The 136706-nt window shown below is 42.2% G+C and overlaps 2 protein-coding genes, 1 long non-coding RNA gene and 1 pseudogene across 9 annotated transcripts; 1 reads left to right on the top strand and 3 right to left on the bottom strand.

The window, feature by feature from the left end:
* Positions 1-16137: 16137 nt before the first annotated feature.
* LOC132534651 (uncharacterized) lies at positions 16138-37014 on the bottom strand. 2 transcript variants are annotated; one of them, XR_009546387.1, is made up of 3 exons: positions 36729-37014; positions 34546-34684; positions 16138-17231 (listed from the first exon to the last, which is right to left on the bottom strand). It is a non-coding gene; the product is annotated as an uncharacterized LOC132534651 (long non-coding RNA). The 2 variants fall into 2 exon arrangements; XR_009546388.1 differs by lacking the exon at positions 16138-17231 and adding an exon at positions 23772-24725.
* A 64-nt stretch (positions 37015-37078) lies between these two features.
* On the top strand, positions 37079-53520 carry TMEM184C (transmembrane protein 184C). 3 transcript variants are annotated; one of them, XM_060178994.1, is made up of 11 exons: positions 37079-37294; positions 37531-37704; positions 42791-42921; positions 43012-43048; positions 44738-44943; positions 46209-46283; positions 47695-47806; positions 50284-50396; positions 51884-51983; positions 52395-52566; positions 52798-53520. In XM_060178994.1, exons 2-11 carry the CDS (start codon positions 37582-37584, stop codon positions 53061-53063), a joined length of 1335 nt encoding a protein of 444 aa, XP_060034977.1. In that variant the 5' UTR covers positions 37079-37294; positions 37531-37581; the 3' UTR covers positions 53064-53520. The 3 variants fall into 3 exon arrangements, with proteins under 3 accessions (XP_060034977.1, XP_060034976.1, XP_060034975.1); XM_060178993.1 differs by having other exon boundaries at positions 37151-37704; positions 47713-47806; XM_060178992.1 differs by having other exon boundaries at positions 37151-37704.
* Positions 40887-41058, bottom strand: LOC132534820 (U2 spliceosomal RNA; annotated as a pseudogene).
* Positions 53521-54078: 558 nt separating the features above from the next.
* Positions 54079-84698, bottom strand: PRMT9 (protein arginine methyltransferase 9). 4 transcript variants are annotated; one of them, XM_060178987.1, is made up of 12 exons: positions 84117-84484; positions 79839-79987; positions 75888-76124; positions 74471-74638; positions 71350-71452; positions 70351-70457; positions 69058-69250; positions 65114-65297; positions 60438-61155; positions 56146-56299; positions 55135-55257; positions 54079-54882 (listed from the first exon to the last, which is right to left on the bottom strand). In XM_060178987.1, the coding sequence occupies exons 1-12, from the start codon at positions 84291-84293 to the stop codon at positions 54667-54669; spliced, it is 2529 nt and encodes an 842-aa protein (XP_060034970.1). In that variant the 5' UTR covers positions 84294-84484; the 3' UTR covers positions 54079-54666. The 4 variants fall into 4 exon arrangements, 3 of the variants coding, with proteins under 3 accessions (XP_060034970.1, XP_060034972.1, XP_060034971.1); XR_009546384.1 differs by lacking the exon at positions 54079-54882 and having other exon boundaries at positions 55224-55257; positions 56146-56226; positions 84117-84698; XM_060178989.1 differs by lacking the exons at positions 71350-71452; positions 74471-74638; positions 75888-76124; positions 84117-84484 and having other exon boundaries at positions 79839-79966.
* Between the last annotated feature and the right edge of the window lie 52008 nt (positions 84699-136706).

Below are 136706 nucleotides of genomic sequence, written 5' to 3'. Positions count from 1 at the left end.
TCTTTAAAAAGAAGAAGAGGTTATTGTCATGTGTGAAGGAAAAGCAGAGATATTTCTAGGAAGAAACACCAGCTTGTTGTCAGATGTCAGAAACAGTCACCAGTATCAGAGGTTCAGAATAATGGAAACGGAAGAGCAACTAGAAACAATCAGGGGGGCCAGGTGGTGGTGCACCTGGGTAAGTGCACACATTACAGTGCCCAAGGACCCAGGTTCAAGCCCCCTGGCCCCACCTATAGAGGGAAAGTGTCATGAGTGAGGAAGCAGGGCTACAGGTATCTCTCTGTCTCTTTTCCATTCTATCTCCCCCCCTTTCAATTTCTATCGAATAATAAATAAATAAATTTTTAAATATTTATTTGTTCCCTTTTGTTGCCCTTGTTGTTTTATTGTTGTAGTTATTATTGTTGTAGTTATTATTGTTGTCATTGTTGGATAGGACAGAGAGAAATGGAGAGAGGAGGGGAAGACAGAGAGGGGGAGAGAAAGATAGACACCTGCAGACCTGCTTCACCACTTGTGAATCTTGCAGGTGGGGAGCCAGGGGCTAAATAAATAAAATTTTAAAACAAGAAAACAGATGCTCAACAAATTGTTTGGCTTCGTATGTTAACTCTCTTTTCAATCACCAGGTTCCAGATGCCACCAGGATGCTGGCCAGGCTTCCCTGGACTGAAGACCCCAACAATGTGCCCTGGAGCTCCGCTTCCCCAGAGACCCACCTTACTAGGGAAAGAGAGAGGCAGACTGGGAGTATGGACCGACCAGTCAACGCCCAAGTTCAGCGGGGAAGCAATTACAGAAGCCAGACCTTCTACCTTCTGCAACCCACAATGACCCTGGGTCCATGCTCCCAGAGGGCTAGAGAATGGGAAAGCTATCATGGGAGGGGGTGGGTTATGGAGATTGGGTGGTGGGAATTGTGTGGAGTTGTACGCCTCCTATCTTATGGTTTTGTTCATTAATCCTTTCTTAAATAAAAAATTTAAAAAAAAAAGAAAAAAAGAAAAAAGAAACAATCAGGTCTCTACAGTCAAGGCATGGGGCAGGAAGGCAGGGGACATCACACCACAAGTCACTGTGCTGCTGACCCAGCCAGAGCAAACTACGAGTGGGTCAAGGAGCCAAGAGAGAATGCGTTCACTGGCTCTGTTCACACAGCAGATACTTAGCAGGGACTTACTCAGTGCTGAGGGTTAGCTGATGATAGAGGTCTGACTCTTGGGAGTCTGCAGCCCTGGTCTACAATAGTGTGACAATACCCAAGAGTACTCCCATGTGATAAATCAGAATGAAGAGAATTCAAGTGGTCTGCAATCAAATGATGCTCTGTATGTAAGATGTAATTTAAGGGAAGAGAACTACCATCTATTGGGAAAGCACTATACTTAGATTTTTAAGTCAAGTACTATACTTAGATTTTTTTTTTAATTTTATTAGTGATTTAATATTGATTCACAAAATGAGATAACAGAGGTATAATTCCAAAGTTTTCCACCACCAGTGTTCTGTGACGCTGTTCCTTCCATTGAAAATTGCCGTAGTTCTCCCAAGGTTACAGATATGGGTTGACTATTATTTCTACAACTATCTGCCAGGCTAGCTTCGCGGGCGGGAGAGAGATGATCAGGAACTCATGGCTGAGCGGGAATGCAATCCAATGTGTTTATTGATCAGAAAAGAATCTGCCTTTATATCTTCCGAGGCGGAAGTGGTAGGTCGGAAAAGGATATATACGTAGGCGAGTGGGTGGAGAGAAGGAAAGCTTCCATCTGACCAGTGGGGATTCAACCAGTGCCCTGCAGGCAAGGTGGGTCTTCAGCTGTTGTGAAGGTTCTAACCAGTGGGGATTCAACCAATGCCCTGCAGGCAAGGTGGGTCTTCAGCTGTTGTGAAGGTTCTAACCAGTGGGGATTCAACCAGTGCCCTGCAGGCAGAGCAGGTCTCAGCCAAAACAATGATTATGTAAATAGACCCCAGCGTTAAGCAATGCAGGGGCCTGGCGCAATAACCAACAACTGTCTACCTAAATGTATATATATTTGCCCTTTTCCTCTATGGCCCTTCCTTCTCTTCCTTTGAAGTCACACATATACCTATTGCGACTTCTGAATGTCTTTCCTTTTTTCCTCTTCTCTCTCCAGATCCTGATGGAATTGAAGTTCAGAGCCCTCTGATCATCTTCCCCTAACATTTCTCCCCATCTGAGAAAAAAATATTTTGGGGGTGCAGAAGGTGAAAGGTCTGGCTTCTGTAATTGCTTCTCCACTGGGCACGGATGTTGACAGGTCGATCCATACCCCCAGCCTTCCTCAATCTTTTCCTAGTTGGGTAGGGCTCTGGAGAGGTTAGGCTCTGGGACACACTGGTGAGAGTGTCTGTGAAGGGTAGGTATTTAACACTCACTGTCTCAAGAGAAAGGGGGGAAAATGGACCTTGAGTGGATCAGTGGCCAGTTTGTCATTCAGGACCAGGCTTGACTTTGAATCCAAGTCTGCCTAGGGCTCAAGTGCACAGTCCTTTCTCAGTACCTCTTACAAAGTTGGTGCCGGGCCACCCTCTGGACCATTTACAAGCAGCCATATATGACTAGGACAGTCCTGTGGGTCATTTGGGTCTATGTATACAAGTCTATATACACCATATAAAACACTAAGCATGTTACTGCTGTTGTAATCATATGCCACGGCTGTTATTATCACCAGAAAGTTGATATACAATAAATCTTCTGAAATTCTCAGAAATCCTAGATCCTTCCACAATTCTGTAATAAAGAAACTGAAGCAAAGAGGAAGATTATATTATAATAAAGTAGGAACTAGTATATATATTTTTTTCCTGGGAATTGTTTTGTTTATGGAACTAGGTCTTTCCTAATAAGGAAAGTAAGTTGCAAAATAAGTCCCACTTACTAAATACAATATTTAGCTTCTAAGAAGTTATGTAACATGGGCCCAGTTGAGATCCATTACCATGTGCAAAGACCCAGGTTTGAGTCCCTGTTCAAATGAGCAACAAAGCAAATCTGCAAGTGTCTCTCTGTCTCTCTCCCTCTCTAGCTCCCTTCCCCTTCCAATTTCTCTCTGTCCTATCTCTAAGAATAGAAAGAAAAAGAAAAATGGCCACTGGAAGTGATAGGTTTGTAGTGCAGGCAGTGAGCCCTAGAGATAACCCTGGTGGCAGTAAATAATAATAATATTTTTACGTTATGTAAGCAAAAATACATGAAAGGCAATTAATATGTGTAAGGAAGTCTCTTACTCTACACTAGGATGAAACATAAGCTTTATTCAAGGAATCACAGTTTCTCACTATCTGGAGGTGGCATTTCTGTGAAAATGAATTGCAGTGTCTTCTCTCTTACAAATTTGTTCTTGACCTCACCACTGCTTCCTGGAACCTCACCTCTCCAGAGCCCTACCTAACTAGGGAAAAACAGAAACAGGCTGGGGTATGGATTGACTTGCCAACATCCATGTCCAACAGAGAAGCAGTTACAGAAGCCAGACCTTCCATGTTCTGCACCCCAAAAAGAATTTTGGTCCATACTCCCAGAAGGGTAAATGATAGGGGAAGTAAACCAAAGGGCTCTGTACCCGCACTCCACCAGGACCCGAAGCAATTTGTCACCAGGAATCTTGTATTTATACCATCAATGAAAGAGTAGAAAATCTGGAAAACACCAGTGAAAGCCAGGCTTTGTTTCTCTTGTCTGAGAGAGAAGAGGGGAAAAAATATTTGGGAGTAGTAATAGGTGTAGGGGTGAACCTGAAAGAGAGTGAAGGCAGGACCATTGAAAAAAATGGGGGGTGGAAAATAGATAAGAGATAGTAGATAGACAGATAGGGCTAGAGATAGATAGCTATAGAATCAGCTCATATCGGTGACTGTGGGAGAACTACTGTAGTTTCCAACGGAGGAGATGGGACACAGAACTCTGGTGGTAGGAACTGTATAAAAGTATACTCCTATTACCTTACAATTTTGTAGATCAATATCAAACCACAATTAAAATAAAATTTAATTTAGAAAGAGGAGAGAGACAGAGGGATATCTGCAGTGCTGCTTCACAGCTTGTGACGTTCTCTCCCTACAGATGGGGGACCAGGAGCTTGAACTGGGGTCTTTGTGTATAGTAACACATACACTTAACCAAGTGCACTACCACTGACCCCTCACTTTTTATGTATTCATTTATTTGTTGAATAAAGAGAGAGAAATTCAGAAGGGAGGGGGAGGTAGAGAGGAAGAGAGACAGAGAGACACCTGCAGCCCTGCTTCATCACTCGTGAAGCTTTCCCTCTGCAGGTGGGGACCAGGGGCTTGAACCCAGGTCCTTGCACAGTGTAATGTGCGCACTTAACCAGGTTTGCCACCACCTGGCCCCCACTTTCTTTATATATATATTTTATTTTATTTTATTTTATTTTATTTTATTTTTTTGAGAGAGAGAGAAACAGCAGAGCACTGCTCAGCTCTGGCTTATGGTGGTACGGGGGATTGAACCTGGGACTTAGAAGTCTCAGGCATGAGAGTTGGTTTGCATAACTATTATGCTATCTCTCCCCCCCCCTCTCACTTTCTTAAGTATCAGTTCTGTAGGCAACTTCCTGTCTCTCCAGATCCCAATACACACACACACACACACACACACACACACACACTTTGTGGGAACTGAAAGATTAATGCAAACTTGCAGTTATTATAGGATTACAAGCAGTTTTTATTCTGCTTTGCTCTTAATCCCTCCTAAGAAGTTACCTCAAATGAAAGCAAACAATTGTTTTGTTGAAAAGCAAATAAGCTAAGCAAGCACACTGCTTTGATCTCACACTGCTCAGTTTGACTCAGAGATAACACCAAAAAATGGGCTTTCTTACTGCTTCGAGAAAGAAGGACACTCGGCTTCCCAGCAGGTCAAGGGACGGCATGTTCTAAGGGTAGTGAATGCTGTGGGCTACACAGGGAACAATCCAGGCCTGCTAACCAAGGGTTAGGACTTAGAGCTTGCTCCTCGTGCTTCAAACAGAGGAAGGGCCCTTGCCATCACTCACCCTGAGGGGATCTGCTCTGAACAAACCTCTTTCCTATATATTTTCCCACGGAATTCTACTAAGAATTTGTATAGGTGTTACTTAGAAGGCAAGGTAGAACCATAGGAAAATGGATATATGGAGCCAGGCGGCAGCACAGCCAGTTAAGTATACATGGCACAAAGTGCACAGACTGGTGTAAGAATTCCAGTTTGAGCCCCCAGTTCCCCACCTGCAGGGGGGAGGCTTCACAAGTGGTAAAGCAGGGCTGCAGATCTCTCTCTGTCTCTCTCCCTCTCTGTCACCCCCTACCCTCCCAATTTCTGGCTGTCTCTATCCAATAAATAAAGATTAAAAAGAAAAAAATGGATATATGTAATAGTCAACCCATATCAGTGACCTTGGGGAAACCACTGGAGGGGATTCTTCTTCTAGCGTTTGCCCTTCTTCCGTAGCCAGTCAACAGCGTCAGGTTGAGCCTGATGTCAAGTTTCGAGACCTCCTTTGAATCTGGAGAGGTGGCAGTCGTTGACTATGTGGGTCATAGTCTGTCTGGAGCCGCAGGGGCAGTTCGGGTCGTCTCTGGCTCCCCAGCGATGGAACATAGCGGCGCACCGGCCATGGCCTGTTCGATAGCGATTGAGGAGGGCCCAATCATAACGTGCTAGGTCAAAGCCGGGTTGACGCTTGCAGGGGTCTGTGATGAGGTGTTTGTTCTTGACCTCAGCTGACTGCCAACTCTGTTTCCAAGAGACTGGAACAGAGAAGTTCAGTGTAGGCGTAGGGGACCAGATTGGGTGACGAGACGTCAAGCGTTGGACAGGGTGGGCGAAGATATCTGCGTATATTGGCAGGTCCGGTCGAGCGCAGACGTGGGAAATGAACTTAGATGATGCCGCATCCCGACGAATATCTGGCGGGGCAGGGCAATGTTGCTAAGAACTGGCAGCCATGGAACCGGGGTGGAACGGATGGTTCCAGAAATTATCCTCATGGAGGAATATGATTTGGAATCGACCAAGTGGACATGGGGGCTACGGAACCATACTGGGGCACAGTATTCTGCAGTGGAACAGCATAATGCCAGAGACGATGATCGTAGTGTGGAAGCGCTTGCGCCCCATGAGGAGCTGGCCAGTCTTGCAATGATTATAGCGGTTTTGAAACCAAAGAAAGACCCAACACTGGCCGCCAGCTATAGAACAATTTCTCTCCTCTCCGTGTGTTACAAACTCCTTGAGAGGCTGCTTCTGTCACGTATTTCTCCTCTTACAGAGAAATTCCTATCACCCGCCCAAGCTGGTTTCTGCCCAGGAAGATCTACTGGAGGGGATGAAGACACAGAACTCTAGTGGAGGGAATAGAGTGGAATTATACCCCAGATATCTTATAATTTTGTAAATCAATATTAGATCACTAATATATTTTTCTAACTCATGACAAAAAAAGGATTCACATGCTCTCATTTCTCTTTAAAGACAAGACCCAGACACAAAGCCAACTTCATTGCTGGCCTGTGCAGTGTGATATCTAAACTTTCTAATAGCTTTGAAAAAACTCCTAGGGTGTTTGGATGTTGGGAGAATTGTTCCAAAGAAGGTAAGAGAAACTTCCCAGCCAAGGAAATATGAAATGCCTGTGCAAGGCACTGAGTCTCCATAAACCCCCAATATGGGAGGGGGGGGGCAGTGAGGAGAAAACTGTTCAAAGGGTAAAGCTTTGGACTCACACATGAGGTCAAGCATGAATTTGATCCCTGGCAGCACATGTGCCAGAGTGATGTCTGATTCTTTCTCTCTCTTCCTATCTTTCTCATAAATAAATAAAATCTTAAAAAAAAAAAAAAGTCAGTTCAGAGCAGTAAATCCCCAGCAACAACAACAGAAAAGCAAAGTAGCTTAATTGCAGTCTTAGTAGTAATTTTACTTAGGAGATTTTAGCAGTAATTTTTAGTTAAGACTTTAACACAGTAATGTTTATTTAGTTACTTAGTAAATTTCCATAGTAATTTCAGTTAATTTTTTCATAAGTCTTAGTAAAATTCATTATGGTAAAAAATTTCTACTGGGTGGAGGAGATAGCATAATGGTTATGCAAACAGACTCTCATGCCTAAGACTCCAGAGTCCAGGTTCAATCCCCGCCATCACCATAAGCTAGAGTTGAGCAGTGCTCTGGTGTTTCAGGGAATTAACTACCTTCACAATCTTGTACACCTCCTCTAGTCCCAGAACGTTTTCAACACCTAGACTAGAAACGTCACACCCCATAAACAATCCCTCTCCCATCCCTCTCTTCCTTACTGGGCTCCACTGATCTGCTCTGGAAATCATTCATTCCACATCAATGGAATGAACATGTCTGTGTCTGGCTTCCTTCACTTTGCTGAGAAGAAATGTGAGCCCCCTTGGTCAGTGGAAGCTGAACAGTGAAAAAGAATCATTTATTTTCTGCATGAACATTTTTAGGCTGCTTTCAAGCCTATCCTACCCCCACACCTATGGACATCTAATCTTTGACAAAGGGGCCCAGACTATTCAATGGGGAAAGCAGAGTCTCTTCAACAAATGGTGTTGGAAACAATGGGCTGAAACATGCAGAAGAATGAAACTGAACCACTATATTTCACCAAATACAAAAGTCAATTCCAAGTGGATCAAGGACTTGCATGTTAGACCAGAAACTATCAGATACTTAGAGGAAAATATTGACAGAACTCTTTTCTGCATAAATTTTAAAGACATCTTCAATGAAACAAATCCAATTACAAAGAACGACTAAGGCAAGTATAAACCTATGGGACTACATCAAATTAAAACGCTTCACAGCAAAAGAAACCACTACCCAAACCAAGAGACCCCTCACAGAATGGGAGAAGATCTTTACATGCCATACATCAGACAAGAGTTTAATAACCAACATATATAAAGAACTTGCCAAACTCAACAACAAGACAACAAATAACCCCATCCAAAAATGGGGGAAGGACATGGACATAATATTCATCACAGAAGAGATCCAAAGGCTGGGAAACACGTGAAAAAATGTTCCAAGTCTCTGATTGTCAGAGAAATGCAAATAAAAACAACAACGAAATAAAAAAAACAACGAGATACCACTTCACTCCTGTGAGAAAGTCATACATCCGAAAAGGTAACAGCAGCAAATGCTGGAGAGGGTGTGGGGTCAAAGGAACCCTCCTGCACTGCTGGTGGGAATGTCAATTGGTCCAACCTCTGTGGAGAACAGTCTGGAGAACTCTCAGAAGGCTAGAAATGGACCTACCCTATGATCCTGCAATTCCTTTCCTGGGGGTATATCCTAAGGAACCCAACACATCCATCCAAAAAGATCTGTGTACACATATGTTCTTGGCAGCACAATTTGTAATAGCCAAAACCTGGAAGCAACCCAGGAGTCCAACAACAGATGAGTGGCTCAGCAAGTTGTGGTATATATACACAATGGAATACTACTCAGCTGTAAAAAATGGTGACTTCACCGTTTTCAGCCGATCTTGGATGGACCTTGAAAAAATCATGTTGAGTGAAATAAGTCAGAAACAGAAGGATGAATATGGGATGATCTCACTCTCAGGCTGAAGTTGAAAAACAAGATTAGAAAAGAAAACACAAGTAGAACCTGAAATGGAATTGGAGTATTACACCAAAGTAAAAGACTCTGGGGTGGGTGGGTGGGTGGGGAGAATACAGGTCCATGAAAAATGATGAATGAAATAGTGGGGGTTGTATTGCTAAATGGGAATCTGGGGAATGTTATGCATGTTAAAAAAAAAAAAAAAAGAAGTAGAAACGCAAAGCAGAAATTGACTGAGTTTGGAGTATGGCACCAAAGTAAGAAAGCAGAAGTATACTAGAGTTTGCAGTGAGTACCTCCCTAATACTTCCTCTCCATTTTTCCAAGCTTTGGGTCCATGATTGCTCAACAATTTGTTTGGCTTTGTATGTTAACTCTCTTTTCAGTCACCAGGTTCCAGGTATCATCAGGATGCCGGCCAGACTTCCCTGGATTGAAGACACCACCAATGTGTCCTGGAGCTCAGCTTCCCCAGAGACCCATCCTACTAGGGAAAGAGAGAGGCAGACTGGGAGTATGGACCGACCAGTCAACGCCCATGTTCAGCGAGGAAGCAATTACAGAAGCCAGACCTTCTACCTTCTGCAACCCTCAATGACCCTGGGTCCATGCTCCCAGAGGGATAGAGAATGGGAAAGCTATCGGGGAAAGGGGGTGGGATATGGAGATTGGGCGGTGGGAATTGTGTGGAGTTGTACCCCTCCTACCCTAAGGTTTTGTTAATTAATCCTTTCTTAAATAAAAAAAAATAAAAATAAAAAATAAAAAATAAAAAAAAAAGAGGGATAGAGAATGGGAAAGCTATCAGGGGAGGGGGTGGGATATGGAGATTGGGCGGTGGGAATTGTGTGGAGTTGTACCCCTCCTACCCTATGGTTTTGTTAATTAATCCTTTCTTAAATAAAAAAATAAAAAAAATAAAAACAACTCTTTTGCTTAACCATTTTGCTAAAAAAAAAAAAAAAAGCAGCAAATGCTGGAGAGGGTGTGGGGTCAAAGGAACCCTCCTGCACTGCTGGTGGGAATGTCAATTGGTCCAACCTCTGTGGAGAACAGTCTGGAGAACTCTCAGAAGGCTAGAAATGGACCTACCCTATGATCCTGCAATTCCTTTCCTGGGGGTATATCCTAAGGAACCCAACACATCCATCCAAAAAGATCTGTGTACACATATGTTCTTGGCAGCACAATTTGTAATAGCCAAAACCTGGAAGCAACCCAGGTGTCCAACAACAGATGAGTGGCTGAGCAAGTTGTGGTATACATACACAATGGAATACTACTCAGCTGTAAAAAATAGTGACTTCACCGTTTTCAGCCGATCTTGGATGGACCTTGAAAAATTCATGTTGAGTGAAATAAGTCAGAAACAGAAGGATGAATATGGAATGATCTCACTCTCAGGCAGAAGTTGAAAAACAAGATCAGAAGGGAAAAAAAAAAAAAGTAGAACCTGAAATGGAATTGGCGTATCGCACCAAAGTAAAAGACTCTGGGGTGGGTGGGTGGGGAGAATACAGGTCCAAGAAGGATGACAGAGGACCTAGTGGGGGTTGTATTGTTATATGGGAAACTGGGGGATGTTATGCTTGTGCAAACTATTGTATTTACTGTTGAATGTAAAACATTAATTCCCCAATAAAGAAATTTTTTAAAAAGTGGAAATTCACGGTCCGTGCCAAAGACTTCCACACAAGCACGCTCACAAAAATAAATAAATAAAATAAAGTTCATCCCAGCTGTTTCACCAAGATTTAGGGGTCTCTTGGATGAATCTTGTCTGTCCCCAACTTTGGACTCTATTATTAGTCCTCCTCCTCACTGATATCTGAGGCAGCAAAATGGCACAGGGGAGCTGGGTGGAGAATGCAGGGCCACCTCCAAGGAGGCCTTCCTTCTCTGACAGTGACCTGGCAGGACCGCAGGGGTCAGAGGTCACACAGCCCCTCAGGGGTCCCAGGATGTCTGTCCCCTGGCATGTGGGGTCTTGATGGAAATAAACGTAAGCACATCTCTGGCAGCAAAGTTATTCCTGGGCTTGATTTTAAAAGAGAGATAGTGTTTATAAAGGGAAAATTATGGACAGGACTCCAATTCCAAAAAGCACTTTCAGAAGAAGCTCTCTAACCAGACAGGAGCCAAAGTCAGGGCTCACACAGCACAGCAACTGAATCACCAACACAGAGCAGGAAGCTGTTCTCTGCAGTGCAGCCGTCGGAGAGGATGCTGCCTTTACTGGGAATCGGCCAACCCAACTGCATCTGCTCAAGTTCTGTGTAACCGAAAAGGGCCCTTCTGGTCTGGGGCAGGGGGTGGGGGGAGGGTCAGTGTACGGGGTCCTTGTTGCAGGAGCGGGGGCTAAAAGCCAGTGCCCTCCCAGGAGTTGTCCAGTGCCAATGTCACAGGTGCCATTTCAGAAGAATCTCAAAAGACTCCTTATATCAGATGTGCAAACTTATATTTCATAGGAGGAAGGTAGATAGTGTGCAGAAACAGATTGAAAGTGCGAAGAGACAGGCTGGCCTTTTCCCAATTTCATTTCTTTATTCTTTATTATATTCCCAGCCTGGAAGCCAACTTCTCACTGGTCCATTGAGATTGCCTGGTTTTTCTACTAGACTTCTGTTTTCCAAGTGTGGTCACCTCTCTAGCGCCCTTTCCATGGGGAATAACAACTTTCTAGTATGCCCTTAAAACTCCACCCATTACTCTTTGCTGCTCTTTTAAAACTCTTCGCCCTTTCTTGAGGACAACAGGAAAGAACAAAACAAACAGCCATAGTCTCAAGACAGTCCTGACCAGCTAGGGTTCCAGGCCTCCTAGCCCTCAGTTCCCCCAAACATGCCCACTGGAGCAGCTGCAGAAGGCCCCTTCCAGGGACTTTGCCCCATCCCAGTTTCCATGTGCTGTCAACTCCCACAGATGGGCCCTGTCTAAGAAACAGACCTACCTAAACCCTCTGCCACTTCCTCTTCAGCTGTTCATTTATCAGCCTCCAATCTTTACTGATAATCAAGCACAGATGAGTTGCAGGTACTTTCAGGCTTCGTGTCCATCCTCTTTCTGTTCGTGTTTGCAGAGCTCAATGCCTGGCTGCATCTTCAAGGAGGCGCGTGTTTTGTTTCCCTGCTTCTGGTTCTCAAAACAGGAACCACGGGGTCTTCCCACTTTTCTTCCGCGATGACTCGCTGAGATGTAATCTCCTGCATCGGCCTTGAAGTCACTCACTAAGCAAATCCATGTGTGGATGAAAGGAGGTGTGCTGGCCTGTGCTGGGCATAAAGGCCTTTGTGCTGTTCTCCTGGGCAGAGGATTTTAGAATCTATGCTAGAACACACAGAAGCTGGTTAAAAAGTCACAATTGGGGGCTGGGCTGTAGCGCACATGGTACAAAGCACAAGGACCAGAGTAGAGACCCCCCCCCACCTGCAAGGGGGTCGCTTCACAAATGGTGAAGCAGGTCTGCAGGTGTCTATCTTTCTCTCTCCCCGTCTGTCTTCCCCTCCACTCTTGATTTCTCTCTGTCCTATCCAGCAATAACAACAGCAATGGCAGCAATAATAACAACAAGGGCAACAAAATGGGGAAAATGGCCTCCAGAAGTAGTGGATTTGTAGTGCAGGCACCGAGCCCCAGCAACGACCCTGGAGGCAAGAGAAATAATGAAGAAAGAAAGAACGGAAAGAAGGAAGGAGGAAGGAAGGAAAGAAAAAAGGAAGGAAGGAAGGAAGGGAGAAAGAAAGAAAGAAAGAAAGAAAGAAAGAAAGAAAGAAAGAAAGAGAGAAAGAGAGAAAGGGAGAAAGGGAGGAAGGGAGGAAGGAAGAAAGGAAGGAAGAAAGAGAGAGAAAGGCCCAGGAGGTGGCACAGTGATAAAGCTTTGGACTCTCAAACATGAGGTCCTGAGTTCGATCCCCGGCAGCACATGTGCCAGAGTGATATCTGGTTCTTTCTCTCTCCTCCTATCTTCTTATTAATAAATAAATAAAATCTTTTTTTAAAAAAATCATTGAAGGAAGAAAGAAAGAAAGAAAATAATTTTTTTTTTAAATTAAAGGGAGTCAGCACAGTGGGTTAGGCGCACGTGGTACAAAGTGCAAGGGCCTGCATAAGGATCCGGGTTTGAGCCCCTGGCTCCCCACCTGCAGGGGGGTCGCTTCACAGGCGGTGAAGCAGGTCTGCAGGTGTCTATCTTTCTCTCTCCTCTCTGTCTTCCCCTCCTCTCTCCATTTTTCTCTGTCCTATCCAACGACAACATCAATAACAACAACAATAAAAGCTACAACAATAAGACAACAGGGGCAACAAAAGGGAATAAATAAGTAAATAAATAAGTAAGACAATGGGTTAATTTCCCTGTGCTGAAAATTTAAAGTAATAAAATATAATATAAGTATAAAAATAAAATATATAAAAAGAAAAGAAAGAATGGCAAATCCTGGAATATTCAACACTGTTGAAATGAGTCTAAGCAAGCCATTTTGTCTTACATCCACAGAAGTAAAATAGTGTAAATAAATGTATGGTTCTGTCAATGGTGAAACTCAGAAAGAAATCATCACACCTTGAACTCCAACTGTACCAAGGACTGAACACAAGACTAACCAAATTCCTCCAACATCTCTGTGCTAGATGTTTCACTCCCCATTCATAGATGAAGAAATCAAGGCTTGGTCAAGGGAATGTAAAAGACAGAACATTGGCCCATCACTGCACTCAGAATTAGCTGACCACTAACAAAAAAAAAAAAAAAAGAGAGAGAGAGAAGGAAAAAAAATAAACAAGACACAAAGGCCACACCCACATGTTGGAAAATTAAATAAAAGTCTCTTCCCACATCAAACTTCATTCCAAAGGAAACTTATGCTATCATCCCCCACTAATTTTTTCATTAGTGTCAATAATTATTTTGTCATACATTGCCTCGAAATAAAATAGTGCAATTACCTCCTAATCTGGAAAAAGAGACTGTTCTGTGGATTTTTATCTTGTTATTTATACAAGAAGCTTCTGGAAACCAGCTAAATGCCTGGACCAGCTTAAGTGCTTGGGTGGGACATATAAAAATAAAGCTAAATAAAGAACAGTTAAAATGAAGGGAAGAACGAAAAATTCATAATCCTTGGTGAAATGACACTGGAACCTTAACCATCTACGGGGGGTAAGAGGTTACAGATTGAGATCAAGAAAAGAATAAAGAGGAGATTCGTCAAATAAAATGCAAGAGGAAACTAGGAATTAAAGTCAGGGCATTTCATTTGACCTTATAGACCTATCTCACTGGTGGCTGGGTGGGGGATGGGGCACAAAGGGTTCTTATTATTTTTAAACTGTCCAGATTTTTCCCTGATTCTTTTTTCATTTGTCAGTGATGAATGCTGAATTTTCCCCTTCATCTCCCAATTTATCCTGCCAGATGAAAGGTGTTCATTTTCAATATTTATTTATTTTCTGCCCCTAATGACTGAAAGGGAACAAATGCAAATTAGGCAGCTGGATGAAATCATACTTGTTTTCATCATTTTTTATGGATAATCAGTCACTTGCAGAGCAAATACAGGCTCCACAACTTATTGACACTTCATCATATTCTTGTCTTCTTTCTGTAAGGTTTCATTCTCACTGCCTTCATTTTCCAGGTTATTTCCAGGATTATTTCTAGGACTCAATACCTACATGACTTCACCATCTCCAAAAGCCATCTTTTCTTTTCTTTATTTTTTAATAGAGGGGGAGAGAGAGAGAAACAGAGAGGCAGGGAGAGAAAGAACAAGAGACACCACCCACATTTTCAAAAGAATGAAACCTGAAGTCGCTGAGATTTTTGATAATCCTGCAGCCCCCCTCAAAAAAATTAATGATCTTACGCAGCAACTAAGCTTGTAAATGCATTCTCTGAAGAGTCCTTAAATTCATGTGTATGTGTGTGTGTATGTTGTAAGTTGACATTTTTTTTCTTTCCAAACAGAATCTACAGGAGCTTGTGTGCATTGCTTATTGATATGAAAACATGGTAGAAGCAGGACTGAGTATAGAGTTTTCTTTTCACTTCAAAGGGCATAGCACAGAAAGGAGGGAGGGAGCCCTTCCAGGAGAACACTGCCCTCTGGCATCCACATTCACTCCCTAGGGACAGAGGAGGGCAGACTCTGGCCTTTGCTGCTCCAGGTAAGGTTTCCCACAACCCCTGACTCATAAATATTGACATTTGGGAAACACAAAAGCAGAAGGGGAAAAAAAAAAAATCTATATACCCCATCCCCCACCCAGACAAAAAAAGAAACTTGTTTTGAAGTGGTCGTTTATTTTCTAAAACCTGACAAAACTATGAATTTAAAGTAAAATACAGCAAATAGGTGTTCTAGAAAATAGTGTCACCCATCAACTAGAGCTCAGAAAAAGAAATATTCTACAGTGAAAGTGTGTGTGTGTGTGTGTGTGTGTGTGTCAAAACTGGTGGTGGGAACTATACGGAAATGTATGTACCCGTTACCTTACAATCTCATTAATTATTAAATCACTAATAATTTTTAATGTGTGTATGTGTGTGTGTGTGTGTGTGTTTCTTTTAGGTGCTCAGGAAAATAACTTTAACTAAGCAAGACTGAGTTGAATGCATTTTTTTCTAAATGGGAAGTTTAATAACAGAGTTCTCAGAGAAAAACCATTCTTGGTGAATACCACGTTTTCAAAGTAAATTTAGAATGCTTTATTTTCAGCATTTTTTTCTTTTTACTTTTAAATATTTGTCCCCACCCCTTCTGCTTCAAAAAAAAAAAAAATCACAGGTAATGGATGTGGTTAACTTTTGACTTTAACTTCCAGAGGCCAAGCTGGGTTTCCACTGTGGAATTACAGCGCAATCTGGTGGTGATCCCAGCTATTACTCCTCCGTCTGAGTGAATGGCCAAAATTACAAGCCAAAAATAAGGAGACCTTGAGTTTAGGTTTTAGGAAATAAACTCTCAGGAAAAAAAACAGCAAGGTGGCTGTCTTATGTCTTAATTATGAATAGTGGCTTTGTATGTTTAATATAGCATACCTTAAAGTAATATTTGAATATAGTTACCAATAAGTCAATGAACAGACTTCATTTCCTAACATTCACTTGTTTTTTGGTTTTTTTTTTACAGTAATTCCATTTCTTATGATTTCCCAATATCAGAACAATATTTCAAAAGCAAGTAAGGGCATATTGGATAAGTGATAAGTAAACTAAAAAGTTTCAATTTCCCTTCTGAGTTTGGGTACAATAAAATATACAAACAAAAACAAACAAAACAATTTTTCTTTGCTTATTTTAATACTATTCCCTTGCCATCAAATTCTTACTATGGCGGTTTATTTAAGTTTATTTCTGTTCACAAAATAGGAAATGTATTTTTTTCTATCCTCCCTAAATGATGCCAGTTTAGTTGGCTTGGTTTCTTTCCCCACCAGGGTTATTGCTAGGGCTCAGTGCTGTCATGACTTCACCATTCCCAGGGGCCTTGTTTGTTTGTTTGTTTGAATTGTTTTCTTTTTATATTTATTTATTTATGTATTCCCTTTTGTTGCCCTTGTTGTCTTATTGTTGTAGTTATTATTGATGTCGTTGTTGGATAGGACAGACAGAAATGGAGAGGAGGGGAAGAGAGAGGGGGAGAGAAAGATAGACACCTGCAGACCTGCTTCACTGCCTGTGAAGCGACTCCCCTGCAAGTGGGGAGCCGGGGGCTCAAACCGGTATCCTTACGCCAGTCCTTGCACTTTGTGCCACCTGCACTTAACCCGCTGCTCTACTGCCCGACTCCCTGTTTATTTATTTAATAGAGGTGAGAAATGGAGAGGGAGAGAGGGAGGGATACCTATATCATTACTTTACAACTTGTGAAGCTTCCCTTCATGCACAGAGAGAGGGCTTGAACCCAGTTCCTCACACATGATATAGCATGTGCAATTTACCAAGTGAACCACCACTCCAACCCAAGACAAAATGATTTTAGATCATTTTCTTCCTTTTACAGTTAGCAATATGGCTGACAGAAACTTTATGCACAGCATGGTGAACTGCAGCAACCAGAATGTTGTATGTGTTATGGTAATTTACACCCATTCTCTTCTCCAGTCTTCTAGCACCCTGTCAAGGAGCAGTATGTCCATTTTACAGACTGAAAATGCTGAGGTTTAGGGACATGAAAAAGTGCTGTCAAGGTCACTCCACTGATGAATGGCAGGAGGGTCTGACCCTTCTTCAGAGCCCAAGCTGGGGCCTGGGCTGTAATGACCTCCAGAAATAGTGGCTGACTCTGAACAAACACCCCTGCTAAGAACAGAATGACAAGGTAAGTCTGTACTAGACCCAGAGTCTTCTGACTGCACCCACTCATTCTGCCAGTCAGATTTAGACAGACTTTGTTCTCTTAACTCCTATGTGCACTTAACACGCTTCTGAGCCTGCCTAGTGCCTTCTAGTTTCCAAAGAAGAACAAAGAGGCAATACCAGGCTGGAGTCCCCCAAGTCCCACACTTCAGCTGTAAGATCCCAACAGGGGCTCTTTCCAACATGTGTGCACAGGTCCCCTTGGAAGTCTGGTGGAGCTTCAGGGACACTTTCCAAAATAACCTTTGAAAATATAAAAAAGAAGGAAGCAGTTAATGCTAAAATCAAGTTTTCAAAATACATTAAAAAATTAATTCATGTCAGTATTTCCATTTTACAAATAAAAAATGTTTCAAGAAATTCATAGGAGCCAGGCAGTGGCACATCCGGCAGAGTATACACATCACAGTGTCAAAAGGACCCAGGTTCAAGTCCCCAGATGCCACCTGCTGTGGGGGGAAGCTTCACCAGTGGTGGAGCAGTGCTGCAGGTGTCTCTCTTCTTATTATTATTTTTTTAATTTTTTAATTTTTTTGCCTCCAAGGTTATTGCTGGAGCTCAGTGCCAGCACTACGAATCCACTGCTCCTGGAGGCTATTTTTCCCATTTTGTTGTTATTGTTATTGTAGCTGTTGTTGTTGGATAGGACAGAGAGAAATCAAGAGAGGGGAAGACAGAGAGAAGAGAAAGATAGACACCTGAAGACCTGCTTCACTGCTTGTGAAGTAAACCCTCCCTGCAAGTGGGGAGCCGGGGGCTTGAACCTTTTGCCGGTCCTTGAGCTTTGGGCCATGTGCGCTTATCCCGCTGTGCTACCTACCGCCCAGCCCTTTCCCTCTTTTCTCAGTCTCCCCTTTCCCTCTCAATTTCTATCTGTGATACATGTGCCTTTCTAAAAAAAATTTTATTATCTTTTATTTACTGGATAGAGACAGCCAGAAATCAAGAGTGAGGGGGTGATAAAGAGGAAGAGAGACACCTGCAGCCCTGCTTCACCAATCATAATCAATTTCTATCTGTATCAAAAACAATCTGTAAGCAAGGGAAGATAGAGGTTGAAACATTAACGACCTGTGGTCTGTTTCAGCAGGGGCAGCAGGAAAGGGCTAAGAAGAGCTCCAAGGTCCAGGGCCCTAGGAGGGCGATGGCAGTTTGGTGGTGACTGAGGAATGCTGACAGCTTTTGGGGGGTGATGTGAAACTGAATCCCTGTGAAAGCAACAGTCTTGTCAAAGAAACATTATTCCTTAGTAATAAAAATATCCAGTTGACAGTATATGCTCATTGAGCATATACTTATTATTAAATAATAATATCTTATTATTAAATAATAAGATCTAGCAGCAGATTTTGAGACTACTTTAAGTAGCAATAAGTATAAATGATATTTTGAGATATCTGTAACCTCCATAACATATTAAGACAATCTATCTGTGACTTCTACTGGGGAAATATACTGTTAATATTAATGTGGTGTTGGCTGATATTCATAATTCAAGTACTAATAAAAATTAAAATTTATTCTCCTCGAAGGTCATGGGACCCGTCAATGAAACAAAACAAAACAAAAAAATCAAAGTTTAGCATAAATGAATTGCTCAGATAAATTTTGATTCGAAATTTGAAAAGCCTGAATTCTCTAGATTACCTCTCAGTAACTAAATTATTAGCCAGAAAGACAAATATGATGATCCCACTCACAGGCAGGATTAAGCAAACAAAGCAAAGGACAAGAGAGCAGGAAACACAAATAGCTCCTTAGTCTCCGTCTGCAGACTTAAGTCCACAAAGTGCAGAGGGGGCTCAAAGGAAGTGATGGGGGAGTAAGGCAGTAGTGCAGTGGGTTAAGCTCAGGTGGCGCAAAGCACAAGGACTTGCATAAGGATCCCGGTTCGAGCCCCCGGTTCGAGCCCCCGGCTCCCCACCTGGAGGGGATTCAATTCACAGGCGGTGAAACAGGTCTGAAGATGTCTTTCTCTCCTGCTCTCTGTCTTCCCCTCCTCTCTCTATTTCTCTCTGTCCTATCCAACGACAATAACAACAACAATAATAACTACAATAATAAAACAAGGGCATCAAAAAAGGGAATAAATAAAAAAATATTAAAAAATTAAAAAAAAAAAAAAAAAAGGAAGTGGGGTGGGGTGGGCCAGAGCCTGGCAGTAGAAGGAGAAGGCCTCTGGCATATATTTGAGGGAGATGTGAAATCGTAACCCTGAACTATAGTAACAGTCTTGTAAAACATTTCCTAGATACAAAACAAAATAGGGCGGAGATAGACAGCATAATGGTTATGCAAAAGAGACTCTCATGCCTGAGGCTCTGAAGTCCCAGCTTCAATCTCCCGCACCATCATAAGCCAGAGGTGAGCAGTGCTCTGGAAAAATAAATAAATGAATGAATCAGGGGGCTAGCAGTGGAGCACTCGATTAAGCGTACATGTCATCATGCACAAGGACCCAGGTTTGAGCCCTGCTAAGAGAATAGGTGGGTTCATAGTGCTGGCACTAAGCCCCAGTGATAACCCTGGTGGAAATTAAAATCAATCAATAAATAAATAAATAAATAAAATCAACTAAGTCAAAATATGCTTGGGATGGTGGCCCACCTGGTTGAACACACATTGCAATGTGCAAGGACCCGGGTTCAAATTCCTACTCCACAGCTGCAAGGGGGTTACTTCATAAGTTCTTCTTCTTCTAGCGTTTGCCCTTCTTCCGTAGCCAGTCAACAGCGTCAGGTTGAGCCTGATGTCAAGTTTCGAGACCTCCTTTGAATCTGGAGAGGTGGCAGTCGTTGACTGTGTGGGTCATAGTCTGTCTGGAGCCGCAGGGGCAGTTCGGGTCGTCTCTGGCTCCCCAGCGATGGAACATAGCGGCGCACCGGCCATGGCCTGTTCGATAGCGATTGAGGAGGGCCCGATCATAACGTGCTAGGTCAAAGCCGGGTTGACGCTTGCAGGGGTCTGTGATGAGGTGTTTGTTCTTGACCTCAGCTGACTGCCAACTCTGTTTCCAAGAGTCTGGAACAGAGAAGTTCAGTGTAGGCGTAGGAGACCAGATTGGATGACGAGACGTCAAGCGTTGGACAGGGTGGGCGAAGATATCCGCGTATATTGGCAGGTCCGGTCGAGCGTACACGTGGGAAATGAACTTAGATGATGCCGCATCCCAACGAATATCTGGCGGGGCGATGTTGCTAAGAACTGGCAGCCATGGAACCGGGGTGGAATGGATGGTTCCAGAAATTATCCTCATGGAGGAATATAATTTGGAATCGACCAAGTGGACATGGGGGCTACGGAACCATACTGGGGCACAGTATTCTGCTGTGGAATAGCATAATGCCAGAGATGATGATCGTAGTGTGGATGAAGCAGGTCTGCAGGCATTTTTCTCTCTCTTCATCTCTATTTCCTCTTCCCCTCTCAATTTCTCTCTCCTAAGGAAGAAAGGAAGGAAGGGGAGCTGGGTGGTGGCATACCTGGTTAAACAGATATTACCTAGCACAAAAAGCACCCCCCCACTTCCCACTTAGAGGGACGATGCTTCGTGAGTAGTGAAGCAAGTCTGCAGGGGTCTTTCTCATCCGATATCTACCCTTCCCTCTCAAGTTCTCTCTGTATTATCCAATAAAAATTTTTTTAAAAAGGAAAAAATGGCCACCGGGAACAAGCCCCAGTGATAAAAAGAAAAGAAAGAAGAAAGGAAAGGAGTGAGAGAGGGAGGAACCAATGGAGGGAGTGGAGAGACAAAATACACTGACAGTAGATACAAAGACATTCACATATATGTCTCTGAATACGATATATGAATATGAAAGAATATGCTAGTCTGCCTTGACTAATAATGAAATAAGCATTTTAATAATAATGGTCTAGTGCAAGGCACGGTTGCAGAAGTGAGCATTATTTAGGACCTAGCAAGGTATTAAAAATACATTTTTTTCCCACCAACATTATCGCTGGGGCTCAATCCCTGCACAGCAACTCTCAGTGGCCTTTTACTATCATTTGTTCTTTCTTTTTATGATGGACAGAGAGAAATGGAGAGGGTGAAGGAGGAAGAGGGTGTGAGGAGAAACACATGCAGCACTCCTGCACTGCTTCATTGCTTGTACCTAAACATGAATTCCTTAAATAAGTCTTGTTGTTGTTTCTTTATTAGAACACTGCTTAGCCAAAGCTATTATGGGTGCCAGGGATCAGAACCATTATTAAGTCACTAAGAAAAAATAGAAAACAATTACATGTTGAATAGATGTTTTTGATACACTGAGCTAATACAACAATCATTTAGAGGGGAAAAAACTGTGACTGTTCCCAAGCACTACAGGTAGGCGGTCTGTTGGCGGACACACGTGGCCATGCTTGGAAGCTGGGTCCCTCTGGGTCCTTTGTGGTTCTGATGAAAAAGAATTTCTAAAGAGTTCAGGTGTATGAATTCTAAATCCTTTATTTAGACGTGAAAGTAGAAGTTTAGAAAGAGACTACTTTAGAGAAATACTACCCCAAGGGTCTATGGAGCCAAAAATCCCAAAGGCAAGTGACCAAGGCCCAAATGCCCCTCCTTATCCAAAATCCACTGTTACAGCCCTGCACAGAGCTCACTTCTCACTGGCCCGATGGAGTAAATGCCTCTCCCTTCCTATAGTGCAAAAGGAAAAAAAGGGGAACACTTCACCAATCAAAACTCTACTTTACATGCACAGATTCAATGAGAACATCTATATGCTAGAAGTGTGCAGCATGCAACCCAGCTCCGTGTATGCAAACTTAGAAAAATAGTCCCCAGGACCCACTTATCCTGAATGTTCCCTCACATATCTTCCCTGCCCTAAAATAAGCATTGTTTTTAAAGATATTCTTTATTTATTAATAAGAGGGGGCCAGGTGGGGGCGCACCTGGTTAAGCACACATGTTACAATGCGCAAGGACCAGGATTCGAGCCCCTAGCTCCCATCTGCAGGGGGAAAGCTTTGTGAGTGATGAAACAGGGTTGCAGGTGTCTCTCTCCCACTCTGTCATCTCCTTCCCTCTTGCTTTCTGGCTGTCTCTATCCAGTAAATAAATAAAGATAATTAAAAAACAATAATAGAGATGGAAAGAAAGAACCAGAGCATCACTATGGTACATGTACTACCAGGGATTGAGCTTAGGACCTTATGCTTGAGGATCTAATGCCTCAGCCACTGCACTACATCCCAGACCATCTAAGATAAGCATTGTTATTAAGACTTAGGAAGGCATTATAATAGCCTTGGCTAAGTTTTATGACTTTAATTAAGAAATAAATATTTACTGACCACCTCAGCAAATACGTATTGAATTACTGACTGTACCAGACCCTGTTCTGGAGACTGCAGGACTAAAAGATAAATAAGGTTTTGTTTGTTTGTGCCTCCAGGAGGTCACTTTTTCCATATTGTTGCCTGCACTATCCTGGAGGTCACTTTTTCCATTTTGTTGGCCTTGTTATTACTGATGTTGTTGTTGTTGGATAGGACAGAGAGAAATCAAGAGAGGAGGGGAAGACAGAGAGGGGGAGAGAAAGATAGACACCTGCAGAGCAACTTCACCACTTGTGAAGCGAGCCCCCTGCAGGTGGGGAACAGGGGGCTCAAACCAGGATCCTTAAAGCGCTGGTCCTTGTGCTTCCTGCCATGTGCGCTTAACCCGCTGCAGTACTGCCCAGCCCTGACAGATATCACTCATTCACCTAGCATTTAAAAGTTTTCAAAGCAGCTCTATACACATCCTTTATTAGAGCCTTATTCCACTGCCAAGACATAGGGAAAGGTCTGGAGACTTTTCCAGTAATCCTGTGTTCTCACAGTATTTCTATGAAAAATAGCTTTCTAAGTTCTAAGATACCTAAGCTTCTCCTGAACAGTTTCCAGTTAAGACTACGAAATCTTTTGGTTAAATTGGCAATAACTTGAGCTGGAATGCATAAAACATCCTTTTAATAAGTGCAAGTGATATAAGTAAAACTATGAGTCCATATGGGTGGGCTTCCACTAGAATCCATCTTTGGATTCTAGAATACACTGCTAGATCTAAGGATCTGTAAATGCAAGCAAGCGCGCGTGCACACACACACGCGCACACACACACACACTCCCTCTCTCTCTCTCTCTTTCTCTCTCTCTCTCTCTCCAAATGTAAAGTGATCTGATTAAGATTCTACAGTCCTCTCTCTTTTTAAGATTATTTTCTCTTGGTGGAGGAGGACCTAAGCTGAGAGGGACAGTATTTTGCAGAAAACTGAGAAATTTTACACACATATCAACAACTGTATTTAATGTAAACCATTAATCCCCCTCAACTTAAAAAAAAAAAAAAAAAGGATATTCATATTTAAAATCAGTTTTGAACTACCTGGCATGTTTGCAGTGGCTAGAGCACTGTCTAAGCCTCGGCACTGCACAGGCCAGAGTGATACTCTGGCTCTTTCTTGTCAATAAATAAATCTTAAAAAATAAAAATAAAAAGATCATTTTACTTTAGTGACAGAGAAAGAGAGAGACCAAAGTACATCTCAGCATATGCAGTCCCTCATGTCTGAAAGTCTGGGCCCTCATGCATGAAAGGCCTGCACTCCACCCACTGAGCCATCCTCCCTGACCACTGCTGTCCCCTGTTAAGCCTGAAATTCTTTAAGGTCAGGAGTGAAGTCGATGACAATGGCAGCGCTAACTCAACATATGCTAATTGCTCATTATCAGATATTTTAAGGAATACTTATAACTGGGAAGAAAATCTCCACCAAGCCCCACCTGGTATTAGGTATTTTTACATAAAGTTGTACTACTCCTCAGTTTCAAATTTTGCTCTCATTCTGCCTTACTCCTTCAGGAACTCTCATCTCTGCAGCTCGGGGCTCCCTGAGGATAACTGGTATGGTCAGTTGGGTGTTGCTGTAAACTTCAGATCTAGATATTGTCACCCCTTTGCTCTTTCCAAAGATGTAGACTATTTTTTTCGGGACACCTGCCCTGCTGTATGAGCTTTAAGAAATGCTGGTGACAGTGTCGCTGACAACTCAAACGGAAAAGAATGTGAAAGGGTCAGCATCTTTCCTTCCTGCTGATTTAAAAAAAAAAAAAAAAAATCTGATCCTGAAGAACAAGATGCCTGTGCAGGATGACCAGAGTGTGACATCGCCAGGCCCATCACGGCAACTCCTTTCATAATCAGTGCAGCTGGCCGTGGACTTCACTCGGTCTACAGTGATGAGAATCAAACGTGAAGATGGCTGAAATAATTGGGTCAAATCTACACCAGGCCAGTTCAGTGGTCACATAGAAATGAGGGCATATTCAAAAATCATAATGGATCCTATTCCCTGCAGGTAAAGTCAGGACAATGATGGTGAAAGAACAATTTCCAAGAGGACACTAGCAAGTCAAATGATATAAATCATTAATATTTATGTAGGTGCAGAATAAAAATAAACAACACTGTTTATCATATAAACTGAGGCAGGTTTGTGTCCCAAACATCTCATTTCCAGCTCATTCCTTCTCATACTAAAAAAAAAAAAAAAAAAAAAAAAAGTCAGCCAGTAATGGAAGCTTGGCTCCCGGGAGTCAGCCTATTTTAAGTCAAGTGTTATTTAGATTATGTTCTGTTACCTTGTGCTGGGTTGCATTTCTTCTGTTGATGATTCCAAATCCATATTCTGCCATGTTCTATAGTCTGAGCAGCTGAAACTGTCAGACCCTATCTTCTGGTTTCTACTTGATTTGACCAAGAGGGGGCAAAAATGGGAGGTCAGAGAAAGGCAGAAGAGAAAGGAGCATTAATTGCCTTCCCTCCCCCCCCTTGGTGGGGCCCCCCTCTACACAACATAGATGTCCTTTCTCCACAACTTCTCTATCTTCTTTTTAGGTTCCCCTACTTCCTCTTTTTTCTTTTTTTAAATTTCTTTATTGGAGAATTAATGTTTTACATTCAACAGTAAATACAATAGTTTGTACATGCATAACATTCCCCAGTTTCCCTTATAACAATACAACCCCCACTAGGTCCACTGTCATCCTTCTTGGACCCTCTTTTTTCTTTAAAATTTTTTTTATTTTTTTTTTGTTTATTTGATAGACAGCCAGAAATTGAAAGGGAGAAGGACATAAAGGGAGATAGACACCTGCAGCACTGCTTCACCACTCAGGAAGCTTTCCTTCTGCAGGTGGGGGCTGGGGGATTGAACATGTATCCTTGCACATTGTAACATGTGCGATCAACCAGATGTACCACCATCCAGTTTCAGTCTCTCTCTCTTTATGTGTATATATATATATATATATATTAAATGAACTATATAAATAAATATATATATATATACACTTAATAATAAAATAATATATATACACTTTTTTTTTAATGAGTGCAAGAGATAGAGAGACCAGAGCACTACTCAGCTCTGGCTCATGGTGGTGCTGGGAATTGAACCTAGGACCTTAGAGCCTCAGGCATGAAAGTCTTTGCAGAACCATTATGCTATCTTCCCAGTCCTACTTGCTCCTCTTTATTTCTTGTTACTACTCCTTCCCAAAAGGTTTCCATATTCCTTGTCCAAACCCTGTATGAAGTTTCTCCTCTCTCTCTCTTTCAGTAACTTTTTTTTAGTATATGTGCTGCCGAAGCGAGCACTTCAGTAACTTTTTTTTATCCAGTCTACCTCCCAGGCCTCTAGTTCCCCTCCTAAGCTGTCTTCAAATCACTGCTTTGCTTGACCTTGGTTGACCAGTTAGAACTCTGACATAATCTTATGGCATAATCATTCTTTGGAACTATTTGGTTGTCAGTATTATCTTTTTTTAAAAAATTGCTTGATAACAACACAAGGTGTGGTTGTTTCCTTTCAACTTGTGTATGCTTTCTTTGGTAAACTGAAGCAAGGGCCCTAGCAGATAGCTCAGAGTAGAGCAAGGGACCTGCATGCCTGAGACCCCAAGATTGGTACCCCAGTACTGCATATGCCAGAGATGAGAGGTACTTTGGTGTCTTCATAAAAATAAATAAATCTTGGACCGGGAGATGGCACCACTAACTTTCATGCTTAAGGCTCTAGAACTCCATTTCAACCCCACCACCACCATAAGCCAGAGTTGAACAGTGTTCTGCTAAATAAACCTCTAATTTAAAAAAATCCTGAAGCAAGATTCATGGACTGTACCTTTGGTATTATCTCATAGCCCTTCTTCCTTAAGAGCAGCACGTGACCTAGCTTTTCTCTAAAATGGCTCTAAGAGCAGTCTTGTAGAGGGAAAATAAACTACTTGGTCAGATTTGTCAGCCTACTCTGTCAGGCTTCTTTCACCAAAGATCCCACTGTTTGTGGAGATACAAAGCAAGTTGTGAAGATTCAAATCAGGTTATCTGGTTCATCCTTTATTAGGAAGCCATTCCCCAAGGCAAGTCTGCATGTTTTCTATCAGCCTTTGTTCTAAACTATCATCTCAAGGACTTTTATGTAGCAAACAGCCTTAGGAATTGAACCTAGCCTTGGCTAGTGGAGGCAGTGTCTCCTTCAGGAGTGAAGGGCACCTTTGTTTGCATAGCAGGATAATGATGACTATATGTCTCCCTCCAGGGCAAGGGCGGGGCAGGTTTGCTTAAAGAACAATATAAAAGGTGGGAGTTTTCCTCCTCTGTGATGCAAAGCCTCTTCCTGCACAGCACACACCTGGGCCTCCCCACCCTACCCCAGGGAACACAAGAGATGCTGGATGGAGTATGGAGGAAGCTTCCACTGTGCAGCCGGTGAAAAAGTCCTTTGTCTCTGGTCCAGATGTCTCAAGTCTTATGTTAGTACCTAGGAAACTGTTAGCTTAAAAATAGGCCAACAGCAATTATGGGAGGCTAGATGATGGTACCCTGGGTTGAGTGCACATATTACAATGCACAAGGACCTGGGTTCAAGTCCCTAGTTCCAACCTATAGAGGGGAAAGTCTGTACGTGTTTATTACAGATGTAGTCATTGCAGACATAACTATATCACAGGAAGATTTCTAAGATTTGTTTATTTAAGAGAGAACCAGAGAATCACCCCAGCACAGGCAGTAAGGAGGACAGTATTCAGAACCTCACACTGCAAGTCCTGCACGCTACTGCTGAGCCACTTCTCCAGCTGCCTAGTGGGGGATGTTGATCCAAACCCTTATTCCCTTTCCCAACATCTAGTGAAGATCCTGCCCTCTAGATTTTCTAGTAGGTATAATGAGGTGGTGGTAGAGCTGGCTGCTATTAACAAGCTCTACTGAAAGAGCCAAAGCAAGAAGTTGCTATTCCAACTGTTTCTTTATCTTCTCTTTAAAAAAAAAAAAACAACGTTCAAACTATTGTATTTACTGTTGAATGTAAAGCATTAATTCCCCAATAAAGAAATAAATTATTAAAATATATATATATATATATATTTTTTAAGTTTTCTGCAGCAGAACTCCACCATTCTCTAAGGCCATTTTTTTTCCTTTTCCTTCCTTTTTTTTTTTTTTTTGGAGTGTGAAAGACAGAGCGAAATAGACATGGAGAGAGGAAGGATTAGTAGTCTCTACAGAGATTAGTAGAGACACCTGTAGCACTACTCCACTACTAGTGAAGCATCTCCCTGCAGGTGGAGACTGGGGGCTTGGGCCCAGGTCCTCATAAACTGTGGCATGTGAGCTCTCCTAGGAGTGTCACCATGCAGGCTGCTAACAATTTTTGTTTGTTTGTTTGTTTGTTTAACAGTGAGTTTTAGAACATTGCTGGAAGCCACGGCCCAGCACTTCCTCCTGCCTCCCATGAAGTTGTACCCTAGTACCGTCCTCCTGCTCTGTCTCTCTCTCCTCCACTCCTAAAATACTGAAGGGGCTGGGCAGTGGAGCACTCAGTGGAGTACACATGATCCCTTGTGCAATGATCTAGGTTCGGGTCCTTGACCACTCCTGCAAAGGAAAGCTTCCCAAGCAGTGAACAAGTGCTGCAGATGTGCGTGTGTGTGTGTGGGTCTCTCTCTCCTTCCTTAACTTTCCCTTCTCTCTCAATTTCTGTCTCTATCCACAAATAAATAAAATAAAAATATGTTTTAAAAATTAAAAAAAAGGAAAAATTGACCCAGGAAAGCTACTCAGAACCAAGTGACATGGCCACCAAGAACAGGAGTCATGCAGACTCTGAACTACTGCAATAACTATGGTGGCAAAAAAGAAAGAGGGGGAGAAGGGAAGTAGGAAAGGGAAAGATAAATAAAGAAAAAAGAATCGGGCAGGGATAAATAGCATAATGGTTACACAAAAAGACTCTCATGCCTTAAGGCTCCAAAGTCTCAGGTTCAATCCCCTGTGCCACCATAAGCTAGAGCTGATCAGTGCTCTGGTTAAAAAAAGCAAAGAAAAAGAAAAAAACCAAACCAAAACAAAACCGTGGTTCAGGAGGTGGCGCAGTGACTAAAGTATTAGACTCTCAATCATGAGGTCCTGAGTTCGATCCCTGGTAGCACATGTACCAGAGTGATGTCTGGTTCTTCCTCTCTCTCCTATCTTTCTCATGAATAAATAAAATCTTAAAAAAAAAAAAACAAAAAACAAGTGGCACCACACACAGGCTGGGCGAGGCTCCAGCACCGCAGAGAAAGAATAATGTGTGAGGCTCTGATTCCAGTTCCCTGTACTAAGTGACAAGAACTACAAAAACAAAGTGGAATTATCTCAAGTGTTGGAATGGCTCTGGTCTTATTCAAACTCTTTTTTTTTCTCTCTTACACACACACGGTGATAGTGATGATGATAATGAGGCCTAGAAGGTGGCACAGTGAAAAGGCACTGAACTTAGAAGCATGAGGCAGGTTCTGAGTTTGATCCCCAGCCTCCCACATGTCAGATACTCTGGCTCACTCTTCCCCTCTCTCTCACTCTTTTTTAAAAAAAGTCTTTTTAGGGGCTGGGCAGTAGGTAGCGGGTTAAGCACACATGACACAAAGCAGAAGGACCTGTGCAAGGATCCCAGTTCTAGTCCTGGCTCCCCACCTGCAGGGTGATCGCTTCACAAGCGGTGAAGCAGGTCTGCAGGTGTCTATCTTTCTCTCCCCCTCTCTGTCTTCCCCTCCTCTCTCGATTTCTCTCTGTCCTATCCAACAATGACATCAATAATAATAATAATAACCACAGCAATGCTAAAACAACAAGGGCAATAAAAGGGAAAAAAAGAAAGCTTCCAGGAGTAGTGGATTCATAGTGCAGGCACCAAGCCCCAGCAATAAATAAATAAATAAATAAACAGTATTGTTAAAAATTATTAATAATAGAGGGTAATTGCTGGGCTCGGTGCCTGCACCATAAATCCACCGCTCCTGGAGGCCATTTTTCCCCCTTTTTGTTGCCCTAGTTGTTGCAGCCTCATTGCGGTTATTATTGCCATTGTTGGCATTGCTTTGTTGTTGGATAGGACAGAGAGAAATGGAGAGAGGAGGGGAAGACAGAGAGGGAGAGAAAGATAGACATCTGCAGACCTGCTTCACCGCCCGTGAAGCGACTCCCCTGCAGGTGGGGAGCTGGGGGCTCGAACCGGGATCCTTACACCGGTCCCTGCGCTTTGCGCCACGTGCGCTTAACCCACTGCGCCACCGCCCGACTCCCGGAATTTTGATTTCTAATATGTGAGTTCTTTCTTTTCTTTTTTCTTTTTTGCCTCCAGGTTTATCGCTGGGGCTTGGTGCCTGCTCTACAAATCTACTGCTCCTGGAGGCCATTTTTTCCCCCAATTGTTTTTGGCTAGGACAGAAAGAAATTGAGAGAGGGGGAGAAGATAGAGAGGGAGAGAGAAAGATAGACATCTATAGACCTGCTTCACTGCTTGTGAAATGAAATGCCCCCCCCCCATAGGTGAGGGAGCCGCGGCTCGAACCGGTATCCTTGTCGAAGGTCCTTGTACATCGCACTATGTGCACCCAACCCTCATAAAAAAAAAATTATTAATAATAAGTTATTAAAGTTTTTCATACTACTTTTAGCCTGTAACTTGATATGCAGTAATTTCATTTAAATCAATCTGAAAATAAAACACTAGTGGAGGTAAGAAAAATAAAGCTTTCCACTAGACAAAAGCAACTGGAAAGTTCATCAAGTAATAATTTATAGAAAAGGCCATTTCTTATTTACTGTGGAAGGTTCTCACACCAGTCACAGAGTCCTCCTTGCTCACATGACAAAGGACCAAACACACTGCAGTCAGGACGGTCAGGGGGCTTCCTATACTTGGCCACCTTCGTTGTTGGGTGAGGAAACTAGAGAGTGTTATAGTCACTGACCCAGTAACTCTAGTAACACACTTTTGAAGATACAGACAAGCACTCTATTCAAGGACTCAAATGGCTGTGGTCATAATTCACAACAGCCCAAGTACTGAACTAGGCTAAATACTCAGAGACAGATGACTAGAGAAAGAAGCTGTGAGATATATACTCAGTGAAATACTATCCTGCCATCAAAAATACGTCATTGCATCTGAGAGCAACAAATGGGGTGGGGAGAGATTGGAGGTGATTGTGTTAAGGAAAACAAGGAAAGATAGCTGACAAATGGCTTCACTTAAAAGCAGGATGTAAATAAAAGAAACTTTCAAAAATAGTCATAAAAACAGACTCAGACTATGAAAACTGACAGTTATCAGAGAGCATAGGGAGGGTAGGAGTGAGATAGGTAGGGGTATCCTTATTACAGTGGGATAAGAGCTGTGGTGGTAGATGTAGTGGACAGTACAGACATATACTATTACATATATTATACACAGATGTGAAACCATACAATATGAGTGTTTTCAGGATGGGGAGAGGCAAGAATCAAGAAGGAATTCACAAATTTGGCAAAAAAAAAAAAAATCACCTGGGAGACTGTGGGAGATGGTTGTAGGTGGCAATGCGCCTGGCAGCAGAGACAAACTATATAAGCAGGACCCTCAAAGAAGACCGTACTATCTACCCAAGAAGTAAGTGGTGAGATTACTTTGCTTTGTGTTTCTATTTTTGGAAATTTAATAATAGGCCATCGTGAATTTAATGAGGAAATAAACAATTATTTTATAGATTATCTTTTTAATAAAAATTTTTATTTATTTATTTTTGATAGACAAATTGTTTTCTCATCCGTAGCATGGAAAACTGCCTGCCTTCAATGAATTTTTTTTTTTTTTTTAACCAGAGCATTGCTCAGCTCTGGCTTATGGTGGTGGGGGGAATTGAATCTGGGACTTCGGAGCCTTAGGCATGACATTCTGTTTGCATAACCATTATGCTATCTTCCCCCGCCCCCTTCAGTAATTTTTATACAATTCAATGTTGGTCATAAATTAGCACAGAGCCTATCCCCCCCACACAAAATGTCAATTACAATATGGGCATATTTGTGTAACTAATAGAAAAGTCTGTATTTGTTTCCTTCACCAGTTTAGAAAGACTTTGAGACCCTACTAGCCATTTGTTCTATCGGTTTGATTGAACTTTTTTTTTTTTTGCCTCCAGGGTTATTGCTGGGGTTCAGTGCTTACACTAGGAATCCACTGCTCCTGGAGGCCATTTTTCCCATTTTTGTTGCCCTTGTTATTGTTATTGCTGTTGTTGGACAGAGAGAAATGTAGAGTGGAAGGGAAGACAGAGAGGGGGAGAGAAAGACAGACACCTAAGGAGTCAGGCAGTAGCACAGCGGGTTAAGCGCACGTGGCGCAAAGCACAAAAACCAGTGAAAGGATCCCGGTTCGAGCCCCAGCCTCTCTACTTGCAGGGAAGTCGCTTCACAAGTGGTGAAGCAGGTCTGTAGGTGTCTATCTTTCTCTCCCCCTCCCTGTCTTCCTCTCCTCTCTCCATTTCTCTCTGTACTATCCAACAAGGAAGACAACAATAACTACAATAAAAAAAAAACAAGGGCAACAAAAGGGAATAAATATTAAAAAAATAAATAAATAAGATAGACACCTACAGACCTGCTTCACCACCTGTGAAGTGACCCCTCCTGCAGGTGGGGAGCCGGGGGCTCGAACTTGTGCTTCACACCATGTGCGCTTAACTGGCTGCACTACCGCTAGATCCCCAATTTTCTTTTTTCTTAATTCCCTGGACTGAACAATTTAAGCACATAAAAAGGAACAGCAACCCCTTGAAACATAAATATGTACAAAAATTTGGAACACAAGTTCCAAATGTGGAGAGGATGTTCAGTATTTGCATTTGCTTCTAAGGTGAAGATATTTTTAGTATGACCCTCCTAAAGGATCCAGAAATAACTAAGTGGTCCTATCCCCCCACCCCCAGATTCCAGCAACTGATGAAACACTAGGCTGACATCTCCTGCCCTCTGCCTGCTTATTCCAGCTATTTCTCAATCCTACTTTTAGAGAAAATCAGAGATCTTCCATACAGAAAATTACTCAAGTGTTGAAGAAGTTATCTGATCTCAGATTTCTTGATATTTGTTGTTAAACATTCTATTGATTTTACCTAAAGCCTCCATATTTACAAAACATGTCTGGCTGATTGTTAGCAGGGACATTGCATTGTCTAAGAACACAAGGCCTGCCCAGTAAGAGAGGCTCCAGACACTCCTCACTCCTTTTTGTCACAACTCCCTCCTCCTTTTTTTAAAAATATTTTTTATTTATTTACTTTTTAAATATTTATTTATTCCCTTTTGTTGCCCTTGTTGTTTTACTGTTGTAGTTATTATTGTCATTGCTACTGATGTCATCATTGTTGAATAGGACAGAGAGAAATGGAGAGATGAGGGGAAGACAGAGGGGGAGAGAAAGATAGACACCTGCAGACCTGCTTCACCACCTGTGAAGCGACTCCCCTGCAGGTGGGGAGGGGGGGGGAGGGGGCTTGAACCGGGATCCTTACACCGGTCGGTCGTTGCTTTGCACCACGTGCGCTTAACCTGCTGTGCTACCGCCCAACTCCCAACTCCCTCCTCCTTAAGGCAGAAGTATGAAGAATGTCAGAGTGTCAGAGTTATAATAGCAACCCAGAGACACTGATATTACGCAGAATGTATATCTGGTCTTTGGCTCCTTCCTTTTTTTTTTTTTTTTTAACCAAAGCTCAGTTTAGCTCTGGTTTATGGTGAGGTGGGAAGGACTGAACCTGGTACTTAATTTTTTTTTTCAATTATCATTACTTATTGGATAGAGACAGCCAAAAACTGAGATAGAAGGAGAGAGAAGGGAGAGAGACACCTGCAGCCCTGCTTCACCACTTGTGAAACTTTCCCCTGCAGGTGGGGATCAAGGGCTTGACCCCACAGGTCGTTGCACATTATAATGTGAGCGTTTAACCAGGTGAGGCCACCACCCAGCCCCAGAACCTGGGACTTAAGAGCCTCAGGCACAAGAGTCTCTTTGCATAACCATTATGCTATCTACCCACACCCGTTTCGCTCCTTCCCTAAAGGGTTAGTGGTCTGTGCATAATAGTGACCTGAATGTTTCTTATTTAACTGTGAAAGGATATTTATTAAATTCCCCAGTTGTGACTAGACATACAATCTTCCCCCTTCTAATTCACTTTTTAAATGGGCTGCAGCTAATTTTGAGGAGTAAAGTTATATGGGGAATTTTTTCTTCTTTTTGCCTCGAGGGTTATCACTGGGGCTCAGTGAATCCACTATGCTGTTCCTGGAGGCCATTTTTTCCCATTTTGTTGTCTTAGTTATTGTTGTTGGATAGGACAGAGAGAAATCAAGAGATAAGAGGAAGGCAGGGGGAGAGAAAGATAGACACCTGCAGATCTGCTTCACTGCTTGTGATGCAGCCCCACCCACCACCACCACCACCACAGTGGCTTGAATTGGGACCCTTACTCCAGTTCTTGTGCTTCCCACCATGTGTGCTTAGCTTGCTTTGCTACCACTCGATCCCCTATCTCATTTAGGGTAGGGGTAGTTAGCATATTATGAAAAGAGACTCTCATGCCTGAGGTTCCAAGGACCCAGGTTCAATCCCCTGCACCACCATAAACCAGAGCTGAGCAGTGCTCTGGTAAAAAGTGGCAGGGGGGGATAATATCTCATTTAACTTTCACAAAGTACACACAGAAGCATGAACCCTGAATTTTGTGACATATGAAGAAATAGGTACAGAGAGGCAAAGTGTTTGCTGTACGCTAGCCTACACTTGACCCCCTGCCCTCTTCTGCCCATGTTCTGGGCATGTGGACAAGGATGATCAGATGAGAGCCCTCTCTCCTTGGCCTGCCCAGGAAGAAGCTATGCCCTCTGTTGGGCAGTACTTGGTTTGGGGGAAGTTTGAGTGCTTCCCGAGTGCCACCTTTTCTGGAGTAAAGGGAAGTGATGTCAGACTCCCTGCCCATGATGGATGCAGGGCTGATGGGGACGAAGCACTATCCATGGCAAAGATGTTACTGAAAAATTCACTGGACCCATTGTAAGGTCTCATCAGTTATGGCTGGTGATTTCAGTTTCGTTAGTAGGGCTTGCAACCTCCCATTACTTCCAGAGATGGAAGGGGAGACTCCACTCCCCTCAGTAGCTTCCCTGGAGCTGAGTGAGCTGACCCTGCAGAGTTACCTGTGCTGTGTAGGTTCAAGTCCTAGGTAATGTTTCCTCTCACTGGGAGGTCAGCAAGGGTCTCAAGTTCTAAGCCACATCAATATCCATCTGGTTCCCTGGGGTGACAGCTCAACAAACACCACTGGGGAGTGGATGCCTGGAAATGAGATCCAGTCAATAGCCTGGAAAGTGATATCCAGCAAATCAACACCATCTGCCTACTGTCACTGGGGACTTGACACTATTTGCTGAAACAAACTTTTTCACACAGTTCTAGAAATTGGTGACCATGTGTCATTCTCCTGACATCTAATTGTTATTATTTTAATAGTTTATTTTATTATTTAATTTGTAGATAAATCTACTTTTATTAATGTCAAGGTAATGAGTTTTTTTTTATATTTATTTATTCATTCTCTTTTGTCGCCCTTGTTGTCTTACTGTTGTAGTTATTATTGTTGTTATTGATGTCGTCATTGTTGGATAGGACAGAGAGAAATGGAGAGAGGAGGGGAAGACAGAGAGGGGGAGAGAAAGATAGACACCTGCAGACCTGCTTTACCGCTTGTGAAGCGACTCCCCTACAGATGGCCAGGGGCTCAAACCAGGATCCTTATGCAGGTCCTTGTGCTTTGCACCACTTGCGCTTAACCCTCTGCACTACCGCCAGACTCACAAGGTAATAGTTTTTTAATTTATCAGCTTTCACAGGTAGTTTTTTTTTTTTTTCCTCTTCTCTCTCTGGTTCCTGATGGAATTAAAGTTCTGAGCCGTCTGGTCATCTTCCCCTAACATCTACCCCTCTGGGAATATGGACCAAAATTATTTTTGCGGTGCAGAAGGTGGAAGGTCTGGCATCTGTAATTGCTTCTCTACTGGGCATGGGTGTTGAGAGGTCAATCCATACCCCCAGCCTGTTTCTATCTTTCATAGTGGGTTAGGGCTCTGGAGGGGTGAGGTTCTGAGATACATTGGTGAGGTCATCTTTCGAAGGAGTGCAGGATGAAATCAATTAAGTCAGAGTGCCACCTGCAACTTGGTGGCTGAAATGCAGCAAGGTATAAAATAGAACAACATGTTTAATGAACAAGAATCATAAAGTAGGAATAGTACATCTGGGAATAGAGATTTTAGGGTGGATAGAATCTAGAAGTCTATTTTAAGTTATGTTCCTAGGGGCCTATGACTGTGATAATTTTAGCTGGAGCCTGATAGCTAACCTGCAGGTGGACTAAAAATTTTGTCTGGGAAGATGGTGTCAGAGTTGAGAATAGAACTAGAAAATTAGATCAGGGCAGAGAGTAGCTCCCAAATTTGAAAAAATATAATTAACTATTTACCACGTCTATCTGACCCATGGGCCCATATATATATTCATATTTTAGGAGAGGAGCCTGTATAACATCTGAGTCCCTGTTAGTCTGTATTTGCAGTTCATGGTCATAGCTGGGAACATTCTAAGCTGCACTCATTTCAGGATCAGTTTTTCTTGAGTGGCAGAGTAGGATGACCCAGCCTCCCTCTGGAGACTGGGGTAGTCCTTACCATTGATAGTTCATAGTGAAGGGTATGGTTCTGAAAACTCTCACCAGAGAGCTTATAAAAGACGTTCCTCATGGAAGTGACTAGTGATGGTGAAGATAGGCTCTATTAGAGGTCTAGGCCCATTGAATCTATGGGGGAATCTTTGACCTTCCTGTTCCTTTTGACGTGATGTGATTTCGGCAGCAAATATTCTGCCAAGAGTTCTGGTCACTGGAACACCTGATGTTCTCCCATCTCGAGGTGTTTAGGTGCTTCAGGTAAACTATATGGTGACTTAAGGATTTCTTTCTTTCTATCTATCTTTCTTTTTCCTACAGTGTTATTGCCGGGGCTCAGTGCTGGCACTACGAATCCATTGCTCCTGGTGACCATTTCTATTGGATAGCACAGAGAAACTGAGAGAGGAAGGGGACATCCTAAGGGAGAAAGACACCTGCAGACCTGCTTCACCACTTGTGAAGCATCCCAACCCGGATCCTTGCACGGCTCCTTGCGCTTAGTACTATGTGCACTTAACCGGGTGTACCACAACCCGGCCCCTAAGTTATTTTCTCTTAACCCGGAGACATGTCGGATCTCAAGAGTTCTGGCATCTGGCTGAGGGTTTCCTACCTGCGTATGAGCCATCATTCAGCTCTAAAGTAACTGCTTCTTACCCATGTTCTCTTAAATAAAAGATATTTTGAGCAGAAGGACGTAACAGGTTTTCCGCCTGGAATAATTCTTTTTTTTTTTTTTTTTTGGAATAATTCTTGCAGTTTCTAGAATCCTTCTCATGGTCGACTGGGCCAAGAGACAACTGGCGTCAATTCAACCAACTTCCATCCACCTGCTCTTCCAGCCTCCTACCTGGGTATGCGTCCCGAGAGCTCCGCCCCTAGCAGATGACCAATGAGAGGGTGTGAAGTGAGCCGGATGGGGCGGGCCGGATGGAACTTCCAGCCAATCACCATCCTCCGACAGCAGGCCGGAAGCGGATGTCCTGTTTGGGCCTTGGGTTCCGCCTAGGGAGAGCGAGTGAACAGATAGATCTTGGGCGGGTGGCAAGCACCCATCACCTCCGGTCTGCCAGCAGAATCCGGCAGCGGCCTGAGAAGAGAACGAGTGGGCAGGCGGCGGCGGCGGGGCAGAACCGAGCTGGGGGCCTGGTCCTTGGAGGCCGGTCGGGTCGCGCGGCTCTGCTGGAGGCCATGGTGCCGGCGGAGTTCCGGGCGATCCCCAGGTGAGGGCGGCGGCTCGGCCCGGGGACTGCATAGCGGCAGGACGGGTCGGGTGCGGGGTGGAGAGGAGAGGATGCTGCCCGCACTGCGCCCCGGTGGCACCGTGAGCGGCCGCAGCGGCGAGCCCGGCGCGGCGAGGCGAGGCGGCGGCGCGGGCCGCTAGTAGAGTCGCCTGGCGGCGCGGCCTCGGAGTATGCGAGGCGCCCCGACAGCCAGGAAACAGAGCTGCCCGTTCCAGTCTCCCTGGAGCTCCTTCTCCTTGCTCCGCGGAGCCAATCTGCGCGGAAAGATGCCTTGCACCTGTACCTGGAGGAACTGGAGGCAGTGGATTCGACCTTTGGCGGTAGTCGTCTACCTGGTGTCCATAGTGGTGGCGGTGCCCCTGTGCGTGTGGGAGCTGCAGAAACTGGAGGTAAGGGGGGGGGGGGGGGCTGCACCGCGGGTCTGCTGCCCTTCCACGTCGCCCGCTTTTCATCTCCGAGGCCCCTGACTTGGATTCTCCTGAAAGCCTTGCCGAGCACATTAAAACCAGTCTCTCTATAAAACCTGTCGGGTTTCTCCTCCCCAGCTTCTCAAAGCAAGTGAAATAAATGGGGGTCGAATGGGATAGCTGCTAAGGGAGATGACTGTTTTTGCAAGTCTTCATCAACTCCCCGAAAGTGAGATAAATTTGCCCCCACCCCGAAATCTGATCTGTTCAGCCATTCACCTTAGCAAGATCAAATAAACTGTCCCGAAAAGCCAGGTGTTGGATTTTATTAGCTTTAAACTATCTTCCTGGACGAAAGGCTTCCACTTGGCTTTAACTTGTGTTGTATATTTTTACTTTACAAATTCGGTCTTAAGCAGCAGAGAGGTTTTGCAAAATGCCCCATATTTTTTGATGTCATATTCTGATTGTGACATCAGTAAAATACTACAAGCTGGAAACCCCCAAGGTAAATACTTGAGATGTGTGTCTTATAAAGGTTGAATAATGGACCTTAAATTTGGAATTAGCAAAGATCTGTTTTACAAGTGCTATGACAAGACCACGGCTGTTTGGGGGCTTTTGTTGAGGAAACTATTTCTAACACAAACTATCTGACACACATTTATTTTCTGAATGTTCACCAAATTATTTTATGTTGGCTTCTTCATATTGGCACAGTCTGTATAGTTGTTGATGTTAGTATACTATTCTACGACCTTAGATACGTTCCATTTGTGTTTTTTTTTAATTTTTAATTACCTTTTATTTATTGGATAGAGAGCCAGAAATTGAGAGGAAGGGGGAGATAGAGAGGGAGAGAGGCAGAGAAAAACCTGAAGCACTGCTTCACCACTTGTGAAGCTTCCACTCTGCAGGTGGGGACTTGGGGCTTGAACCTGGGTCCTTGTGCATTGTAATATATGCGCTTAACCAGGTGAGCCACCATTCGGCCCCAGTACATTCCAGTTGTTAACTATTTGGGTTATTTCCATACTATGTCTACCAAAGTTCAAGTATAGATAGTTTATTACTTTGAAGTTTGGCATAGGAACTACTTTAAAGGTTAAGAATATATATATATCAGGAGTCGGGCTGTAGCACAGTGGGTTAAATGCACATGGCACGGAGCACAAGAACTGGCTTAAGGGTCCTGGTTCGGCCCCGGCTTCCCACCTGCAGGGGCCCTGGCCACTTAGCAAGTGGTGAAGCAGGTCTGCAGATGTCTGTCTTTCTCTGCCCCTCTCTGTTTTCCCTTCCTCTCTCTCTTTCTGTCTTATCCAATAACAGTGACATCAATAACAACAATAATAATAACCACAACAACCTTAAACAACAAGGGCAACAAAAGGGAAAAAAAAAATAATATCCTCCAGGAGCAGTGGATTCCTGGTTCACTGAGCCCTAGCAATAACCCTGGAGGCAAAAAAAAAAAAAGATCAAAAAATTTAAAATATATATATGATATCAACTTAGCTTAATATTCACTTAGTTGTTGGTTTCAACTATGATTGCTATTAATGCCAGCTATTAAGGAAAACTACTACCCTGAGCCCAAATTTTCATCATGTCTTGTTTGGATTATTCTCCATGTCATAATTTGAGCATTGGAACATAAATCACCCTCTATAAACTACAAATTTCCTACAAATTGTCCCATCAGTCTGGATCTCAGATTTAAAGCCAGAATCCCTAACTGGCCATCAAGACCTGACATGATTTGACATTAAAATGGATGTCCCTCTGGCTTTCTCTGCTTCAATCACTGGCTTTTCTTAAACCTAGGCAGCATGTCTCCCCTTGGAACCTTTGAATTTAATATTGCCATCCCCGGGGCCAGATTGTAACACACCCATTTGACCACACATGATCAAGGACTCAGATTCAAGCCCCTATCCCCACCTGTAGGGGAAATTTCACAGGCAGTGAAGCAGTGCTCCCGTCCTCTTCTCTCAGTTTCTTTCTCTAGATATACACACAAATACACACACACACACACACACACACACACACACTTATAATCCTAGTGGAAATAAAATTTTTTAAATCCCTACATTTACTTTCATGGTAGAATGGTAGAGACCAGCACAACCACCCAAAGCAAATCAATAAAAGAAAAGTATATAAAATGGTATGGAGGGAACTGGTCTTAAGAATGGACCTTATTACATGTCTTTAAACAAACATTCTCTACCAGCTGTGGAGGGTGGAGTAGAGTGTAGTTCTGAAAGTTTTTTATCAGTGTTGAGAGGAAGTGCTGTACCTGGACTCTAGTCACTTACAGCCCAAACCAGGATGACAGAAGTAGAAATGGAAAACTGAACTTCAAGTATCTGTGGGAGCGGAGAGACAGGACTTCGCGGTGGATTAGACTGGGGAAGAAATCAATGGCAGCTCTGAGATGTTTCTTACACAAGGACATATGGTGATGCCCATTCTGAAATGGAATTTTGATGAGTAGGGGCAGGTCAGAGAGAAATTGAGTTTTACTTGGGACATTTAGCTCACGGTGTGTGCAAGTCTTTCAGAAAGGCATGTAAATATGCTGCTGAATGTGCAAGTCTAGAGCTCAGTACAGTCTGATCAGCAGATGGATGGATATGTGGCGAGACAGACCCATAGGAGTTGTGAGAACAGACTTTAAAACTAGACTTGGATGTGAGTGTCAAGGAGAAGAGAAGGCTAAGGATCTAGCCACCAACACTTAGAGGCCACACAGAGGAGCAGGGACCTGGAAACACCTGGAGAGTGGTGTCTGAAGCCCGCAGAGGAGAGCATCTCGGGAACCTTGTCCAGTGCTGCTGAGAGGTGTCCATTGGTTTCCACTTTGTAAAGAGGGTCACTCAGAAACTGTGAGGTAGAAATGTGAGTCTGGAGGAGACAAATTTTGGTCATTATTTCCTTTGAGGATTTTGGCTCCGACAGAGGACCCAAGAATGAATGGCACTATAGATAGGAAGGAATGTATGACTGTGGGTGGGGCTCCCTGTGGTCTTTCATGCTCTGTTCTTTGTTCTCTCTTTTTTCCCCTGGAGGACTGGCTTCAGAAAGCGCTCTGTCCTGTTCCTCCTGCTTTTAAAGCACTTGGCTGGGAGAGTGCCAGCTTACTTCAAATGCTTATCTCTAACGGTTTTACTTTCTCTGCCTTACTCAAGTTACCTTAGGGGAAAAATCTACTCCAGTCACCTCCTCCTAGTTTGGTGAGCCCCCCCTCCCAACCCCTACTCTGAGCTGGTTGTTTTAAACTGATAAGAACAGATACTACACTTGATCTTAGCCAAAATGCAGGGAAGCAATAGCTGGTGGTTTTAGAATGTTAATAATGCTCCTTGTATCAGTGTTTCTAAAGTGTATATAATTTAGAGATAGCTAGAAATTGGATCAAAGTAAATAGACTATTTTCTGCAGATACATTAACTCATTTCGTTATAGTAGTACTTAAGTAGGTATACATACAAAGTGGGTTAAATTCCTTATGCATATAGGTGTTTTTTTTTTTTGGTTTTTTTTTTTACCAGAGCACTAATCTGCTCTGCTTTATAGTGGTGTGGAGGATTGAACCTGGGACTTTGGAACCTCAGGCATGAGAGCCTCTTTGCACAACCATTATGCTATTCTACCCCCGCCTACATATAGCTTTTTTTATTTTATTTTATTTTTTTTAACCAGAGCACTGTTCAGCTCTGGCTTATAGTAGTGCAGGGGATTGAACCTGGGACTTCGGAACCTCAGGCATGAGAGCCTCTTTGCACAACCATTATGCTATTCTACCCCCGCCTACATATAGCTTTTTTTATTTTATTTTATTTTTTTTAACCAGAGCACTGCTCAGCTCTGGCTTATAGTAGTGCAGGGGATTGAACCTGGGACTTTGGAGCCTCAAGCATGAGAGTCTCTTTGCATAACCATTATGCTATCTATCCCTGCCCAGCATATAGTTTTTTATAAAGTTTAAAGATCAAAACAACTGTAAAACCAATGATTCAATGTTGGCATTTATGTGGACAGGTGTTTTCTGAAACTAAATTACCACTTGCAATGTAAAACTCAGACTACACACAGTGCTGATTTTTTTTTTTTTTTAATTGGGCTTCCCTATATTTAACGACTCAATTCTCTAGTCACTTTTATGTTTTATGATAGTTTGGAAAAGAACATTCTTGCAACACACTGGGGACACTTGACCTTCATAAGTCACAAGCTCATCACTTCTCTTAAGTCTAACCATGTTCTACTTTTTTTTTTTTTAAGAATTTATTTATTTCTTCATGAGAAAGATAGGCAGAGAACCAGACATCACTCTGGTACATGTGCTGCCTGGGATTGAACTGGGGATCTCATGGTTGAGAATCCAGTGCTTTATCGACTGCACCACCTCCCGGACCACCATGTTCTACTTTTTTTTTTTTTTTATTATTTATTTTTTAAATTTTTATTTATTTATTTATTTTGCCTCCAGGGTTATTGCTGGGGCTCGTTGCCAGCACTACAAATCCACTGCTCCTGGAGGCTATTTTTCCCTTTTTTTTTTTTTTTGTTTTTACCATTGTTGTTGCCCTTGTGGTTTTTATTGTTGTTTTAGCTGTTGTTGTTGGATAGGACAGAGAGAAATCAAGATAGGCGGGAAATCGGAGAAGACGAGAGAAAGACACCTGCAGACCTGCTTCGCTTGTGAAGCGACCCCACCCCCACCCCCCTCATTGCACTTTGTACTATGTGCACTTAGCCTGGTGCATCACCTCCCGGCCCCTGATGATAGTATTTCTAATGTTTGCAGTGCTGCTGCAAAAGGGCCCATGAGGAATCACCAGCCGCCTCCCTTCACAAAGCCCCAAATAGAATGTTTACTGGGGAAGAGATAAAAATAGCAACTAACCTCATTAGCAGTAAAAGAAATGGAAGTGTAAGACAAGTGTTTTCTCTAAATATATGTGTGTGTGTGTGTGTGTGTGTGTGTGTGTATGTATGTACACACATATATATATATATATCAAAATTTGTGCTAATTTTTTCTTTTTTGCAACTGCAGGTTGGAATACACACTAAGGCTTGGTTCATTGCTGGAATCTTTTTGCTGTTAACTATACCTATATCACTCTGGGTGATATTGCAACACTTAGTACATTATACACAACCTGAACTACAAAAACCAATTATAAGGTAAGCTTTATATTTCAATTCTAATAGTATTTTGACTTCTTTCATACTTGTGCTGTGATGTAAATTTCCTGTGTTTCATTTTCCAAATAGGATTCTCTGGATGGTACCCATATACAGTTTAGATAGTGTAAGTATGTCTCATTTCCCCTCACTACGCACTTGTTTGTTGATCCTAGCTGTGTTTATAGAATGTTTAAATAAATGAAGGCATGTTACTTGGCGATGAAGAGTCATTAATAAAAACATTCGTTTGGTTTACTGTGATAAGGTTCACGTGATTGTGCAAATTGCTGGTGCTTCTTTAAAAATTTGTGTCATCTTGCTTGATCCTTGAAAGCTTTAAATTACATTATCCTTTTTTGCTTATTAAATCTTCCTTTGGGGATCAGGTGGCAACAAACCTGGTTGGACATATATGTTACTGTGCTCAAGGACCTGGGCCCTGGTCTCCACCTGCAGAAGAAAAGTTTTGTTTGTTTAGTTTTCTTGCTTCCAGGGTTATCTCTGGGGCGCAGTGCCAGCATTATGCATCCACTGCTCTTGGTTTACATTTTTTCCATTTTGTTGGACAGAACAGAAAGAAATTGAGAGAGGCAGACACAGGCAGACACCTATTGACCTGCTTCAACACTTGTAAAGCTTCCCTCCTACAGGTGGGGAACCAGGGGCTCATACCTGGATCCTTGCGCGGGTCCTTGCACCACCACACAGCCCCCAGAAGGGAAGTTTCACAGCAATGAAGAAGGGCTGCAAGTGTCTCTCTCCATCTCCCCACTCTCTGTGTCGCTTGTCTCTAGCCAATAAATAAAAAAATACATTACAAAAAAATTAAATCTTTTATTTGAATTGGAAAAAAAAAACCTTCCTCAGTAGATTCAATCAAACACCTATAAGCAACTACTTTCATTGGATTAAGTATAAAGAAAATGTCTTTTTTTTTCTACCAGAGCACTGCTCAGCTCTGGCTTAGTGTAGTGCAGGAAATTAAACCTGGGGCTTTTCAGCCTCAGGCAATAGACTCTCTTTGCATAACCATTATGCTTTCTACCCCTGCCATAAAGAAAATGTCTTTAATAGCATTTTTGTATATGATGTCAGGATAACTGCAGTTATATTTCAGAACTCAAGTGCATAACTTAGGCTCTCCATATTCATTATTTTACCCCAGCACTTATTTCCTTGTTTTTATTTACCAATATCTGAAATGTTTAAAAATTCATTTTACATATTATCTAGTAGTCCTCAAAATGATAGATTTTAGAAGTTTTGATGTAGATATGTGTCAACACATCCCAAGTTTTAAAATTAACTTACTATAATACCTTGAAGTGGTAATTCATCTTGTCCTAGCTACAACTATTTTTTTAAATATTTATTTACTTACTCCCTTTTGTTGCCTCCCCCCCCCCCTTTTTTTTTAAAGAATTTATTTATTCATGAGAAAGATAGGAAGAGAGAAAGAACCAGCCATCACTCTGGTACACATGCTGCTGGGGATTGTACTCAGGACCTCATGCTTAAGAATCTAGTGCTTTATCCACTGTGCCACTTCCCAGACCACTGCTGCCCCCCCCCCATTTTTTTTATTGTTGTTGTTGGATAGGACAGAGAGAAATGGAGAGAGGAGGGGAAGACAGGGGGAGAGAAAGACATCTGCAGACCTGCTTGCTCACCACTTGTGAAGTGACTCTCCTGCAGGTGGGGAGCTGGGGGCTTGAACCGGGATCCTTATGCCGGTCCTTGCGCTTTGTGCCACCTGTGCTTAACCCATTGCGCTACCTCTACAACTATTTTTAATGTCTTTTTTTTTTCATAGTGGATAGCTTTGAAGTATCCCAGCATCGCCATATATGTGGACACCTGCAGAGAATGTTATGAAGCTTATGTGATTTACAACTTTATGGGATTCCTTACCAATTACCTAACCAACCGGTATCCAAATTTGGTACTAATCCTTGAAGCCAAAGATCAACAAAAACATTTTCCTCCTTTATGTTGCTGCCCACCATGGACTATGGGAGAGTAAGTATGTTTGACTTTAAAAAAAATTTTTTTGTATTATCTTTGTTTGGATAGAGACAGACAGAAATCAAGAGGGAAGGGGTGGTAGAGAAGGAGAGAAACAGACACCTGCAGCACTGCTTTACCACTCACAAACCTCCCCCCTATAGGTCAGGACTAGGGGCTTGAACTCTGGTCCTTGAGCATTGTAATATCGTGCTCAGCCAGAAGCACCACCTCCTGGCCCCAGTACATTTGATTTTAACTAAGCAGGGGTTTTTTTTATTGTTGCTGCTGTTTGTTTGTTTTTTAATTTAATTCTTTTTTTTTTTTTTTTACATTTTTTTTCTTTATTTATTGGATAGAGACAGCCAGAAATCAAGAAGGGTGGTCCGGAAGGTAGCACAGTGGATAAAGCACTGGGCTTTTCAAGAATGAAGTCCTGAGTTCAATCCCTGGCATCACATGTACCAGAGTGATGTCTGGTTCTTTCTCTCCTCCTATCTTTCTCATGAATAAATAAATAAATAAATAAATAAATAAATAAATAATTTTAAAAAATAAAAGAAGTCAAGAAAGTAGGGCAAGATAGAGAGGAAGGGAGACAGATACACCTGCAGACAAGCTTCACCACTTGCAAAGCTTTCTCCCTGCAGGTGGGGACTGGTGGCTTGAACCCAGGTCCTTGTACATTGTAAACTGCGCTCAACCAGGTGCACCACCACCCAGCCTCATTTGTTTTTTAAGAGCGAAAAAGCTGTCTGCAAGGTACTGTATTGAGTATTATTCAAAATGAAAGATAGAGTCCCTGCCTTTGTAATTCACTATCAAGTTTGATGTCTAACAAAACATTTTTAATGGGCTGGGAAACATAGTTATGCAGAAGACTTTCATGCCTGAGGCGCAGAGGTCCCCAGTTCAATCCATAGCACCACCATAAGCCAGAGCTGAGCAGTGCTTTAAAATAAAATAGTAGTGGTCCGGGAGGTGGCACAGTGGATAAAGCATTGGATTCTCAAGCATGAGGTCCTGAGTTCAGTCCCCGACAGCACATGTACCAGAGTGATGTCTGGTTCTTTCTCCCCCTATCTTTCTCATGAATAAAAAATTCTTTAAAAAATTAAAAAATAAAATTAATTTTTTTGCTGCTACCCACACTCTTTACCCATGGTCATGAAGAATGAATAAATTATTCTAATACCACATCGTTTATCAAATAGTTGTAATTGGGGGGCTTTAATTTTAGTACTTAAGTATTTCAAGTGCTAAGTTTTTTTCTTTTGCAGAGTATTGCTGTTTAGGTGCAAACTTGGTGTATTGCAGTATACAGTTGTCAGACCATTCACCACTATTGTTGCTTTGTAAGTACACAACACTTAAATTGACTCTAATACCAGAGAGCAAACCCACTTCCTCATGTATGTAAGGCTTGTACTCTACTGCTGAGCCACCCTGTCCTTTCTTTTTAAACCTCATGCTTTTACTTATGTGAGAATAACTAGCAGGAAAAAAGAGAGAGAGGGAAATGCTAGTTCACTTGCTTATAATATAGGTCTGCTCTGTTAAGGAAAACACCCAACTCAAAGTAATTTCACTGCTTACAGTGAAACAACAAATTTCTTCAAAATAACATTCTCTTGGGAGCTTTCTGAAAAACACTTGAAAAGCACTTTCAGATATTACTCTTCATAAGTCTGTATAAAGGTGTCCAGTACATGAAGCTGTAGTATGCAACTTTAAGTTAATTATGTAGTCTTATTTCTTATTTTCTGCATCATTAACATAGGACAGATTATCACAAGGAAGAAATTGTATTTCTTCTAAGACTTAGTACTTGAGATAAAATGAGGGGGTCTTTTAGGCCATGTAAATAGTATGTTTTGTCTGCTAAGCTTAGGATATTTGCATGTTCATAAAGGAAGAATGAAAAGTCAGGTGGAAGAAGTGTTTATTTGTTTATTTAAGCTCACAATTATTTCATGAGATTTATCTCACACTCAAGACACTTCACTGATGTCCCTAAATACTGGTTGGGTAGTCAGACCAGTTAATACTTAGATCTAAATTTTCAAAAATTTTAATTTGGAGGGTATAAATTATATGTGCATTCATAAGGCTACAAACTGTTGGGTTGTTGGAAAAGTCTTGATCCATTTTTGCATAGACAAATACGTCATGACCTTTCCCACAGCCCAATAGCACTAGATGTTTTTGACAAGCTTTTGACAGGTAGCATGAATTTCTTTTTTTTTTTTTATTTGCCTCCAGGGTTGTTGCTGGGGCTCAGTGCCTGCACCATGAATCCACTGCTCCTGGAGGCCATTTTTTTCCCCCTTTTTGTTGTAGCTTGTAGTGGTTACTATTGTTTTGTTGCTGATGTTCTTGTTGTTGGATAGGACAGAGAGAAATGGAGAGAGGAGGGGAAGACAGAGAGGGGGAGAGAAAGACAGACACCTGCAGACCTGCTTCACCGCCTGTGAAGCGACTCCCCTGCAGGTGGGGAGCTGGGGGCTCGAACCGGGATCTTTACGCCGGTCCTTGCGCTTTGTGCCACGGGCGCTTAACCTGCTGCGGGTAGCATGAATTTCTTAATAGTTCCTAGTTCAGTGTGTCAAATTGGAATAATCACATTACTATGGTTTTTTTGTTTGTTTGTTTGTTTTTACTACCTCTGTAACCAAGATCAAGTAATTGGGTACCGGATCTTTGGAGTAAACTGACTTCTAAATTTAAGTATGGTTGTCACTGCTGTGTTTTAAAATGCATTTTAAGCTGTTCTATCATTTGTAGGATCTGTGAGCTGCTTGGTGTATATGATGAAGGGAACTTTAGTTTTTCAAATGCTTGGACTTATTTGGTTATAATAAATAATATGTCACAATTGGTAAGTAAATATCTGTCTTAATTATTCTAAATATTTACAATTGAATTTTCTTGGGAAAATTTTCTTGAACTAAAGCATATTATTCTTAAAGTAATTTCTATGAAGCTATGAAAGAATTTTAACATACATCTTTATATGTGTATAAAGATAGTGATAATGCCTTTTTAAATTATTTGGCAATACGTACCCTTACTTTGTGACTGTGCTTATTCATTTTATCTGGCACTTACTGACCAATTATGACTATATAATTGTTCAACTTAAAGTACACTTACATCCTATACATAATTCTGTTAGAGGAATTATGTGATTATTATATGACAGTACAAGTTTTGAGTAAAAATGGGAAAGTAAAATTATCTGGTATCACATACAGGAATTAGAAGATTGAGAATTTAAGTTTTAAAATGATGTAGACTCTAAAATGCTATAAAGACAACTTTCTGATCCTTTCAATTTAAAAATGTACATTTTACTTCAAATCATTGATTAATGCTTTCAACAAAGTACAAGTTTAGCTACATTGGTGTGTGTGTGTGTGTGTGTGTGTGTGTGTGTGTGTATGTATGTGTGTGTAAGAGTTTCATAGTAAAAAGTCAATGCCTGTATATCCAAAGCTTGCCTATGTTTATACTCTTTGGACCAGTAATTCCATTTGTGGGAGTGCATTCTAGAGAAAAGGTCAGAAGTATTTGTGCTGTAAATAATTAGTGGTGGGGACTGGTTTAATAATACAGTTGGGCATCGGGCAGTGGTGCACCCGGTTGAGTGCACACATTACCATATACAAGGGTCTAGGTTCAAGTCCCCAGTCTTACCTGCAGGGGGAAGCTTCACAAGTAATGAAGCAGAGCTGGGGGGAAATGACCACTGGAAGGTAGTACCTAGCAGTGATATCCCTGGTGGCAAAAATAAAATAATATAATTATCCTTCCACTGGCCAAAATATTAGGCAGTTATTAAAAATAATGCTTATGAAATGCAAGTGTTTAAAATTCATAAATGTTATGTAAAGTAATAAAATGTTATAATAAGTAATAAATTGATTGAATGATACCTATTAAAAACTACTATAAGTGGGGGCTGGGAAGTAACTTACCCAGTGGGGAATACATCTTGTCATGTGCCAGGGCATAGTTCAAGCATCCAGTCACCACCTATATAGGACCACCGAAAAGGGGAGCTGCACCAGCAGCGGGTCAGTGCTGTGTTACCTCTCTTCTCTCTACCTGTCTCTGCCCCTCTACCCACCTACTTTCTTTTCTTTTACTTTCTTTTCTCTTTTCTAAGATTTTACTTATTAATGAGAAAGAGAAGAGGAGAGAGAGAAAGAACCCACATCACCCTGGTACATACATTGCCAGGGATTGAACCAGGAATCTCCTGCTTAAGAGTCCAATACTTTCTCTACCGTGCCACCTCCCAAACCTCTGATCTTTTTTCTTTACAATAAAAACACCTGCCTGGAGTGGTGCTCTCCTACAGAAATGAAACCCCAGCAAAAATAATAAATACAAATATGTATTTGTGAAATTTTATATTTATAGGAAAAAAGTACAGCACTACTTAGTACAATTGACTTCTAAAAAGGCACTGTCTTAAATTAGTTTTATTAAAGACTAGCACACTACTCCACCATGTGAGATATCGGGGATCAAACCCAGCATCTCACATGCAATTCTTTTGTGCTCCCTGTTCTTCGAGCCAGACCCACCTCCTCAGCCACTTTATCGTCTGACCTTTTTTCCCTTTCCCCCTCCCCTCCATCTCCCCCTCTTCTTAACCAGAGCACTGTTCAGCTCTGGTTTATGGTGGTACAAGGGATTAAACCTGGGACTTTGGGTCCTCAGGCATGAGTCTCTGCATAACCACCACGTAATCTCCCCTGTCCCCGCATTTACTTTAAAAAAGTCACTTTAGGGGGTCAGGCAGTAGCGCAGCGGGTTTAAGCACACATGGTGCAAAATGCAAGGACCTGGCATAAGCCAGGTTGGAGCCTGGTTCGAGCCCCTCGGCTTCCCACCTGCAGAGAGGGATCGCTTCACAAGCAATGAAGCAGGTCTGCAGGTGTCTTTCTCTCCTCCTCTCTGTCTTCTCCTCTGTCTGCCCTTACCCAATAACAACGACATAAATAACAACAACAACAACAGTTTAAAAAAAAAAACCCAAGGGCAACAAAAGGGAAAAACATAACCTGTAGGAGTAGTGAATTTGTGGTGCAGGCACTGAGCCCCAGCAATAACTCTGGAGGCAAAAAAAAAAAAAAGTCAGTTTAGGGGGTTTAAGAGGTTGGTCATATATAGTATATTTATCTACAGTAAATTAACAAAACATAAGCAGTAACTAACATAATACTAATAGCATAGTTACAGTCTAGAAAAATCATTCCTGTGTACCTTATCTCTGTTTTATGCTTTAGTATTTGTTACCCTGTTTATTTACTTTTGCTAAAGCTTGTTGATTTTGGTTATTTCTAGTTTGCCATGTACTGTCTCCTGCTATTTTACAAAGTACTGAAGGAAGAACTGAGTCCAATCCAACCTGTTGGCAAATTTCTTTGTGTAAAGCTAGTGGTTTTTGTTTCTTTCTGGTAAGTGTTGCATTATCTTAGGTTTTTATTTTCATTAAGAGTAGTAGAACATTAGAGAGACTTTAAAACTGCCTTATTATAGAAAATAAGAAATTCATTCTGAAGTAAAGAAATGAAAGACAATGACCAAATGGTTTCATTCATGTGCCATCTAGAGATTGGATACACACAAACTTGAGTAAAATAAAATCAGCAAGCAAACTGTTTCTAAGACTTTGAGAACTACAGTGGTTATCTTTAGGAGGTGTGAGGGTTGGGACATAGAACTTTGATAGTTGTGGTGTGAGACTGTACGTTGTAATCTTACAATCCTGTAGCATACTGTTAGTAACAAAAAGAAAGAAAAACATTTTTTAAGGTCACCCTGTTTGGCTTTTTACCCAGGAAAAAAAAAAAAAAACAGATGAGAGAGATGAGACAGCCAAAATGTCATGGTTAGTCTTAACCATATTCAGAAAATGCGTTGCATCTTGGAAGATAAACATGCTAACAGAGTAATTAGTTATTTGGGGAAATGTATTAATAAAACAGAAGGCAAAAGTACATAGGGTTCCAGTTCAAAAATGGGTGAAGGCGAAAATCATTTAATACAGTTGTCAGTAAAAAGTGATTATCATTTTGTTGAGTTTTGCTTGGCTTTTCTGTTGTATAGGTGAGGTTTTAACCAGTCACCTGTTCACATTGAGGTTTGCTTTTACTATTGAGAGCACCATTGAAATGACTGCTCTTAAAGTACTATGAAAGTTTGTTTATAATAAGAATTTTAAATAGCTTAGATTTAATCATTATCATGTCTCTTGAAATGCTCAGGAGACTATGGTGGAGTTAGATCCCTTCAAACAAGATTGATTAATCTAAATTATGAATTAGTACGTGTGTAAGATTTTAATAGCTCCTTTATTTCAATTTATTTTTTTAAACATTTATTCCCTTTTGTTGCCTTTGTTGTTTTATTTTTGTAGTTATTATTGTTATTGATGTCGTCATTGTTGGATAGGACAGAGAAATGGAGGAGGGGAAGACAGACGGGGAGAGAAAGACAGACACCTACAAACCTGCTTCACCACCTGTGAAGCGACTCCCCTGCAGGTGGGGAGCCGGGGGCTCGAACCAGAATCCTTATGTCGGTCCTTGCACTTTGTGCCACGTGCACTTAACCCGCTGCTCTACCGCCTGACTACCTCAATTAAATTTTTTATTGTTAGGCAATAGCTCTGTATAGGGAGAACTTACAATCGAAGTACTGGTGTACACATTGAAAACAAAAAATATGTAATTAAAATTCATGTGACAAAACTGACACAGAAATGTGTAAAGTGAAGAAACACTTAATATTAGATATACAGTATCTTCAGGAACATGCTATGAAGCCAGGGTGGTGAGGTTCCACAGCTTGTACTGGGGCTTAACTTTGAGTGGCATATTTTTAAAACTGCTCGTTTTATGCTTGATGTAGATTTTGGCGTTTACCTTTTCCCAACATATAGGCAAGCAGTAGTTATTGCTTTGTTGGTAAAAGTTGGCGTTATTTCTGAAAAGCATACGTGGGAATGGCAAACTGTAGAAGCTGTGGCTACAGGACTCCAGGTAAGAGATTTTGTCTCTGTGCTCAGTAGAACTTCAGCTGGCTAAATATTTCTCTTTTAAACCTGATAACATGACAGCAATTGCCCTCACTTTACAGGTGAGGAACTACCCCTCCCAAAAGAAAGTGACCATAATTACTCATTTGTAGTTGAGAACTACAAACCTAGAACTTAGATTTTGTTAATGCCACTTGGCTTTACTTTCTGCACTTGTCTTAGTTGTTTGGCAGTGGACATTGTGCTTAGAAATACTTATAATAGATTTAAATATGGGGCCTTTTTCCTTTATCTTTTTTTGAGGCGATTATTTTGGAAAATGGAAGCAAGTCTAACTCCTATGAAAAAGTCATTGACACGGCAGGACTCTGTAAGGTTAGACTCCACTCAAGGGCTGTTGTTTTCGCCATTGTAGGACTTCATTATCTGTATCGAAATGTTCCTCGCGGCTGTAGCTCACCACTACACTTTCTCGTATAAGCCGTATGTCCAAGAAGCAGAAGAGGGCTCGTGCTTTGATTCCTTTCTTGCCATGTGGGATGTTTCAGATATTAGGGATGATATTTCCGAACAAGTAAGACATGTCGGTAAGTACCACTGTTTATTTTCTCTTAATAGATTATTGTAGTTCTCCTGTTTAGTAGCTATTTAAGTAATGAAAAGATTATTATTATTATTTTTAGTGAAAGGATTTCTGTTTAAAGTGGCACCATAGGGAGATTCTTCCAGGCAGGGGACCTTAATCAGGGCATAAAGTTATAGTAGTAAATGTGACTTCTGGCTAGCTTGGTAAAACTTTGCTCTTTACTACTTTAAAGGAAGGACAGTCATGGGACATCCTAGGAAAAAATTCTTCCCCGAGGATCAAGATCAAAATGAACATACAAGCTTGTTATCATCATCATCACAGGATGCAATTTCTGTGGCCTCCTCTGTGCCACCTTCACCTGCAGGTCACTACCAAGGATTTGGACACACTGTGACTCCCCAGACCACACCTACGACAGCGAAGCTAGCTAATGAAATATTTAGTGACATTACAGAAGACAAGAGAGAACCTTCAGATAAATCTGTGGCCTCCTGAAGAGTATGTGAAAGCAAACTGTGTTACCATATTACTTACTACTTGGTGTCCCACTGTTCAGGATTGTGTGGTTGGGACAAGGCATAAGTGATGGAAACTTTCAACAGAAAGGCGAACACCAGGTAAAAGTACTGAGTTTATATAACTAAGTTTTGTATGTCACCAGTAGTCTAAATATCCTAAACTTAGATTTGCTTTCTTAACATTTAGAGTATCATATGCTCAAATGGTAGGAAATGACTCCATTAAAGGTTCATGATTTTACATTGCTTCAAGAGGATTAACATTTAAAAGACACTTCCTAGCACTGCTGCATGAATATAATGCTCTGGAATTAGCAGAAGTATGATTTAGAAATATGAGCTAGAGGGACTTAATCATGTGCCATATATACTTACATTAAGTTATTTCTCTATTCCTCAACTGGTTGTCTCAATAAATAAGAACCTATCATTTATTTTCTGTAACTTTGTTTCTCATTCTTTAGACATAAACTTTTTTTTTTTAAAGGTTTTATTTATGAGAAAGATAGGAGAGAGAAAGAACCAGACATCACTCTGGCACACGTGCTGCCGGGGACCAAACTTGGGATGTCTTACAAGAGATACTAGGATCTATTCTTACTTCATTATTTGCGACATTACTAGTAGGTTGTTCATGACTTTGAAATGAAAAGAAAATGAATGGAAGACTGGGAAGATGTAATATAAATCTATGAAAGAAGTGGAGTACACTTTCCCTCTTACTAAAGGCAGCAGCGAATGAATGAACACCTAGGCGGAGAGGCCTTTTTTTTTTTTTTTTAAACCAGAGCATTTCTCAGCTCTGTTTTTTTTTATTGGGGGATTAATGGTTTACATCAGCTCTGGTTTATGGTGATGCCAGAAATTGAGAGAGGGTGAGGGAGAGACAGATACCTGCAGTACTGCATGAAGCTTTGAGACTGGTGGAGACCGGGGACTTGAACCTGGTCCTTGTACATTATAACATGCATACCACTAAGCCCACACTTAAATTTTAGTTCTTTTTTACCAGAGCTCTGCTCAGCTCTGGCTTATAGTGGTACAGGGGATTGAACCTGAGCCTCAGGCATGAGAGTCTCTTTGCATAACCATTATGCTATCTACCCCTGCCCAGTTCAAATTCTTACTCAAGTTTGCAGTTCTAAAACACAAAACCTGAGAAGGTATTTAAGAGACTATCAAGTATTAGTAAGAGGCAAGCCTAGAATTTATAGGTAACAATTTTCAGTCTTTACTGAAAGCCCACATTTTGATGTTTGCCCAAGTGTAAATTTTGATTTAAGAAAAAAAAAATTAAGATGTTTCTAAAATTGTTATATTTTACTTACTGATATTTAACAATGAAAATGAGACTCAACACCTTGTTTGTAGCTAAACTTCTTAGCAAAGTTTAATGTTACTCTACAAATTGGATCTTTCAAATCTTTATTACCACTAATGTCAATTTAAAAAAATAGTTGACCACTGCAAGGAATTTTATCTTGATACACCCCGTTTTGTGATTACAATCCCACCGATTCAGACCAGAAGAGTTGTGTGCTTGCTGCTCTGCATAAGCAGTATCCTTAGAAAACCACACTTCACTGCTTCACTGTGATGCTGACATTGCTTTTGTGGTGTTGGACGCTGAGTACAAGTTCCTCTCCTATTTCCACCTGGATGGGATTCTCTAAAACAACTGCAGCTTGCTTCCAGTGGGAAGCCTCACTTGAAGTGTCCAACCAAATCTCATCATCAAGATACATCTGATACCAAAATGGGATGGCAGTCAGTTGTCCAGATTTGCAGATGGGCACCTATGACAATTAAGAAACCACAACAATTTCATCAGTGTAAAAGGGTAGGCTTGAATAAGTCTTAGTCTTTTTTAATCTATTTCCAGCTTTTATAAAGAAGTGTTTAACCACCTCATTCAAATCAACATTATTTATGAATATAATTTACCCTCGCCTGAAAAATTAATAAATCATGAAAGTGGCAAAATTAATGTCTATAAAATGTTGCCTCATTTAAGATGAATGTTCTGAAAACAAGACTAGTCACTTTACCTTTACTTCTCTGCTAGAGGTGTTCAAATATGGAGTCATTAAATCAAGCCTCAAGAGTTCCACTGGCTTGCTTAAATGTGTACAGGGCAGTGAGGAGAGGTCCAAAAATACACGGATGGGCACCTAGGGAAAGTATACATATTCCATCTGTCAATTCCTTTTGTGGTCAGTGCTCAAAACAGTCAAGATACAGTGTTGTTTACATCCCACTTTCCAAGCTTTTTGCTTGGGCTGAATGGCAGTATTCCACCTGTTCCTACTTCTGGAACCCCAAACTTCTTCCCTCCATCCACTGTCACAGTTGTGACCCACAAATCTGCATTTTGCTGCGAGTGCCTTTACCAGGCACTAAATCTTGCCACCTTGTTTCCCAATCGGCAACTCTCTTCTTTGAGAATCCATCTCTACAGTCAGATTATCTACCGATTAGCTACTCAAATCCACAACCCACTGAGGGCACAGAGGCTCAACTTTAAAGCAGTTTTTTGTCTGTTTTATTTTTAATAACCTGCCAGGGTTATCACTAAGGCTCGCTGCCTGCAGAACTAATCCACAGTTCCCAGCAGCCATCCTCCCCCCCTCCCCTTTTTCTTATTATTTGAGACAACAGAATGCAATTGAGAGGGAAGGGGAAGATAAGGGGAGAGAGAGAGAGACACTTGCAGACCTGTACTTAAACAGTTTGTTCAGCTTCCCCCCTGCAGGCAGAGTGGAGGCTCAAACCTGGTCCTCATTTGTGGTAATGTGTGTGCTTCACGTGTACCACCACCTGGCCCCTTTAAACAGGTTTTCTTTATATGACAAAACCACTTGTAACAGTAGTTCAGAGGAACATTGAAAATTGTGCAAGATTCCTTGGTAATCTAATCCCTAGATTGAGTTTTACCCATAGTCAGACTCCTTTGCTCTAGGAAACAGATGATGACTAATCCTAGTTTAGCACAGTAACTAGAAAAATTTGTAGAGAAGGGTCTCTACACTGGGATCATCTAGAGGAACTTCTAAACTTACCTGAAAGTGGTTAATAAACGGCGCTATATTGAGTCCAAGAGTTCGTTCTGTCCCTTGAACAGCATTTTCTTCTATCAGTGTCTGTGATTCAGCAAGCATCCCAAACATCAGCACATACTGAGGAAATATCTTGCCTCCAGGTTGTAGCAAGCACCTAGAAAAAGAGGGTTTTTTTCCCCCCTCTAGGATTCTTGCTGGGGCTTAAGTGTCAGCACTATGACCATTTTTTCCTTTTATCTTTTTTTTTTTTTTGATACCTGCAGATGCAGACCTGCTTCACCGCCTGTGAAGTGATCCCTCTGCAGGTGGGGAGCCGGGGGCTCAAACTGGGATCCTCACTCTGGTCCTTGTGCTTGGTGACATGTTTTGTTGAGTAGGACAGAGAAATTGAGAGAGGAGGGAGAGATAGAGATGGGGAGCTGGGGGCTCGAACCAGGATCTTTGTGCAGGTCCTTGCACTTTGTACTGTATGCCCTACCGCCCCAACCCAAAAAGATTTCTTGTCTTACTTTTTTTTTTTTTGCCTCCAGGGTTATTACTGGGGCTTGGTGCCTGCACCAGGAATCCACTGCTCCTGAAGGCCATTTTTCCCCTTTTGTTGCCCTAAAAGATTATTTTTTTAAAGCATTTTGGTCCCATACAGTTTATAAATACCAGCAACTACTAGGCGGTCTGGGGCAGCTCATCAATGAAGCATGTGCCTTGCATGTGTGGCACCCTCAGTATGGGGATATGGATGTGGTGGGGTGTAAAACTAGAAGACAAATCTTATGAGGCACCAGCAACTCAATGCAGTAAGGGACCCTTGGTTAGAAAACAGATTGAGGAGAGAAAGCAATAAAGAATACTAGTGGGCCAGCAGGGGAAATTATATGCATAACTGTTACTAGCAACTTGAGGTTTCCTCTGTATTTTCATTTTATGTACAAGGAAGCCACACATCTTAAGGAGATACATGCTAAATTTTGAAATAAGACCACAGTTTATAAAACCCAGTTCATCATGCAAAACAGTAATATCCACTGTTAGTTATTCTTGCACTCTCTCTAGGTTTCTTAAAAATACAAGGCTGGCACAAAAGTTTACAGAATACTTCTCTAAAGACTAGCTAGCGTAAGACAAATTGTAACTGAGTCATCTGATGAACCCAGAATGGGCAAAGAAAGAGAAGACGCCTAAATGGAAGCCATGATCCAGAATAACATCTTATTAAAGACACAAACGTGATCATTCAAGTTACAGTAAGTCACTCATAGATACATAGAGACCAACATGACAATGGACTTAATCATGACTAAAGCTTTATACATTTTTGTTGTTCCTATTCTATACTTATTTGCATTTTGGCTGTCTCAGAAACAGTCACTACAATTAGTGAACTTAGAGATCTCTTAATAAAATCAGTGGGGGTTTTTATTTTTATTAGTTTTATACCAAAGCACTGCTCAGCTTTGGCTCACCACTGGGGGGGGGGGGGGTAACCTAGGAGTCTTTGGAGTCTCAGGTATGAAAGCATTCTTGCATAACCATTATGCTATCTACCCTGCCCCAAAACTACACAATTCTTAACAAAAGTCCTGTCTATATCTTTATCAAACCATATAAAATTATAACGCCTTCCTACGTAACTAGAAAACTTCTCTGTTTTCTTCTAAAGGATCAAGTTTAACCCTGAAAACAGATTTTCTGAACAAATGAAGCTCTCTGCTAATGAAGTTAATGGAACCAAATCTAATTTTCCTTCAGGTGTCAAATGAGAATAGATGTAGGCTTTTTTGCTGCCTGACTAGTTTCCACCATCCCCAAATAGCCATAAGAGGGTATCATTCTTGAGATTCACAAGCTGAAAAAGGGATAGAAGTTAACTGTTTAAAAAAAGAAAGCTTCTGACCATAAAATTTACAGAAGGGCAGAACCATCAACTCACTTGGGGGATAACTAGAAAATTTCGACTAAACAAAATGTCAAAAATGTTTCTACCAAATCTTACAAAGCTGACTAAAATTCTAATAACCATCCCAGAGAGAAAGAGTATACTAAATCAACACATGAGAAAGATTTTAAAAGGCCACCGTCATAGTTTCAACTCAACATCTTGTACAACTTGATGTTAATTACTGGCACCAACAAGAAGCCTTCTGTTATATTTAGATAAAGTCTTGAAACTCTTCTCAGCTCTACTGACATTGTTATCATTTACACCACTGCAGCTGCCAGACCCTCCATGGAATCCTTTGCAAAGCCAAACAATACTTCAGAACTATCTGTGCTTTCAGCAATACTAACGTATGTTTCAGCTCAAAAGTCCAACCATAAATGGCAAAAACTCTTAAGTAGTGAAAAATTTAACTCCTATGATCCAAAACAAAATGTCTTAAAATTGGTTTTGAATTTGAGTTTACCAAGCTTTCAGACTTTGTCTTATATGTTAATCTAGTATGACCAATAAAGCTGAAAAGTAAACATTTAAAGACAATGACTGCAAAAGTAATTAGAACTACTGAGGCCCCTTTCCAGGCCCCTCTTGTGGTGGGTACAGTGAGAACAGCTGCCCTTCCTTTTCACCCAAATATCACCTATTTCCCCAGTCATTAATTTCCTCCTCTTTCACCAGTCATGGGGCTTCCCCCACTGGAGATGTGTGTAACAGGAGGCCTGGGAGAGAGTATCAGTGCTGGCACCCCAGACAGGGTGCTTCCTGAGAAGCCTGTGCTCTTAGAAGTCAAGGCTGAAGTAAGGAGCACTGCTTCCCCACTGTTAGAAAGTACAAGATGTGGGTGGGGTGGACCAAACAACTCTGGGCACACTAGTAGTTAGTGTGGAGAAGATGCTAAGCCTCCTCCAAGCTCAGGACAGTCTTACAAAACTGCCAGCAGGACCCCTCCCCACACTGAGAAGAAACAAAAGCAGGAAGCTTTCATCCTAGTTGCTTCCTACTAACAACCATTCGTTCAGAACAGATTAAAGAATGTCTGTTTTGTTTTGAAAAATGTTTTAAAGTTCTAGGTGATCAGGCAAGAAAATGAAGGGCACCAAAACTGGAAATAAAATTGGCTTTGTTCATAAACACGCAAAGAAACGACTCCACTAGAGGTTATAACTAATACATAAAGTCAGCAAAGTCGCATGCTTCAAAATCAGCACGCAAATCATCCATATCCCTATATAAGAGCAGGAAAAATATAAAAGGAAATTTAAAAAGCAACTCTGATGATATCTAAAGTAATTAGGAACCAACTTAACAAAAGAGGCAAACTTAAAACTGAAGACAACTAACTGCTAGGAGGAACCTGTTACATTCTGCCACATATATCACCTCAAGAACATCTGGTAAGTGGAATAAGTCAAATTAGGACAAATACTATGATTCTATGTAAGAAATCTAAAGTACTCCCTAACTTCCCATTCCCTCTCAATTTCTGTCTCTATTCAAATAAATAAAATATTAAAGTGTTACATACAGGGGCCTGGGCTTGGAGCTCGGTGGTTAAGTGCATGCATAGCCTATATGAGGCCAGGGGTCTCATTCCCAGTGAGAGAGATATTTTACATATGTGTGTGTATATACAGACAATTGCATCCTAAAGAAGCAATCTTCAACAATAGTACCAGGGTTTCTTTTCTGGGGGTTAGGGAGGAGGGATCACTAAATGGCACAAGAAAAGTATGAAGTCTCATGCCTGGGAAGCATTCACTGATCATGACTCATTTGTGCAGTTAAACCATTGAATAATAGTGGGTTTTTTGTTTGTTTGTTTGTTTTTGCCTCCAGGGTTATTACTAGGGCTCAGTGCCTGCACTATGAATCTACTGCTCCTGCTACTGGCCATTTTTCCCATTTTGTTGCCCTTGTTCTTGTTGTTATTATCATTGTTGTTGCTGTTGGATAGGACAGAGAGAAATCAAAAGAGGAGAGGAGACAGAGAAGGGGAGAGAAAGACATACCTACAGACCTGCTTCACCACTTGTGAAGCAACCCCCCTACAGGTGGAGAGCCGGGGGCTCAAACTGGGATTCTTAGCCAGTCTTTACGTCATGCTCGCTTAACCCGCTGCACTACCACCCGACCCCTATATATGAATGAATTTTTAAAAAATATTTATTTTATTTATTCCCTTTTGTTTTATTGTTGTAGTTATTATTGTTGGATAGGACAGAGAGAAATGGAGAGAGGAGAGGGGGAAGACAGCGAGGGGGAGAGAAAGACACCTGCAGACCTGCTACACCACTTGTGATATATGAATGAATTTTTCTGGAGATAGAGGAGGGAAAAGTTCAATGTTGACCTTTACCTGGATATTGCTGCTTTTTCCATTATTTCCTGCTGGATGAGCCCAGATGGCTCAATGACATCCAGTATAATTATACTCCACAGCTTATCTGATTTGGGCCTTTGCAACACAGCAGATTCATCTTCCACATGTCTCAACCAAAACTCAAGAGTCTCTTTGGGAAAGTGATTGGCTTCAGAGATGAGGTCCAGTGTAAGACGATGCTGGTCCTTCTCCACAGAGCTGTAAGGTTTAACCTGTCCTAGTGTGCCAGCGATGATGGGCAGAATAGAGAAGCCTTCTGATACATCTAACACATACAACGGTTCAGGGGCACTCTCTTCAGAATTCCTCTGGCCACCCTCACAGCTCATCTCATTATTCTGACACTGAGTATCCATGTCCTGACACAGTTTCTCTGGGGCCAATGAAGACAGTACTTTCCTCATTGCCATTTTAAAGCCTTCGTGATATGGGATGTTATTAAGCAAAGCAATTTCTGTGGAATCCAATACACAAGTCTGCTCTCCAGCATCCAGCTGACTGGTCTGCAGATTAGCCAGGGCACTACAGAGATCAGCCTCGTGTCCTAAAGAGATCAAGCCTTTTTCCTTGCTGGAACTTTTCCCAACATCCATTTCATGTTCCAAACTGGAGACATTAATACTGTGGATCCTTAAGTAACAATCTTGACAAGACACTTCCATTGTTACGTTGTCCCCAGGCTTGACTCCATAGTCTTCACAGAACAGCAAGAAAGAAAAATCATGATTGATGAATACAAATGTTTATAAGCCTGAGGTTCACACAAACACCTCTGATCTCCCATCCCAGCCCACATTCTTGAAGTCACTACAGGGAGGGTTACATCTACTCATTTAACAGAATGGAAGGCTTTCACTTCCTACCCAACATACTATAGAAACCCCTTCATCAGGAGCTGGGTGGTAGCACAGCGGGTATTAGCACCTGTGGTGCAAAGCACAAGGACTGTAGTAAGGACCCCGGTTCGAGCCCTCGACTCCCCACCTGCAAGGGAATCACTTTACAAGTGGTGAAGCAGGTCTGCAGGTGTCTCTATCTTTCTCTCCCCCTCTGTCTTCCCCTCCTCTCTCCATTTCTCTCTGTCCTATCCAATAATAATAACTACAGCAATAAAACAAGGGCAACAAAAGGGAATAAATAAATATTTTTAAAAATTAAAAAAAAAAAAACTTTCAGCTTTTCTCCGAAGAAGTTTGGAGAGTCAGTTAAAGCATAATTCAGGGGTTCATTACTGAACCCTAACTGATCAAGTATCACATGCTTTTACTGCTATACTATATCATCACGTCCCCAAACTGAAGGGTAGGCACAGGGCTGCTGGGGACTCAAATCTTCTTTGGTAATGAGGCCAACAATAACAAAGATAAAGGAAATTCAGAAATCAATGCCACACACTATTTTAGCTTACTGGGTCATTCTTTTGTCAAGAGAAATTTCCAAAAGAACAAGTCAGCATTCAACAGAACTTTGTCAGTGATTATTTCTGAACTGTAAGTATTTAGATACACATTTTGGGAATTTGAAAATATAAAAGAGCAAAGCACTCAGTCCAAAAATAACAAAGCTCTGAGAAATATCCAGCAAGACCAGGCAGGGAGGTAGTAAGCAGCAGAGCTAAGATCTGAATCCAAGTCCACCTGACTAAACTCAAGTAACACCAGATTAGCCACAAAACAACAGTGACTGTATGGCTTAATGACCCTGACAAGCCAGATCCTTAATCAGGAGGCTGAGCAGAAAAAGAAACAGAAACATACTGCTTTCCAGTTTGAAAAAGGTAAAAGCTTTCTATTTAATGAAGCCACTGTAAACTATATTGAAATCCATTAAAGTGCTAGTAAAAAAAAATTCTGATTAAAAAAGTTACTGCAGAACTCAACCAGAGAAGTTCATGGATGCATGAGCTCTATAAAAAAGTAAAACTTTTGTACTTAAGAGTGTGTGCGTTTCTGTGACCTGGGGCTCGAGTTGTCACCAGATTCTATGTGTGATAAGAATTGCACTGGAAGTAATACATTCCCACTATATTCCATCAAAAATGAACTACTGTTTCTCTTATCCACTGATTAGTTTAAACTAGAGTATCAGCTAAAGAAGTGATTTAAAGGTAGGCCTTTTTGAGCAAGGTATGTAACAGAACTGTGTTTCAGTGTCTTAACTATATATATTTATTATTTTAAACTTATAAAAGAGAAAACTCTGAAAGGTTTAGTCAATCTTCCTTTACTGCAAACTCCATTTCCAAAGTAATTTTTCTGACACTGACTCCAATGCTGAAAGGATTAAATCAACAATTTAAAGAAACAATTTTAGGGGGTCGGGCAGTAGGTACACATGGCGCAAAGCTCACAGACCAGTTTAAGGATTCTGGGGGGGGGGGTTGCTTCACAAGCAGTGAAGCAGGTCTGCAGGTGTCTATCTTTCTCTCCCCCTTCTCGATTTCTCTTGTCCTATCCAACAACACCAATGGCAACAAAATGGGAAAAAATGGCCCCCAGGAGCAGTGGATTCATAGTGCAGGTACTAAGCCCCAGCAATAACCCTGGAGGCAAATAAAAAAAAATAAAGAATTTTATCTATGGCCATACCACCCTAAACACGCCCAATCTCGTCTGCCTGATCTCGGAAGCTAAGCAGGGTCGGGCCTGGTTAGTACTTGTACAGGAGAAACAGTTTTAAAAATTAGGGCCAGGCCAGGGCACACCCAGTTGAATGTATACATTACTATGCTCAAGGACCTGAGTTTAACCCCCATTCCAATCTTTAGAGGGAATGCTTCATGAGCTGTGAAGCAGGTATGCAGGTATCCATCTTTCCCCCTTTTTCTTCCTATTCTTTCAGTCCTATCAAATAAAATAGAAAAACTTAAAAAAAGGAAAAGAGAAGAAGGAAAAAAAAAAGTCCACCAGGAGCAGTGGGTTCATCATGCTGGCACTGGGCCTGGGGGAAAAATGAAGAAAGAGAGGCCAGGCAGTTGTGCATGCAGCTGAGCACCCATGTTGCCGTGCATGAGGACGGGGGGGGGGGGGGGGGTCAAGCTCCCAACCCCCTGCAGGAAGGAATTGCACAACTGCTGAAACAGAGCTGCAGGTGTCTCTCCCTAGCTTCCCTTCTCTCAATTCCTCTCTGTTCTATCAAATAACTTTTTTTACGTCTTCTTTTTTATTTACTAATGAAAGGGATAGGAGGAGAGAAAGAACCAGACATCACTCTGGTACATGTGTTGCCGGGGACCGAACTCAGGACCTCATGCTTGAGAGTCCAACACTGTATCCACTGTGCCACCCCCCGAACCACAAATAACTTTTAAAAAGTTAGATGAATAGGGAAAATAACATAATGGTCATGCAAAAGAAAAAAATTATGGGGGATCAGGCGGTAGCGCAACAGATTAAGCGCACATGGTGCAAAGCACAAGGACCAGTGCAAGGATCCCAGTTCAAGCCCTGGCTCCCCACCTGCAGGGGGGGGGGGTTCACTTCATGAGTGATGAAAGAGGTCTGCAGGTGTCTACGTCTTTCCCTCCTCTCTCCATTTCTCTCCTATCCAAAACAATGACATCAATAACAACAATAATAACCACACAACAATAAAGGGCAACAAAAAGGGTGGAAAAATGGCCTTCAGGTACAGTGGATTCATGGTGCAGACACCAAGCTCCAGCAATAACCCTGGAGGCAAAAAAAAAAAATTATGCCTGAGGCTCCAAAGTCTCAGGTTCATTTCATAAATCAGAGATAAGCAGCACTCAGTTCTCTCTCTGCATCTATCTCTCCATATCTCTCTCATTAAAATAAAACAAAAACTACATATATATTTGCCTCCAGGGTTATCGCTGGGGCTTCGTGCCTGCACTACAAAGTCATCGCTCCTGGAGGCCATTTTCCCCCCTTTTATTGCCCTTGTTGTTGTAGCCTCGTTGTGGTTATTATTATTACCATTGTTGATGTTGTTCGTTGTTGGATAGGACAGAGAGAAATGGAGAGAGGAGGAGAAGACGGGGGGAGAGAAAGAAAGACACCTGCAGACCTGCTTCACCGCCTGTGAAGTGACTCCCCTGCAGGTGGGGAGCCGGGAGCTCAAACTGGGATCCTTATCTTTGCGCCACGTGCAAACCCACTGCGCCACCGCCCGGCCCCCCCCATTTTTTTCATTTTTATTGGATAGGACAGAGAAACTGAGAGAGGAGGGGAGACAGGGGGAGAGAAAGACACCTGCTGACCTGCTTCAGCATTTGTGAAGCAATCCCCCTTGCAGGTGGGAAGCGGGGCTCAAACTGAGGTCTTTGCACAGGTCTTTGCACTTCGTACTGTGTGTGCTTAACCCAATACACTACCTCCCAATCCCCAAAAATCAACATATTTTTAAAAATTAGGGTGGGAGTAGATAGTATAATGGTTATGCAAAGAGACTCTCATGCCTGAGGCTCTCAAGTTCCAGGTTCAATTCCCCATGCCACCATAAGCCAGAACTGATCAATATTTAAAAAGTAGACAAGAGGCAACCCAGGAAGTGACACAACAGAAAAAGTGTGGACTCTCAAGCAAGAGGTCCAAAGCTCAATCCCCAGCATCACACGTATCAGAGTGACGCTCTGATGATCTCTCCTCTATCTCATTAACATTTAGATTAAAAAATTAGACAAGAAGTACCTGCAAGGTCAAATGCAGGGTAGACAGCCTGCTCCCAACATGTTTCTTCACTAGGACTTGTGGATAAACTGTGCTCATCGTCAAGCTGGAGCAGAAACCAAACCACGATAGCATCCAGGGTGCCTTCTTTAACAATAGGAACCCCAATTTTGTCAGGCTTCTTGGTCGAGAGACTTTTTAACTCCTAACAAAAATGTAAAGAGAATGAGAAGACTTTATTTAGTGCATACACACCCCAATAGCACATCTCTTTCATGTTTGAGGATGGGGGGGGTCACTATCTCGGGACATCTGTAAACGTAAGGCACTGGATAGAAGCTCTGTTCTGTTGCATATTGTGAATGAGAAGATAAGTGGGAAACTATGTGCATTAGAAAAGTAAGTCTGGGGGGAGGAGAGACAGCATAATGATTATGCAAAGATAATTCATGCCTGAGGCTCCAAAGTCCCAGGTTCGATCCCCTGTACCACTATAAGCAGAGCTGATTAGAAAGAAAGAAAGAAAGAAAGAAAGAAAGAAAGAAAGAAAGAAAGAAAGAAAGAAGGAAGTAGGAGGGGAAGGGAAGGGGAAGGGAGTCTGGTGTAGTGCAGCAGGTTAAGTGCATGTGGCGCAAAGTGCAAGGATCCCAATTTGAGGCCCAGGCTCCCCACCTGTAGGGGAGTCACTTCACAGGCGGTGAAGCAGGTCTGCAGGTGTCTATCTTTCTCTCCCCCTCTCTATCTTCCCCTCCTCTCTCCATTTCTCTCTGTCCTATCCAACAACAACGACATCAATAACAACAATAACTACAACAATAAAACAACAAGGGCAACAAAAAGGAATAAATATATTTTAAAAAAAGAAAGAAAGAAAGGCAAGTGTGAAGAGATGCACTTTAAACTGGAGACGTCAGGAAAGAAGGCCCAGATTTTATAAAGGAACATTCTTTTTCCTTCCTATACATCTACTACTAGAAAATGTTAAACAGGCAGGTATTAGGCTTTCAAAATTAAAATCTCAGTAAGGTGGGATTATTTTTTGTTTGTATGTGTGGCAAAGGAAAAACAGGGAAAGCTAAAAATAATCAAGACATCTTTGGAATCACAGCTGTAATTGTGTAGTTACATGATAACCAGGAAAGAGTTGCTCAAGAAACTCAGTTTCAGTTTAAAAAAAAAATCAAAATGTTTCATTCTCTCAGATTAACTCAAGTATTAATGAAACCTAGGTACAAGTAAAAAAAAAAAAAAAAAGACCCTCATAAAAGTCTGTATCCAAGCAGATTCTACTAAAAACTCAAGCACCGGGGGCTGGGTGGTGGTGCACCAGGTTAAGCATACACAGTACAAAGCTCAAGGACCTACACAAGGATCCTGGTTCAAGCCCCAGGCTCCCAACCTGCAGGGAGGTCGTTCACAAGCAGTGAAGCAGGTCTGCAGGTGTCTAATCTTCTCTCCCTCTCTCTATCTCCCCTCCTCTCTCCATTTCTCTCTGTCCTGTCTAGTAAAATGAAAAACCTCAAGCACCTGAGCCTTTAACCTGTGAGCTCTTGAGAGAATTCTTTATAACCTTGCTCCGATGAGAGCTCCTAGGTGATCAGCTGGTTATGAGTTGCAAAAGACAGTACCTGGAGGCCATAAAACTAAGACCATGTGTCTTGGGAGTCTCTCTCTCCTGAGCAAACCAAGGTGGTTGATGACATTAATAGACATGCAACCTAGAGATCAGGTGTATTACTCATTTTAAAGGACAATGATAATTTGAAATGGCAGCATAACAAAGAGAAAAGTCAGAAACATATAGAACTACTACCCTAAATAAGGAGGGAACTGTACTTGTTGGTTTTTTTTTTTTTAAAGATTTTTAATTTATTTATGAGAAAGATAGGAGGAGACAGAAAGAACCAGACATCTCTCTGGCACGTGTGCTGCCGGGGGATCGAACTCGGGACCTCATGCTTGGGAGTCCAAAGCTTTACCACTGCACCACCTCCCGGACAACGGGAATTGTACTTCTGAATGACAATCTAGCAGGATATAGTATTCTTGGCTGAAAGCCTTTCTCATTGAGCACTCGATAGATATCTTGCCATTCTCTTCTGGCCTGTAGTGTTTGTATGGAGAAGTCTGCTGCTAATCTTATGGGTTTTCCTTTGTAGGTGACTCTTTGTTTTTCTCTTGCAGCCTTGAGGATCCTTTCTTTATCCTTATTCCTTTCCAATCTAAGTATGACATGTCTTGGTGTCTTTAGGTCTGGGTTAATTGTTTGGGACCCTCTGGGCTTCTTGAATCTTTATGTCTTTGGTGTTGTCTAGACTAGAGAAATTTTCAGCTATTATGGCCTGGAGAATGCTTTCTTCCTCTCCTTCTCTTTCTTCCTCTGGTAAGCCAATAATGCGTATATTGTTTCTTTTGAAGTCATCCCATAGGACTCTGTTGTTGTTTTCAGCATCTCTTAATCTCTTTTTGAGGTCTCTTACTTCTTCTTTAGTTGTCTCTAATTCATCCTCAATCTTGCTAATTCTGTCTTCAGCCTCATTGATTCTATTCTCTCTGCCCTCTACTGCTTTCTGGAGTTCATCTATTTTGTTGCCCTGCTCTGATACTGTTTTAGCTTGTTCAGCTAGTTGCCTTCTTAGCTCAGCAATTTCAGCTTTCAGCTCTCTAATAACCATGAGATTATTAGAATTTTCTTCCATATTCTCATTTGTTGTTCCTGCAGTTCTGATTACAATTTTTTCAAATTCTTTACTCACTCCTGTTATTATTTCCTTAGCTAATGTTTGGATGTTGAACTCGTTGTTTTGTGCTTCGCCCTCTGGAGGACTTTTAGCTGGACTCTTGTCCTGGTTCGAGTCTCCATTATTTTTTCTTGTTGTTTTAACCATTTTATATAAGTTAACAGTTTTTTCAATCCCTGAGTTGGAGTTCAGTGTGTAAAAGCCTTTTTTTTTTCCCCTGTAGGCTATGGTAGCCTGAGGGCTTTTAAACTATCAATAGACTTCTTGGCTTAATCAATGACTCCTGACCAAGAGATAAAGCAGGGTGTGGCAGAGATAATCCAGTGGTTATGCAAAGAGACTTTCACAGCCCTTCAGCTATGCCACCGAGGTATAGGTCTTCTCCTGAGTTTCCCGGTTAGATCTCTGTGCCCTGGTGTCCCTCCCTGTTGCTGCTCCAGATTCTGAGGGTAGTAGCAATGGAGACTCAGAGTTGTACTTGGTGAGTCTCTGGGGAGTCCTTTCCTCCCTTTAGCTGTCCCCTTGTTGGTGGAGCAGACTGGAGGTGGTGTCTCCACTGACAAACTGTCGAACTGTTAGCAGTCACTTAATCTCTCCTTAGGCCCCTCTCTCCTCTCTGTCACCAGCCACGCGTGTTTGTACTCACGGGTGATTTACTGGGTTTCTGTGGTCATTCTAGTCCTGTCTTGTTTCGGTCCGGGTGGTCTCCTTTGGTATTCCTAGTTGATCCGGGAGAGGAGAGGAGAGGAGAGAAAGCGATCTGCTGCTCGTAGCTCCGCCTCCGGAACTGAATATGAAATTCTTAGAATGCAGTAAAATCACCAGTCTTTAGTCATGTATAAATGGTAACTTTGTGTGTTGGTGTTCCACTATCCTCCACAAGTCGGCGCAGGAAGGTCTGGAGGGAGCCGCGGGAATGGGAATGGAGGCGGCGCCGCTGCACTCGAGACAGAAGAGAGGAGGAGGGGGGAGAGGGAAGGCCGCCCCCGCAGCCGCGTCGTGAGGAGCCGAAGCCGAGCACACGCGCCGGAGTCGCCCCCTCGGCTCCGCCGGCTCAGCGTCCCGCGCCGCTTGCACGCCCCGCCGCACTAGGGAATTGTACTTCTGTTTAAGTAGTTTTCTCTATATACTGTAAGTGCAAACTCATAAGATTGCCCTATGTATTATTTTGAGTAATACATAAAATTTAATGCTCAAAGTAGTAATTAAACTTTTTTTTTTTACCTGAAGATTGTTGAAATCTACTCTCATAATTTCAAAGCACTCTGTCAAAGCCAAATATCCCCCAGGAACTCGACTCATCTTTTCAGTTGTATATGGTTCAGCTGTTTCTTCGGTATCTATAGAAGAATAAGCTGGACTCTGAAGTTTCACATTTATTGGCAAGCTGATCCCAGCAAGGTCCTTACTACCCACTCTGGCAGAAGGTGGAGAGAGAGGAGGGAAAAGAGAAAGATGACTTCATTAGAATCAAGTAATAGCACTTAATATTAACTAAAGGAAAAAATAAAAATGAACTAAAATTCATAGACTTTTTAAAAAAATATTTATTTTATTTATTTATTCCCTTTGTTGCCCTTGTTTTAATGTTGTAGTTATTATTGTTGTTGTCGTTGTTGGATAGGACAGAGAGAAATGGAGAGAGGAGGAGGAGAAGACAGAGAGGAGGAGAGAAAGATAGACACCTGCAGACCTGCTTCACCACCTGTGAAGCGACGCCCCTGCAGGTGGGGAGCCGGGGCTCGAACCGGGATCCTTATGCCGGTCCTTGTGCTTTGCGCCACCTGCGCTTAACCTTCTGCTCTACAGCCCGACTCCCAGACAATTTTTTAAAATATTTTATTAATGAGAAAGACAGGAGGAGAGAGAAACAACCAGACATCACTCTGGTACATGTGCTGCTGGGGACTGAACTCAGAACCTCATGTTTGAGAGTCCAATGCTTTATCTACTGCAGCACCTCCCAGACCCCCATAGACAATTTCCTTAAATACAGTAAGATACGGGAGTCAAGCAGTAGCGTGGCAGGTTGGTATAAAAAATGGTGATTTCACCGTTTTTAGCTGATCTTGGATGGACCTTGAAAAACTCATGTTAAGTAAAATAAGTCAGAAACAGAAGGATGAATATGGGATGATCTCAATCTCAGGCAGAAGTTGAAAAACAAGATCAGAAAAGAAAACACAAGTAGAACCTGAACTGGAATTGGCGTATTGCACCAAAGTAAAAGACTCTGGGGTGGGTGGGTGGGGAGAATACAGATCCAAGAAAGATGACAGAGGATCTAGTGGGGGTTGTATTTTTATATGGAAAACTTGGAAATGTTATGTATGTACAAACTATTGTATTTACTGTTGAATGTAAAGCATTAATTCCCCAATAAAGAAATAAATTTTTTAAAAAAGACCAAAATGAAAAAATTGGAATGCCATTATGGATTTAAGGGTCATAAAACTATAAATTTTCACCCAAATATTCACAAGCTAATATCTGATATGCAGTTCACTTAAAACTTACCTGTGATGTTTTCTTATCTCTGCACAGTCAACTGCCATGCCAAAAATAATAGCACTTGCTGGTATTACTTTCCCATACTTTGCACAATTTTCATCTTCACCATTAGTCTAAAAATGTAACAAAGAATAGTCTACTCAGTTGCATGTATGCAAAATAAACAAAAAGTCATTTTTGAATGTTAAAAAAAAGTAGGAAAGAACAAGCAGGGTAAGGATTCCCCTTAAGAGGTTTGCTAACTAGACTTTAGACTTACTATAGTGATCATGTGAGTACACATGTATGCATATAAACTAATAAATGAAAATAATGGAATGTGATATCAATTATACCTCAATTCAAACATTTTATTTCCATGATTATATATCTGTATATGCATGTATGCATATACAGAGAAACAGGGATCTATATATTTATCTTTTCTTTAATCAGAACAATGCCCATGTTGGGAAAGGAATTAATACCTGCAAGGGTAGATAACATAATGGTTATGCAAACAGACTCTCAAGTCCAAGGTTCAACCCCCCATACCAGTATAAGCCAGAGCTGCATAGTGCTCTGGTAAAAAAAAAAAAAAAAAAAGTTAATTGGAATTAATACCATTATAATTTTGTAAATCCATATCAAATCACTAATAAGATTTTTTATAAACCTTTCCGAGTATTATCATTATGTATTTTTGATAACTTGTCATAAATTCAAGCTGAACAGGTTGCGACTAAAAGCACTTCCCTTTCCCAACCCAAGAATTCCAGTCAGTACCTCCACAATATAATCTCAATTCCCGCAAATCCCTACTTTGGATACTTTTTGCCTATATATTCTCTACCTGGGCACACAAGTACACACTTAAATGTTTTTTTAATATATTTCTTTTGAATTACTGTCTAGACCTTAATAGCTGGATATATTTCATATTGCTTTGCAAATACACAAGGAGCTCAATGTATAGCTGATGAAATAATGAATTCAATGAAATTTACATCTTTTAATGCTCCTTACCTTTGGTGGCAAAAGTAAATGTTCCCATGCGTGAATCAAACTCTCCACTATTCCTTCTCCAAATAAACCTGCATCGACAGTTTCTGTTACAACTAGGGACACTCTATAGAATGATTTTTAGAGATATACGTAAGTAAGATGCCATGCTATTTATGTCAAAGCTGAGAGAAAGGAAGAGTATTAGAGCATCAGTCCTTATGTAAAATTTTCTAACACATTTCATTGTTAGCATCGGACCTGAAGTCTTAGAGTAACTTGACTCTCATCTATCTGTTCTCCACTGGACTAGGCGATATCAACCTTCAACTGGCCCTCTGCCTCTTCAGGCTATTCTTACACTGACTAAATCCTGAAGAGTGTGAGCATATTGTATTTCTGGTGAGAGCTCTCTCACTTCGTACTGCAACTTCATAGAGCTTTTTCTGTGACCCCATTACTTTCACCATTACTTTTTTTTTCCCTTAATGCTGAGTAACTGGACTTCTAGCCCAACACTCTGTAAAAAATATTTACCATCAGTAACTCCTCTACTTACTAAAATATATGATCTTTCTCATGTCTTATCTTCCTTAATTCACAACTGAATGTAGGTAAGAAGCCCTCCCTTTCAGAATCTTTTTTTCTACCTTCTTTATCTGTTTACTTTTCCCATGTTGACTCTGCATCTCCTTTGCTTATAACACTTTGTCCAGGGCCAAAATCTGTTTCCACAAAAGCCTAATGTAGACAGCTCCAACCTTCTGCCTGCTCTTTCTATAAAATGTCATTCAATGAGAAAACAATTTCTGTCTTCTCTTCTCTGAACATCTTGAGCACTGATTACCAAGTATCATTCATACAGTAAGAAGATACAAAGATTCTGGGCCAGGAGATGGCTCACCTGGTAGAATACATACTTTACCAGGTGTGAGGACCTGTGTTCAAGCCCTGGCACCACATGGGAATACCACACATGGAACCCATGAGAAGCTCCATAAACAGTGCAGCAATGCCAAGGTGTGTGCGTGCATGTGTGCATGCGTTTGTGTCTCTGTCTCTTTCTACCCGGAATTAAAAGAAAAAAATGATCATGAATGGTCCTTTTCCTATCTGGATTGTAGATGTCTTGAGGACAGAAATAACTTGGTATCCCCCCATAGTGCCTATCCCCAATATTTGATAGACAGGTAAATGCAACTTGTTCGGTATTTCTGATTGCATACATGTATAATATGAAGGGCACCTCAGATCATCTGGCCCAATGTCTTGAAGTTTCTAGGCTGACTGCAGGTCAAAGAAAATTAAGTCACAAAGTATATTTTGGAATCTATAGTTCCAGATACAAAACCTAAGTAAATCTTTCTATACTACCTGTGAGAAAAGTACAGATTCAATTTATTCTGATTCATGCTATAGACTGAATGATGGATCATTAAAATTCATGTCTAATTCCCAAAGGCTCTATTTGGAGAATCTAAGTGGAAAAGGAGCCCTATGAGAATACAGTGTGAAGTAAGGGAGCTCTCACCAGAAATCAAATGTGCTGGCACTTATGATCATGAACTTCCAGCCTCCAGAATTGTGAAAAACATAAATGTGTGGTTTTTTTTTTTAATATTTATTTATTTTCTCTTTTTGTTGCGCTTTGCTTTTTTTTATTGTTGTTGTAGTTATTATTGTTGGTGGTGGTGGTGTCATCGTTGTTGGACAGGACAGACAGAAATGGAGAGAGGAGGGGAAGACAGAGAGGGGGAGAGAAAGACAGACACCTGCAGACCTGATTCACTGCCTGTGAAGCAACTCCCCTGCAGGTGGGGAGCCAGGGGCTTGAACTGTAATCCTTAAGCCAGTCCTTGCACTTTGCGCCACGTGGGCTTAAGCCGTGCGCAGTACTACCGCCCGACGCCTCATAAATCTGTTTTTTAAGTCACCTAGTTTGAAGTATTTTATTAACCCAGATAGAGCACACTAAGATGATTCAGAACAGTGATTCTGTAAAATGGGCACAATACCTCGTCATTTAAACAGGACTTTTAATTTATTTATTTCCAGGGTTATTACTGGGGTTCCGTGCCTACACTACAAATCCACTGCTCCTGGAGGCCTTTTTTTCTTTTTCCTCACATTTTTGTTGCCCTTGTTGCTATTACTATTGTTGTTGTTGGACAGGACAGAGAGACAGAAATTGAGAGAGGAGGGGAAGACAGAGAAGAGGAAAGATAAGATACCTGCAGACCTGCTTCACCATTTGTGAAGCAGACCCCTCCCACCCCCTACAGGTGGGAAGCTGGAGCCTCAAACCAGGATCCTTGGCCCAGTCCTTACACTTCATACCATGTGTGCTTAACCCAAGGCACTACTGCCCGGCCTTCTAAACAGGACTTCTTTCATAAGAACATTAAATGGAAACTTTGAAAAGTATAACTGCTTCCTAAGTATAAATATTACAACATATGCATGGAAGACTTTAGCATCATAATCCAGCATGTTTAAAAAAGTCTTTCAATGGAAACTAAATTTAAATGAGAATTTAGACTGCCCAGGAGAGAGTAAAGCCAGTGCTACTAGCAGAACAACCTATCCCTAAAATGACGGTGCTAGAGTAGATGGTTTTTCTAATCACTTCCAGCTCTAATATCCATTATCCCTGTGACATGGATCAAAGTGAAATAATAAAAAGCATAAACTTATTCAAAGGCTGTGAAGAGCCTGGGCCAAAATACACTTAAAGTCAATGCTTCCAAAGCTTTCACTTTAGCCACAAATATTAACACAAAATGTGGGAAGTCCATCAAGCTTGACTGACTCATGTATTATAATTTTCACACAGTTATTGACTACAGAGAAGGTAATGTTTGATTTTTACAAATGGACATTACTAACAGTAAAGGTAACTTGCTGATGGTCCCCTTTATTGAGTCCCTTGCAACAAATTACTCTCAAAGTCTTTAGATACTTTCTGTCAAGAATATGACACTATTATGAAATCCAACTTATGTCAAGCTACCCCATAACAGTATTTTTACAGTATAGGAGTAATAGCAGTTTTCTGTGAACTAAAAGCTAGGAATGTGGATATTTTATTTTTTAAAAAACAAAAACAGTAGATTATGAACACTAAAATTAGCTTAGATCCTAATACCTTTCAGGAATGTGCTTTGGAATTTTCACGTCAAGCGATTTCATATGTAAGAGTTTGATTCCTGCTTCCATCTTGTTTGCTGCTACCACATCGCAGGCAAGTTCATACATGGTCTTGGACAGCTCACAGGCATACACAGAGTGCGCACCAGCTTTTTTTGCAAACATGCTATAAGTATGGGGGAAAGTGCTCCATCAGAAAAAAATAATCCACTGCACTTTTTCAAATTTTATGATTTGAAAGAATTATGATGCTTAAACATGAGGTTCTTCCTTTTATTCCATAGCACAACCATCATTCATCCTACACACACACACAAAAAAAAAAAACAACTAATAATCAAATAGAGACAAATCACACAGTAGCCATGATGTCTACACTACTGAAAAAAAAAAAATGACATGAAGAACACAAATAGGCTTTCAGATCACTGAATTAAACCAGCATGTTAATATAAAAAGCACTCTTAAAGTTCACTATTTGGGGGGCCCGGCAATGGTGCACTGGGTTAAGTGCACAGTGTAGAGCCAAGGACCTGCGCAAGGATCCCGGTTTGAGCCCCCAGCTCCCCACCTATAGGGGAGGTCACTTCACAAATGGTGAAGCAGGTCTGCAGGTATCTCTCTCTCCCTATCTTCCCACTCCCTTCTCAATTTCTCTCTGTCCTATCCAATAAAAAATAAAAATAAAAATAACTGGCCACCAGGAGCAGTGGATTTGTAGTGCAGGTACCAAGCCCCAGGGATAATCCTGGAAGCAAACTAAAAAAAAATCACTATTGGGTGGTGGGGGGGTATAGCATAGTCATCATGCTAAAGACTTTCATGCCTGAGGCTCTGAGGTCCAATCTTTGACACCACCAGAAGTCAGAACTGTGTAGTGCTCTGACAAGAAAAAAGACAAAGTGGTCAGGTAGGTGGCGCAGTGGATAGGGCATCACTCTCTCAAGCATGAGGTCCTGAGTTCAGTCCCGAGCAGCACATTTACCAGAGTGATGTCTGGTTCTCTCTCTCTCTCCTTCTATCTTTCTCATTAATAAATAAAATCTTAAAAAAAAAAAAAGAAAAAAGACAAAGAGCAAATTCATTATTCAAACGACCAGTAATAACCCTAAATTTTTTCTTAGTAATTATAGCCAGAAAAAAATTATAGTAAAAATACAATAATATTAATAAAAATAAGTAATAATAATAAAAATATTAACCCAAAATTAAACTCTATTTTACGAAAGGACGTATTTATCTATTGTATGAGACACACCAGGGCTTTACTCTGACATATGCAGCACCAGGGATCAAACCTAGAGCCTCACCCAGGGGTGCCCAACCAAATTTCTAAATTTCACTGTTAAATTTTCCACTTTTGGTAAAAATCTTCAATGTACATTAATATCCAGGTGTACATAATTACAACAAACCTTAGTATTCCAGTTCCTGCTCCAATGTCCAACACAATTGTGGACCCCAAGCCAACAGCCTTTTGTATTGCTGCATTGTAAGTTGCATTCCGTTTGGCGTCATTAAGCATAATAAAGTGCCAGCGTTCCACCAGCCAGTTTGAAACGCGGTAAAAATTCTCCTTTGCGTCACTGAAATCTGGGTTTAACTTCACTGCTTTATGAAAATAGCCAGCAGCTTCATCTCTAAAGCCCATCCTAGAGTCAAAAAAAAACAAACAAAATGTTTCAGTTTTTTTTTTTAGATATTTTTATTATCATTATTTATTTATCGGATAGCCAGAAAATGAGACAGAAGGGGATGACAGAAAGAGAGACAGAGAGACACCGGCAGACCGGCTCCACCACTTGCAAAGCTTTCCTCCTGCAGGTGGGGACCGGGAGCTCGAGCCTGGGTCCTTGTGCATTATAATATGTGCACTCAACCAAGTGTGTCACCACCTGGCCCCCGACTGATTAAACTTCCAACTACAGACTTTCAATTATAGTCCGTTTGATGCAGCCCATCCATCTCCAGCCTCCCAAATCCTGCTTAGCTAAAGAGCTAGCCCCTTTGAGCAGCTGTCTGTGAGCTTCATCATCCTCACACTTACATGCATGTCTGTCTGCATGTGTTTAATCTTTTTCTTGCTTGCAGTACTGTGGTCTCACACACACTTGATTTCACCACTTTTTCACTTTTAATTGCAGATAGAAGAGGGAGAAACTGCATCAGAACTTCCCCAGGTACCTGGTGCTCCCATGGGATACTGGGCTCAAACAAGGACCAGGAACAAGGAAAGACACACACCCTACAGGGAGAGCAATCTTCCAGGCCAAAAATCAGTTTTATTTTTTGCTAGACCAGTTTCCAGCTGTAGGTGGGGGACCAGGGGCTTAAACCTGGGTCCTTGGACTTGGTAACATGTGTACTCAACCAAGCCCAATCTACCATTTCTAAGAATAATAAGATAAACACTTTGGAAGATATCAAAGGTGAGTCACCTAAATAACTGCTTGTAAATCAGATGTGAGCAAACAATAGAAGATGGAGGAAAAGGATCAAACCATCTAGGAACACTGCTGCTTAAACTTTCTGTTAAGAACTCCTCTCGCCCTACTCTTTAAATAGCTAATCATTAGCAGACAAGTGCAGTGTGACTGGTATGTAACTCTCACATCATATTTCAGTAACACCCAAACAGTTCCATGCTCTCCTCAAAAAGTGAGTTCCCTGATGATGTTTTGGAGCCATCCAAAAATGTCAAACTGCTGTACACATTTCTAAACACTTACTCTCAATGACTATACTTATCTGTCACTGGTTACCTACGGACCAGGACCCGTGTGCGCTCCATACTTTGAAGAGAACTGAGTTAGTAGAACCCACTGTGTTCATACATCTTTAAGAAACTTCTTTGCAAGAAACTGAGTCAGACAAAATTTCTGGGTATGTTTTAAGCAAAAAAGATTCTGGAACTCCAAATAGAGAAATGCACTCTAGTAAAAGGAGGTGATCCTCTGGCAAACGATAGGCATTTATGTTTCGAATTAAAAATAAGATGTTTCCAGTTAACGTCTGTAATTTTTTTAAAGTAGAACTCTATTCTCTAATTACCACAGAACACAGCACAGAACAAAATATATTGTACATGGGCCAGGCAGTGACACACCTGGTAAGACATACATACTACAATGCTCAAGGATGCAGGTTCAAGCCCCTGGTCCACACCTGCAGGGGCAAAGCTTCACGAGTGGTGAAGCAGGGCTGCAGTTGTCTCTGTCTCTCTATCTCCCCCTGCCCTCTCAATTTCTCTCTGCTTCTATCCAATAGTAAATAAACACACATACACACACACACTATACAGAGTATATAATCAGAGTATATAACAATACATATACTTGCTCAGAGACTAATTGAGCAGTACATTTTTAAATTGTAAAAATAGGAGGCTGAGAAATAACTCAGCCAGTAGAGTACACACCTTACCATGTGTGAGGACCTGAGACGCTTCAAAAATAATGAGGTAGTGCTGTTCCTCTTCTTTCTGTTTCTCCCTACTACTCTCTCCTCTATCTTAAAAAAATAAAAATTAAAAAAATTTTTTTAAAAAGTCTACCAGGAGAGGTGGTGGAATCCATGCAGGCATGAAGCCCTAGTGAGAAACCTAGCAGTTAAAAAAAAAAAAATCTAAATACATTAATATCTGCAAAAGACGTCCATGCCTGAGGTTCCAAGGCCCCACATTCAATTCCCACTATCACCTTATACCACAGCTGAACAATGCTCTAGTAAAAAAATAATAAATAAATAAATAAATAATAAATAATAAATAAATAAATAAATAATAAATAAATAAATAATAATAATAAAAAAATATGTATGTATCTGTTGACTCAGAGCCAAACTGGCTCCTAATAATGCCCAAGATTTTTGTTTCTCTTAGGTTTAATCCTTAATATACCATTCAGTTTCCACAAAGTGTAATAATGATCTTAAAAAAAATTACCCAAAGTCTATCTCATATTGGAAAAAAAAAAATCATACATCTATTAGCGTGTCACTACTATCAACCAACGATAAGAATGCTTTTTTAGGGGGTAGGGTGGTAGCGCAGCGGGTTAAGCGCACATGGCACAAAGCGCAAGATGGGTGTAAGGATCCTGGTTTGAGCCCCCGACTCCCGCTTCACAGGCAGTGAAGCAGGTGTGCAGGTGTCTATCTTTCTCTCCCCCTCCTCTCTCCATTTCTCTCTGTCCTATCCAACAACGAACGACATCAACAACAACAATAACCACAACAAGGCTACAAAAGGGAAAGAAAATGGCCTCCAGGAGCAGTGGATTCATGGTGCAGGAACTGAGCCCCAGCGATAACCTTGGAGGCAAAAAAAAAAAAAAAAGCTTCTTCAAAAAATATTTATTTATTTATTCCCTTTTGTTGCCCTTGTTTTTTACTGTAGCTATCATCGTCATCGATGTCATTGTTGTTGGATAGGACAGCGAGAAATGGAGAGAGGAGGGGAAGACAGAGAGGGGGAGAGAAAGATAGACACCTGCAGACCTGCTTCACCATCTGTGAAGGGACTCCCCTACAGGTGGAGCTGGGACTTGAACCGGGATCCTTCCGCCAGTCCTTGCTCTTCATGCCATGTGTGCTTAAGCCACTGTGTTACCACCGGACTCCCAAGAATGCCTTTTTTCTTTTCTTTTCTTGGGGTGGGGGTGGGGGGGTAATTGAACCTGAGACTCTGGAGCCTCAGGCATGAGAGTCTGTTTGCATAACCATTATGCTAACTACCCTCTGCCCAGAATGCCCTTTTGCTTTAACTACAACTTCTTTATTAGCAACTTAAATATATTTGTTTAAATCTAATGCTACTGGATGACCACAAGGTTATGAATTTGAAATAAAAAACACAATTTTTATTTCACAAATAAGTACTAGGAATGGAAATTATCATTGTCTCTAGAAACCTTTTTCTCTGGAATAGTGGTTCTTCTAGTGGCAAGTAAATGACCAACTGTTTTTCATGAGAAAGTAGAATAGTTCATGAGTTAATAAACCACGGTCCTAGAGAACAAAGATTACTTGACTAGCAACAGCCACAGTCACTCTATCACAAACTCTGAATCAGAAATTCTACATAGCTACATCTCCCCTGAAGCACATTTTGTCTCAATAACCAGTGACTACTGAAATCAATTTCTTCCAAAGGTTCCCAACAGTTATACTCCGCCATAACTGTACCAAGCTCCAATTTTCTATTAAATTGAATATCTTGAAATACAAGTCTTAGAATGCTTAATCACTTCATATATATACACACACAATCTGGAAATATCAATATGATCAATTATAGAAACCAAGGGGCTGGAAAGTAGCTCAGCCAGGGAGTAATTCTTGACAAGTAGTACTGAATCACTACAAACCTGAAGAGATGCTCCCCCATACTATTGCAAATCACTTCATCTTCAGGGAATAGCTCCAAGGCTTGCTCATAGCAGCCAAGTAAGTCTTGTGTTCGATTTAGAGCATCGAGTTCTTCAGCCCACTTGAAGAGTGTATACTGAAAAGTCTCCTTTACAAAAAATAAAAAAGGTAAATTAATAACCTGAATGATAGATGAATACGCCACATTGGTTGAACACTGTTCACCACTGCCCAGCCTACTCAACAATTTAAGTTCCTTTTAGCTGAATAACACTGTTTGCTAAAGCAGCAAATGCACAAGTGAATTAAGTTTACTCTGCACAGCAACAACATGCAGTCTGACAGCCTGGACACTTACATTTTCTCTGTCCTTAGCTGCGAAGTCATATTTCCATTTACCTCATCTGTAGGCTCTTCTTATGTTTTAGAAGATTACCTTTAGCCCTCATTTCTCTTTCACCCCCATCCCTTAGGGATGATGATGCATTTAATTCACGATGTGTCTCATCCACCTCCAATGCACTAATCATCACCTGTATGTTAATGGGTGCAGTATTCACAGATCAAACCAAGTTCCTCTTTGTGAACCTCAAACTCAGAAACAACTTCCTGTTAGTCTTCTGAACCAGGGACTGCTTCTTCAGTCATGTCAAATTCAGCTCAACTCAAATATTTCCTAAACAGTCACTATGCAAAGATATGAGGCTAAAACATAAAAATGAACAATCTAAGTCCTGTTCCTTTCCCCACAGAGGCCTTATTTAGCATACAATTTTGAAAAAAGTACACAATGTTCTAAACAAACTAGATCACAGTCTTCTCAAACTCAAACCACAAAGTCTTCTTACAATGCTAGCTTAACTCCTATACAAGTAGTTTCAAATCCAGTCCACTCTCTCTAGGTAACTCCTCTATCCCCACTGTTAGTGTACAGTCTGACCCATGTCCCCTGTAACACTGAACTACAACAACTTTGTCCGCTACCCTAACGCCAACCTCACCTCCCTCCAGTCTTTTTATTTATTTTAACCAGAACACTGCTCAGTTCTGGTTTGGGGGGTGGTATTTAAACCTGGAACTTTAGAGCCTCAGGCCTGAGAGTCTCCTGCATAACCATTACGCTTTCATCATTCCCCACACTAGAACACAATGGAAAGAGGGAAGGCTTTAGTTAAGCCAACGTTATCAAGAACTCATTTTACATCATTTTCACATATGTTATGCAGAAGAGTTGATAACTAAAACTGAATCCTGATGGAATTTACTAGGAACAAGGAGAAAGACAGATTCTACAGTATAAGGGGGAAAGGCATAGCCCACATGAAATAGGCAAGAGTATGTACAGGTAAGCTTTAGGTGGGGGTTAGGCATGGATATTGGGGGTAGAGGGAGAAACAGGAAGTAAGACTTAAAGAGGTTAAGTTTTCTTTTTTGCAATAGCCCAAACAAAGAAATATATATATATATGTATAGGCTTTGTTCAGTAACAAATAATTACTGGACCCCAAATATTAAAATAGGAACTTATAACATTGTTCTGGTTTACAAAGGGAGAAATAAGAAACAAAGAACTGAGGTAAGAGAATTTGGGCTGACCCATTATTCCGCTGCCTACCTAAAAGACCAGCTGGATCTCAGCACAGCACCTTCTACCCCTTGAGGCAAGTTGGTCCTGAAATCTAGTCTAAATGTATGGGGAATGATAAATTTAAAGATGCATCTGAGATGTACTGGGTAGAGAGAGATGGTGCTAAAGACCCTACAATGCACAAGGCAGCCCTCACCAGAAAGAATTAACCATTTAAAATATCAGTAATGCTAAGGCTGACACCCCTGCTGGGTGAGAGAAAACAAAGTAACATGGTCCAGGAGGTGGCGCAATGGATAAAGGATTGGATTCTCAACCATGAAGTCGAGTTCAATCTCTGGCAGCACATGTACCATAGTGATGTATGGTTTTCTCTATCTCATGAATCAAAAATAAATTCTTTAAAAAAAAAATAGCTTGAAATTGAAAACTGAATGTAAAAATTAATTAAAACACTTACTGACATGTTGATTCTAATACTAGTTGAAATAAATATATAACATTCAACTGAATAACTGTCACAAATTATGCAACAATTGAAGTTTAAGACTTATATGCAAGCACAGAAACTATAAATCCTGAGTAGAGCGGGGGCAGGTGCAAAGGCCCTGAAGCAGTAAGAGTCTAGAACTGGGTAATGAAGGAGGGAGATCAGTCAAGACCTCATGTGCAATAGACTGGAATTTTGAGAGAGAAGTTTTGAAGCCAAGAAGTAACACCACCTGACTTTTATTATGAAAAGCTCAGACTGGTTGTGTGGATATAAAAGACTGCAGGAAAAAGACCAGTGGAAGGTCTAGCCCAGCAGTACACAAGGGACAACTTGAAGCTTGACCTGGACTGTCAGGGAGGAAAGTGGAGAGAAGTGCTAAGATCCTGGATATGTTGCAAAAAAGGGACCCCCAAGATGTTTTGACAGGCTGATAGTGGGAATGAACAAAATGTGGGCTGTGGGCTGAAGAAAGTCTACCATCCTACTGCTCCTCTAAGATGTCCCTGCTCTGGGACACTGCTGAGCAGATGGTTGCAGTGGCCTCCAAGTCAACAAAACATGTCACTGGTTTGCTGTGAAAATGCCATGTGTCAGTGTCATATTGTGAGTTGCTGGAGGAAGGAGCCATAGATAAAACATACATCCTGGCCTTCCAGTCTGCAGAAACACTCCCTGAGGTAGAAAGAAATCTTTATGTATTAACCTCCGTCCTTGAGTTCTTCCGACAAACAGGTGGCACCTGACTCTGCAGAATTACAGGTCACTTTTGGATATTAAATACGACATCCTCCCCCCTCTTTGTTGTTTATCATTGTTGTTATTGTTGTTGTTATTGCTGTCGTTGTTGGATAGAACAGAGAGAAATCGAGAGAGGAGGGGAAGACAGAGAGGGGGAAAGATAAAGACACCTGCTGACCTGCTTCCCCGCTTGTGAAGCGACCCCCCCTACATATGGGAAGCCGAGGGCTCGAACCAGGATCCTTACGCTGGCCTTTACGCTTCAATCCATGTGTGTTTAACCCGCTGCGCTAAATAACGCCCGACCCCCGACATCCTTCTTAAGCATAAACAGGTCTCTCCTTTTATCACTGCTAACACTATCACACCTATCTGCATATATACCTGAGACCAAAAACTCTGAAGAATAAGACCAGCAGTCAGAGAAATCGGATGCTCTCCCTAGGTTTGAACCTTCAGCGTCCTTAGAATGATCTGATCGCTAAACCTCAACTTGAACTGCTTCACAGTTACGGCTCTTTCCAGTCAAGTAAATGTCAAGAACCACAACCACCTGCGGCTCACTTCCCTCACTTCCTCGCCAGCTGTTTGTTTTCATCAGAGAGCACCTCTCAGCCCTGGCTGTGTTGCAGAGATGTCCGTCACCTGGGACCTCGTGCATGGAAGCCCAGTGGGTTATCCGGGCTCCCGCTCTCCAGTCCCTGTGTCCCCCCGCACCACCACCACCACCACTCCACTCCACTAACTTGTTTTATTTATTTATTTTTAATGTCTTTATTGGGGAATTAATGTTTTACATTCAACAGTAAATACAAGTTTGTACATGCATAACATTTCCGTTTTCCATATAACAATACAACCCCCACTAGGTCCTCTGTCATCCTTCTTGGATCTGTATTCTCCCCATCCACCCACCCCAGAGTCTTTTACTTTGGTGCAATACGCCAATTCCAGCTCAGGTTCTACTTGTGTTTTCTTTTTTTTCTTCAGGTTTTTTAAAATTATCTTTATTTATTCATTTATTGGATAGAGACAGCCAGAAATCAAGAGGGATGGGGGGGACAGAGAAGAAGAGAGACAGAGAGACACCTGCAGCACTGCTTCACCCCTTGTGAGGCTTTCCCCCTGCAGATGGGGATTCTGATCGTTTTTCAACTTCTGCCTGAGCGTGAGATCATTCCATATTCATCCTTCTATTTCTTTTTTTAAAAATTTATTTCTTTATTGGGGAATTAATGTTTTACATTAAACAGTAAATACAATAGTTTGTACATGCACAACATTCCCCAGTTTCCCATGTAACAATACAACCCCCACTATGTCATTTATCATCCTTCATGGACCTGTATTCTCCCCACCCACCCACCCCAGAGTCTTTTACTTGGGTGCAATACGCCACTAACTTGTTTTAAATTGAAGTAGAGGAGAGGCTCTGCAAGTGAAGTAGGCCCTGCTCACCTTGAGGCCTTCTCTCAGCTCGGGCGCCAGGCTGAGCACCAGCAGGTAGTGGGCGTAGGCGGTGCCGAAGTCGCGGGCGCCCAGGCAGTGCTCGGCGCTCTGCAGGGACCGCGACACCAGCTCGTCGCGCCCGGCCAGCCCGGCGCCCCGGCGGGCCCTGGGTCGCGAGTGCGGCATGAGCGAGCGCGCCCGCAGGAAGCCCGGAGGGGAGGCTCCGGTAAACAGAGAGAAAACCGCCTTCGCGGCCCCACGTCCCCGAGCCACAGCGGAGCGCGAGTGCCGGCACCTGGAAGTCAAGCGCAGACCACAGAAAGCTAGTCCGCCATGGCCGGGAGAGGCCACGCCCCCCGCACCGCAGAGCGCGACGCGCGCACGCACGCTGACGTCAGCGCGCCCGACGTGTGCACGTCCTCCTCACCCATAAAAGAGGTTCCGGGCGGTCGTTACGTGTGTTCGGAGGCGGCCTACCTTCATTTTGCTTTTCAGTTCTCAAGTTCTTTTCCTGGGACTTTCCTGAGGCCGGAGATTACGGTCTTGTCTCCCTCAGCTTCTGAAACCTGTAGCACCGGCGACACAACCTCCCACGGCAGCGCTAACTGCTGCAGAGCGGCGCCCGCTCCTGAGGAGTGAGGGTGGACTGAGGATGGAGGTCGGGCTTCGGGGTCGGGCTTCGGGGTCGTCTTCTAGCGTTTGCCCTTCTTCCGTAGCCAGTCAACAGCGTCAGGTTGAGCCTGATGTCAAGTTTCGAGACCTCCTTTGAATCTGGAGAGGTGGCCGTCGTTGACTATGTGGGTCATAGTCTGTCTGGAGCCGCAGGGGCAGTTCGGGTCGTCTCTGGCTCCCCGGCGATGGAACATAGCGGCGCACCGGCCATGGCCTGTTCGATAGCGATTGAGGAGGGCCCAATCATAACGTGCTAGGTCAAAGCCAGGTTGATGCTCGCAGGGGTCTGTGATGAGGTGTTTGTTCTTGACCTCAGCTGACTGCCAACTCTGTTTCCAAGAGTCTGGAACAGAGAAGTTCAGTGTAGGCGTAGGGGACCAGATTGGATGACAAGACGTCAAGCGTTGGACAGGGTGGGCGAAGATCTCCGCGTATATTGGCAGGTCCGGTCGAGCGCAGACGTGGGAAATGAACTTAGATGATGCCGCCTCCCAACAAATATCTGGCGGGGCGATGTTGCTAAGAACTGGCAGCCATGGAACCGGGGTGGAACGGATGGTTCCAGAAATTATCCTCATGGAGGAATATAATTTGGAATCGACCAAGTGGACATGGGGGCTACGGAACCATCCTGGGGCACAGTATTCTGCAGTGGAATAGCATAATGCCAGAGAGGATGATCGTAGTGTGGAAGCGCTCGCGCCCCATGAGGAGCTGGCCAGTCTTGCAATGATGTTATTCCTCGCGCCCACCTTTGCTGCAGTTTTTATGAGATGTTCGTGAAATGACAGAGTGCGATCGAGAGTAACGCCAAGATAGACTGGCTGGGCTTCATGCCGGATTCTCGTATCGCCAAGCTGCACATTAAGCTCACGCGAGGCCGAGGCATGGTGTAGATGGAAAACAGATGATACCGTTTTTGCAGTGCTAGGGATTAGTCGCCATTTTTTACAGTCATCAGATATCAGCATCGGGGTGATGCTTAAGGTGTCGGGGACGCCGTGTCTCCAAACCGCAAAACAGACTGACTGGAAAGAACCCGGGAACGGCAAAGGCACCTTGGATTTGAGAGGAAATGTTTGCACCGTCATTATCGATTTCAGTCAGACCTGCCTGACATATGCGCGGCATATGCACACCAGGCCTGGGCCTCCATCAGTCTCTCTTCCTCAAATTAAAAAAAAAAAAAAAATTTCCCCCTTAACTTGTCACTAGAGTTATCGCAGGGGTAGGTACCTGCGTGTATCCACGCTCCCGGTGGCCTTTTTCTTTTCTTTTGAAAGGAGGAGAGAGAGACCCTGCTTCACCATTTAGGGGGCTTCGCGCATGGTAATGTGCACTTGGCCAGGTTCTCCCTTTGTGTTCTATCTATACATGTTTGACCAGCGGGGTTTTTGTGTTTTGTGTTTTGTTTTTTCATCCAGGGTTATCGCTGGGCAGAGTGCCGGCACTATGAATCCACTGCCCCTGGAGGCCATTTTTTCCCATTTATTGTGTAGGACAGAGAGAAATTGAGAGAGGTGGGAGAGAGAGAGAGCTATACATCTGCTTCACCGCCGGTGAGGCGACGGTAGGGCCAGGTGGGGAGCGGGAACTCGAACCCGGATCTTCCAGCGGGACTTTGCGCTTCTGCTCTGTGCTTGTAACCCGGTGCGCCACCGCCCGCCCCCCACCAGGGTTGTTTCTGTGTCTGCACTGTTTCTCTGCCCGTCAGACCCTTTTACTTTTATTTATTACCTTTTTTTATAAGAGTGGCTTACGGTGATGCCAGGAGATTGAACTTATGACTTTATTTAGAACCTCAGGCTTAAAAGTCTTTAGCTAATTACCATCATGCTACACCACCACCACCCGTCACCCCCCGTGCGCGCGCACACTGTTAGGGAAACCAAGTTTTTAAATGGTGAGAAAAGAAATGACACCATGGCACCACTTTCACCACTTGTGAAGTTTCATAATATGGCTGCTATTGGGTGGCTAGAGGCTCAAAACAGAGATCCTGTGCTGATAAAAAGTTGTGTACTGTATCAGTCACCACAGGAAGAAAAAAAAAAAAAACGTGTGTGTGTGTGTACCTTAAAGGCAGAGTCTTTAACCAGCCTTTGCACCTACCAGAAGTTGGATTCACAGTAAAAACTTGAGGTATTTTTTTCATGAAACAAAAACCTTTTTAATGAGAAATGCACTTCTGTCCACCCACCCAGGTCTTGCTTAATAGCCTTTCCCAACTATTAAGGTCTTTTTATTATTATTTGTCGATTTTAATTATGATAGAGACAGAAATGGGGCAAGAGAGGGAGAGAGAGACATGAGCATCCAGCTTCACTGTTTGTGAAGCTTCCTCCTGCTAGTGGGGAGCAAGGACTGGAAGTGGGGTGCTTGGATATGGTCATGTGCTTCACTGGTGTGCCTCTGCCCAGCCATTCTCAATGGCCTCTTCCTTTCTTTTACTCTTTCCTCCTTGTAGTGCCAGGATTATTGTTGGGGTCTTTGCAGGCACTACAGATCCACTGCATCCAGTGGTAATTATGCCTGCCTGCATTTATTTCCTCCTTCCCTTCTTGCTTCCTCTTTTTTTTTTTTTCCTAGTATAAGAGAAACTGAGAGGGGAGGAAGAGATAGGGAATGACAATGATAGACACCTGCAGATATATTTCACCATTCATGAAGCTTCCCCCTACAGGTGGGGACTGGGAGCTTGAACCTGGGTCCTTGTGCATGATATCGTGTGCACTAAACTGGGTACACCACCGTCCAGTCCCCACATTGCTAATTTCTGTACTAATCAGTTTAAGACTTAGGTATATGATCTTTCTCTAACAAGGATGAGACACTGTGGCTTTTCTAGTCCCACCAGAATATATCAGAAGAAGGTGACAAGTCTACTGAACTTAAACAGATGCCTTCCAGTTCAAAATTGATCCTTCTCTCCTTCTCCTCAACCCCCCACCCGTATGTCCACCACCTCATCCTGAGGGTTATCCCTGGGGCTCCGTGCCTGTATAACCCCACCATTCCCAAAGGCTTTTATTATTATTATTATTACCTTTATTGGACAGAGACAGCCAGAATTTGAGGGGGAGGGCTGAGATAGAGAGACAGAGAGACACCTGCAGCACTGCTTCACCACTCACAAAGTTTTCCCTCTGCAGATGGGGACTGGGAGCTCCAACCCAGGTCCTTGTGCACTATAACACGTGTGCTCAACCATGTGCACCTTCTCTAGGCCTCTAGAGACTTTTTGATAGAGGGGGAGAGGTAGGGAGAGAGAACTGCAACACTTTCACTAGTGAAGCTTACCCCCGTAGGTGAAGACTAAGATCTCGACCCCTGTGTGTTCTAACAGGTGAGTCACCACTCAGCCCTCAAAAGCATATGTATAGTCAATGTTGTGCATCATTCCTATTCTGTAAAATCATTTAAAACTCATATGGGTTACTAAAACAAAACTTAGGTCATTAACACCATAAATATGCTGCTTGTAGCCTTGAAAAGTCAAATGAAAATTGCCTAGGAATTTCCTCCAGAAAGCAGATAACCCATTCTTTCTCTCCAGAAATTGAGGTGGTAAGAAAGCATCTAGTTGTTTTTTTTTTTTTTTTTGCCTCCAGGGTTATCACTGGGTCTTGGTGCCTACACCACAAATCCACTGCTCCTGGAGACTATCTTTTCCCCATTTTTTGTTAGCCTTGTTGTCCTTATTGTTATTGTTGCCATTGATATTGTTGGATAGGACAGAAAAATTGAGAAAAGAGGGGAGACAGAGGGGGGAGAGACAGACACCTGCAGACCTGCTTTACCACTTGTGAGGCGACCCCTGTGTATGTGGGGAGCCGGGGGCTTGAATCAGGACCCTTACTCCGGTCCTTGCGCTACCAACCAACCCCCCTAGTTTTCATCTTACAGTCCCCTCTAATAGTACTGTTTCAACTGAGTTACTTTAAAGATTATTTTTAAAACTTTTTTAAAATTATCTTTATTGGTTAGAGATAGCCAGAAATTGAGAGGGAAGGGGGTGATGGAGAGAGACAGAGTGACACCTGCAGCCCTGTTTAACTGCTCTCGAAGCTTTCTCCCTCCAGATGGGGACCAGGGGCTTGAACCTGGGTCCTTGTGCATTGAAACATGCTCAACACCACCCGATCCCAAGATTATTTTGTATACCAGGATATGGTTCCCCATTCCATAGGATCCAAGTTTCTTTATCTTGTTTTATTTTTTGATCTGTTTGATTTTTTTTAGTTAACTCAAGTACTTAAAGCACCGAAACCACTTAAAATGTAAAATGGATGTGTGGGGAGGGGCCAGGTGGTAGCACACCCTATAAGCACACATATCACCAAGCGCAAGGACCCAGGTTAAAGCTTTTGCTCTCCACCTGCAGGGGTCCACTTCATGAGCAGTGAGGCAGGTCTGCAGGTGTCTGTCTTTCTCTCCTCTTTATCTCCCACTCCTCTTTCAATTTCTCTCTGTCCTAATAAAAATTTTAAAGAGGAAAAAAATGGCCACCAGGAGCAGTGGATTCATAGTGCCAGCACCAAGTCCCAGCAATAATCTTGGTGGCAATAAAAAGTTTTTTTTTAAAAAAGTTTGAAATGGACATGTTACCTAGTCAGTATAGACTAAGACGGAGAAATGACTTAGCAGAAAGCGGAGGGCAGAGAAGAAATAAGAGAAGCCAGTTTTAGTGTTTTCATCATCACCTTATAGATAGTAATGAATGGGTAGTGTTTGTTTGAAATTTTTTTTTAAGTGTAAAGGAATGCTTCTTCCCCTTTGTGAAATACTTCAGATAATTTGGTGAGCAACTAGGTCTAGATTAAAACTTTATTACAATCTAAGTAGTTTTTTTCTATACTTTAAACACTATGCAAGTATATTTCTTTCAGCCTGGAGTACCATCCTGCAACAGATAAAAGTTATGGACTCAAGCATGAAATCTTGTGTTTGACTCTTGGTATTACTTGTACTAGAGTAGTATTCTGGTTCTCCCATTAATAAAAAAGAAAGGAAGGAAGAAGCAAACAAACAAACCTTGGGGAAGGAGAGAGAAAGGAGGAGAAAAGAGATGGAATTCATAAGTTAATGGAGTATTTAGTCACCTTTAGAAAATAGAGTAAGACAGAATTTGGTTACTATCTTCTTTCTTTCTTTTTTTCCCCCTCAAGGGTTATTGCTGGGCTCGGTGCCTGCACCATGAGTCCACCGCTCTTGGAGGCCATTTTTCCCCCTTTTTTTGTTGCCCTTGTTGTTGTAGTCTCGTTGTGGTTATTATTATTGCATTGTTGATGTTGTTCGTTGTTGGATAGGACAGAAAGAAATGGAGAGAGGAGGGGAAGACAGAGAGGGGGAGAAAAAGATAGACACCTGTAGACCTGCTTCACCTTCTGTGAAGCGACTCCCCTGCAGGTGGGGAGCCGGGGTCTCGAACCGGGATCCTTACCCCGGTCCCTGCACTTTGCGCCACATGCGCTTAACCCACTGCGCCACCGCCCGACTCCTTGGTCACTATTTTCACTTCTATCATTGTTTGGCTACTCATTTTTATTGAATGTTAACTGTTAATTACCTTTCAGTTCTTTTGAAGTAACTATTTTTTCTTTTTTTGTAAATATTTATTTATGAGAAAAAATAGGAGGAGAGAGAGAAAGAACCAGACATGGACTGGGGAAACAGCATAATAGTTATGCAAAAGTCTTGCATACCTGAGGCGCCAAAGGTCCCAGGTTCAGTCCCCAGTACCAACATAAGCCAGAGCTCAGCAGTGCTCTGGTCTGTCTATCTTTCTCTATGTGTCTCTCATTAAAATAAAATAAAATAAATGAAATGTTTAAATAAAAAAAAGAATCAACATCAACAAAAGCAAGACCAAAAACCACATGGTCATATCAATAGATGCAGAGAAAGCCTTTGACAAAATACAACATCCCTTTATGATCAAAACACTACAAAAAATGGGAATAGATGGAAAATTCCTGAAGATAGTGGAGTCTATATATAGCAAACCTACAGCCAACATCATACTCAATGGTGAAGAACTGGAAGCATTTCCACTCAGATCAGGTACTAGACAGGGCTGCCCACTATCACCATTACTATTGAACATAGTGTTGGAAGTTCTTGCCATAGCAATCAGGCAGGAGCAAGGAATTAAAGGGATACAGATTAGAAGAGAAAAAGTCAAACTCTCCTTATTTGCAGATGACATGATAGTATACATGGAAAAACCTAAGGAATCCAGCAAGAAGCTTTTGGAAATCATCAGGCAATACAGTAAGGTGTCAGGCTATAAAATTAACATTCAAAAGTCAGTGGCATTCCTCTATGCAAACACTAAGTTAGAAGAAATTGAAATCCAGAAATCAATTCCTTTTACTATAGCAACAAAAACAATAAAATATCTAGGAGTAAATCTAACCAAAGAAGTGAAAGACTTGGATACTGAAAATTATGAGTCACTACTCAAAGAAATTGAAAAAGACACAAAGAAGTGGAAAGATATTCCATGTTCACGGGTTGGAAGAATTAACATCATCAAAATGAATATATTACCCAGAGCCATCTACAAATTTAATGCTATCCCCATCAAGATCCCAAGCACCTTTTTTAGGAGAATAGAAAAAATGCTACAAATGTTTATCTGGAACCAGAAAAGACCTAGAATTGCCAAAACAATCTTGAGAAAAAAAAAAAACAGAACCGGAGGCATCACACTCCCAGATTTCAAACTGTATTATAGGACCATTGTCATCAAAATTGCTTGGTACTGGAACATGAATAGACACACTGACCAGTGGAATAGAATTGAGAGCCCAGAAATGAGGCCCCACACATATGGACATCTAATCTTTGACAAAGGGGCCCAGACTATTATATGGGGGAAGCAGAGTCTCTTCAACAAATGGTGTTGGAAACAATGGGTTGAAACATGCAGAAGAATGAAACTGAATCACTGTATTTCACCAAATACAAAAGTAAATTCCAAGTGGATCAAGGACTTGGATGTTAGACCAGAAACTATCAGATACTTAGAAGAAAATATTGGCAGAACTCTTTTCCACATAAATTTTAAAGACATTTTCAATGAAATGAATCCAATTACAAAGAAGACTAAGGCAAGTATAAACCTATGGGACTACATCAAATTAAAAAGCTTCTTCACAGCAAAAGAAACCACTACCCAAACCAAGAGACCCCTCACAGAATGGGAGAAGATCTTTACATGCCATAAATCAGATAAGAGTTTAATAATCAACATACATAAAGAGCTTGCCAGACTCAACAACAAGACAACAAATAACCCCATCCAAAAATGGGGGGAGGACATGGACAGAATATTCACCACAGAAGAGATCCAAAAGGCCGATAAACACATGAAAAAATGCTCCAAGTCTCTGATTGTCAGAGAAATGCAAATAAAGACAACAATGAGATACCACTTCACTCCTGTGAGAATGTCATACATCCGAAAAGGTAACAGCAGCAAATGCTGGAGAGGGTGTGGGGTCAAAGGAACCCTCCTACACTGCTGGTGGGAATGCAAATTGGTCCAACCTCTGTGGAGAACAGTCTGGAGAACTCTGAGAAAGCTAGAAATGGACCTACCCTATGACCCTGCAATTCCTCTCCTGGGGATATATCCTAAGGAACCCAACACATCCATCCAAAAAGATCTGTGTACACATATGTTCTTGGCAGCACAATTTGTAATAGCCAAAACCTGGAAGCAACCCAGGAGTCCAACAACAGATGAGTGGCTGAGCAAGTTGTGGTATATATACACAATGAAATACTACTCAGCTGTTTTCAGCCGATCTTGGATGGACCTTGAAAAATTCATGTTATGTGAAATAAGTCAGAAACAGAAGGATGAATATGGGATGATCTCACTCTCAGGCAGAAGTTGAAAAACAAGATCAGAAATGAAAACACAAGTAGAACCTGAAATGGAATTGGTGTACTGCACCCAAGTAAAAGACTCTGGGGTGGGTGAGTGGGGAGAATACAGGTCCATGAAGGATGATAAATGACATAGTGGGGGTTGTATTGTTAAATTGGAAACTGGGGAATGTTATGCATGTACAAACTATTGTATTTACTGTTGAATGTAAAACATTAATTCCCCAATAAAGAAATAAATTTAAAAAATATATAATCAGACATCATTCTGGTACATGTGCTGCCAGGGATTGTATTTAGGGCCTCATGCTCGAGAATCCAGTGCTTTATCCACTGTATCACCTCCCAGATCACGAAATAATTGTTTTCTATTACAAAGAACGTGAAAGATGTATGATGTAGGTTTCACTTCTTTTTCACTTCAGGGTAAAAGTTTCTTTCAAAATATTGAAGGTATCACTCCTTTTCCCCAGTAGTTTTTTCTCTACCTTACAACTGAAACTGTTACCTTTAACTACCTGTGAACGACTATTTGATTTCTTCATTTATATGTTCTTTTTCACACTCTTTCAGGGTTCTAAGAAAAACCTCACTTATGTAGAAAACCACTGCTGACTCTAAGGCAGGTTTAGTTGTGGTTGTCTTTCACCATGTTCTGGGTAGCTTGTCAACAAACCACATATGCCAAACAATGAAGCAAAACCAACTGAAACTCGGTCAGCTTTCCAATGGGCAGAAGTTGAAGTTTAAGGGGAAAAGACTCATAGGAAGTTTGTGACTTAAGAATGAGCATCTTGCTGGAAACAAGGTATCTTGTATTTATATACCTTTTATGGAAAGACATTTTTATATGAACTATAATAATTTGTTTCCTTTTGTGGTTTGAACTCTTGATTTTTAAACCTTTGTGTATTTTAGTATATAATTTGGAGAGCTTATAAACTATTAACACCTGGGACTCATATCCAGAGATACTAGTTTATCTGGCAAGGAGGGGGCCTGGACACCAGGTTTTATTTAATTAATTTATTTATTTTTATTGTCTTTTTATTGTGGATAAAAACAGCCAGAAGTCAAGAGGGAAGAAGGAGATAGAGGAGGAGAGAGACAGAGAGACATCCACAGCGCTGCTTCACCACTTGTAAAGCTTTTCCCCTTATTGGTGAGGACTGGGGGCTTGAGCCCAGGCCCTTGCTCACTGTAACATGTGCGCTCAAGCAGGTGCACCACCACCCAGCCCCAGCATCTGCTTTTTGTTTTGTTGCCTCCACGGTTATCGCTTCGGCTCAGTGCCAGCACTATGAATCCACTGCTCTGGCGCCAATTTTTTTCTATTATATTGGATAGGACAGAGTAATTGAGAGAGGAAGGGAAGATAGAGTGGGAGATAAAAAGGTAGACACCTGGGAGTCCGGTGGTAGTGCAGCAGGTTAAGTGCAAGTGGCACAAAGCACAAGGACCCGGGTAAGGATCCGGGTTTGAGCCCCCGGCTCCCCACCTGCAGGGAAGTTGCTTCACAGGCGGTGAAGCAGGTCTGCAGGTGTCTGTCTTTCTCTTCCCCTTCTCTTTCCATTTCTCTCTGTCCTATCCAACAACGACGACAATAATAACTACAACAATAAAACAACAAGGGCAAACTAAGGGAATACATAAATATTTTTTTAAAAAAGATAGACACTGCTTGTGAAGCAACCACCCTACAGGTGGGGCACCGGGGGCTCGAACCAGGATCCTTGAGTAGGTTCTTGCACTTCATACTATGTGCACTTAACCCCGTGTGCCACCGCCCAGCCCCTCCCCATCCAGCATCAGTTTTTTAACTTGGGTTTGGGTTGGATTTTTTGGTGCTAGTGACCAAACCAAGAACCTCAGGCACACAGATCATGAGCTTTATTTACCACAGAGCTACATCTTATGCCCATAAATATGTTTTTTTCCCTTTTGTTGCCCTTGTTTTTTTTTTATTGTTGTTGTAGTTATTATTGCTTTTGTTGATATCATCATTGTTGGATAGGACAGAGAGAAATGGAGAGAGGAGGGGAAGACAGAGAGGGGGAGAGAAAGAGAGACACCTGCAGACTTGCTTCACCACTAGTGAAGTGACCCCACTGCAGGTGGGGAGCCAGGGCTTGAACCAGGATCCTTATTCCAGTCCTTGTGCTTTGCGCCACATGCACTTAACCCACTGTGCTACCGCCCGACTCCCTATAAATATGTTTTTAAAGCCCCATAGGTTGGGGCCAGGTGCTGGTGCACCCCATTGAGAACACATGTTACCATGCATCAGAGTCAAGTTCAAGCCCCCAGTGCCCCTCTGCATGGGAGAGGTTTCACAAACATTAAAGGAGAACTACAAATTTCTTTCTCCATCTTCCCACTTCTCTCAATTTCTCTGTCATATAAAATTAAAAAAAGGAAAAAAATATGACTGGTGACAGTAGATTTGTCACACAATCACCAAGCCTCAGTGATAACCTTAGGCAAAAAAAAAAACAAACTATGTTGAGGTGGCAATCGTTGTGTTGGTTAGGTTGTGATCGGCAGATGCAATATTATTTGATATGGATTGGGAGAGGCATACAGGAAAGTGGGCCCTATCCAATGGTTCCAGGACTGGGGGAAGTAGAGGCTCCATAGTGGAGATGTGAGGTTCCTTCTGTCTTAGGGTTCAAAAAGACAATCGATAGTTAATGTTATCATCACATTATTGGTAATTGGGTTAACTTTGAAAAGTCCTTTTGTTAGGGTTTGCTGTACAGTACCCAGTATCTTGTATATAGCTGTGCTATTGGTTGCTTCTGATCTACTTGGTCTAGGCTTTTGAGAGTCTGCATATCAATTACACAGCCTATATATTGAAAAGACTTCACGTGTGGAATGACAACCCTTCAACTTCATTACTCGGGTGAGACCTTTCCTTTCATAGTATACTCTAATTTCATCTCAGGTGGTTCACTTTCTAACAAAGTCCCAAAACCTAGATATACACCAGTTTCTGTGAGAGAGAGCATATGTTCACACGTATCCGTAAACTACTGCAAAATATATGCCTGAAAGCAGAAGTGCACTAGAGTTTGCAGTGAGTACCCCCCTAACACTTCCTCTCCTCTATTCCAAGCTTTGGGTCCATGATTGCTCAACAATTTGTTTGGCTTCGTATGTTAACTCTCTTTTCAGTCACCAGGTTCCAGATGTCATCAAGATGCCGGCCAGGCTTCCCTAGACTAAAGACCCCACCAATGTGTCCTGGAGCTCTGCTTCCCCAGAGACCCACCCTACTAGGGAAAGAGAGAGGCAGACTGGGAGTATGGACCGACCAGTCAACGCCCATGTTCAGCGGCAAAGCCATGGCCGGTGCGCCGCTATGTAACATCGCTGGGGAGCCAGAGACGACCCGAACTGCCCCTGCGGCTCCAGACAGACTATGACCCACATAGTCAATGACTGCCACCTCTCCAGATTCAAAGGAGGTCTCGAAACTTTACATCAGGCTCAACCTAACGCTGTTGACTGGCTACGGAAGAAGGGCAAACGCTAGAAGAAGAAGCGGGGAAGCAATTACAGAAGCCAGACCTTCTACCTTTTGCAACCCACAATGACCCTGGGTCCATGCTCCCAGAGGGATAGAGAATGGGAAAGCTATCAGGGGAGGGGGTGGGAAATGGAGATTGGGTGGTGGGAATTGTGTGGAATTGTACCCCTCCTACCCTATGGTTTTGTTAATTAATCCTTTATTAAATAAAAAAATAAAATAAAATAAATAAATAAATAAAAACTATGGGTAAATATTTTCACTTTAGGGCCTAAGCATTTTTTTTTTTTTTTTGGTGGTAATGTGGAGTTATGTCCCCATAATCATTTTTAAATTTTGTATTTATGAAACAGAAACATTGACTAAACCATAAGATAAGAGGGGTACAACTCCACACAGTTCCCACCACCAGAACTCTGTATCCCATCCTCTCCCCTGATAGCTTTCCTATTCTTTTTTTAAATATTTATTTATTTTCCCTTTTGTTGCCTTTGCTTTTTTTTATTCTTGTAGTTATTATTGTTGTTGTTATTGATGTCGTCATTGTTAGATAGGACAGAGAGAAATGGAGAGAGAAGGGAAAGACACAGAGGGGTAGAGAAAGTTAGACACCTGCAGACCTGCTTCACCGCCTGTGAAGTGACTGCCCTGCAGGTGGGGTTCCAGGAGCTCAAACCTGGGTTCTTAACGCTGGTCCTTATGCTTTGTGCCACATGCACTTAACCCGCTGTGCTAGGCTACCTCCCGACTCTCAGCTTTCCTATTCTTTATCCCTCTGGTAGTATGCACCCAAGGTCATTGTGGGATGCAGAAAGTGGAAGGTCTGGCTTATGTAATTGCTTCTCCGCTTAACATGGGCATTGACAGGTCGATCCATACTCCCAGCCTGCCTCTCTCTTTCCCTAGTGGGGAAGGGCTCTGGGGAAGCGGAGCTCCAGGACACATCGGTGGGGTCTAAGCATTCATTTTTTACTAGCATAATATACCAGCTCTCAGCTACCATGTTTGTTTGTTTGTTTTTGCCAGAGCACTGTTTACCTCGTGCATATGGTGGAGGAAGGATTGAACCTGGGACTTGAGAGTCTCAGACATGAGAGTCTCTTACCTTAACCATTATGCTATCTACCCTCACACCCCACAGGTAAATTTAATGTGCATGCTAGGTGTGGGAGGATGAGTCAAGGCTCTATTACATTGTATATTTGAAGTAATTTGGAGATGTGGTATGAGGCATGAGTAATATAGGAAGTAGAAATACTGTAACTTAACAAGAATTGTGAAGATTTCCTCAACTCAATTGTTTCAAAGTGATTGTTACATGATGAAGAATAGCCTGTTCAGTTTATTGAATTACTTGTTAAAAAGTTCATAATTGAATCAACAAAATCTCTATAGCCACAGAACAGTTGTGTGGGCACTGGCATATACACTGATACATTCTCACTGCTAAGTAGTAGTTTTCTCTATCTTTTTTTAAATTATACTACAGTTGGGATTTTTTGTTTTATAACCACCCTTTTCTGTTGTTCTGTGCATGTTAAAGTCTAAGTTCAGAGTTAAATATAGAGCTGTAATACTGACCAAACCGATGCTGAGCTCAGGATGTGTGTGTTTATCAATATGACAACATAGTGTAGAACAATGTCAACTACATTTATTTTTTTCCATCTTTTAAAAAAAAGTTTATATTTATTTATTTTCCTTTTTGTTGCCCTTTGCTCTTTTTTTGTTGTTGTAGTTATTGTTGTTGTTGTCGATGTCGTTGTTGTTGGATAGGACAGAGAGAAAGGGAGAGAGGAGGGGAAGATAGAGAGGGGGAAAGAAAGATAGACACCTGCAGACTTGCTTCCGCTTGTGAAGAGACTCCCCTGCAGGTGGGGAACTGGGGGCTTGAACCGGGATCCTTACGCCGGTCCTTGCACTTTGCGCCACGTGCGCTTAACCCGCTGCACTACTGCCCGACTCCCTAGGTCCATTTATTAAGTACTAATCAGCACCAAGTACTCTTGATTCTGGAGAAATTGATCTAGTCCCCTGCTAGATAGAGATGCATTTCCAAGTGATATAAACAGAGCATATACTAAGAGACATGCCCGGTACCTCATATGCTGAAGTGATACTCCAGTTCTCCCTCTTTCAATAAATAAACAAACAAATATCTTTGTTGCTGTTGTCACTGACCCAGGAGAACCTTTTTCAGATAGAAAGGGCGGACACCACAGGACAGAAGCTGCCATCAGTACTGTAGTCCTCCCATGTGGCCTGCTGCCTGCTCAAACTTTGGTCACCCAGTCATGGTGCAATCACCTTACCAGGTGAACAACTTCACTAACCCCAAATACATTTTTTTAAAATAAATAAAATGATTTCTTTCAAAAAAATTTTTTTTCTCCAGGGTTATCACTGGGGCTCGGTGCCTGCACTACAAATCCACTGCTCCTGGAGGCCATTTTTTCCCTTTTGTTGCCCTTGTTGTTTATCCTTATTATTGTCATTTTTGTTGTTGTTATTGTTATTGTCATCATTGTTGTTGGATAGAACAGAGAGAAATGGAGAGAGGAGGGGAAGACAGAGAAGAGGAGAGAAAGACACCTGCAGACCTGCTTCACCATTTGTCAAGCGATAACCCCTGCAGGTGGAGAGACGGGTCTCAAACCAGGATTCGCGCTTAACCCACTGTGCTACCACCCGGCCACCTCTTTTAAAATTTGAATGCTCACTGGCAGTGTACTTGGTTACCCAAGAACTCTGATGGAGGTGTATAATGAGTGTAGTGATTTTGTGACTCATAACACAGTCTCCTTTATTTTTTTGCCTCCAGGGTTATTGCTGGGGCATTGGATCGACCTTCTCATGGTGCATCCCGTGAGTACCCATTCATTGGGGAAACTGACGATCCTTCCTAGCTGACTGACTGAATCCACATGGATCCCAGTCACTTTCAAAGCCAGCAACAAGCAGCTCCTGACAGCTTTCAACCTGACCTATTGACTGGCTACGGAAGAAGGGCAAACGCTAGAAGGAGGAGGAGGAGGAGGAGGGGGAGGAGGAGGAGGGGGGAGGAGGAGGGGAGGAGGGGAGGAGGGGGAGGGGGGAGGAGGGGGTAGGGGGGAGGAGGGAGGAGGAGGGAGGAGGGAGGAGGAGGAGGAGGAGGAGGAGGAGAAGAAGAAGAAGTGTTGGCACTACGAATCCACTGCTCCTGGCGGCCATTTTTTTCCCCATTTTATTGCCTAGGACAGAGAGAAATTGAGAAAGGAGGAGGAGCTAAAGAGAGGAGACAGAGGCAGATAACTGCAGAGCCTGCAGGTGGGGACCCAGGGCTTCAAACTGGGATCCCTGCACTTGACCCAGTACGCTACCAACTCAACCCCCTCCATTTTGTTATTCGGTGAATTAAAGTGAAAATTTTACTTTCAAGCCTACTTAAATGTTTAATTAATTTACTGATTGCTAGATACAAGGGAAGAGAGGGAAGGGGGAAATAGGAAAAGAAAGATACCCATAACACTGCTTTGTTGCTTGTGAAGCTTCCCACCTTGCAGCTGGGGACCAGGGTCTTGAACCAGGGTCCTTGAGTACTGTAACATGCACTGGATATGCCAACATTTGATTCTCCTTATTAAGAAATACATCTTGTGGGAGGAGTAGTAGATAGCATAATGGTTATGCAAAGAGACTCTTATACCTGAGGCTCCAAAGGCTCAGGTTCAGTCCCCTGCACCACCATAAACCAGAGCTGAGGGGGTCCAGCGGTAGCGCAGCAGGTTAAGTGCACATGGCCGGAAACTCAAGGACTGGCAGAATGATCCCAGTTCGAACCCTGGCTCCCCACCTGCAGGGGAGTCGCTTCACAGGCAGTGAAACAGGTCTGCAGGTGCCTATCTTTCTCTCCCCCTCTCTGTCTTCCCCTCCTCTCTCCATTTCTCTCCTATCCAACAAGGACGACATCAACAACAATAACAATAATAACCATAACAACGTTAAAACAAGGGCAACAAAAGGGAAAATAAATAAAAAGAAGTAATAAAAATTTTTTAAAAATTTTTAAGCCAGAGCCAAGCAGTAAAAACAAATAAATATTGTGGGGAAAAAAAAATCTTGTAAGGCTGTGGATGCTATATATAGTGGTTCCTCTGATAGATCTTGGCAAAGTCAGTTGAAAACCTGGAAAGGATTCTGCATTCGAGTTGGTTGTGTGGTGTTTTTCTCTACTTCTTCTTTCTTTCTTTCTTTCTCTATTTATTTTTTAACCAGAACACTGTTCAGCTGTGGCTTATGGTGGTGTGGGGGATTGAACCTGGGACTTTGGAGCTTCAGGCATGAGAGTCTGTTTGCATAACCATTATGCTATCTGCCCTCTGCATATCTATTTTTATTTTATTATCATTATTATTTTTTTTTTTCCTCCTCCAGGGTTATTGCTGGGCTCGGTGCCTGCACCATGAATCCACCGCTCCTGGAGGCCATTTTTCCCCCCTTTTGTTGCCCTTGTGTAGCTTCGTTGTGGTTATTATTATTGTCCTTGTTGATGCAATTCGTTGTTGGATAGGACAGAGAGAAATGGAGAGAGGAGGGGAAGACAGAGAAAGGGAGAGAAAGATAGACACCTGCAGACCTGCTTCACCGCCTGTGAAGCGACTCCCCTGCAGGTGGAGAGCTGGGGGCTCGAACCAGGATCCTTACGCCGGTCCCTGTGCTTTGCGCCACATGCGCTTAACCCACTGCGCCACTGCCAGACCCCCTTATTATTATTAACCAGAGCACTGCTCAGGTTTGGCTTATGGTAGTGCTGGGAGTTAAAACTGTCTAGGTGTGGGGTCGGGCAGTGGCGCAGTGGTCTGCAGGTATCTATTTTTCTCTTCCCCTCCTCTCTCCATTTCTCTCTGTCCTATCCAACAATGAACAACCTCAACAATGGCAATAATAATGACCACAGCGAGGCTACAACAACAAGGACAACAAAAAGGGGGAAAAAATGGCCTCCAGGAGCGGTGGATTCATGATGCAGGTACCAAGCCCATCAATAACCCTGGAGGGAAAAAACAAACAAACAAAAAAACTATCTAGATGTTAATGGAACATATATCATTCATAGAAAAGATCAACAATAACAGGTGTTTGGAAGAAGTTGATTTCAATCCTCATGAACTACTTTGAAATATTCAAGGCTTCAGTGGAAGAAATAACTGGAGATATAATGAAAATAGCGAAAGAACCAGAATTAGAAGTGAGTCTGGAGACTGAGTTGCTATAATCTCATGATAAAAAATAATAGGAAAATGAGAGGCGAGCTCGTGAGACATGGAGGAATATATTGTGTCAGAGAAATAGCACCTTGACACACAGCCAGTAATTGTTATCAATGACTTAATTCAGTTCCTGAGACTACAAGTAAACACAGAAGAGAATTTATTTATTTTTACTTTTTTTAAAGAATTTATGTATTGGGAGTTGGGAGGTAGCACAGCGGGTTAAGCACATGTGGCGCAAAGCGCAAGGACCAGCATAAGGATCCCGGTTCGAGCCCCCAGCTCCCCACCTGCAGGGGAGTCTCTTCACAAGTGGTGAAGCAGGTCTGCAGGTGTCTATCTTTCTCTCCCCCTCTCTGTCTTCCCCTCCTCTCTCCACTTCTCTCTGTCCTATCCAACAACAATAATAACTATAACAATAAAACAACAAGGACAACAAAAGGGAATAAATAAATATTTCTTATATTTATTTATTTTCCCTTTTGTTGCTCTTATTGTTTAACATTGTTGTGGTTATTATTGTTGTTGTTATTGATGTCATCGTTGTTGGATAGGACAGAGAGAAAGGAAGAGAGGAGGGGAAGACAGAGAGGGAGAGAAAGACAGACACCTGCAGACCTGCTTCACCGCCTGTGAAGTGACTCCCCTGCAGGTGGGGACCCGGGGGCTCGAACCCGGATCCTTAATTCGGTCCTTGCACTTTGCACCACGTGCGCTTAACCTGCTGTGCCACCGCCTGACTCCCAAATAAATATTTTTTTAAAGAATGTATTTATTTATTTATTCATGAGAATGACAGAAAGAGAGAGAGAAAAAACCAGACATCACTCTGGTACATGTGCTGCCGGAGATTCAACTTGGGACCTCATGCATGAGACTCCAATGCTTTATCCACTGCGCCACCTCCCAGACCACCACACAAGAGAATTTAGAAAAGAGAAGGTTCATTCTTTGGCCAAGGAAGAAGAGAACAAGATAGCTCATACTGGGAAAAAAATCATTCTTGGTGCCAGGCAGTGGCACACCCAGTTAATGTACATATTACTGAGCACAAGGACCCAGGTTCGAGTCTCCACTCCCCACCTGCAGGGGATCAGCTTCATGAGCCATAAAGCAGACCTGCAGGTGTCTATCTTTCTCTATCTCTGTCTCCCCATCCTCTTTCTGTCCTAATAAAAAAAGGGGAGGGGAATGGTCACCAAGACCAGTGGATTAGTAATGCTAGCACTGAGCCTGGTGGCAATAAAAAAATAAATACATAGATAAATAAAATTTAAAAAATAAATCATTCTCCCCAAAGTGACAGAAGAACAAAGAACTTATAATAATTCTGTAACAATAAAGCAAAACATTCATTGTTTCTCTAGAAATTGGAAAAACATATTCTCTCTTTTTTTATTAATAAAAACTACATGTTTTGAAGTGTAGCTTAGTATTTTTTTAATGTTATTTATTTAATTTTGGGGGGAGTGATGCAGAGAGAGAGACACACAGAGACATACCAGAGCACTGCTGAGCTCTGCCTTATGGTGGTACAGGGGATTGAACCTGGGACTTTGGAGCCTCAGGCATGAGAGTCTGTTTGCATATCCATTATGCTATATTCCCCACCCAGGAAAAACATATTCTCTTAACACAGCTGCAACCATCCAATATATATCCATAAATGGTCAGGCTCCAAAGTGTCCTGGGGGGCATGGGGTTGGATATTTATTACTTAAATGAGGATCAACTTTGCCTTTTTTCCCCAGGGATCTAGGTCAATAATTTCTCAGCTTCTCCTCACCAATTTTAAGCAATGAGAGAAGGCATTATGGCATACATGCTACCCTTCACCAATTTTATTTATTATGATTAAGCCATAAAGAAAGGGTATGTGATCTCTGTGCCTGTGTGCTCACTGTGCCTTTGTGTGCTTTATTAAAGAGTGATCCTAAAGCTTCAAAAATACGGTGCCTGAGACTTGGGTGGCAATACCTGCTATACAGTTTGTATGGCTTGGATTCATTTTATTAGTGGAGAACATCTGGTCACTTCAAGCACCCATAGGTTTTGAAGCCTATGGTTTGGGGGAATAGAGAGAGGGAAGCTGGAGTTCTTGCTACAGCCTGGCAAAAATAAAAGCACTATGGAGTCAACCACAGCAGTGTCAATTAAAAACCAGGTAGGGAGGGAGAGTGTCAGGCACTCAATTGTCCAGAACCCCAGTGAGCCATCACCCTCGCCCCATTAAGAAGGGAGGCACTCACTAAGTTGCCAGTAACCTGGTATAGTGATTAAATTCTAAACCCCAGCAATTCTAGCAGACACATTCCATCAAGCAAAGCCTATCCCCCCACTCCCTCATACAGAGGTGAGCTGTAACAGCTGCCAGAGCTACAGAATGCAAAGCTAGCCCAAGCCCAGCACAGAGGAAATCCTAGAGGCAGAGGATTCCAGCATTGCACAGGAAGCCTTCACAGAGAAGAAATGGATCCAGGGCACCTTCGCAGAGAAGAAATGCATCCATGCATCTGTCCAAGAAGGGAACTGTGATTAGGCAAAAGTCCCAGCAGTTTGCAGCCTGAAAGAAAACTCACCTGGAAGGTCAGCTGCTTATTTATATAGGTGACCTAAGTTTAGTTCAGTTCCCACCACACTGAGAGAAACTTCTGTGATTTGGTCTTTTCTGGCTCTGCCTCTGAAAAAGTTGACTGGAGCAATGAAGCCTTGGAAATAGCAACAACAATTTCAAATCTCAGCAATTTTAGCAGACACAGTATAGCAAGCAGCATCCCTACCCCCTTACCATCAGTACTAAGTCTCCACAGCTGCCAGAGCCTCGGGTTCCAAAAACCTGCCCTGTAACTTGGGTGCGCCTCCCACACACACACACAGAAAGAACTGCCCTAGTGTGGAAGACTGATCCCTGCATCATTGGAAATTCAGGCTAGACTGTCTTCAGAGTGAACCACAGCTGGGCTTAAGAGAAAGGGGGCTGCACTTACTAGGCTCATACAGAGAGGGGACTATTGAAAATTCATACTCAGGGAGCCAGGCAGTGGAGCATCTGGTTAAGCACATACATTACAGTGCACAAGGATGCAGGTTTAAACCCACCTACAGGGGGAAAGCTTCATGAGTGGTGAAGCAGCAGCGCTGCAGGTATCTTGCTGTCTCTCTTAGTCACTATCTCCCTATCCCCTCTCATGTAGTTTGTACATGCATACCATTTCTCATTTTTCCACAAAACAATACAACCCCTCCTCCCATCCTGTTCCAGGACCTGAAATTCCCACCCTCACCCCAGAGTCTTTTACTTTGGTGCAATACGCCAAATCCAGTCGAAGTTCTGCTTAATGTTTTCTCTTCTGATCTTGTTTCGCAAAGAAGAGAAATGTATAATTCTCCTGTAGGAAACAGGCTGAGCAAGCTCAGAGTCTAATCCTTAAACCAATTGATGGACACATTCGAATGGAAGAGTCCTGAAGTTAGTTAAAGGATAGAACGCCTAAGTAAACTTCTTGGAGCAGCTTGCTCCTCCTGCCCCCAAATAGCTCAGACATGAGAGTGCAAAGACAGCATGGGAGCCAGTCAATCCCATGAACGTTGGAGAGGAAAAGCCAGACTCTCAGAAGCAAGTAGGAAGCGCCTAATATCTATGAGGAAGGGCCGGGCTGGGAAAACAGGAGCAGAGCAAAACTATCTTTTTTTCTTTCTTAGCATGAAACTTGGCATTTTGTTCGGCACAATTCTGCACATGTCTAGGTGCCCACATGGTGGCGTGCATCATCCCATGAACATGGTTTATCATAGCCTTTACGAATAAGCACACTTTCCCTAGTGTGTCAGGATGCAATTTGGGCATAACAACATGTCTCTTCATGGGCTTTGTGGTTACCTCACTGCACCTAGAGCCAGTAGCATGTATTGCTCCTGAATGAAGGTAAACACACACCAGAGCAAAGAAGACAACTACATTTCCCCATTGAATTTTTTTTTCTAAAATTTTTTATATAAGAAAGGAGACATTAACAAAACCTTAGAATAAGAGGGGTACAATTCCGCACAATTCCCATAACCCGATCTCCATATCCCATCCCCTCCCCTGATAGCCTTCCCATTCTCTATCCCTCTGGGAGCATGGATCCAAGGTCGTTGTGGGTTGCAGAAGGTGGAAGGTCTGGCTTCTGTAATTGCTTCCCCGCTGAACATGGGCATTGACTGGTCGGTCCATACTCCCAGTCAGTCTGCCTCTCTCTTTCCCTAGTAGGGTGGGGCTCTGAGGAAGCGGAGCTCCAGTACACATTGATGGGGTCATCTGTCCAGGGAAGTCTGGTCAGCATCTCGCTGGCATCCGGAACCTGGTGGCTGAAAAGAGAGTTAACATACAAAGCCAAACAAATTGTTGAACAATCATGGACCTAACGACTGGAACAGTGCAGACGAAGTGTTAGGGGGTATTCCCTGCATGCTCTTGTGTACTTTTGCTTTCAGGTATATATTTTTCCCTAGTTTATGGGCACGTGTGAACATATGCTCTATCTCAGGGGACCTGGACTATATCTAGGTTTGGGGACTTTATTGTGGAGTGGACCACCTGGAATGGAATTAGCGAATGCTATGAAAGGAAAGGTCTCACCCAAGTGATGAAGCTAAAGGGTTGTCATTCCACACCTGAAGTCTCTGGTCACAGTCTGAAGTGAAGCATGCTGGGGTGGCACTCGTTGCATTGATTAGGTTGCGATCCGCGGATGCAATATTATTTGATTTGAATTGAGAGCAGCATGCAGAAAAGTGGGCCCCACCCTAAGGTTCCAGGACTGGGGGAAATATAGGCTCTATAGTGGAAATGTGAGGTTCCTGTTGTCTTAGGGTTCAAGAAGACAATGGATAGTTATTGTTATTGTCATATTATTTGGTGATAGGGTTAACTTTGGAAAGCCCCTTTGTTAGCGTTTGGGGTATAATACCCAGCATCTTGTATATAGCTGTGCTACCGGTTGCTTCTGTTCTCCCTGATCTAGGATTTTGGGAGAGACAACATATCAAAGATCCCCATTGAATTTTAAAAATCAAAGCTGAGTAGTCAGGGAAATAGCATGTCTGGTACTATTCCAGTCTTGCATGCCTGAGGCTCCTGCTTTAGCTGCCAGTACTGCATGAAGCAGAGTAATGCTCTGGCTTCTCTGTCTCTCATAAGAAAATCTCTATATCATGTGAAATAAATAAAATCAATCTTTTTAAAAAGTCAAATCAGGGTCCAGGTAGTGGCACACCCAGTAGAGTGTACACATCACCATGCCCAAGGACTAGGGTTCAAATCCCTGTCCCCACCTCCGTGAGGGTTGGGAGAGAAATTTCACAAATGGTGGAGCAATGCTGCTGGTCTCTCTCTCCCTCTCTATCTCTCCCTCTTCTCTTCTTCTTCTTCTCCCCCACCCCTTTCTGTTTTTCTGTCTCCATGAGAAAAAAGAAAAGGTCACCAGCTGCGGTGAAATCGTGGAGCAGACACTGAGCCCCTGTGATAACCCGGGTGGCAAAAAAAAAGAAAGAAAGAAAGAGAGAGAGAGAGAGAGAGAGAGAGAGAGAGAAAGAAAGAAAGAAAGAAAGAAAGAAAGAAAGAAAGAAAGAAAGAAAGAAAGAAAGAAAGTTGAGAGGCCAGGGGAGAGCTCCCTCTGGTAGAACACATGCCTTTGTTGAATGTAAGACCCTAGGCTTAGAGCCCAGTGCCACATGGGAGCACTACAGATGGCGTCAGAATAAGCTCCATGTATGGTGGAGTGGGGCTGTAGTACCTCTCTCTCTGTCCCTCTAAAGATTTTACTTGTGTTTTTTTAATTGAGATTTTATTTATTAATTAATGAGAAAGATACGAGGCGAGAAAGAAAGAACCAGACATCACTGTGATACATGTGCTGCCAGGGACTGAACTGAGGACCTCATGCTTGCAAGTTCAATGCTTTATCCACTGCGCCACTTCCTGGGTCACAAGATTTTACTTGTTTACTGCTGGAGATTCACACTTGCATGATTCCACCACTCTCAGTAACTCTTCTTCTTCTTTTTCCTTTATATTCTAGATTAAAAGAAATGGCAAGAGAGGAGACACCACCAAGAATGATCCACAATTCATGAAACATCCCCTGTGCATGATGCTGCTCAGACACGACAAAGTGTGTGCTCAACCAGGTGAGCTCTGGTCCCCTCTAAATAAAGATTTTAAAAATTGGGTCACTGTTTAATAGTGGTGTCATGCATATGCAAGGCCTTGGGTTCTTTCTCCAGTGTCATATAAAAACATAAATAATAGCCTAAACTGAAATTGTAAACTTTCTATTATAAAGATAGGTTTATTGAAAAAGGAAAAATAAGTATTTTTATTAGTGATTTAATATTGATTTACAAAATTATGGGATAATGGGGGTATAATTCCACATCATTTCCACCACCAGAGTTCTGTGTCCCCATTCCCTCCACTGGTAACTGCAGTAGTTCTCCCAAGGTCACAGATGTGGGTTGACTATTATTTCTATAGCTATGTGTCTATATTTACATATATTTGAACATCTTTTTCTGTCTCTGGGTTCTGATGGAATTAGAGTTTAGAGCCTTCTGGTCATCTTCCCCTAACATTTATTCCCCTCTGTGGGTATGGACCAAAATTCTTTTATTTATTTATTTTAAAGATTTTATTTATCAATGAGAAATATAGTAGGAGAGAGAGAAAGAACCAGACATCACTCTGGCACATGTGCTGCTGGGGATTGAACTCAGCACCTCATGCTTGAGAGTCCAGTGCTTCATCCACTGTGCAAATCCTCCCACCACTGGACTAAAAATTTTTAAATATTTATTTATTTCCTTTTGTTGCCCTTGTTGTAGTTATTATTGTTGTTGTTGTTGATGTCATTGTTGTTAGGACAGAGAGAAATCGAGAGAGGAGGAGAAGACACAGAGGGGGAGAAAAAGATAGACATCAGCAGAACTGCTTCACTGCTTGTGAAGCGATCCCCCTGCAGGTGGGGAACCAGGGGCTCAAACCGGGATCCTTATGCCAGTCCTAGCACTTCATGCCATGTGCGCTTATCTCGCTGCACTACCGCTCAACCCCAAACCAAAATTCTTTATTGGTGCAGAAAGTAAGAGTTCCAGCTTCTGTAATTGCTTTTCTGCTGGATATGGGCTTTGGCAGATTGATACAACCCCAGCCTGAAAACAAGTATTTTTTTTTAACATGAGGGTATTATATATATATATATATATATATTTTTTTTTTCTATTTTACCAGAGCACTGCTCAGCTCTGATTTATGGTGATGTGGGGGATTGAACCTGAGACTTCTGAGCCTCAGGCGTGAGAGTCTCTGTTATCTACCCTCACCCAATTTATATGTTTTTAAAATTTTTATTAGTGGGAGTCGGGCTGTAGCGCAGCGGGTTAAGCGCAGGTGGCGCAAAGTACAAGGACCGGCATAAGGATCCCGGTTCGAACCCCGGCTCCCCACCTGCAGGGGAGTCGCATCACAGGTGGTGAAGCAGGTCTGCAGGTGTCTATCTTTCTCTCCTCCTCTCTGTCTCCCCCTCCTCTCTCCATTTCTCTCTGTCCTATCCAACAACGACAACAACAATAATAACTACAACAATAAAACAACAAGGGCAACAAAAAGGGAATAAATAAATAAAATAAATATAAAATAAATCTAAAAAAATTTTTATTAGTGACTTAATATTTATTTACAAAATTATAAGATAACAGGGGTATAATTACAGTTCTTTCCCACTACTAGAGTTCTGTGTACCCAGCCCCTCTACTGGAAACTATTTAGTTCTCCCAAGATCACACATATGGGTTAGCTATTATTTCTTTTCTTTTTTTATTGTTGTAGTTATTGTTGTTGTTGTTATTGACGTCGTTGTTGTTGGATAGGACAGAGAGAAATGGAGAGAGGGGAGGAAGACAGGGGGGAGAAGTTATTATTTCTGTACCTATATATATTTGCCCATTTTTTCTATAGTCTTGCTTTCTCTTCCTTTCTAAGTCACACCTACTTCTGAATGTCCTTCCACCACTCCCTGCCCTTTCCTCTCTCTGGATCCTGAGAAAATTGAAGTTCAGAGTCCTCTGGCCATCTTTCCCTAATGTTTACTCCTCTGGGAGTATGGACCAAAATTCTTTATGGAGTGCAGAAGATTGAAGGTCTAGTTTCTGTAATTACTGCTCCAGTGGACATGGACATTAGCAGAAAACAAACACTTTGAAGCCTCCATTGACTAAGACCTTGGAGAACTCAAAGCAGAGCATTTATATTTTAAACTAAAGAAGACGTATAAAGTTGTCTTGGGGGTGGGGGAGAGGCAGTAGTGCACCTAGATAAACACACACATTACAGTGCATAAAGACCCAGGTTCCAGCCCCTGGTCCCCACCTGCAGGGGGAATACTTGACGAGTGGTGAAGCAAGGCTGCAGGTATCTCTCTATCTCTTTCCTTCTCTACCTCCCTCATCCTCTCTCTGGGTTGCATTGGATCGACCTTCCTGTGGTGCATCCCGTGAGTACCCATTCATTGGGGAAACTGACGATCCTTCCTAGCCGACTGAATCCACATGGATCCCAGTCACTTTCAAAGCCAGCAACAAGCAGCTCCTGACAGCTTGCAAGCTGTTGGTCCTGCTCCTTGAGTCCTCCAACTTAATGTTGAGGGGCTGTCCTTTGCCAAACGCGTTCTTCTTATCCTCTCTCAATTTCTCTCTGTCTCTACCCAATAATAAATAAATTAATTAATTAATTAAACTACATAAAAAAGAAAAATAACCTGCTGTAAAAAGAAAAAGAGTCATAGAACATGTGTGTGGAGATGCTTATAGGAACCTAGGAAATCAGACCACCCGTCAACACACCTCAATCAGCTGAGCAGACAAGAAGCCTCTGGGAACTTTGGAGTAGATGAGGCCTCTCCTTGCTTCCAGCAGGCTTCATACAAAGGTCTTAGCTCATCACCCAGCTGAGGCAGGGAGTGACATACCTCCTGCCCTTTAGTACAGAGAACTGCCAACAATTTCCTGAGCACTACTCACCTCCAAAACAGTGCACGAATGATTGACCACAGTACAGGGTACAGAACAGGAAGGGCCTTGTGGTCAGGGTGGGGCTAACAGAGACGGACTTTGGGCTGCAGGGGAGAGGATCCCTGGGCAAAACCAACAGGGAATTGCCCACCCAACAGATCCTGAGACAAGTGCCTCTGAGGTCAGTACAACTTAGAAATCCCCAGAAAGAGAGAAAGGAGGAGGACAGGGGGAAACCCTGGCCTGACTGACTTTAAATTTGTGAACAGCAAAGTATGCATAAAAGATCAAGCTTGGGGTTCTTAATAGGGTATTATAGTCTGCAGATTCAGCAGCTTTTGGAGATAATGTGTTCTGGTACTCACTCCAAGTAAACCTAGGCTTGGTCTCTTTGTTTTGCTACTAAGGAGAAGCTCATGTTTTACATTAATAATTTCTACATTTCTCTTGTTCTAGAAAACAAGAGAATTTTAGTTAGTTTTCAAAGAAAGTGGGGTTTGAAGGACATAAACTAAGTGATAAAACAAAGGAATACAAGTTGTATACTTTGCCCGTTGAGTCGTCTTCTTCTAGCGTTTGCCCTTCTTCCGTAGCCAGTCAACAGCGTCAGGTTGAGCCTGATGTCAAGTTTCGAGACCTCCTTTGAATCTGGAGAGGTGGCAGTCATTGACTATGTGGGTCATAGTCTGTCTGGAGCCGCAGGGGCAGTTCGGGTCGTCTCTGGCTCCCCAGCGATGGAACATAGCGGCGCACCGGCCATGGCCTGTTCGATAGCGATTGAGAGAGCCCAATCATAACGTGCTTGGTCAAAGCCGGGGTGACGCTTGCAGGGGTCTGTGATGAGGTGTTTGTTCTTTACCTCAGCCCGTTGAGTAATAAGATACTTTACTAAAGAAGACAGAAAGATGGCCAAAGGCACATAAAAAATGTTAATCGTTGCTTATATTCAAGGAATTATCAATCAAGACAGCGGTGAGATTCCAACTCATACTTGTTAGAAAGGTCTACATCAAAAAGGTCAGAAAACACAAGTATATAGAGGAAAGGAACCTTGTGCACTATTAGTAGGGGCAGAAGTTGATCAAGACTTTATGGAAAACGGTATGGAGATGTCTCAAACAATTAAAAATAGATCTGCTTCATGACCCAGCAATTCTTTCCTAGGTAAACATCCAACAAACACAGAAACACTAACCCAAAAATATATGTGTACACTTGTATTCACTGAGGTGTTATTCAGAATAGCCAGGGCTTGGAAACAAGTGCCCAACAACAGACGACTGGATAAAGCAGCTATGCTCTGTATGCACAATGGAATACTACTCAATATAAAGAAAAATGAAATCTTGCCTTTGCTGCTACATGGATAGAGCTGCAGGAGATGAAACAATTCAGAAAGAGAAATACCAAAGAGTCTCACTCATATGTGGGATTTAAGAAACAAAGCCAGGGGAGGGAGTCGGGTTGTAGTGCAGCGGGCTAAGTGCAGGTGGTGCAAAGCACAAGGACCGGCATAAGGATCCCGGTTCAAACCCCGGCTCCCCACCTACAGGGGAGTCGCTTCACAGGCGGTGAAGCAGGTCTGCAGGTGTCTATCTTTCTCTCCTCCTGTCTTCCCCTCCCTCTCTCCATTTCTCTCTGTCCTATCCAACAACGACAACAACAATAATAACTACAACAATAAAACAACAAGGGCAACAAAAGGGAAGAAATAAATAAAATAAATTTTAAAAAAAAAGAAACAAAGCCAGGGAACTGACAAAGTCAAATAAACAAACCACTGGTCTATGACTGCAGATCTGAGGTTACAAAGAAGGGAAAAGGCAGGAGTTCAGGAGTGTGTGGTGGGTAGAGGTTGGTACCAATGACTGTGGTATGATAACATTTTGGAGAAGTGTGAAATCATAAATAACATAAATAATTTTGCAAATCGAGTCAGGCAGAAGCGCAGCGGGTTAAGCGCACGTGGCACAAAGCATAAGGATTGGCATAAGGATCCCGGTTCGAACCCCAGCTCCGCACCTGCAGGGGAGTCGCTTCACAGGCGGTGAAGCAGGTCTGCAGGTGTCTATCTTTCTCTCCTCTTCTGCCTTCCCCTCCTCTCTCCATTTCTCTCTGTCCTAACAACAACGACAGCAATAAAAAAATAATAATAGCTACAACAACGATAAAACAACCAGGGCAAAAAAAGGGGGAAAAAATAGCCTCCAGAAGCAGTGAATTCATGGTGTAGGCACCGAGCCCCAGCAATAACCCTGGAGGCAAAAAATTTTTTTTTGCAAAACAGCATTGCAGATATATATACATATATATGTGTAAATCTTTGTTATTACCTGACAGCTTTTGTGGTTGAATTTCATTGATTCATAAATATCGGTGAGTTCAACTTTCAGATCACTTCTGATTACCTTGAGGTTCATTTGACTACTTTGGAATTTGGATTCTGCTTTTTATTTATTTTAATTTCAGTGAAAATGAGTTGGTAGCTTGAAGGATAGTTATGCTTTGATTATATAAAGAACAAAAAGGTTTATTGACTTCTACATTGTAGTAATGTGTTTTCTGGGTAAAGATGACTGACTTACTACAGAAGTCAGTTGTGATTTCAGCTTCTTTTCTTCTTTCATCACTACATTCTCTATGTAATGAGACATGAAATACTAAGGACTGGGGAGTCGGGCGGTAGCGCAGTGGGTTAAGTGCACATGGCGCAAAGTGGAAGGTCTGGAGTAAGGATCCCGGTTGGAGCCCCCGGCTCCCCACCTGCAGGGGAGTCGCTTCACAGGCGGTGAAGCAGGTCTGCAGGTGTCTGTCTTTCTCCATTTCTCTCTGTCCTAACAACGACGACGACATCAATAACAACAACAATAATAACTACAGCAACAATTTTAAAAACCACAAGGACAACAAAAGGGAAAATAAATAAATATTAAACAATAAAAAAGAAATATTAAGAACTAACATTCAAAAACCTTTAAAAACCAAGAAAAATGTGAGTCAGAAAATGAATATTAATTACTGACCATGCCAAGCAACTTCTTGAACTTCTAAATACTTCTTCAAGCAGGTTAGAAACTGATAAGAAGCTCTTGAGAAAGTCTTATCAGTGATTTCCAAAAAGTAGCTTAACCTGCCCTGATCTGGTAAAGATTAAAAAGTCCTAAATTTCTAAAGGGGGATTAGTTTTCTACTAGCTAAGTGTGCTGCATAAGAATTATTTTTGTTGCAACAAATTCAGGGTCATAGTATCTTTTTTATCCATGCATTATATTCAGAGTGTACTTGCAGCCTGAAAAAAAGAGGTAACAGTTGCTTCAGATGACAATGCAGAACGTGGCAGGAAGTGTTGATTAGAATTTGCACATTTGCTCTGAGTTTGAGAATTCCAAACAGGTCTGCTAAAGGGACTTAGTGGGTCTTCTATGACTGTTTAGCACTAGTCCACAGTCACCCGTGTGAGCTTTCTATGCGATAAGTACTGTTAATATCTTTGTGTTTATCCTTTATGTATTTCCTCTCTTTCTTTCTTTCTTTCTTTCTTTCTTTCTTTCTTTCTTTCTTTCTCTTTCTTTATTTCTTTCTTTCTTTCTTCTCTTTGCCTCCAGGGTTATTGCTGGGTCTCGGTGCCTGCACCAAGAATCCACTGCTCCTGGAGGCCTTTTTTTCCCCTTTTGTTACCCTTGTTTTGTAACCTTGTTGTGGTTATTATTGTTGTTGTTATTGATGTCATTGTTGTTGGATAGGACAGAGAGAAATGGAGAGAGGAGGGGAAGACAGAAAGGGGGAGAGAAAGATAGACATCTACAGACCTACTTCACGGCTTGTGAAGCGACCCCCTGCAGGTGGGGAGCCAGGGGCTGGAACCAGGATCCTTAGTGGGTCTTCTATGACTGTTTAGCACTAGTCCACAGTCACCTGTGTGAGCTTTCTATGCGATAAGTACTGTTAATATCTTTGTGTTTATCCTTTATGTATTTCCTTTCTTTCTTTCTTTCTTTCTTTCTTTCTTTCTTTCTCTTTCTTTCTTTCTTCTCTTTGCCTCCAGGGTTATTGCTGGGTCTCGGTGCCTGCACCAAGAATCCACTGCTCCTGGAGGCCTTTTTTTCCCCTTTTGTTACCCTTGTTTTGTAACCTTGTTGTGGTTATTATTGTTGTTGTTATTGATGTCATTGTTGTTGGATAGGACAGAGAGAAATGGAGAGAGGAGGGGAAGACAGGGGGAGAGAAAGATAGACATCTACAGACCTACTTCACGGCTTGTGAAGCGACCCCCTGCAGGTGGGGAGCCAGGGGCTGGAACCAGGATCCTTACTCCCGACCTTCCACTTCGCTCCATGTGCGCTTAACCTGCTGTGCTACCACCCAGCCCCCTCTGTTCTGTATTTTCCTCTCTTCATATGTATGCTTTAATTTGTTTTTTTTTATATTTATTTATTCCCTTTTTGTTGCCCTTGTTGTTTTATTGTTGTAGTTATTATTGTTGTTATTAATGTCATTGTTGTTGGATAGGACAGAGAGAAATGGAGAGAGGAGGGAAAGACAGAGGGGGAGAGAAAGATAGACTCCTGCAGACCTGCTTCACCGCCTGTGATGTGACTCCCCTGCAGGTGGGGAGCTGGGGGCTCGAAACAGATCCTTAGGCCGGTCCTTGTGCTTTGTGCCACCTGCACATAACCCGTTGCGCTACCGCCCAACTCCTGTATGCTTTAATTTGAAAAGTTAATCTCACCATATACTTGTTATTTCATACTTTTTTTTACTAAAGATGTATTTCTGTTTGAAAAAATATGTCCAGTCCTGTAAAATAATCTTTGTCACAAAGTGCTCACATACATTATTACCATCCATGCTTTGATAACCACGGCCAAAAATCTGCCGGGCTATTTCATTTTTTTGTTTAGTGGGATGAGGGCTTCATGTATGCATGATTTCACTGCTCTGAGTCATTCATTCTTCCTTTCTTTTTAAAATTTATTTATGAGAGGGGGCTGGGCGGTAGTGCAGCAGGCTAAGCGCATGTGACGCAAAGGACAAGGACTGGTGTAAGGATCCCAGTTTGAGGCCCCGGCTCCCCACCTGCAGGGGGATTGCTTCACAAGCAATAAAGCAAGTCTGCAGGTGCCTATCTTTCTCTCCTCCTCTTTGCCTTCCCCATCTCTCTCGATTTCTCTCTGTCCTATCCAACAATAACAACAACAACAATAACAATGACAACAAGGGCAACCAAATGGAAAAGACGGCCTCCAGGAGCAGTGAATACATAGTGCAGGCAAAGAGCCCCAGTGGCGAACCTGGAGGCAATATATATAAATGTATATATATGGAGAGAGAGAAAGATATGAAGGAAGGAAAGAACTAGAGCCTTCACTTCACATGTGTGAGACCAGAAATCAAACTCAGAACCTCATGCTCATCTACCCAGCACTTTATCCACTGCTCTGTCTTCCAGGCCCCTTAGGCCACTTTTGATTCAGCAAAACAGAGACAGGCCATAGCACCAGATTTTCCTCCATTGCCACAGCACCGCCAGTTAGGTGTTGAGGCTCACGCATGGGTCATACACCTGGCAATGCAGGCACCCTACCTGGTGTAAGCTCTCTTTGGCCCTTGACTGATATTATATAATGATATTTTTTAAAGTTAACAAGTAAGTGTAGGAAAAAAATCGTTGTTTTGCTACATATGAGGATGTGTTGAAGAACTTTTAAGAAGCATAATTACATAATATTTCTTTCATTTATTTTTTGGAGTGGATCACTCTTAGTGCCCTGTTAAAGGCAGACTATTGTGGTGAGCAGGGAGCCCAATTAGGAATCTGTTACAGTAATCTGAGAGATCAGTATGGTTTGCAGCAGAGGGCAACCACAAAGGTAGTAAATGGTCATATTCTGGGTATGGTACTGCAGGAAGACAAATCAAACATGTCTTCTAAGGGAAAGGATTGTGCTTTTGGAGAGCTGGCATTTGCAAGGTTGCCATCAAGTGGTGGGGTATACACAGATATAGAAAGGGGAAAATAACAGTCACTTTGGAGAGAGGGATTTTGAGATGCCCATTAAATATCCAAGTGGAGATCTCCAGTAGGCTGCAACTTTGGAATGAGCTGGTGTTGGGGATCCGGTGTTGGGATAGATAGCATAATGGTTATGCAAAGACACTCTCATGCCTGAGGCTGCAAGGGTCCAGGTTCAATCCCCTGCACCACTATAAACAAGAGCTGAGAATAAATAAATAAATAAATAAATAAATAAGTATAAAATTGGGAATCATTGTCAAATAGACAATATTTAAAGACAAGAGACTACAATGGATTACCAGGGAACTGAGTACAGAGAGAAAAGAACTAGAGATTGGAGGGGGGTGGGGAAGAGGGTGTGGAGAATTCAATGTAAACAGAACTTCTAGGTGCTTCATATGATTACAAACTTATTTGTTTATTCCCCAAACCAATCAATGAAGAGGTAGTACAATTATTACATTACAGACCAGAGATCAGTAAATCAGTCACCATTTCATAAATAGATGAAATAAATTTTCACTCTTTTTCATTAATTTCTAAAAAATGGAATACCATTACAGAACAAATCCTCAGTGTATTTGGGGGCTAACAAGAGGTTGGGGACCTGAGTCCCTATGCTTGAACAGAATGATGGTTTGCTTGAGGGTGAGATGTACTGATACCTATCTTGGGGAAATGTGGAAATGTATTCTTTTGACAATAATCCTGTAAACATCTCCTAATAAAATAAAACTGAGTTGGAAAAAAATTGAGGTAACATTAGTTTACAGGACTATTATGTATGTATGTATGTATGTATGTATGTATGTATTTAAACTCACTGCTTAGCTTTGGCTTATGGTGGTATCTGGGATTGAACCTGGGACCACTGAACCTCAAACATGAAAGTTCTTCTTTTTTTTTTTTTTAGTTTTTACTTACTAAGGGTGGATGGTAGTGCACCTGACTGAGTGAGTGCACATGTTACAATGTGCAAGGACCGGAGTTTGAGCCCCTAGTCCCCACCTGCAAAGGAAAAGCTTTGGGAGTGGTGAAGAAGTGTTGCAAGTGTCTCTCTCCCTCGATATTATCCCTTTCCCTCTCGATTTCTGACTATCTATATCCAATAACTAAATAAAGAAAATTAAAATTTAAAATTATTTATTTATTTATTTTTATTGCCACAGGGAGGAGGCCTGGATGGTAGCACACCTGGTTGAGTGCACATGTTACAATGCACAAGGACCCAGGTTCAAGCCTCCAGTGCCCACCTGCAGGGGAAAAGCTCTGAGAGTGTAGAAGCAGTGCTGCGGGTGTCTCTGTCTCTCTCCCTCTATATCATCCCTTTCCCTCTCAGTTTCTGGCTGCCTGAATAAATAAATAAAGATAATAAAAAATAAAACAAAACAACACGCTGTTTATTGCCATCAGGATTATCACTAGGACTCTGCCAGCACTACAAATTCACTGCTCCCCAAATGGACCTTCCTCTTCATCTTCTTCTTCTCCTCCTCCTCCTCCTTCTCTCACTCCTCCTTCTCCTTCTCCTCCTTCTTTTATTTTACTTTGAGAAGTTGAAAAAGGAAGGAGAAGTATAGAGGGAGAGAGAAAGATAAACACCTGCAGACCCACTTCAATGCTTCAGTGCTCCCCCATGTCCACTTGGTCGATTCCAAATTACATTCCTCCATGAGAATCATTTCTGGAACCATCCGTTCCACCCCGGTTCCATGGCTGCCAGTTCTTAGCAACATCGCCCCGCCAGATGTTCGTTGGGATGCAGCATCATCTAAGTTCATTTCCCACGTCTACGCTCAACCGGACCTGCCAATATACACGGATATCTTCGCCCACCCTGTCCAACGCTTGACGTCTCGTCACCCAATCTGGTCCCCTACGCCTACACTGAACTTCTCTGTTCCAGTCTCTTGGAAACAGAGTTGGCAGTCAGCTGAGGTAAAGAACAAACACCTCATCGCAGACCCCTGCAAGCGTCAACCGGCTTTGACCTAGCACGTTATGATTGGGCCCTCCTCAATCGCTATCGAACAGGCCATGGCCGGTGCGCCGCTATGTTCCATCGCTGGGGAGCCAGAGACGACCCGAACTGCCCCTGCGGCTCCAGACAGACTATGACCCACATAGTCAACGACTGCCACCTCTCCAGATTCAAAGGAGGTCTCGAAACTTGACATCAGGCTCAACCTGACGCTGTTGACTGGCTACGGAAGAAGGGCAAACGCTAGAAGAAGAAGAAGTGCTTCCCCCCCTGCAGGTGGGGAGCATGGACTCAAATCCAGGTCCACACACATGGTAATATGTGTGCTCAGCTGGGAGCTCCAGACATGAAACTCTTTTACATAAACTGAATGCTTTCTCCCCAGGCTAACTGTCTTTGTTTTAAGGGTTTCACAACTTTTCACAGTTTCATAACTCTTGAAAATGTGTGTTTATGCATGGGTTTTTATTAATCGTGTCTCAAAATTATTAATAGTTCTAGAATACATTCCAGTTATTCTGTAAAGAATCAGCATGATATGGTCCAGGAGGTGGCGCAATGGAGAAAGCATTGGATTCTCAAGTATGAGGTCCCGAGTTCAATCCCTGGCAGTGCATGTACTAGAGTGATATCTGGTTCTTTCTCTCCCCCTACTTTTCTCATTGGTAAATAAATAAATCTAAAGAAAAAAGATTCAGCATGACTAATGTGTTCAGAGGTGCTTTTTTTCCCAGTTGATAATACATTCCAGGAAAGAATATTGAGGGTCCAGAGGTGGTTCAGCAGGTACAGGCCATTCCTCTTTGTAGAAGGCCACACATACCATCGCTTCCCTCAGTCTCTCTCTCCTTCTCCTAGTACTTAAGTAAATGAATAAATCTTGTAAAAATAATATTGAGAAGGAAAAAAATGCATGCTCAAAGGAGTAATGTAGAACTATTTTTAGTGTTCAATGTTACTTGTAGACATTATCTTTGCTTTCACACATCTTTGCTTCAAGAACCATGCATTCTCTAACTACATTTAAGGGTGGGAGAAGCAAGTTAACAAAAAGAAACTGTCAGGCTGGTTGGTGTTGCACCTGGTTAAATGTACACATTAAAGTGCATAAGGACTTGGGTTAAAGCCCCAGTCCTCACTTGCAGGGGAAAACTTCACAAGTGATAAAGCAGGTCTGTCAAAGTGTCTCTCTGTCTCTCTCCTTCTCTATCTGCCTCTTCTCTCTAAATTTCTCTGTCCTGTCAAACAAACTAAATAAATTTAAAAATAATAAAAGAAAATTACCATTACTCCTAACACCTTACTCTGTTATATATTCAGAATATGCCAGCAAAATAGTTTCTAAGGCAATAGCTCACCCATAATAAAAATATGCATAAGTCAGGAAGACAAAAAGCAGTATGTAAGGGTAATCATTACATAATGCTCCTGAAATAAATATTTCAAAATTTCCCTCAATACCCTGGATAGTTTTGGAGGAAAACATGTAGGTGAATGAACTTGCAGTGTGATCTTTTACCCTCCTCTTCCTTGAGAAAAGGTTTTTTTGGAGGTGTGTGTGTGTGTGTGTGTGTGTAAGAGGTGGCAGGTAGTTGGACAGCTTTCAACTTATTTTTTCAGACAGACACTTGATCATATACAAGCACCTGGGCTCAAAGCCACCAGAAGTGGTGGGATTACAATGTGGGCTCGAAGCCCCTGTGAAAACCCTGGCAACAAAATAAGAAAACTAAGAGTGACTGCAGAGACATTTCTCTGTGGAGCACCGCCTATGAGGTAATGGATAGATGTGTGTGTTTATGTTTAAATACTAGAGAGAAGAATGACCCATGGATAAAAATGCCTGGAAAAGCAAAATCCATAATGAGACTAAAGATGTGAAAAAAATAGAAAAAAAAAAGCAAAGAACTAAAAAGGACCCTTTTAAGGTCATACTCAAAGCAAGAACAAAAACCTAAAAGATTCTGGGGGCAAGATGATGCAATCTTAAAAAGATAACAGAGAGAGCAGAACTATCCAAAGCCTTTTCCTCCGGTCTTTTCTCAGTAACAACCTTCAAATGGAATGGACAAAAGGTTCATGGTAGGAGGAAACTTAAATGTAAAGAACTAAGCAATAGGAAACAACTTTTTTAAAATTCAGTTATTTTAATGTTTTTTTTTTACATACCCAGATAAATTTTATCTTTAGTGTTTTTTTGTTTATTTGTTTTTTTACCAAAGTTGCTAGTAGTGATGACTGAACCTAGGACCTTGGAGCCTCAGGCATGAATGTCTTTTGTGTAAACATTATGCTATATCGCTGGCCACTATAATAATTTTGTGAACATAGAGTGAGCATAGATTAATTAAGAACCAATGTTGTCAAACTAATCTTACATTCAGGAAATGATCACTCAGCTCAAGACCTAGCTTTGTGTGCTTTTAACATTATCCCAATACTTCTCATTAAATTTTTACTTAAATACTATAATTTTAAATAGCTGCTTATTAATAGGACCTTATGCTTGATATATGAATATGCCCTAAATTCCTTAACCAGTCCTACATAGTCCAATTTTGACTGTTTAATATTTTTGGTTTTTAAAAACCATCCTAGGGTTACGATCATCTTATATGTGAGCTTTTTTAAAAAACATTTTATTTATTTATTATTGAGAAAGGAGAGAGAGAAAGAACCCGGCATCACTCTGGTACATGTGCTGCCAGGGATCAAACTTAGGACCTTATGCTTGAGAGTCCAGTGTGTTATCCACTGTACCACCAGTTGGACCACTGTAAAACTACTTTTTCTTTTCTTTTTTTTTAGATCAAGTTCCCAGAAGAGGAATAAATGAATCAAAGGGCATTGTGCTTCAAAGGTTTTTTTTTGTTTGTTTGTTTTTTAGTAACTATTGTCAAACTGCTTTCAGGTATCTATATTCTAGACAGTATGTGTGGTTGTTTGTTTAACAAAGTATTGCTCAGCTTTGTTTTATACTGCTGCTGGGGATTAAACCTGGGACCTATGAGCATCAGGCATGAAAGTCTGTTTGCATAACCACTATATTATCTCTTCTGCAATATATGTCTTATTAAAATATTTTTTAATATTTATCTATTTTTCCTTTTGTTTCCCTTATTGTTTTTTTTATTGTTGTAGTTACTGTTGTTGTTGTTATTGATGTTGTCATGTTAGATAGGACAGAGAGAAATGGAGAGAGGAGGGGAAGACAGAGAGGGGGAGAGAAAGACAAACACCTGCAGACCTGCTTCACCGCCTGTGAAGCGACTCCCCTGCAGGTGGGGAGCCCGGGCTCAAACCGGGATCCTTACACGGGTCCTTGTGCTTTGAGCCGCATGTGCTTGACCAGCTATGCTACCGCCCGACTTAAAATATTTTTAAAATTTATTTTGGATAATGGTGGACAGAAATTGAGAGGGAAAGAGGAGCTGGGGGCAGGGAAGGGAGGGAGAGTGGGAGAGAAACATACCTGAAGCACTGTTTCACCACTTATGAAACACCCCCGCACGTGGGACCAGAGGCTTGAACCCAGGTCCTTGTGCACTGTTAATGTGTGCGCTCAAGCAGGCATGCCACCACCTAGCCCCTGTGTCTGTTTTCCTTATTATTACTGGAAGAATTTGGTAGGGAAAAGTTTCTTTATTGATTTCAAAAATATTTTATTTTTTTTATTACTTAGGCCATATGAAGATGTACATTTGTATTAAAATGATAGAAAAGCCAGAGTGACAGCATGTGAGGTAAAATACAAGGGCTTGAACTAGGAACTCGGACATGCAAGCACCAGGCTCTACCAACTGCGCTAATCTCTATTTCTCCATCTGGCTAATTTGTTTAAATTGCAGTAAAATGTTTGTTGTATACAATTTGTCATGTTTACCTTTTTTTTTTCCCAGATAAAGACAGAGAAGCAGAGAGAGTGAAAGAGACCACAGCACTGAAACTTCCTGTAATAAGGTGGGGACTGGGCTCAAACCTAGATGGCACACATGGCAAAGCAGCACACTATCCATGCAAACTATTTCAAAGACCCACTTTCACCTTGTTTTAAGTGCACATTTCAGCAGCACTGGCCATGTTTGCCCTGTTGTGTTACCATCATCACCATCCATTTCTAGGATGCCTTCATCAGCATAGGCACTTGACACACATTACACAAAGAACTTTTTTTTATTTGAATTTTAATTTTTTAGATTTATTGTCCCTTTTGTTGCCCTTATTGTTTTTTTATTGTTGTAGTTATTATTGTTGTTGTTATTGATGTCATCATTGTTAGATAGGACAGAGAGAAATGGAGAGAGGAAAGGAAGACAGAGCAGGGCAGAGAACGATAGACACCTGCAGACCTGCTTCACCGCCTATGAAGTGACACCCCTACAGGTGGGGAGCCGGGCGCTCAAACCAGGATCCTTACGCCGGTCCTTGTGCTTTGCGCCACTTGGCTTAACCCATTGTGCTACTGCCCAACCTCCTCCTCCTCCTCCTCCTCCTCCTCCTCCTCCTCCTCTTCTTCTTCTCCTCCTCCTCCCCCTCCCCTCCTCCTCCTCCTCCTTCTTCTTTTTTAGTTATGCCACAAGGACTATTGCTGGTTGTTGTTGTTGTTTCTATTTTTATCCTCCTTCATTCCTTCCTCTCGCTTTACATTTGCAATACCACCTCTGAATGACCTCTCCAGCCCAGGTAAAGCACATACTTACCAAGCATGAGATGCTATGATGTACCAGTGCTCAAACACACAATTAAAAAAAAAATTTTATTTATGAAAAGGAAAAACTGACAAAAAACATAGGATAAGAGGGGTACAACTCCACACAATTCCCACCACCAGAACACTGTAGCCCATCCCCTCCCCTGATAGCTTTCCTATTCTTTATCCCTCTGAGAGTATGGACCCAGGGTCATTATGGGGTGCAGAAGGTGGAACTTCTGGCTTTTGTAATTGCTTCCCTGCTAAATATGGGTGTGGCAGTTCGATCCATACTCCCAGCCTGCCTCTCTCTTTCCCTAGTGGGGTGGGGTTCTGGGGAAGCAAGGCTCCAGAACACATTGGTGGGGTCCTCTGCCCAGGGAAGTCCGGTTGGCATTATGTTAGCATCTGGAGCCCAGTGGTTGAAAAAGGAGTTAACATATAGGGAGTCGTGCGGTAGTGCAGCGGGTTAAGTGTAAGGACTGGCATAAAGATTCTGGTTCGAGCCCCCGGCTCCCCACCTGCAGGGGAGTCGCTTCTTCACAGGCAGTGAAGCAGGTCTGTAAGTGTCTATCTTTCTCTCCTCCTCTCTGTCTTCCCCTCCTCTCTCCATTTCTCTCTGTCCTATCCAACTCAGTGATAGCAATAAAAACAATAATAATAACTACAACAACGATAAAACAACCAGAGCTACAAGAGGGGAAAAAATAGCCTCCAGGAGCAAGTGAATTCATGGTGCAAGCACCAAGCCCCAGCAATAACTCTGGAGGCAAAAAAAAAAAAAAAAAAAAAAAGCTTACATGTAAAGCCAAACAAATTATTGACTAATTATGAACCTTAAGGCTGGAAAAGATCATATGAAGAGTTGGGGTGGTCTTTGTTTTATAGATAGTTAGTAGTCCTATTTTAGTTATATTCCAAAGGGCCCATGACTATACTAGTTTTTTTTTTAATTTAAAAAAGGAGACATTCATCAGGATGCCGGCCAGACGTCCCTGGATTGAAGACCCCACCAATATGTCCTGGAGCTCTGCTTCCCCAGAGACCCACCCTACTAGGGAAAGAGAGAGGCAGACTGGGAGTATGGACCAACCAGTCAACGCCCATGTTCATCGGGGAAGCAATTACAGAAGCCAGACCTTCCACCTTCTGCAACCCTCAACGACCCTGGGTCCATGCTCCCAGAGGGATAGAGAATGGGAAAGCTATCGGGGGAGGGGGTGGGATATGGAGATTGGGCAGTGGGAATTGTGTGGAGTTGTACCCCTCCTACCCTATGGTTTTGTTAATTAATCCTTTCTTAAATTAAAAAAAAATTAAAAAAATAAAATAAAAAAGGAGACATTAACAAAACCATAGGATAAGAGGGGTACAACTCCACACAGTTCCCACCACCAGATCTCTGTATCCCACCCCCTCCCCTGATAGCTTTCTTTTTCTTTTTTTCTTTTTTTCCTAAGCCTGACATCTGATATGCAGGTGGATCCAAGTTATTGTCTGGGGAGATGATGTCATGGCTGGAAAAAGGACCAGAAAGCTGGATTAGGCAAGAGAGTAGCTCCCAAATATGGGAAAGGTGTATAAATATTGTTCACTATAAACCCCATCGATTTGCTCTGATCTGGAGCCCATATTCAGCTTAGTAGCCTATGTGACCTCTGCATCCCTGTAGATCTGAGCTCACGTTCTGTCGTCATGAGTAGGAACAATCCAAGCTGCCCCAACATCAGGACCCACCTTCCTCAGGTGGAACATAGAGTATATTGTCCAGCCTCCCTTCGGAGGAACATTCTCTACTGTTGTTGATCCACGTTGAGGACAAGGTCCTATGGGGGCCCACAAAGGGGTCTACTGTGTTGTTCCTTATAGAGATGACTGATAACAATGGAGAGAAGGATCTATTCGAGATCTAGGCCTGCCTTGTCTCAAACAAACAATCTTATCCCTGGTAAGTATGTGCTTTATCTGGTGGGCTCTCTCTGCACTCCTTATTCTAGTTTTATCAAAGACTTTTTTTTCCCCCATGAAAGTCTACAGTAAAACTTTATTTAAAAAAGAGAAATGTGTGGTCCGGGAGGTGGCACAGTGGGTAAAGCACTGGATTCTTAACTGTGAGGTCCCGAGTTCAGTCCCCGGCAGGCAGCACATGTACCAGAGTGATGTCTGGTTCTTTCTCTCTTCCTATCTTTCTCATGAATAAATAAACAAATTCTTTAAAAAAATAAAATAAAATAAAAAAGAGAAATGTAAGAGAGATGGTTAAGTGGGGGAGGAAACCAAAATAACACAAGGTAATTCCAGGCAAAGGAGGAAGTATGGAATTGCTCCAGGGAAACAGAAGCAGAAGGGTCCCTCTGAGGGATGTACTGTAGAAATGGCAATGCACAATGAGGTGTCTCACAGCTGAAGGGCCAGGATGGAGTGGAGTTCACACCAGATCAAAGGGTGAAGGGGCAGGGGAGCTAACAGTATCACTCTTAGTCTGAGGCCAAAGGCCTGAGAGCTGGAGCTGAGGGAGGGGTATGTGCTAGTGATGCTGCTGTTGGTCTGAAAGCCTGAGGACCAGTTCTGATCTTCAAGGGCAGGAAAAGATGGACATTTCAGATCAAGAAACGAGTGTGAGTATACAACTAGTATAGTCATGGACCCTTTGGAATATAACTAAAATAGGACTACTAACTATCTACAAAACAGAAGAACACTTCCTTTGCCTTTCGGTTCTATTTTGATCCTTGGCCGACTGAAGTGGATGGTGCCCACCCATAGACAGTGAGAGTGGGTCTCCTTAATAAAGCAAAGGCCAACTCCTTTCAGAAACATACTCACAAGCATACTCAGAAACAGTGTGTAGTCAGCTTTCTGGACACATTTTAGCCCAATCAGGTTGTCACAGGAAATTAGCTTTGGCATGCATGAGGGTCAGATTTGAACCCCTGGCCACCACATGGGAGCACTTGAACAGGGGAAGCTTCATGAGCAGTGAAGTGGTGCTGTGGTGTCTCTCCTTCTCTAGCTCTTTCCCTGTCTCTTGACTTCTATCTAAAAGAAAAGGAGTTTTCTGGGAGCTGTGGAATCATGCAGTCATGAGGCCCCAGTGAAAACCCTGGTGACAAAAAAAAAAAAAGGTAGCTCACCTCCCTCCCTAGAGTACACATATTACCACTGGTTCAAAGCTCTGGCCATCACATGGGAGTACCTGTGTGCGGGGGGTGGAGAGGGAGTGGGAGGGTCAAGAGTGGTGGAGCAGTCTTGTGGTGTTTCTCTTCTCAGTGTCTCTGTCACTCATCCTCTTAAAAAAAAAATTAAATCTGCTGGGAGCAATATAATCATGTAGGCGCAGATTCTCTGGCAGAAAGTGTGTGTGCGTGTGCGTGTGCGTGTGTGTGTGTGTGTGTGCGCGCGTGTGCGTGTGTGTGTGTGTGAGAGGGGGGGGGTGCGGGGAGAGAGGGAGGGAGGGAGGGAGAACTATCACAAAAGCTTTAAGGTCATACAGTTGAGAGTTAAATGATTGAAGTTAGTAACTCAGTGGTACATTTTGCCAGTGTGTGCCATGAACTAGTATATAGTCTCTCTCAGAATATAAAGGGAATGTTGCTGTTTTCTGCTCTTCATCTGCCCTCTATGCAATTCTTTTTTACAACTTTCTTGAAGGTCCATGGTCTTCTAGTACTGGTTTTGGTAATGCCTAATCTTTGGCTGCAAGGGGTGGGAGGAGGTGAGGTGGGAAACAAAGCAGAAAAATGGAAAAAGGCATTTCCTTCAAGGAATGTGGAATGCTAGCAGAAGTCTAAAGGGCCAGTCTTGGAATAGGAAGCTGGTGGACTGCCAGATTGCAGGTTTTTGCACACTCTTGCTGGAACAGATGAACTTTGCTTCTTCTGTCCCTGTGTTTCTAGGCCCAAGAATCAAAGTCCTGGGAAAGAGAGTTTGGTTCACTGAGCTGAGGTCATAGCCTTGGTAGTTCAGACTTGAGAGACAGGACTTGCGGGAGGAACCTCCAGGGATCTCGTTGGATTCCCCAGAGCAGGACAGACACACATTATTTCCAGACTCCATGCTGTGTGGCTCCCAGTGGCTCCCAGGCTGGAAATGGGGAGCTGTTGGGAAGTGGGAAGCAAGGCTGAGCATCCAAAAAGCCAAGGAGGAAGCTGGGCATTTGAGCACAGGGCTCAATTTCCAGCACTGCATATGTTGGAGTGGTGCGCTGGTTCTCTTTCTCTGTCTTGCTAAACACATATAGAAATAAACTTTTAAAGACACCACTGCCCATCACTGAAAGAGAAGAATGATACCCACTTTCATCACATCAAAGTCCATGAGTCCACAAGCCATAACTGTATTGATGAGGAATGGTCTATTTTTTTTTTTCCTGTTCGCCAATAGTTAGATTGCTTCTATCCATTTCTTGGCTTGCAACAAATAGCCCTAAGCATATACATTTAAAAATATTTTCTTAGGACAAGCTGCTAGGTCTGGAAACACTGAGCCAATAGATAAGCCATGTTTTCATTTTTCTGTTTGATTGAAGTGCCTACAGACTGAGAATATGCCTGATTGATTTTCCAGTGGTTGGATAATTGCCCAGATGAAGGTCACCCTGTGGAAACTCTCTCTGGGTCATATCAGGGCAGTTGGGATGCTGGGAAAATGTACTTTTTCCTTCTGTGTAACACTTTTTTTTTTTTTTTTTTTTGCCTCCAGGGTTATCACTGGGGCTCAGTGCCAGCACTACAAATCCACTGTTCCTGTGGCCTTTTTTTTTTTTTTTTTTTTTTCATTTTTATTGGATAGGACAGAGAGAAATTGAGAGGGGAGGGGAAGCAGAGAGGTGGCGAGAAAGATAGACTCCTTCACTGCCTGTGAAGTGACCCCACCCCTGCAGGTGGGGAGCCAGGGTTTGAACCAGGATCCTTACGCAGGCCCTTGTGTTTTGTACATTGTGCGCTTAACCTGGTGCACCACTGCCGACCACCTGTAACATTTTTTCCCCCATATCTATTGCTCTCTAGATCAAATGAATGGCTCAGATCACTTAATAAGCATGTTGTAGTAAAGAGATGAGGGCCCATGGGCATATTTCAGTGTGTGTTATATGCCCAGTTCCCTCTTTTCAGGTCAGGTCTTCACAGAAGCTGGTGCTCTGGGAAGCAGTGATTGCGCTAGAACAGGATGCTGCCCCTGAGAGGGTATGGGTTGTGCTCTAAGCCCAGTTTTACTGATCCAGGTCCTTCTAACTTCAAACACGAAAAGATTAGAGGGGCAGGAAGATAACTCCCCTGGCACCATGTGGGAGCACACTGGGTGGCATCTGGGGAGCTCTGTGGATGGTGGAACAGTGCTACAGTCTCTCTCCCTCTCTCTCTCTAAAATGAAAAATAGCAAGTTGGTAGCCCATGGGATGTTGCAGTATTGGCTAGAACAATGAACCTTAAGCACGGGGTCTGTTGATCACCTGCTTCACACGTGCTGGAGACGTGCTGTGATTCATTCTCTTCCCTCCCCCATCAATACATAAATAAATATCACTTTAAAAAACATTTAGGGGGAAAAGAAAGGAAAGGAAAATTGTTTTTGAGAAGATGCTAAGTGGTGGTATCATGCTTGTACAAGGGCCCAAGATGATTTTTTCATTCTTTTTACGTTAGATACAGAAACAGAAAGAAAGGGCAAGAGATGGAGAAAGGGAGAGGCATCACGTGCTCTCTGCCATCTTGGTTTCCCTCCTGTTGTCTAGGATGCTCCAGGGTTCACGCATGGTAGGTGCACAATTTACTGGGTAGGCTATCCCATGATCCCCCTCTGGGACTAAATAAAACTGTATTGATTTATCAGTGGTCTATAGATAGTTTTATGAGTATAGCTTCACACTTCTTTAGATGTATGTGTAAGTCTCACCACAGCCACCACCAAAGTCCTCCTGCCAACCCCACAGTCAGATTGGTCCCCTCCCCCCTTATTCCTGTTCCTCTCTTCCTCTCTTAACCCCTCTATTATAACCACTACTTTTTTTTTTTTTTTTACAAAGTTTAACAGTTATATTTGTTGTGACTTGTTAATTTGTTTGCCTTGGCTGTTTATATTTCCTATGTGAGAGAAACCATCTGGGGAAGGTCTTTCTCTTCAGAGGGTTTTAATTTAACAATGAGATTATGAACATCCTGCAAACCCATCCCCCAGCTCCCCACCCCAGTCTCCCCAGGAACACCCACTTCTTCCCAGGCTGCCAGGCTGGCTGGTCTGCGCAGCAGTGCTCTTTGTTTTGTGATTACTCACGTGTCAGCGTATTCTCCACGGCTGGAGCTCACAGTTGTAAATGCCTGAAGATTAGAAACTGTCTGACCTGCCAAGTCCTTGTAGCACTGGCTCACTGCAGTGCCCTGCCCACTCGAGGTACTTAATCAGTGCTTATTGACTGAATGTCCTTAGGGGAGGAGAAGAGTTCTACAACTTCCTTAGGGCCTATAACCTACTGGGCCGTGATGTCTAGGTGTGTTGGGCAAGATGAGCTCTCACTAGAAACAACCACAGAAACCTGAAGGAAGTTTTCACTCACCAGTGCTTTCTAGTATATATCAGAGACACAAGTAACAGTCTCTCCACACCAATATGTGTATATACCCACTGCAATCCTAGAAGAAACAGAGTGCATTATTTAGGGTTCTCTAGACCAACAGAACCGACTAGTGGGACACACACATCCACCTACCCATTTGCTTGTCTATCTGTCTAGATAGATAACACCATTACAGAGGCCACAAAGTCCCACAAATTGCTCTTTCCAATCTGGAGAGAAAGGAAAGCAGTGGTGTAAGCTTCAGCTCAAGTGTGAAGTCCTGAGAAGCAGGAGCACCAATGTCTTCAGGCAGGAAAAGATACCCACCTAGCTCAAGACTGAGAGGTGACTCACTTTTTCTACCTTGTATTTTATTCAGACTGTCAATGGACTGAATGGTACCCTACTACACTGGTGAGGTGATCTTTACTCAGCCTACTGATTCATTCAAAGGTTAATGTCTTCTGGGAACACCCTTTACACACTTAAACTGGGTGTGTTTTCCCAGCTCTCGACATCCCTAGTCAAACTGAAAACTGAGAGGTGCTTACTTCACGGGAGGGGAGATACCCAGATAGAGCTGTGCTCTCAGCTCTGTTTCTCAGATTGTATCACCCAGATGAGGAACTCACATACTCTGAGTAGGTTCCACCACCCCCCCCCCCTGCCATTTTTTTCCAGAGGGATGAGCCTAAGGCTTCTGGTAGGACTGAAGTTTGAACTGAAGCTCTGCAGCCTCAGGCATGAAGGCCTATGTGCAGAGCTGCATACTAAGTAAGCAATCTGCTCATCTCAGTACTTATTCTATGTAGAAAAAAACTCATTCAAAAATGTAGACCTCAAGTGTTAGACACGCTGGGACAGTTAACACTCAGAGGACTTACCGTGAAGATCAGCTGCGCTACAGACTGTTAGCAATGAGTATTATGCATTCTGTCTTGTTTAGAAACTTTTAGTCCTCTTTTGCTGTGATATAATATACATACTATGAGACCTACCATTCTAGATTTTTTTTTTTTTGCCTCCAGGGTTATTGCTGGGGCTTGGTGCCTGCACCATATCCACTGCCCCTGGAGGCTATTTTTCCCATTTTGTTGCCCTTGTTGTTGTTGTTATTGTTGCCACAGCTGTTGTTGTTGGATAGGACAGAGAGAAATGGAGAGAGGAGGGGAAGACAGAGAAGAGGAGAGAAAGACACCTACAGACCTGCTTCACTGCTTGTGAAGCAACCTCCTGCAGGTGGGGAGCTGGGGGCTTGAACCGGGATCCTGATGCCGGCCCCTGCGCTCTGTGCCATGTGCGCTTAACCCACCATTCTAGCTTCTTTATTGCTGTCTGTCTCTGATCAGTGCACTGCTCAGCTCTGGCTATTGGTGATGCTGAGCTCAAAACAGGCCTTGTGCATGTGAAGGTGCATGCTCTATGGTGTGAGACCTTCCATTTTTGTCATCTTAATGTGACTTTATATTTTCATTGAAGTGACATTGGTTTACAACATTCTGTTATATATATATATGTCTTTGGCCATTCTAGCCATTTTGAAGTGGACAGTTCGATGGTCAAGCATATTCACATTATTGTGAAATTCTCACTATTATATTTGCTTACAGGGCTGGATAAAGAAATGTTTGGTGCCAAGGGTTGAACCCATGACCTCACACATACAGGTTCTGTTCTTTGTTGCTTAGTCTAGATTGCTTGGTCAAAGATTCATTACATAGTGTCTCTATATTTTAGGGGGGTATAAACCCAGCTCCAGTTAAAGGCTGGCCTCTTGATTTGACCCATGGTACTACATATGACTAAGTGATGTTCTAGTCTCTATCATAAAATAAATAATTTACAAATATCTACTTACTTATGGGTAGGAGAGAGGGGGAGACAGAGGAGACCCAAAACATTACTCTGGCATATGCAGTGCCAGGGACTAAACTCTGACCTCAGGCTTGTAAATCAGCGACTCCACCCACTAACCCAACTCCCTGTCTAAATAATTTTTAAAATTTTCTTTATTGGGGAATTAATGTTTTACATTCGATAGTAAATACAATAGTTTTGTCATGCATAACATTTCCCAGTTTTCCATATAACAATACAACCCCCACTAGGTCCTCTGTCATCCTTCTTGGACCTGTATCCCCCCCCCCCCCCAAGCCCCAGAGTCTTTTACTTTGGTGCAATACGCCAATTCCAGTTCAGGTTCTACTTGTGTTTTCTTTTCTGATCTTGTTTTTCAACTTCTGCCTGAGAGTGAGATCATCCCATATTCATCCTTCTGTTTCTGACTTATTTCACTTAACATGAATTTTTCAAGGTCCATCCAAGATGGGCTGAAAATGGTGAAGTCACCATTTTTTATAGCTGAGTAGTATTCCATTGTATATAGTCCACAACTTGCTCAGCCACTCATCTGTTGTTGGACACCTGGGTTGCTTTCAGGTTTTGGCTATTACAAATTGTGCTGCTAAGAACATATGTGTGCACAGATCTTTTTGGATGGGTGTGTTGGGTTCCTTAGGATCTATCCCCAGGAGAGGGACTACAGGATCTAAGTAATTTTTTTTAAAGCAACATGTTGTCTAAGACTTGCAGAAGGCTAAGAAAATAGGCTGACTCAGTTGGGAGGGGACTTCTTTTATTTTTCCTTCCTCTGTCACAGAAAGAACTCTAAGAGCCAGTTTGTACCATGGGGTGACATGAACATGGAAACCACTATTTCCCTGGGGACTGTGTAATCATGTTACTACTTCTAGTTGTCTTCACGAGTGTTAGGGTGAGAGGGAAAGATGCAGAAACTCCTGTAGTTTTCACTTTATTTTGGATTTGCTGTTACAGTGTGAGCTGAATCTGATCTAACTGAATGACTCACTGCCTGAAGCATATCCACAGATTCAGTATAACCTCTATTTGACTTTATGGGCAGCAACTTTGTGACTCACCAAGGAAACACCATATTGTACCTAACGGCCTTTATATAAAGGCAAGGTTTCCACTGTATTAGCCTTTGTTTTTATCATTTGCATTGACTTAAATCCTTAATTATTCCAGCCATGAACAAATTATAAAATGCCTGCCTGACATGTACATTTAAATGCCCTCAAGTCTCAGAGAGTTTTTAAAATATTTATTTTTAAACATTAGGTTAGAGTTTAGTTCCTGGCACTGCATATTCCAGGGAGAGAGGAACAGATCAGAGCACTGCTCAGTTCTGCCACATGTGGTCCAGGGATTAAACCTAGGACCTCACACATGCAAGTCCTATTCTCTTCCACTAAGCTATCTCCCTGCCCACACTCTCATTGAGTCAGAAACAAACAATGAATTCATTGTTTATTGCCTGCACCAGTCAGCACTACCATTAGCATCAGCTTCTTTTTATCTTATTTTTAGATTTTTTTCTTTCTTTCCTTCTTTTTAAAATCTTATTTATTTATTGGACAGAGATGAGAGAAACTGAGAGGGAAGAGGGAGATAGAAAGGGAAAGAGACAGAGAGATACGTCTACAGCCCCACTTCACTACTCATGAAACTTTACTCCTGCAGGTGGGGACCAGGGTCTTTTAAAAAAATTTCTTTATTGGGGGATTAATGTTATGCATTTGACAGTAAATACAATAGTTTGTACATATATAACATTTCTCAGTTTTCCACATAAAAATTCAACCCCCACTAGGTACCCTGTCATCCTTTTTGGACCTGTACTCTCCCCCTACCCACCCCAGAGTCTTTCACTTTGGTGCAATACACCAAAGGGACCAGGGTCTTGAACCTAGGTCTTTGCACACTGTAATGTGTGCGCTTAACCAGGTGTGCCACCACCTGGACCCAGTGCATCAACTTCTTACTTTGCATTTTCCTTAGGACAAATAGTCACTGAAATTCATACCCTTATATATGTTTATCAATTTTTTAAAAAGATTTTTTATAATATTTATTTATTTATTTCCTTTTTGTTGCCCTTGTTGTTTTTATTGTTGTTGAGGTTATTATTGCTGTTGATGTCGTCATTGTTGGATACGACAAAGAGAAATGGAGAGGAGGGGAAGACAGAGAGGGGGAGAAAAAGACAGACACCTGCAGACCTGCTTCACCGCCTGTGAAGCCACTCCCCTGCAGGTGGGGAGCTGGGGGCTCGAACTGGGATCCTCACGCTGGTCCTTGCGCTTTGCGCCACATGCGCTTAACCCACTGCGCTACCACCGGACTCCTCTATTTATCAAATTTATCATGCCATTTGGGCCACAGCTATTCTGTGAAAGAAAGAAAGAAATGAAGGAAGGGAGAAAGAAAGAAAGAAAGAGAGAAAGAGAGAGAGAAAGAAAGAAGACAGAAGAGAAGAGAAGAGAAAGGAGGGAGGGAGAGGAGGGAGAAGACCAGGACACTGTTCAGCTCTGGCATAAGGAAGGTGGTGCCAGGGATGGACCTGTAGCCTTTGGAACCTCAGGTACTCAAGCTGGTGTTCTAACAGGCTGAACTGCTTCCCTGACGCCCCGGCCATAGTTTTTAATATGCTCCAGTTACTGGTCATCTCTACTAGGAATTGTACAAGGTAGAATCGAGTAAAACAAAACAAAGTAAGCCCTGTCTCATGTGGTTATTACATTAAACCTATTTAATATTGAATTAAGATATATATCCACTTGCACTTTAATTGGTGTGTATGTAAAGTTATACAGGACAATACTTTTTGTAATTTTGTGAAATTTTACTTATTTTTGATGACCTTTGTCCTTTAGTTTAGTGTGATTACTTGTATACATTTAAAAATTTTTATTAACATTGACTTAACATTGGTTTACAGATCATAAGACTTAAGGGCTATAGTCTCTCTCTCTCACACACACACATGTGTATATTTAATATTTTATTTATTTACTATTTTATTTCGCTTTGCCACCAGGGTTATTGCTGGGGCTCAGTGCCTGTACTAGGAATCCACCACTACTGGTGGCCATTCACTCCATTTTTTTTCTTCTTTCTATTTTTATTTGACAGGACAAAGAAAAATTGAGAGAGGAGGGGAGATAGGAAGGAGAGAAAGACAGACACCTGCAGACCTGCTTCATCACTGACGAAGTGTTCCCCCTGCAGGTGGGATGTGGGGTGCTGGGACATGGGGTCCTTGCATATGGTGATGATATATGTGCTTACAGGTGTATCACCACCCAGCCCTTATTCATTTTATTGTATATTTTTTATTTTTTAAAAAATCATCTTTATTTTATTTATTGGATAGAGACAGCCAGAAATCTAAAGATAAGGGGGTGATAGGGAGAGAGAGTGAGAGAGCGAGAGAGCGAGAGTGAGAGAGAGAGAGAGACCTGCAGCACTGCTTCACCACTCGCAAAGCTTTCCCACTGCAGGTGGGGACCCAGGGGCTGGGTCCTTGCACATTGTAACATGTGCGCTCAATCAGATGCGCCACAACCCAGCCCCCATTTTATTGTATTTTAATGAGAGAGGTACAGAGAGGGAGACCAGTGCACTTCTCAGCTCTGGTTTATGGTGGATCTGGGATTGAACCTGGAACTTTGGAGCCTCAGTCATGAAAGTCTTTTGCATAACCATTATGCTGCCCCTCCTCAGCCAAACATCTATATATATACATATACATATATATATATATATTTTTTTTTTTCCTTCAGTGTTATTGCTGGGCTTGGTGCCTGCACCATGAATCCACCGCTCCTGGGGGCCATTTTTTCCCCCTTTTGTTGCCCTTGCTGTTGTAGCCTTGTTGTGGTTATTATTATTATTATTACCATTGTTGATGTTCGTTGTTGGATAGGACAGAGAGAAATAGAGAGAGGAGGGGAAGACAGAGAGGGGGAGAGAAAGATAGACACCTGCAGACCTGCTTCGCCGACTGTGAAGCGACTCCCCTGCAGGTATTTTTATCTGTATTAATTTACTGCAACCACCACCAAAGCCTCTCCATTAACCATCATAATTGTGAAATTGTTATTAAATACTGCATTTTGCTCATGCAAATGGCCTACATTACAAAGACTGGAGACAAGTGCTGGCAATAGTATGGAGAAAAGGAATTCCAGACCACTGTTGGTGAGAAAACAAAGTGGTGCAGCAGCTATAGAGAACAGTATGAGGGGCTGGGCAGTAGCACAGCAGGTTAAAGGCACATGGCTTGAAGTACAAAGACCAGCACAAGGATCCTGGGTTTGAACCCCAGCTCCCCACCTGTAGGGAGTCACTTCACAAACACTGAAGCAGGTCTGCAGGTGTCTGTCTTTCTCTCCCCCTCTCTGTCTTTCCTCTCTCAATTATTCTCTGTCCTATCCAACAACAATGACAGCAATAACAACAATGATAAACAACAAAGGCAACAAAAGAAGGAAAAAAAATAGCCTCCAGGAGCAGGCAGCACTGAGCCCCAGTGATAACCCTGGAGGCAAAATACAAATACAAATAAAATAAAATAAAACAGTATGGAGAATCCTTATTTTAAAAAAAGGGAATTAACTTAAAAAAAAAAGGAAGTAACTTACATACCAGAAGTGGAGAGAGAGAGAAGAGAGAGAACAGGAAAGAACCTTTAACATGTTGGGAGTGGGCCTTAAATTTGGGTTCTACACATAGCAAGGCAGAGCCCTATCCAAGAGACCTATTTAGTCATCTCCAAACTGTTTCTTAGACTCTGTGAAAACTATAGTGGTTATTAGAGGGAAGCGAGTAGGGTGGGATAAGGGGAGCCTGTGGTGGGACACAGGAACTTTGATGGTGGATGTGGTGAGCTGTAGACACCCACACACTTAAACTCGTGTGTGCCTATGTGAGATTATACTCCTCAAAATCTTATAGTTTTGTAAACTAATTTTAAATCAACAGCATAACTAAAAACAGATAGAGATCATGTTTTGCTCTAGATATAGAAAGAACTGGCCCCTCTCAGCTTCTGTAACTGAGGGTTGTCAGTGCTAAGGAAGTTGAGGCAGTTCTGG

Source organism: Erinaceus europaeus, chromosome 19 (assembly GCF_950295315.1).
Source record: "Erinaceus europaeus chromosome 19, mEriEur2.1, whole genome shotgun sequence".
Taxonomy (NCBI): Eukaryota; Metazoa; Chordata; class Mammalia; order Eulipotyphla; family Erinaceidae; genus Erinaceus; species Erinaceus europaeus.
This window is presented reverse-complemented; position numbering and strand designations above follow the sequence as displayed.

Bases quoted from the DNA above. Each gene is read 5' to 3' on its own strand.
- PRMT9 (XM_060178987.1), bottom strand. From the start codon at position 84,293: ATGCCGCACTCGCGACCCAGGGCCCGCCGGGGCGCCGGGCTGGCCGGG. The intron at 61,156-65,113 runs GTACTTCTTGTC...TGTTCTGTGAAG, and splicing joins CCCTGCATTTGACCTTGCAG to ACTATGGAGTCAAGCCTGGG. The intron at 55,258-56,145 runs GTAAGTTTAGAA...TACTTTCCCTAG, and splicing joins CGTTTATTAACCACTTTCAG to GTGCCCATCCGTGTATTTTT.
- TMEM184C (XM_060178992.1), top strand. From the start codon at position 37,486: ATGCGAGGCGCCCCGACAGCCAGGAAACAGAGCTGCCCGTTCCAGTCT. The intron at 44,944-46,208 runs GTAAGTATGTTT...TTTCTTTTGCAG, and splicing joins CCACCATGGACTATGGGAGA to AGTATTGCTGTTTAGGTGCA. The intron at 50,397-51,883 runs GTAAGTGTTGCA...CCCAACATATAG, and splicing joins GTGGTTTTTGTTTCTTTCTG to GCAAGCAGTAGTTATTGCTT.